This window comes from Mugil cephalus, chromosome 10 (genome assembly GCF_022458985.1).
Source record: "Mugil cephalus isolate CIBA_MC_2020 chromosome 10, CIBA_Mcephalus_1.1, whole genome shotgun sequence".
Taxonomy (NCBI): Eukaryota; Metazoa; Chordata; class Actinopteri; order Mugiliformes; family Mugilidae; genus Mugil; species Mugil cephalus.
In genome coordinates this window covers 24,179,876-24,301,771 of record NC_061779.1, presented here as the reverse complement: position 1 = coordinate 24,301,771, position 121,896 = coordinate 24,179,876, and the positions used below count along the sequence as shown (strand labels likewise).

Sequence of the window (121,896 nt, the reverse complement as noted above, 5' to 3'; positions counted from 1 at the left end):
TCATGTTGGTCCACTTTGAGCCCAAATAACTATCTATCTTTTTCTAACTACTGATCTTTTTTTAAACAAAACCTTCAAACCTGTGCCTGAATTTAGATGTTTTCCAAAACCTACACTCTTGTGATTACAGAATGTCATTGCACTAACAATATCTTATTGTCCATTGTGAAACTGTGGCAATAACAGCTGCACTTCAACTGCACAATGCCCACTAAATGGAAGGTATGATGCATAGTAATCACAGTTCTCTACACATGTTTTATATTAGCCTCAAGGAAGTTTTGCACGGTAGAAGACATGCAACTGTGAACAGATGACACACAAACCAGTAGTTAACTCTGATAGTATAGCTTTATTACACTGACAAAGTCCATTTGACAATACGTAAGAACATGTACCTTCAGGATTTGGATTTTTTACAGACATCAAACATAGAACAGACAGTGTTAAGCTCAGACAATGTGTTGGAGAATCACATGGTCAGCAGTCTTTGAGTTTTGGTGAGGTGGCTCCAGTTTGTTCAACATTCTTTACTGTTTTCACAATGACCTAGCAGTAATGATCAGAAGCTAAGTGAGCATCCACACAGACCAACAAAGATCCTTATGATCCATTCTCCTATTTACAAAATGGCAGTGGTTTGTCTTGAGAGCAACAGGTTGATTGAGTGGCTTTGTCTATTGTTGCAGCGCAGTTCACTCACCACTGGCTTCCCCATTGGCCCACATCTTAAAAAGAGGCTCATCATCAATACAAAAATAAAGTACAGCAATTTTCTTGTCATAGCAAACATTCATACCTGTCCATCAATGGCCCAATCACATCGGTGCCATTCAGAAAAAAAACAACAACAAAACAACAACAACTAAAGGCAAAATAATGATAAAAGGGGCGATGGTCACATGGTTTGCAAATGTTTATTCCATTTATGGCAAATGGAGGTTACTTCAACTACTTTGTAAATTAGATTGTTTTGCTAGTCATGTTTCCAGGTAGCCTTTGATTTCCTCCCTTCAGCACAGTATGAAAATCAGATATTGAGTCCATCAACAAATTGAAGATGATTCTATAAAAACATGACATCACTATCAAAACCAACATGCTCCAAAAGTAAATCCTAACTCTGTGAACGATTAATATTAATTATTTCAGTTGTTGGACAAAAATTAAAACATAACAAAACTTATTCTGAAGCTACTTATTTATTGTGATTCATTACACGACTCAATTTTCAAGAAGATTATAGTATAAAATGATTTTATATTGTGCTGAAATGAATGAAAGCCAAGGGTGACCAGCGGATGTAGAAAATCTAAAACTGTGTCAGTATATAGAGATAAAATTGCCACCACACAGGTTTGATCTTTCAACAAATAAAATATTTCTTCATCGTAACTGCACCTTCGCCATGAAGGTACAGTGATATACAGCTGTCATCACTGATGGTCACACGACAGCATAATCCTGCTCAGAAAACAGATGAGCCTTTTGAAGGAAAACTTTAACTCAAGACTGAAAGAACTGTGAGTTGAAAACCCTCGAAAGCACTCACATACTTCCATTTTATCTGGTACAGCATGTCAGTCAACTGTAAGTTTCACAAAACAGATGCAGGTCCATCATAGCCTCACATAGCAAGATAAATTCTTACCAGGATATGAGTCTGGTAACACTCCATTTGGATTTCATTAGGGGTGTGTTTCAACGGAATCAGAGAAACAAAATACCTCAGATGACGTGTGTGACTACATCTCTGTTACTCTTCTGTCCATCACCACATAGCCCACCCGAATTGATGGACCTGGCAGATCTTTGCTGGAGCAATATTAGTTCCCAACGGATCAACTCCAGGCCAGCTTTATAGCACAGGGCAGGGAAGTTCATCTGGCTTCCAGGCTAGATCCGACATACAGCTCATTTACCAAGAAAAAACAATCCCTAGAACTGTGAGTTTTTTTAGCATAGAGTTGTATGAGAGGCGCTTTTAACTCTTTTTACCAGAAGAATCTGAGGATCCTACTCTGGCGAGTCCCGGTCTGACAGTGAGGCATATTTTTCCAAGCACTTCAAAAGCTAATTGTCCAAAGATTATGATAGAAATAAAGCATCCAGTGATCTGCACACAGACAGCAGGTTCTTTACACATCGTGCTTTTCACACCCACCTGCTGACATCAACCCCAATCGCGCCTCAATTTACTCACCTGAGGCAACAAAATCTATCATAGCCTCTCAGGATCATATGTTGTTTATGGTTTTGCTGAGGTGTGATTTTTTTTTATACAACATGAATACATGGCCATTTGTCACACATTCACATTACAGACAGCATGAAGGTCCAAGACACATCAACATACTGAAGCACATGCCACCAAGGGAAGGGTGGAAGTCTATCCTCTCCGTGTGTGTGGGCAGCGGTCAATGAGATGCGCCCATGTGATGGCGGAGGAGGAGGCGTTCCTGTGCCTTGTAATTGTCTTGTAAAAGACAAACAAAGTCTGACCTCGCGCTCCCCAAGGTCAATGAAAAGGTTGGTGGAAGTCGATAAGGTCAGCCCTACAGTTCATGGAGGCCGCTGTTGTTTGGCGATGCTTGAGAAGGTCAAACGTCCACAATCTATGTACACTGAGAGAACAGTCCAAGCTCCGGATCAGTCTGTGTTTTTCCTCAGCATGTAGTGTCCAGTGTTTTAACCGCTATACAGTAGTTCTCAAACAGTCTTCATCACCTCACGTTTTTCTTCCTTACTCTCGTTCCGAGTCCCTTCCCCCTCCTTCTTCTTCTTCTTCTTCTTCTTTTTTCTGCTCTCAGGTGCAGCACTCACGCTCCATGTGGGAAAAGAGCGTGGACTGGGATGGCAGGGACGTGGAGGTAGAGGGCTCGGAAGAGGACGAGGAAGAGGCGGTGGAGCCGAGGAGGGAGGGGTAGGGGCTCAGCTTGTCGATGTTGACGTACGTGGTGTTGAGCAGGACGTAGTGCTCCCCGCTGAAGCTTGAGAAGATGGCGGAGATGCGCGACACCAGCTCGGAGAACGAGGGCCGCCGCTCCGGCTTTGGATGCCAGCACTCGATCATCACCGTGTAGCTAAAGGAAGAGGGGAAAGGAATCAGAACACAACATTCCTTTGTCAGAAATGAGACATCATTTGGTAGTACAACCTAGAAATTACAGAATAATTGCAATTTCATGGGTTAAGTGTATCTCAGTGGGAAATCCTCCTTTTTGTGAGTTTCTCTACTTTTGCAGAGGCAAAATTGGACTAAATTTCCACTGTCATTGGTGATGGCTTTCTTCTTTGTTAATAATAATGCTCATAAAGCATAAAAGATGAGCAAATTTCACTTTTGAGAAAATAAAATCAGAGGATTTTCTTGATAACATACTTGATTATGAGAAGACATTCAGCATTAGCAGCAGCCTTCATTCATTATTTAATCACAAACTAATTCAACAATGTTCTTGAATTTTATATGATCTAAGGTTTGCGTTCGACATCTCGTTTTGATTCCTTTTCTTTATCAAAAGAGTTTCATTCCAAAACGCTCTGTAAGGTTTTTATAGTTCATTTCATAATCTCATCATTATCATCATTCTCTGAAAAAATGTGCGAGCCATTCCTCCCTGACAGGTGTTATGTATGTGAAATAGGAAAGGTTCTACGACTGCTAATTCTGTTGACGTGTTTCGAAGATAAGGCTGACTTCCACATCAGAAATGGGAGTGGACTTATTGTTTTTTTCTGCAACCAAACCATTCAGCCCGTTAGAAACTGGATCTTTAATGGTGCCAGTGTTATTTTTCTTTCCCTGACATGGCTATTATGTTCAGGAAATGAAGAGGAATGCCCTGTTACTGCATGTTCAAGGTATGCCAGTGTCTATTGTGTCCCATATAGTCCTGTGAACGATCAGAGCTAAAGAATGTTTGCAGACATGCATCTCCTCCTGACGTCTCTGTTTAATTTACAGCTTGGGAATTTTGGGCCTCTGCCTCCCTCTCACCTGAACACTCCTACTCCCCGCTAATTTTCACAGACAAATGGCATGCAGGGCAACGTGGGGTTTTATCTGCGCTGCATGAGATCACTCTTGGCATTGCTTCACAGTACAAATGGGTCTGGGGTTTAAAGGATAACGACTATTCAGATACTGTGGTGTTGAGTGAGGGGATGTGTGGACTGTACTGACACTGATGTGATATTTTCATGTAAATAAATGTCTTTTGTTTCTTTCCACCACTTAGTGCTTTCATAAATAGAGGTTGCTCTTGTCTTAGATTAATCAAAATTAACCTTCAGTTTAGAGCTGCGAGTGAGTGCCTGACAATTTTGCTTTGCAATCTCGAAATGATCCGACGCCAACGAACGAAACTCAAACTCTGACGAAAGAAAACACAAGAAAGAGGGTAATCTCTGCACTGCTGACGCCGCTCTGAGTGATGGGTGAGCACTTAACTACAACAGCAACAAGTGCTAAGCAACAAGAAGAGCAAAATATAAAAGAAATATCACACTTGCTGGATTTCCATTTGAAACAAAAAAAAGTGACTTTTATTTGACCCACAGATGTGATGAGATGTGACGCTCGGCTAAAGATAGAGAAGAGTTTAAGTGGGTTTGAGACCCTCGCCGAGGATGATGGATGGCCTAAACTTGGAGTGCATTTTATTTATGACTTCCACTGCTTACACAGCTCTTTCACTTGGACCTTTTTCTGTTTTTTTTTTTTTTGTCTCCGTCCTTTGCTATCATCTTATCAGACTCTAGATCTATTTTCACGAGAAGCCGATTGCTTTGCTGACTGAGGTGAATGACAGGTGAATAATATGTGCGCTGAATAAATATGTGTGTGTTTGCACTCACAGGGCGTCAGGGCAGAACTCTGGCTGCAGCAGCCTCCTCCCCTGCAGGAGGAACACCGTGATGTCGAAGGAATTCACGTCAGAATATGGTGGTGCTCCACGGGTCATCAGCTCCCACAGCAACACACCAAACGACCACTGGAGAAAAAGTGATGAAATGAGCGCCATACGTCACTCTGTTTCTCTTACTAACAACACATGCCTTTTTGTAAATGAAAGTGAGATAATATCACAAGTTTCCATTACAAATGGAGTTAAGATTTGACTTACCACGTCTGACTTAGTGGTAAACTTGTGCGTCTGCAGACTCTCCAGAGCCATCCATTTGACGGGCAGCTTGACGCCGCTCTTGTTGTGGACGCTGTAATATTCTTTGTCATAAATGTCTCTAGCCAGGCCAAAGTCCGCCACCTTCACTGTGTAGCTCTCATCCAGCCTGTCAGAGCAAAAAGGTGATTACTTTCTGATGTGTTTGTGTTATGTTCTGCTTCCCTTCTTTTCATTTTATATACTTTATATTTACACCATCAGGCATAACATTATGACCACCTTCTTAATATTGTGTAGGTCTCATTTATGCCTCCAAAACAGTTGTGACTCATCAGAGAATGGACATGATCCATCTGAGGGTGTCCTGTGGTGTCTGGTAACAGGATGTTATCGGGGGCCTGTGGGTCCTATGGGTTCTATGGGTTGAGGGCTTCTGTGGATCATCCCACAGATCTTTCATCAGTTTGGGATCTAATGAATTTGGAGGTCAGGTCAACACCTTGTGCTGTTCTTCGTGTTTTTGAGTTGTTCCTAAACTGTGTCAGGCTGCATCCTGTTGGGGATGGCTTCTGCCATCAATGAGTGTCGACACCATGGGGTGGGGGTGCCTGGTCTGGTCTAGGTGGGTGCTACATGTCAAAGTATCATCCATATAAAAGCCAGATCCAAAAGTTGTATTGTCACAAGATGGTAAATGTTATTACTTCTCCTGTCGGTGGTCATAATGTTATACTTGATTGGTGTATATATATATATTACACACTCATTTAAGGTTCAGTGAATAAATGCGACTTACATGCAGTTCCTGGCAGCCAGGTCTCGGTGGACAAACTTCTTACTGGCCAGATACTCCATGCCTCTGGCCACCTGTAGCCCGAACCCCATCAGGTCCTTGACTGTTGGGTTCTGGAAGAAGCAGTTCAAATGAGCAACTCTTCATAACATCACCTCAAAGCAACGCAATATCTGAACAGGGAGCCTTGAATTTCACGTGGCCTTACATGTCCCTCATCACGGATGAAGTTGCGCAGGTCACCGTGCTTCATGTAGGGCAGGACCACCAGTGGTGACCCTTCTGGTGGAAGGCAGATACCCAGTAGAGAAAGAACATTAGGATGGCTGAAGTCCTTCATGATGATTCCCTCCTTCAAGAACTGGGACACCTCTTCCAAGTCTGTGATTCCTTGTAAAAAAAAGAAAAAGAAAAAAAAAGATTGAAATTTCATTTTAAGTAACAGACGGCTAAGGATTTGGTCTCCATGTATCAGAAATGTCTTAGACCAACAGTCACAGAACGGCTGGAATGCTGATAGCTTGAACTACAGCTGATGATAAGTAGCAGCTCTGCAGTTTTGACACCAGTGGGAAGGTCATTCCTTTGAGCTCCCTAGGGAATAAGGACAGTGATGGAAACCTACAGTGCGATGAAAACAACCTCCCTGAATACCCTCACCCAGACCTGACCCAAGCCAAAATTCCATTTGCCAATTGCATCCCTGCTTCTGGTGCCTCGCACTTTAGCCCCACTGACTCTGCTGTAATCTGGTTAGAGATAGAAGCTCTTCAGGCGGACGATTAGTCTTCAGCTGAGGTTAGACCCCAAAGACAGAAAGAGAAAACATTTCATTTCAGACCCTTGATTTGAAAGTTATGGAAGAAAATGATGTAATGTTATACTTTAAGCACCAATCATTACCGAGATAAAAAAGGTCATTGATAATTATCATTTTGGCCACTTGTTATTGTGGCACCTATAAAAGCCTGGACTCACAATAGAAACAAAATGCCAAACAATACGAAACTGCCCTGGGAGTTCACTAAAATTAATAAAAAGAGGTTCTAATCCCTGTGGACTAGACCCCAAAAGGCCAAGCTCATCCCATCACACTGTGGCTGGTGGCTCTTTCTGACTACATAGGCCCTTTCTCCATATTGTCCCAGCATCAATCTCTCTGATCCAACTGACAGGTTACACGATTAGGAGGGGACCTAATGCCGTCCTCACCATCAGACCCTCATTCATCACCATCATCTCAAGCTGAAAAGGACTCAGGGCTCTGATGAGATGAGATCCATAATGCTATTGGGACGCTGTGATATCATACAATAAGTATGCAATATAATACAAGCAGATGTGGGACTGAATGATTGTGACTGGATGTGAATATGTTTGGACCAGAAGAGAGTGTGTTGAGTCTTTGTGTGGGTTGGGAGGGGGACTGGGATCCACTCAATTTCTACACTACAAAACAGAACAAAGGAGGAGGGTGAATTAATTCCATTAATGTTGACCAGAATCCAGGTTTCAAACCATGTTCATCCTGCTCTGTGGCCGAAAAGTAGCTTATCCAGGTTTTTGAACTGCTGGACAAGAAAAGAGTGGCTGAGATGGAGAAAAATGTTGACATATGATCAGAAACCTGCATCTTGCATATGGGGTTGTCATGTCCCAGTGTAAACACCATAACCCTGAATATGATATAAACCAGGATGAAACTCTAATCTGATGTGTGAAGCATGTGAACACACTTATCGTTTTGGCACATAAAACATTAAAAAACATGAACGCATCTGTCTTGCGTTTAAATGATCGACATCTCAGAATTCTTTGAACGAGGCACTCTTTCCTCCAGCTTGTGCTAACATTGAGGCTAAAGCCACGTGGCGCCATGCAGCATGCGCTTAGCAACAATTTTAAATCTCATTTTACTATCAGTAGCAGTTCCAGCTTGTTGTCAGCTGTCTCAATCTTCCTTACTGGTGCCTCTGGAGTATTGTTTGTGTTTGTGTATATTGTGTTTGGGGATGTTAACATGGATGGGGATGACTTCTAAAATTATTTTAGAAAACATCTGTCTGGACAAAGATTGCTTAGTTTTAAGACAGTATTTTAAAGGAAACAGTGGAGTAGTAGTCTACTAGAAGGATGAAATCATCTCTTCTGTCTATCCAGACAAAAACAGTACCTGGAATTTACAATCTGAAACAGGGTTTTGGAAACAGAATTGTTTCCAAAAGAGTTTTAAGGGTCCATGAATGTGAGCAGAGTGAGTGCGTGCTGTGTAAATGAAGCAAAATCTGTGAGTTTCAACAGGAAATGTTATTAGTGTGGATGTAAGGGCTATGGCTCACGTCCTGAAAATAAAGAAGCTTTTAACTTACGGTTCAGGGATTTGACGGCACAGTGCTGCTTCTGCCCGTCTGGCTCAAGCAGTGTTCCATGGAAAACACAGCCAAAGTGGCCTGCAGGTTAGAACATAGTGCATGGCATTAGTCAGAAAACATCAGGGAGTGCAAAAACTCTTGTTTAAACCTGTCAAGAGCTTCCAAATAACACATTTTACTCTGCACAAATGATGGTGATATCTGAGATGCAACACGTTAAGCCTGACTGACTGTGAATGTGACAGAGGCCACGTTATCACTGGGAACTGGTTGTCTGCATTAGCTGTGGGCCCCATAAACCAGAGATTTAGTCACAAACCTGGCTAAAAAGCAGGACCGTAATGTCACAGTGATTCTGATTCTGATAACATCGCCTGCTTCATGACTTGATGTCCAAACAGATCCAGTAAGTAAACCACAGTATCTGAATCTTACCCCTAAATGGACACAACTGAATGCCATCATCTAAATTATCCACTTAGCTTGCCCTGAGACATTGTGGGCCATATTTAGATTTAGATCTTGGCTTATTGAAACCGTCTCCTCCAAAGAGCCTCTGTAATGATTTAGGGATCATTTCATGCCAGTTGGCTCCATGATCACAGGAATTACAGAAATCAGACAGAAAACATTTCTGTCCGCATTCCTACACAGGAAAATTAAAGCTAGGACTCACCGTGGTGATTTCACTGGTCCGAAAAAAAAAAAAAATCACTGACTGGTCTGTACATCTGACTCTGCATGTGTGTTTCACACCATAAACAGCGAATTCTGATTCTCTTGAGTTACCATTAGCATCCCAATAAATCTTCCCTCTCCATGTAACCCAGTATGAAGCTTTATTCATTAATACCCCACACATGCTAACAACCAGTGCCAACCCCGCTTGAATTATTGTGCATTTTATTGAATTATATCTCCTCTTTAAGGCGCGGGGGCTTGCCCCAGACTGGGAGGGGGGCACGAATGAAATGAGCGCGGTGTTCTCCTATCACGTCCGTGCAGATGGCTGAGAGTGTTGGATTACGGCTCCCAACAATGGGACCCTGGGAATACTAGCTGTGAACAAATCATACAACGGTGCTTTGAAAAACTCCAGCCTCCAAATCCAGGCTTTTTTCTTCGGGGGGTAATTCAGATGAGGGGGCAGAGGGCTGCTTTCTGTGAAAAGGAGGGGTTTGGGGCCTTTCTCCTCTTGATATCTAATTTGATCTGTGCGCCTGAGCCGCATGCTTACGCACCTCAATAGGAGGTGATCCTGTTTCTGCAAATCGGTTTGATAAAGCCAGCAATTAAGTTCTTTGTGGGCACTATTTTAATTTTCGAAACTTTAAGTAAATAAGGTTTTTATTATTTCCCTGTTCAGAAGGGCAGGTTACAAATACTAAGGATATGGCCACTTAACTGACTGGGCTATTTAGTCAGGATGTGTACAGGAATCTGTAGTAATAGTTTTGGCATCTGGTCAATTTTCTTTTCTTTTCTTCTCTTCAACACAGAGAAATTAACCCATTATAAATAGTAAGAAAATTTAGAATATGCTAATAATAATAATATTAATAATAATAATAATAATACAATATATGATTCACGGTATACTGTAAATGATCTGATTGTATTAATGCATCCTTTCCTTGAAGACCCTTAATTTAACATGTACCTCTCCTGCCTTCATAGTAATCTAGAAGTGGACATGCATGAATAAACAAATTCATTCATTCATCTCTATGTATAGCAGAGAAGCAGAATTGTTTCTTGGCCAGCTTTTGGCACTCCTGTTTCCTTAGAGTAAGCTCAGAAACCTTTAGCAGTAAAGACACAGGAGGTGTGACTGACCTCTGCCGATGACCTGGTTCAGGTGGAGTATCAGCTGCTCCCTGGCGATCACCACGTGCTGCACCTCCGTTAGCAGGTCTGGGTGGAGACAGGATGGGTCGATGTGGACTGGGGCCATCAGTAGAGGTGACATCAACTCGCCTTCCATCCCCAGAACCATCCCACCTGACAGTGCCGCCAGTCTGGGGGAAAGCAGCTCCCCATTGCTCCCATAGACGGGGGGAGCTGCCCGGCACGTCTCGGGTCTGTCCGTACCCTGATCTGGAAAGGGAATGGAGATGGAGGGGGTCAGAAGTCGCTGACTGTATCAGTGGGGGCCTCCAGAGGTCAAGATGTGTTACATGATCGGAGAGGGAAAGCTACAAAGGCAGAGAGCAACTTGACACTGTGATGGAGGCTGGAAAAACAAAGGTTCTGATTTCTTCTCTGATGCCGTTAGTGGCAGGAAAATTAGTGAAGAATTACCCACACTTTACCTCAAAAAGCCACAACAAAATAGTGGCTATAGCACAAAACTCAACTCTAGACGTTCAGCTACTGATCCTACACCCCGACTCTCCCCAAGGGCAAGCATTAGTTCATTAGTAAGTCTACCTTCTCATTTTAAGCCACTCACGTCACTTTTAAGCAGCAGGAAAATTGCTCTGCTCATAATACTCATGGATCATAATACAATGAGCCTCCCACACGCCCTCAGGATCCAAGCACTGAAGTACCAAAACCACAGTGAGGATAACGCCAAAGTCTTGAAGCGTAGTATGATGGTCAGCTTACTTGATGAGAGCAGACTCAAGAAGAAATTGTGTCTGAAACAAACTATTATGTAACAGCCAGACTCGCTTTAGACTGTCTTTGGCTAACAAAAATGTGCATGTGATATGAGAGAAGTTACAAACCCACATTGAATTGCCATTTATTCTGCAGTTTTATATATTGTTTTAGCTTTAATGAGCCATTAATCCATGACATTTATTTCATTATCTTGAAATATGATGGTAGGGAAATATCTATTGTGTTAATGGTGATTACACCAGCATGTGTGTTGTTTCTATTATGTTATGCAAATGAAGGCGAGTTTTGGGACAAACTGCATTACTTGTTTCTAAGCGATCAATCACTGACTGTCCAACAGACAACAACAAGTTATCAGGGGTCAGTAACACCGGGTTAAGATAATCCACGGTGGGTGTGAGGGCTTCTGATAAGCTGCTTGATTTAAAAATTTAAAAATGTCACATTTCATCAAGGCTACAGGTGTTAGTTTAAAACATGTACAGTCAGGCATGCCGGAGGGGAGGGACGGGGAGGGGGGCATGTGTATGCCAGGTGGGGCAGGGAAGGGGGCTTATCTGGTTGACGTACCCTCCAGCAGGGTTGTTCTATAGTCGACTGACTCGTGGGAGACCATTTCGTTAGTGGGGCTGACGCTCCTTGCGTTAGCCAGCCTGTCCAGATGCTGGATGTGACCCCGGCCATCATACCACACCTCAGACAGATCTGGAGACAAAGGCGGAACAAGAATAGAAAAGAACAGGTTGAGGGAGAAATAAAGAAGGAGGAGATTTGGGTACAGGTAGAATGGTGAGGAGGGGAAGGAGATAAGACAAGAAAAGACAGAAGAATTGGAGACGTGAATTACTGACAAATGCAAAGCGCTTACACCGGTGCGCCCCACACGCAAACTCACTGTAAATCCACCAGGCAAAACAAAACCCAGCAGACACACGTGCACACAGGTTAGAAAAGACACACTGAAGTTCATTTGCAAACAGACACACAGTCTAACACATACACAAGAAAATGCACACGTTAAAGTACACACAACAGAAATGGGGGCACACTGAAATAGTTCAATACAAATAAAACAAAAAGCATGATTCCCTTGTTATGTCGCATATCTCTCTCCATATATAATGGATATTCCACTCATTTGACACGTATATTTGCTAACGTCTGGCATATGCAATAAAGTTGTACATTTCATTCTTTTTTATTTTGGCTCATCGTGACTTGTGCTGCTACCTTCTGGCAGTAAATTATTTTAAAGTCCCTCCCTTTGCAACTGTGCAGGCCAAAACTTTTCATAAACTACAATTAACAAACATAAGAGCAGTTCAAATTACAAAGGCCCGTAAAACCACCCTCAATGTCTGACATTAAAGTCAAATTCTAAGGCCAGAAGTCTCTGAGTGAACCAGCCTTTATGCAAATTCTCTGCTCCTACCATCGATGTGTTTGTTCCTCCTCCACATCAGCAGTGTTCCCAGCAGCAACAGCAGCAGGCTGACGCACACACAACCCACGATCAGGCCTGTGTAGTCCTGCTCCCGCGCCAGTGTCACCTTGCCCAGATGCCTGATGGAGTCCGCTTGGCGCCACTGAAAAAGGTGAAGGAAGGACATATTGAAAATATTAATACTTGACTACCCTTCCTCCACAGATGACCACACCTTGTGTGCATTTGTTCCACACTTTATACTTTAAACATTGCTACAAAATAAAACTTTCTGTAACAACATTGAATTGGTTATTTCCCACAAGCCTGAGACCAACCGGTCATGTATTGGAAGAATGTATTGGGTGTCTGATGAAGTCAGTGCAGTGAGCAGCAGTGTTACTGCTCTGAGAGCAATCAAGTGAGAGCTGAAATTAGATCGTTGATCAACTAGTGGATTTGTTGGAGCACATGCCCGACAGAGCGTCACTAAGTAACTGCTGGGGCTGTGGGTTGGAGGCCTTTGAAGGACCTGAACTGCTGCCAGTTACTTTACCCAAAACTTCAGTAAGTCATTGTCCCAACACTGTACTAACATTGTCCTATACTTGTCTTTACGTAGATTATGAGAAACAATGACCGCCACAGTACACGTGACACGTGTACGCGATGCATTATGTCATATATGGCATAGGCACAGGCATTTAAAATCTATGGAGCTGGCATTCAGACACATGGTATGCAATGAGCAAGCACACACATACACAAACAAACACAGTCTGTTGCCACAGTCTGGAGGCAGATTACATCAGTGATATTGCTTCTGCCGTTATTAGGTTCGGTGGAAATGAGTTTTCTACTGCTGCCTGCTGCTGCAGATGAGGCCGTATGTCTGTGTGTGGGGGTGTGTGAATATGTGGTTTTGTGTGAATGAGACTGTCTGAGTACGTCTGAAGGTAGAGCATGTAAGAATTTGCGTGTGTGTTGAGGTTTGTAGAGTTGAGAGATATTGGCTGACCCTCCCCTGAGATAAAGCCTTCCTTCAGAGGGCCAGTTTCCAAGTCTGCAGCGATGATCTGGATAAAGTTTGTTCTGGAGGTAACCACGGGATATTATCTCTAAGGATGACATGATGACGCATAAATCCCATCATCTAATATTAGTCTGTATTAGTGTGAACAAACTTTTTATGCTGGGATGTTTCTGCAAAAAAAGGATGCTATATGTAATAAAAATCAATCTTGTTTACTTTTGTTTTCCCACAAGCTAAGTGGCCTTGATATGTGTCATATGGAAAAAACCACCGGGATTCTTCATAGAGTTGACTGTTCAACTTAATTTAGTAACAGAGCGAGTAGGGCCTTCGCCAGGCATGTGAGCAGGGATCCAACTGTCACGCTGACAGACCTTAAGAAGTTCTCCTTATGAAAGATCTTGCCAGAAGGATGGCCACGTCCCAGCTTCTCTCGATCAGTCAAGCTTTAATTATAGAGCAGTTAGACGTGAGCCTCTTTTAAAAACATCGTCAGACTGTTTGGGATTCATCAGATAGATTTGACGGGGCTCACGACTCAAAAACCGACACTATTTGCAATATGTCTGTTGAACCACAGACACTGCTTTTCAGCTCCACGTCATCACCATTACACTGAAGCATGGTGGTGGCAGAATCAGGCTACAGGGCTGCTACTGAGCAGCAGCAGCTAGAGGGAGGCTGCTCAGAATTAACTGAAACTGCAAAATATATGGAGGTCCTTGAAGAAAACCAGCCCCAGAGTGCAGCAACCTGACACTGGAGCAGCGGGTCATCTTTCAGCACACTAGTGAACCAGAGGATACGGCCAAGACAGTGCATAGTAGCTTCAGGACAAGACCAGTTAAATAACCTTTTTGATCCAGATGAGCAAGAGCAATCAAAGCTGTAACTGCCCAGTCAGCCTCTATTAAATACTGAATCAAGCTGTCTATTGAATGTAGATCAATGGGAGCAATGCCAGTTTTATCCTTTAAAATTAAATTTACAACATAAAAAGTTAGTAACAAAGTGTAATACCGCTTTTTACTTGAGTTTAATCGAGTTAAGGTAATGTTTATGATTGTTTCAATGTTACAGATGGCAAGAAAAAAAATGTGTTCAGCTTCTGAGTGGCTTACGTACGATTCTTATGCAACTGGTGTGTCTGTCTTTAATTTATCTGGAGCAGTGGATCAATTCGCCCCTGCCCTGACCAAGTGAGATTCATGATTCAGCATCTTGGAATGACTTGACTGGAGAATATTTGGTGCATCTGGAGTTGAACGTTCCTTAGTTTGCTCGTACCAAAAAATCATTTAAAGGGGCCTTTAAGAGAATATTGCTGCATGGGGCTCATGGTGTGTGAAAATGTGTGTGGGGGTGCTCTCTGACATCTCTGTACTGTACAATGCCTTCTAGCAATTCAAAAGCTGCTTGACTTATATTCCAGTGACAGCTGGCTGCTGAGCCCATTCACTCAACACACTGTGTAATAAAGGGTTTTCATAAGGGACTGTATTAGGACAGGAGGGTATTTCAAGTTCTTTTGTGAATGTGTTATTTTCCAAGAACGTCCCAGAGTACGTAATGAAGTGTTCAATGTGGCTACTGGCAGAGCAACCCTGTTACTGCCTACCGATACCTCCTACTGTGATGTTGTCTTTAATTTATTGTGCATAACAAGACTGCATCTGATCAAATCTAATAATTAAAACTTCTGTTGAGTGGTGTAAAGAGGATGTGCGTGTGGCCAGTCTGTATAAACAGAAGGCTGTCTCGATTAAAGTGCTGCTGTTAACCAACCCTTGCGCAGGTGGCGCCTATAGGTGTGTGACACGTATGCAGGTGTCTGAATTTGCATGTTAGTGATGTATGTTACTGCTGCCTAGAGAGCTCAGTGCACTGCAGCTCAAGAAAACACATGCAAATAGACTAAACACAAGCAAGATAAGAAAATGTCTCCGTCCGTCTGACACAACACATGCAAAGCAAATACAGAAACGCTCGGCAGGTAGCACAGACGACAACGGGAACGTCTCCAGGGAACCCATAAAAAGTGATGAAACCCATCTGGGATGAGCTTGTTATTCAAAGCTTTATGACTTTTGGAGTTGATGATGTTTGCTACTTATCAGTGGTGTTTAAAATCTGCTGACGCATTACTCCTTATAAGCCTTTTTATTTATTTATTTTTTTTTTTTAGCAATGACAACATACATACCCAACTCATTTTCAACTTTAATCGTTTTATTCAGAGCATTTTCTTTAGATTTTGGGGTCCGCTGGAAGCATTTAAATTGTTGTTTCCGTTCATTTGCAGCTAATTTTTGTATTGTTGTAACTATTTGTCAGTGTTATCAGATTCCCATTTCTGACGTTGTGATTTTTTATTTGTTTATTCGCATGTTTTTTTTTCTGGTTTTTTTTCTTTCTCTTTTTTGCTCTATGGGTAAATACGTAGGAGCAACAATCTAAAATAATAATACGAAAAAAATCAGGGCAGCTCATAAATCAGATATGAAATGTATCTTTTTTGACTAGCAGTCGTTTCTTACCTCCACAAAGTAGAGGCTGAGCGAATAAAACCTGGAGTATATGTTATTAAACCAAAGCCGAATTCAATGAAAAACACTCACACTAATCATGACAACTGAAAAGGCGCCTGCACATACTTTGTCCATCTTTCATCGCTGTGCGTGTTGTGTTTTAGCCATGCTGCTCCCCTCAGAGCCAGGTGCTGTGATATGATATGATACATTTTATTGTTGAAATTCCTTCTCTGAGCCCAGTAATACAAACAGTGGGGGAATTTTCATATAAATGCATTATAAGTGGCTTAGTGGATTTGTGCTTTATCACAGCCACTTGTCTCAGAGCAGATGTTTGACACACAGCACCAATCTAGATCTGTTTCATGATCATTCTTGGCTCAGAGGACCTGGCTTATGATATCACCATTTATTACATGTATATTTTATACCACAAGATGGGAGGGAACTAATTTGAGGTGTGTGGGTGAGGTAGGTGTATGCAAATCAGCACTAAGTGTTCTAAAAGAATCCTGGAAACCTGCTCAACAAGTCTTTATAATCATCTTCTCTTTTGGAAAAGCATTGTGTTTACATATGGTGCTGCTCCTCAACTCAAAAACATCATATGCTAACGTGCTAATGCTTTCAACAAAAACAGTTTCACACAATGCACACACACAGACAGAGTGAGGAGGATGTGTGTGTGTAGTTGGGGTGTGGATGTGTGTTTGTGATAACTTTCTATAAACAAAGGCTGTCTTAATTCGAATGTCTCTGTTGACCAACTACTGCACAGGTGACATGGAGGTGGTGCCTGGGTGCACTCGCGCATCCAGGTGTAGGGGTACAACTGTGTCTGACCTAGCACGTACGCAGTTATACAGTCTTCATGGGCAACTATCTAATTGTGATAAAAAACTATAACAATGGGGAAACAGTGCGGCTTTTGGTACAAGCCCCTGCACGTCTCTTGTTGTCTGCGTAGCGCGGGTGTTCCTCACCTCCACCTGCAGCTCTTTGGAGGTGGCGGCCTGCAGCTCGGTGGGAACGGTGCACTCCAGAGTGTTTCCTACCAGGATCAGACTCTCGCAGCTGTGGTTGGACACAGTTAGCACCTGACACTTCATCGCCTCCCTGTCCATCCGGTCACCCTGTGGTAGTAGCGGTGAGAGACAAAAGGGAGAAAAAATGGGGAAGAGAAGTGTATGGTTAGCAGTTGCAAAAGAAGTTCACGTCAACCAGAAGGTTTGTTGCTTTAATCAAAGATACTCTTCTGAACAGGAAGAGAAAAAAATGGTTCATTTCAAGATAAGCTGGCAACAAAATATGCTTTTGGAATTAACTAATGGATGCCATTTCCACCTGAATCACATACTCAGGGTCAAAAATCGACCTGCTTCACAAAAAACATCACGAAAACAGTTCTTTGCCCAACTACAGTTGACGTCAGGGTACATAAACCAAAGTACAATTCACTCGTCTGGCTTTATTCCAGGTCTGAATTTGATATTGCAGAAGAATGTGTTTTTTTTTTTTGTTTGTTTTTTTTTTGCAATTCCCTAGTCCTATCACGACAGCAGTGAAGTCCTTATCATTCACATTCAAGTTTTCTTTGTGCAACTATTTGCACAGAGTGGAGCAATATTTTAGGAACAAATTCATGAGTTATTGAATGCACACTGGTTTGGAACGCTGGGTAAAGAGGAAATGGTGAGATATAACTGAGGCAAACGAAGCTTCTTTGTTAGTTAATCATGAGACACCCCGATTGAAATCAGCGAGGATAAATTGAATTTCTTATTAATATTAGTAAGACAGAGCAACATATTCTCTGTTTGAGACCTTTAGCGGGATGACAACAAAACCCCCCTCTGAGATGTGACTGGAAGCACACACAGCTGCTCTCCACGTGAGTGTGTGTAACCGAGTTAGCGGGTGCGTACTGTTTGACGGGAAGCTGGGAGAAAACAGCAGAGCTTAATTTGCTCTTCTGTCTCCACTTATTTCCTCGCTCTCCGAGTTTGCTCTTGTCCCCTCTCGTTCCGTCTGTTTTCTCTGGTTCCGCGTCTCTCCCCCCTCTCCCCTCCCCCCTCTCTCTCTCACACACACACACGCGCACATAAACACGCTTGTTTGAGTGCAGCAGAAGGCAATAAAGAGAATGATCACATTCCGTGCGTGACAGCTTGGGATTTTCCAATTTGACACAGAGTGGAGGCTCGCACCTGTTCCTGCGCTCTCTCTCACGCACGCACGCTTTCCCTCTCACACACAGCACTCTGGCAGTCTGCAGACACAGCAAGACAATTCCACCTACTCGCTCGCAATTAGGCTGCACAGAAAGGCAACACGAGTCGCCGCAGTGCGTCTCTCCACTGTAGACGCGACAATACCGCACACAAAGGAGTTCAAGTTATAAAAAGCTGTCGCAGGAATACCAGGCACTCTAAATTAACTGTCACAATGATAATTGTATCTTCCCAGTGTCCCGTAAAGTGATCAACAGAGATAAGATCCTGGCCCCGAGCCAACGACAACAGCCTGGTTCCTTCATGTTGCCAGACTAGTGGAGAGCTGTCAGTCAGGGGATAAATATTGCTTTATTTGGCTGTTACTAGCCGCCATTTTGAGGCGAGAGTTATCAGATGGTGCTAAATGAGCCCAGCAATGCCCTTAACTGCAGGCCATTGCAAGGCAGGGTTATCAGATGGCGTTAAATCTGGCCTGTTTCGGTGGGATGCCTGGTCCATCCCCCTGAGTAAAAACTGGGGGGGTTGTCTGGGCTGAAAGGAGGAATGAGGGGGGGTAGATGTTGGGTTGGTGGTGGATTTAGCACTGGGGCCAAGGTCAAGTCTGGGAAAAGAGTGAAAGAAGGAGAAGAGAAGAAAAAAAAATATGCCAGCATCCCCTGTGAGAAGTTCAGCACAGCTGCCACAAACCGTCCAGCTTCAGTCAACAAAAAAAGCAGAGGAAAGAAAAGAGGAGAAATGCGTATTTCATTGTGTTCCTCAGACTGGCTCTGGGGACTGTGGTGGCTTGTTTGAAAAGCAGCATTAATATGTCAAGGGCTTTGACTTCAGCAGCAAGAACAATGCAAGTCAACAGAGAGCCTACACACGGAGAGGTATGGCAGTGGAAGAGGGATGGGGAGGTTGGGGCCGAGGTGTAAACGATGGGAAACAGAGTCCACGTCCTGTTTTTCTTTCAGTATTGTTTCCTTCCCATCTTGACGCGGACCATGAATGACTCTATGTGTGAATGTGAGTGAGTATTAGGAGGTGAGGTGTAGACCGTGAACTTCATTAGGTAACTTAAAAAGTACAATCAGCAGAGTTTAACACCACGCTAGCTCTTTGCAGACATGTTTCTGCCTTTTTTATGCGTTTGCTGTTCTCTAAGCACTTCTTAAGACTTTGATACAAAATACAAAAATCTTACTTGACAACTGTAAACTGGACAGTTTCTGCAGTTATCTTGAATTTTGCACCTGTTTCTGCAGGTGTTAGTCCTGTAGCATGGCATTTAATGAAGGGCTGTAGTCTTTACCTAAAAGGTACTGTTGTACACTTGACCTCTGTTATATTGGGAGGCTGAGGGAGACCAGATATCTTTTAAATGTTAAACTGAGCAAAGTTAGAAGATTTAGAGTTTAGAGTTAGAAGACTCTCACCTTGAGCTCCACAATGCTCTTATTGTCCTTGGAGGTAAGCTTAGGGTCCTGGAAGTGAGGGTCCTCCACGTAGATGAGGTCCCACGGTTCTGTTAAGTAGCCGTCCAGGCCAAATGCCACCTTGGTGACCACCGGCGGCTGCAGGGGCAGTTTGGCCAGAGAGGGTGTGGTGCACTGGATGGAGGTCCTGTTTTCACCATACACACAGCTCTGGAGAAGAGATGTCAGGTAAGGTGTAAAACAAACTGCCATGAGTTAGAACTGCTTTAAATACACTTAAGACGGTATTTTACTGGATATGTATGTTTGACTGTGCTGAGCAGACCATGCTGAGCTGCTTTCACACATGCTCCTCATAACTGTGACAATGTTCAAGAACAGTGTCATCATCAAAATACAGGGTGTTTGTGAGCCTTCTTTAAAAAATGAATAAGCGAATTCTGAGTATTTCTATAGTAATAGGTCATCTACAAATGAATGTTATTGCGCTTATGTATCAGTGAGGCATCGTTTCTTTCCTGTTTACAGCTATAAAAAGAATGCCTCTAACAATGTCTCTCTGTGCGTACAAATTCTACTCCTGTAGGAATATGTGCTGCACTTGGGGCACAGTCCATATGGTCATTGCACTAGAGCTTTCTAAAGGTTTCAAAACATGTAATTTCATTTTTTTATTTATTTTTTTAAGGAAAACACATTCACAATGCTGCAATTGTGACTCAAACCCAAACCCTTCATTGATAGAATAAGACCGTCAAACCTAATGCAAAAAATAATACCCTAAAGAAACAAGAAATCAGGGCTCAAGTTTGACTTTTCTTTGAAAGTATAAGCATACAAGGACACATAATCTCATGAAGGGATATACCACATCAACACCTCAGATTATATTGGTCCTAAAGACAACTGACAGCTTCACTCAGTCCAAGTCAACTACAAGGCAGTAATCCTCAGTCTGGCTCCTTCTTTTACACTCTAAACATTATATGGGACAGCGCCTGTCTGCAGCCACTGCTGTGTTTACACCTGTGGCCTAAGGGCACAACAGTTTTATCCCAGGCTGGATTCAGCAAAGACAGGCCTCCCAGCTTTTGTGCTCAATAACACCCCCGGGTGAGACACAGACAGCTTGGAGAAATGGAAAACAGACTTTTTTTTATTGAAATGTGGCAGAGTTCCACATCATTTAAATTGAATATAGGTATTTAGGAACAGAAACGCTGAGGTTGACGTCTCCTGTGGTTACGAGACAAAGAGCTAAACCTTATGTGGCTGGATGTATGAATGGCCTTGTGAAAGCCAAGCTTCATGTCTGTGTTTGCACACTTGCTTGTGTGTGACATTTTGGCATGTTCAGTTATTAGGGGAACTTCAACGAGAGCTTCAGGCTTACATGAGGGATATCCAACGTGAAAAAAGTACGACAGAGGTCAGCAAACATGCTAGTGTGCTTAACAGCCACATGTCAGTTGGATTCAAAGCGTTGCTGAACAGTGTCAGTGTAATTTGGATCTGGGGCAATGATACCAGAATTCACCAGACGCAGACTGATATGAAAAATACAGTATATGGGTATACTAATCTATAAGCTGCTGACTTCTCATGAACATGACTTCTCAAGCAACGGTTATGTGAGCAGCTAATAAAATGTTTGTAAAATTCTGCCTGTCAACATTTTATTCTTGGTCCACCGCACCTCACCTCTCACAGTCATTTCGCTTCTAAATGTTTGTTGTTAAGAAGAGACAACAAGGACGTTGTGAAAACTGTGGCTTCTTAATTATGCAATGCATATATCAATACAAGCAAGCCGTTAAAAACTGTGATGGCAGCGTATTCTCGTAAGCAGGTGCACTCAGAACAAACTCTGTTTGTCTGCATGCTGAAAGATCAATGTTTGCTCAGTGGTCACAGCCAATGATGAGCCAATGAATGAGCCTGTGTTTATCTTCTGGGTTACAAAGGTGGATGCATGGCTGAGTAGTAGTCCTCAGCGGGCAAGAGGTGAAAACAAGGTGCTTAGATCAATGTGACCTTTGAACAACTAACGACATAATATTCACACTATTGTTTGGTAAGTGGACGCTTACATTGTTGTTGTGGTCATACAATGGAGTCATTTACAAAGCTTTGGTAGGTTTCATCCTACTGGACATATTGGGTACAGCAGAGTCCCAAGCCATGTGCAAGCTTTACTGCCCAACCAGTGTACCCAGACAATGCTTTACTGCCAGTGACAAGACCATAACTTTGAATACTGTTTCGGCTCCGCAATCACCCTCTTCTTTAGCTATGTTATGAAAACAGAAACTAGTGTGCTCATGTACTCTTCACAGAATATTGCGATTGTGTGGTTAGAGCTATTTAACAAAGAGTGTCAATGCTGTCAGATTATGAGATAAATACTTTGTGAATATGTTTCCAGTTTCAGAACAGCATTTTAGCTAATGTCTTCCGGGGTGAAAAAAAAAAAAAGTGAATATGATCGACAAATAGCAAGTAAATCCAGTATTTACAATTTCTTAAGTGTGAAGACGAAGCAGCCACCTCCACTAAACACTAAATAACTGCAGTTTCTCTAATGGCCACTTGAGGCTTGCTCTAAAACTGAGTCAATCACCATAAACCTCCATGTGAACGGCCTTTACAGCAACAGTAAGTCCACTCTACACTTTTGAAAACCTATGGGTGACACCACAAAGGGATTGTCCCTGTGCCTGCTATGACTTTAGACTGGGATTTTCAAAGGTCTTGTAGAGGTTTAAATAGGAACATCTGTGGGTGCTACCCACTGGAAACTAGTCTGTTAATGACTAGATTCTTGCCTGTAGGTAGAGGAGACTGTTTTAATCTGTTTCTTTCTTCCCTGTGGCTTGTTTTAGCCCACGGTTTGGATATATTATGACTTGGATGTCTGAGGACCTTCGGAAACATGTTTTAATGTTCTGAATGCCATGACCCCATGTCTGTGTATGAACTGTGTACTTATGTGAAATGGAAATATACTCCTCTTCACTTTGGGTTCAGCACCAAATGCACCTCAATGACATTTTCATTAGATGTTCCCTTTTGTGAAATAAAACACACTAGGAGCTCTGAACACATTATGACTTGAGAACAAAGAAGCAAAGCAGACCCTTGGGGTAGACCAGTTAGAAATCAATGTGTTACGGAATCTGTAAAGCTTGTTATACACTTATAACAAACAGGCTGAAATCTGACTTCCAACACTCAGCCTGATATCTGACTCCCCAGAGAGCTGCTTTGACTGCAGTAGCAGCAGCTCTGTTAAAACTTCCTCGTACACTTGCCAATGTGACTCCCCAGTGAGCCATAGCAGCCCAGATGGACACATACACTCTTGACGTTACATGCGTCTGCAAATACACAAACCCACTCACAACACACGTACATGCTTATAAACTGTGTGTGTTCGTGTGTGCGAGGGTAGCACTGGGTCAACTAACAAAAGCAATCCAATTAACCTTCCTTCTCCACATCCCAATCAGGAGCGAGTGGAATGGGACTATAGGGCGGTAGGGCCCCCCTCCCCTCAAATCTGCCTCCCATGGGTGTAGCAAAAAAGAAAAATATCCTGTGAATTAGTGGAAACCTCAGTCATTTTCATTGTTCAGTCGATGTCTCCTCTTATTTAAGGAGAGGAGGTGAAGGGCTATAGGTTGGGAGCAGCTGTAAATACAATCGCTGGTTCACTGTGGGGTGATGAGAGAACCAGCGATCTCGAAACCTCCGCCGTCCCAGAAGGATCATTACTGTAACTGCCTGCGAAAAAGCCAAGTCATAACGTAGCTCCCACGTACAAAAGTACTTGTCAAATCTAGAGTGATTTATACAGCGCGGCTTTATGCCATTTCCTACCATGCTGTGTTGTGTGGTCATTTCTTTCAGATGTAAAATCTCCAGTTCTGCTGTGTCAGTTCTGGTAAATATTTTATATGTATATCATTATTTCTCCATTTAAATCAGATATTTGATGCTTTTTGAAGTTATTATTTACATCAGAATGAATGATGTAGAAGAAGACGTTTTTTCTAAACCCAACCTTTCAGAACGACATCCACCTAAGACTTGCTGGTATGCGCCTGGAACAAAACTATGGGATCAGTTCATCTATGATGTCTGACGACCCACACCAGCTGATTGCTTCCTGTTTTATTCTGAATACTGTTGTATCTATGACATGTTCTTCTGCCCTTTATATCACATCTACCAGTCCTCACCTTTGCATATATTACATTACCCGGTGGTGAGAGTCACTCTGTACCTCTGTACTTTTCCATTCGAGCATTTCAGCCATTGCAAATCTTTGTGCATGATTCTTGCTTAATCCTGGCAATTGAGCATTGTCTGATCCCTAATGAGTTTCCCTTTTGGTTATTTTCTGGACTGGTTTCTTGATCTTACCCTTTTGCTGACTTTTGTTTTTTTCTCGTTTGCCTTATACACAGCCCTGCTGTGTAAGGACATGCATTTACGGTATTAAACTCCTGACCTTCCCTACTGTTTTATCTCTGAGTCATTCTCTGGCATGTGGCATTCAGGAACTTGTTTCATGTCCACCACCACATCTTTTCTTAACAGCTCTAAGTCAGTTTTGTGGGTGTAACTGTAAATCATTGATAGTTTATTCAATTCAGCCCTATTCCCTAAATATAAATGTGTGAACTGCATTCTAAACATAAAAACTGCCGGTTTGATGTGTTCAGATACGCTAGTTTCTCCACAAAGACTTTTTCTTTCATTAATAAATGTACTGTAGGGACGTACAGCCCACTAACCTACAAGCACAGTTTTGCTTTTCATCAATGAACGGCTCCACTGGAAGCACTTGGGGGCTTTGAATCACCTTGACGTCTGTCGGAAGTGAAAGCTTTCTGCATTTGCTTTCACTCCCTCCCTGCTCTCAGACACCCCCAGCTGTGGTGGGGCATGGGAAAAGAAAGAAGCTGCAAGAAGTATTCAGGTGTCAGCTGGAAGGATTTAGTCCTCTGGGATGAGATAGGAAGAGGAGCCTGACAAGAAACAAGCCAATTTGTGAACTGAGGCGACAGGTGTCTGGCTGTGGTGAGGCCTCCAGTTAAACCAAAGTATCTGTATATGTGCGGTCCAGCAAAGCAGCACTGGCATCATAAACTCCCCTCCCCGAGCTTTGTGTTAGGAAACAACTTCTCTCCAGCAAAGTGAAAACTCAGAGATCACCATTCTTGTTTTTTTGCTGTTTTTCGGTGCATGTGTAGCCTCCCTCGACTGCGTGACCGTGCCAGCTTTTCACGACGGATCATAAAAAAATGTCTTTGATGTTTGTGGGAAAACTGAGATAGGCTGAGACCCGACTTTACTAAGATCTGAGGGGCAGATATCAAGTCAACACTGCCTGTGTTTTTATGCTCTGGTTCCAGCTGAGATCGCTGAACCTCTGCTGTTTTTTTTTTTTTTTTAGTTCTTGGCTTTTCTCGCTTTGCAACCTGCTCTGGTGTGGAGGTCTCACAGCTTCTGGTCCGAACGACAGCTTCTTGGAGACTGAGCTGGTCACATGGCTGTCATTTCAGGATATGAATACAGCTCCAGAGGCATGACTAACTGGCTTACATTACCCAGGGCCTAATTTCGCTGAAACCTCTGGGATGTCCGTTTATGAAGGATCCTTGCGTCTATTTTTTAAGGGGTTAAGACAATAAGACAGTTATACTGTCCCTTCCCAGGCTGAGCCTTAACTCATCCCGTTTACTGGAAGGAATTTAACAGGCGACAGCTGTGGCCCTACAGGGCATGATCCCGTCCTAAATCATTAGTAATGATAGACTTATTTTATACAAGCCTTTCACTTCATGCTCTCACAGACTGGAAAGCTCAGCTCGGTTTGTTTTGGTGTTGCTCTCCGTTATGTTATTCCAGTTTAAAATGAGCAATAAACGATCAGGGCAAGGGTTCACACCAACATGTTGTCTTTCAGTCATCTTAGATCTGTTCACAGAAAAAACAACATGCTTATTAACTTGAAAGTGAAGTGAACCCTGGCTAGTTGGTGTGAACGTCCAGCCTAGGGACACATAAAAAAATTACACACTGTATAACCCAACTCATCTAAGATTACAGGTGAATTCACACCTGGTAAACTTGGCTTCCTCACAGTGTTGAGAAAACTGATCTAAAACTGATGACTCTACCCTATTTTTAAGGGTTCAAATGTAGCAAACCGTAGACCTGTATTTCTTTTAAAAGCATATCCAAATAAAAAGTGTTACTGCTTATTCAGTAAGTAAATCAGTACGCAAGCTTTTTGAAGTTCAGCTGAAGGACCCGATGGAGATCCACATCGCAAATGTCTATCTATTTTTCTTTACAGTAATGAAAACCGCTCAGGGCATTAGAAAGTATAAATCGCTCTGTCTTAGGTATAAATCAGCTGGGATTTTTTGGCTGTAGTATTCCAAAACGCATTAATTTATTCTTTGAGGGTTACTATCAGGGTACAACACGTGGACATTCAATCACAGGGCAAATGCATTGAGACAAACAACTGATCACACCACTGGTTTCCACAGCTAGGCACTGCATCGCATTGCACATTAGAAGATTTACCTTAATATTTCCCTGGAAAATACTTCATATAAGGACTGCAAGTGCACGCAGTACCTGTTTAAAAAAAATGTATGGTAAGGAATGTCTGTATCTGGATCCCAAAAAAAAAAGAATAAATAAAGCAAGATGAGGCACTACAACTGAAAACAACACCCTGCCATATATGATAAATCACGAGACATCAGACATGACATAAACAACCTTTTACAGCCATTAAGTCTCCAGTTTGCTCAGACTATTTTTAGATTTCAACTGTTGTTTTAACCTTTGTCCAGAGAGAGCTGACTAAACACGACACTTCAGCTCATGCAGATGCACACGTTCCCACCTGGAAACTAACCTGTATAGCAACAAGTGCCTTCTGTTGTCTGTCAGAATTAGTTGTCTAACTGATTAAAGGTGTGCATTGATAAGAACTGTTGGGGGAGGGGAGGCGGGAGTGGTAGCTTGCCATGAGAGACAAGGATATTGAAAGGAGAAATCGCTGGATCATTAGCCTGATCCCAAGGCTCCTCAAGCTGCCCCTCCTCACGCCTAAGCTCTCATGACACCCATGAACCTAAGCACAGGTCACTGACCGCTGAAAGGGAAACTACAAGATTAGACACTGTGGGGAGGGAGGGAGATGTTACAGGAAAGTCATATTAGAGATAAAGGGCCAGTCACTAAGATTTGAGGTGAAAGATTTACTCCACTGGAGTATGTGTTTTGTATGTGTCTGTATTTACTGCAGGTATTATTGTCCCCTGACCGAACACACGGTATGTGTTTCAGGATGACAGATAACATCATTACAAAGCACTGCGTGTCCTTAAACCGCCTCCCCAAGGCAAACATCGCACAAAGAGACAACAACACACCTTCCCTGTGTGTAAGGAGGTGCTTGTTTGTTATGACTCACCAAAAAACATGTCACCTTTGCTCTGAAGGAATGCAAACGAAAGCTCCACCATCTTATCATGTCTATGGCAGGGACTCTGCCTCTTTCCACAGATTTTTAGTTTCACTTCGGCTAACATAAAGCGGAACTTGGCTGGAGGTCAGATTACCCCTTTGCATGGAGGTTTCTGCAGTAAAAGTGCTTAATTTCAAAACTGACGTGGTATCATTTTAGCAGCAACTGCGATGAAACCCGAGCCGCGAGGCTGATATTCAAGTGAACTATAACAGTGGATCAGAGGGTCAGAAAGTTCACAGACAGAGAAAAGCCACGGTGGGTTTCTGTGGTCAGTATTATTACTTCAGATACTGCTGAGTCGTTTCTGGCTGCAACATGAAAACTTGAGACTTTTGTCATGAAAAGACCAGAGAACGGAATACCATTTCTTTTTCTTTGATTGTTGTGTCTGTGTTATGAATCGGAGCTCTACATGTCCCCATAAAGTTTTTATATTTTCCGTTCCAAAACGCAGAAAAAAAAGGAAAGCATGACAAAACTTTCCATTTTAGTAGGTAGATAAAATATTTGCCCATTTGTGATCCTCACATTCAAGTAATATCATATGTGAGGTCATATAAAAGCTAGGATCAATCAACTGCTTAAAATGTCTTTGCAACTCAAACAAAGTCATGTTGCATTTGACTGAACTGTGTAACATTTTATATATGTCTAGGTCATTTTACGTCTTTTATAACTGGCATACATTAATTTCAGAGGCTTGCAGACAGTGCGCTGAAAGCCCGGTGTGTGTCAGGTCGTATAATTTAAAACACTCGCGGGCTGTCGCAGTGAGGGTCCTTCAGTCTCTGACAGCAATGATGTATTTCAAGCATGCAAGTATTGGAGCGTGTGTATCGCTTTCCTGCAATAAGTGGAATAAAGCCTGACGGAGGTGAGGAGAGCCAGATTATCCTAAAGGCTTCTGCTACTGTACGTGGGCCAGAGGTGACAGCTGGATCCTACAGATCAGACTGTGGATTTTCCATTTCCTCTCCTCTCATGTCTGTCTGGAACTTTAGCTCTTTTCCATTGTCAAGAAAGTCTTTTTGTTCTAAATGCTTTTTGAAGCTGTTAGCGTGTGTAATGACATTACCATCCACGTGACAGCGAGGTGACGAAGTGCTTGTGATCACATTTTACCTGTTGTTCGTCATGTGACAGTGGTAATAACCAAATAGAGCCAGGATATGAGAAGGCTTAGGGACTCAATTCAGGAACTACATCAGGAAACAAAACTTTACTTGGCACGCTCATGTTTGCGTTTCTACTGATCCTCAAGAACAGCCAAAAAGAAAAAAAACGTTTTTAATTATCCTGTCGTGATGTTTGAACAGGTGTTTGAATGAAGACAGACAGAGATTCAAAAGGGAGATAACAAACCAGAATAAAAATATCAATTGTCTCCAAAGTGTCTCTTTTTGCTCTCAGATGGTTGAACAATGAAATCTTACTTGTATTGCAGACTGAAATGTACTGAATGGACATGTTGTGGTATGCACTAGAGTCTAGTTGACATGCATGGAAAATAACATACTATATTGTATGAGCTCAAACATTAGAAACATTCCTCAAGGAGAAAATAAACCTACCTCAGATTGTTTAAAACAATGTAATGTCACTGATGGATGCGTTTTGATGTATGACACTCTTCTTGTACTCACCACATGGAAGACCTCAGCATCCTGACCAGTGGTGAGAACCATTTGAGGTTGGAGGCCAGACTGGAGGAAGAAGCCATGAGCTGACACTGTACAGCCTCCGCTACAGTGAGGGGGTTGAGAACGGGTATTAGCATTAGCATCAGCCAGAGACACAGTAGATTCCCAGTGGGAGGAACCTGCTGTTAGCGTTAGCAGTTTAGCCACTCGTCACCTCCCACTCATTTCCTACTGCTGTAAAACTAAAGCATCAATCTGTCTCAGTTTATCCACAGGCATCCTCAGCTAAAATCCCCTTTACCCCCTCTAAGCTGGAGAAACATGCAACAGCTCAGATTCAGAGGAAATTAACTGAGATGACACTGACAAATAGTAATATTTAAACCATATCTGAAAATAGAAGTTGTGTAAAGCAATGCTGAATGAATGTGACTCTAACCTCACAAAGGAACGTGAAGGCTGGATGCTGTTGATGATGGGGTCCTGGTTGTAGGTGAACAGCACAGGGGCGTGACGCTCCACCGAATCCACCGTCAGCTTCACGGGCTGCTCAGAGGGAACAGTGTGCGGAGGCGTCTTGCAGGTCAGCATGGTGTCCGACAAGCTGATGGAGGAGACGAGGACCGGGTCAAGGGGTGAGAGGGATGAGTAAACACACTGGATATACTGTTTTCTTTAGCATGCACAATGGTAGCCATTGTCCAAGTTGCTATTCATGCATTTCTCCCGCATTAGTCCTGCTGTTAATTTCTGCTGCTCGAGCGGGAAAAGGAACAGAATGAGGAAAGAGCATTGAAAAACAAGGGGAAATTCATGAAAGGACGACCATTGACCTTTAACAAGGCGCTCAGCTCAATGTCAAGTCCAACTTGAGTTCGTGGAACAGAAGCACAGTTACACCACTGCTACAGAACGTACATAGTGTTTTCAAAGTACAACCATTTCTAATAACATAAAAAGACACAGCGATGAACCATGTCAGTCAGAACTAAAGAAAATGATTGAACTGACCTCACTATCTTACAGCCGGCCTTTCCTACTGTCACCTCTTGCTTGTTTCCAGCATCCAGGAAGACTCCTCTTATGGTCAGCATGGTGTTTCCGGACTTGGGGCCAAAAGTTGGGAAGATTTCGTGTATCACAGGGTCCTGGATGCAGAAACAGACCAAGAAGTGAAACTTCTCCATGTTCACTACACATCCGCCGCGGAGAGTCTGCTTTGAACAGCAGCGTTGACCTCATCAAACACATGCCCTATGCATCCAAGTCGCTATCCGAGCTCCATCTTTCACACATAATGTGTGATGTACTAATCAGAAACCACTTTCAAATGGTGCTGAATTTTGCACAAATCATTAACATTCTTACCACAAAAGTGAAACCCTCCATCTTGGCCACCCTGTGGCCACTGATGACCTTCACCGTGTTTCCTGACGGGGTGAAGTTCCCACTGAACACGGGGGAACACTGCATCTCAGTCCACCTACACCCGAACCCCCCCAAACAACACACAGACAGGGCATTATACCCTACCACAGTCACCCAGCGTTTAGGCTAATTCAATGATCATCCAGTATTCTTCAGGAATGCACAATTCTTCGTCTGGAATTGTGTGGTGCAGTGTTTTTGTTTCTTTGCCCCTCCCCCCTCCCAGATTTGTAATGAGGTTGTTTGTAGCAAAAAGGGCTTCTGAATGGGGCATAGCCCAAGTGAATTTGGAAAAGTGGAACGCTTGGATTCAGCGATTTTCCTAACAATTATTCAGTTAAAGGAGTCATGTGTTGAATGCGGCAGGCTGCAGAGGAGGGGGGGCTTCTTAACATTCCTCCATCAACACGATAACCCCTATGAGACCTACTCTGCCCTTATAGCAAGCCAGGGTATCGGTTCCTTCATCTCATAAACACCCACCACTTAACCTACACGTGTCTCTCTTTGCTTTTCGTACAAGTGCCCACACTCTACACAACACACTGTAAACACATACACACACGTTTACTTAACAAAACTTGAATGCATGATGAACCAAACACACAAACACACCTGTTGATGCTGTCTTGTCTGGGCAGTTTGCAGGAAGCTCCCGCTACCTCCACAGTTACCAGCGAGGTCCTGAAGCTCTCAGTCTTGTCGAAGCCAAAGTTGTGTCCGCAAATTGTCACTGCTGTAGATCCTCGTATTGGTCCAGAGGATGGAAAAACCTAATGCATGCACATTTACATATTAAACGTCCACATATTTTCATCCCAGAAAGCTGAAATCTGCGATTCTCTGGGATTATCTGAGACAACCAATATGTTTGTGTCTTTCATTTCATCTTAAAATTAAGTTCTAAGATTTAAAGTAAATTTAAAAAAAAGTGCTACTTCATTCCCACCCCCAGCTTGTTTATTTCTGGTGGTCACTTAAAAAATTGTTTACAGTCCACCTTTATTTAAGCATTTAAGTGATCTATCACTTACAAATGCTTGATGCAAGTGCTGCAGAAAACAACACTCAGATCTTAACCAGCCCTTAACCTTCATACAAAGTACACAAATCCAATGTAAACAAAAGCCTTTTAAAAGATTGACAGACAGGTTATATGAGCTGGGAGCATATGTTCAGTGGCAAACTGGAGCCTGGAGGTAGCTGGAAAGTTACTCAAGTTTACTTTTCGCTTTAGGATATTTGAAAAGTGATGAAAGAGCAGTGAACTGAACAATAAAGAACTGATACATTCAAACACAGCTAGTAGAAAATGATCATCTGGTTTGGTTGTGTTTGCATGACAAAATCATGGCAGCTTGAATGAAATTGTGGCCTTCATCCACCATCACTTTGGTCACAAGTTGCCGTGGTTACCTTAGTGATGACGGGAGTGCAGTAGTCCTGGGTCCAGACGGAGGAGGAGGGGCACTGTTTCTCTCTGGTGCAGCGTCCATCACACCAGCCACATTCTGTCACTCTTGATGACAGCAAACAGGACGTACAGGTGGTCAGCTGACCACAGCCAGGGCCAATCAGAGGGATCTTAGTGATCTAGGAGGAATTGAATTCAAAGACCTTAATATGACATCTAAAACAGCTGCAGAGTAGCTCCTCTAAGACAAGAAGGATCCCATCACAAGTAAAGCACCGAAAAGAACAATAAATGCATATTTAAAATTCAATGCCCACCTTGTTTCCTGTGGCCACTAGCAGGGCTCCATCTGATTGGTCAGCATCCAACAGCACTACACTGGCGGAGACGGGCCTTGAATCCAGGCTAATGTTGACGTGAGGAGAGGCAAGTCGCGACAACAACACCTGAAAGAAGAAGGGCGCCAATTCAACTGGGATTTCATTCATATAATAGGAACAACACTGGTATATGTCTGTTGCTGAGAGGAAGAATGCAAGATGCTCTATCTAAAGGATGACAATGAAGCAAACCAGACAACAACAACAATTAGACTTAGGGTCCGGGGTCGGAGACGAAGTGTGTCACTGTAGACAGTCTGCATTGTCTGCGTAGGAAGAGAACAGGTGCACTGGTGGCTTTTGTCCTTGTGTATCAAACTGAAATGCAGTCATTGTTTCTGTTATTAGCTGCTATTAGACAAATTAAAATGTGTGTGTTATTTTATCATCTGTCTCTAGAACTGAACAAAGAAGTCAAGGTCACAGCTTTGCATTTCACTTTGGGAAATTAATTTTTGGAGGGATATTTCTGAGTTAAAATGTAAACAACAATGTTTAGCAAAGAAAGCAGCTTGCTTTTTTAAGCCTCCTTAAAAACACAGAGGGCGGGTATAGCCAGCTCTGTCAGATGTTTATTCAGATAACTGCAGAGCTACAAGTCAACATATTTTGTGTGCATTTGTATTCAGACTGTAAAACAGAAACTAAAAGTGGAGCAGGAAGTTCTCCAACAAGCGCAGCTGAACTCTGTAATAGCAGGTAGTGTGTCTGAAGGCATATCTGACCCCACAATTGACTGTTTAGTAACACGTTTTAGCTCTATGTAAAATATGACAGTTTGTGAGTTTGTTGAAAGACAAATATTTAGTTTAACAGTCTGTTTCTTACAATTTATATGATGTTTTTTTTTTTTTTTTTTTTTTTTGTTAATTCTCCATAAGACTGAAATTGAAGTGTGTCTGCAAATGAAGATGTAACTGAGGACACTGTTTAGGAGGGATTTGTAGTACCCTTCATATAGTTTCTCTTTGTGGAGCAAATATACAAATATTCATTCTCTTGGACAACTTTAAATTTTAGCAGCAAAGTTGATGGTTGATCATTTGAAAGTCTGTGTCCAGCGCCACTTCAGTGAGAAACTCTCAAAGGACAGTGAAGGTGACACATTTGTCCTTATGTTTACTGTCCTGGCTGACTTGGGTTTCAGTTGACACTCGCTCGACGCTCTGTTGCAACCACACATCTACCGCACAATCTACTGAAACGCAACCCAGCCTGTACTCCAGCAGCAGTACATGTTCAACTTTCCCCACCTGGAGAACTTACACACACATTTTCAATAACTCACCTCTGATTGTTCATGAACACAAGTCATATATTCTCAGACATAAACACCACTACTCATACCGGAGAAACGCGCACAGCTCCCTTCACACGCACACACACTCACTCACACACACATGAAGTCAACACACCTGGAGCAGCATTTATCATTTGTGGTTATGCTGCAATTACAGGCCTTGGAGCAAGCAAAACAGAACAGGGTCTCTAACGGGGTGTGTGGTTACTCGAGTTACATGAAGTCCTCAGATTATGCACACACCCACATGCACTCACAAACATATGCGCGCGCATACACACTCATATTTTATTTTCTACCTATGTGAAGATGGCACCTGGCAGCCTGCGACACACAGCCCTGCAGGGTGTTGTGTGATTTACTGTCTGAGACTAAGCGCTACATGATGTAGTAAAAGATTGTTTCATCTTCTTATTGTAAGTCACAGCACGTAGCAGCATCCAGTAAATACCTAAAACACTATGCGTTGTAAATTGAAATGGGATTTTGCTCGTTGGCTGATACGCCGCTCGCCCTCACGTCATGTTTTCCAGCATCATTCCTCCCACTGTTTGAGCCTCATGATCAACGTTAGCTTTGTAACAGCGAGTATAATAGGTGGCTTTCCTCTGGGGACGAGGCCATACAACGGGCGTCTCTCTGGAGGTAATAGCGGTGTAAATTACAGCTTATTGTATTAAGCAGGCGGGGGGGAAGTTTGGCCTATAAACACGGGCACTGTGTTATTCCCACAGTGGTCCAACTGAAGTCGAGGGAAACACTTCCTGAGCCAGAATGGAGTCCGTCGGGAGGGGAGGGTGGGGAGCTATGCTCTCTTTCTTTTACTGCCTCTACTCCAAGTTCCCTCTCGCCTCATCCGCTGGGAGCAACCAGGAAACTGAAATACATGAAAAGTTGACAGTTTCTTTTTATCATGCTAACAATGAAATAGTCTGCCAGAGCAAAGACGACCACCTCTCACAGATTCTGGTCGTTGCTTAGCTTTGGACTGGGAGGGCAGGTGGCCCGGGGGTCGTCAGTTCAAATGCACGGCATTTCAGAAAGTAGGTAATACCGCTGTCACGCTATGTAAATACTGCTGTCAAGAGGGCGAAGAAGCATATATGCTTGTAAGTACAGGGCAAGGCCAGGTTGAGTTTTACCTATGTACCTGCTTTGTTTGAATATAATACTGAGGGACCCGCACATCTTCCTCAAGTACATCAGGTCAAAACTGGACCAGGATATTGGTCTGTGATGATGCTTCCAGTCAGCAGTTTGGATTATAACCTTACTGTTCACCTTCATCTTCTAATCTAATCTTCCAATATTTTGCCTCCTAGGGAACATCTTTCAAGCTGGAACAACAGAGTGATTGTCTGTGATCCTTCCTTGATTAACTTCTCAAAAGCTCAGTATTGACCTTGGGGAGTAGAAACTGTAAGGCCACAGTTTTAGCTGGTGTATCATGATCAAGGCACCTGCTCCGTTACCAGGGGGGCGACCTGCCAATCCAAGTGATCCAAGTTAACTTCGGATCTGCATGGATTAATGAAAGGATGTCGCCATAAAAGAGAGTTTTCCTATACCCTTTTTTAAAGTTCAACAGAAACACTTGCCGTAGCTGTCTTTGCTAATATTTAAATGTAAGTTCTTTTGAAAAACAGACAGAACATTATCACTGCATTGGCAGATGTGCTCACATCTTATAAGAAAGCAGTTTTTTTGGAACATAATTACAGATTAATTGGAGAGTTCTGCCGTACAAGACAGCTGGCCTCCTCTTCAGACTTTGAAATTAAACAAGGAACTTCAGCCAATTCAGCCAACCATGAAAAAAAAAAACCCCAAAAGAACTGATGAAGGGAATGGGAGAGGGGTGGGGTGAAGGTTGATGGTAGGGAAACACGCAGCAACAGCTGCACGGGACGCTCAGCGAGTAGAAAATGCCGTGCGAGGGTACGTGCAAGCGGAGCCCTCCATTCAACATTAACGTGCCGTTGGGCTCGTAACTCCCCCTCCTCCCCAACACACACACAGCCTGCTGCCACCGTCTCTGCCCTCGCTCCATCCTTCCCTGCCTTTCCGTGCAGCTGTCAGACCCTTTTTTCCACGTCTCTCTCTGTTTTTTTCCATGCATGTCTTTTCTTTCTTGTGTTTCAAAAACACGTGAGGTAATTCAGCTTTTACTTTATGTGTTTCATTCCATTCACCATATTTTTTTTTTTTTTTTTTTTACTGATGCACCAAAGCAACGTGACCCGCTGCACTTTACTCTGCAGCTGCAACCATCGCATGCGTAGGTTTAATGCTGGAGTGGATGGGCAAAGTAACTGACATGAAAAAGGAAAGTATGCAATGAGTCACAGTCTGAGATGAAGCTACACACCCCTGTCATAGCGAATTAATTAGGCTGCTCGCCTACATGCTATATTTTCTCTTGATCACTTGCATGACTGTAATGCAAACTCCAACTGGCCAAATCCGGCTCTGAACTGCAGGTGCATTGTCATTAACTAGCTAGAAACATGGTCTATGAGTTATGTATCAGTCTGGAGAGTTACGTAAAGTTATCTTAGTCAGCACTTAGTGCTTAAGTAAGTTTGGGATCTAGTGAATTTGGAGGCCAGGCCAACACCTTGTGCTGTTCTTCATGTTTTTTTTTTAAGTTGTGCCTAAACCCTTTTTTGTGTGTGTCTGTGTCAGGCTGCATCCTGCTGGGGATCCTGTTCAAGGAGTGTCATTGCAATTGGGTGTGGGTGTGTGGTCTTGTCTAATACCAGATCCATTATTCCAAGATGGTCAATGTTATTTACTTCTCCAGTCAGTGGTTTTAACGTTGTGGTTGATCAGTCTTTGTGACCTGTCAAACAATCTTTCATTGTTCAAACTAATTTAACCTAATTACAACCTGGCTGTCTAGACACATTTTGACCGACAAATTGTCAAATAAGTATTCACCTGGAGGCCAAATACCTAGTAGAGGGGCCTCTATAGAGACGTCTATCTGACAGAAAAAAAAATAATAATAATTGCAGTTCCTAAGCTTCAGAAGCTGGATATTAATATCAGTCCTGCAATTCAAAACTAACTTGTAATCAAGACCTGAGCACAAGGACGTATATTATGGCATAAAAAGTACTTAAACTTTATTAGAGAGGTGAATGAAGTGGAAACTCACTTTATTGTCACCGGGAAAAATAATATCCATTAAAGTCAGAGTGATTGGGATTATAATTGAGTCTTGTGAACTAACATGAAAATGTAAGAAACCCCCCCGTGTAAAGGGGTTTTGAGAGGTCTGATGCTTGTTGTGACCTCAAACTGTCTTTTACGAAAAACACAAACTAGGAAACTTAAGTCTGTGTCTCATTTGAATAAAACCACTCCATGCCTTAAAGAGCAGCAAACAAAGAATCAGGAACGTAGAAACCACTGGTTTGTGCACTTGTCAGCTAAAGGGAGCGTGTTTGCTCAGACGACATGGAACATGGACTTTTTTGGAGACTCAGTGAGCATAGTGCAAAGGTAAGCAAATTGTGCAAACAAAAAGGTCCTGGTACTTGGTCATAGTCATCCCCCTAACCTGCAGAAGCACCTGCAGCAACTCTGTGCTGTGTCCCTTGCAAGGCGCTTTCACTCCTCACGTACCAACTTCCTGCCACATTTATGTGAACAATGAAACGGGGAACTTGCACCTGCTGCTGTAGCATTTTGGTCTTTTAGCAAGCCAAACTGCTACCATTTGACAGGCAAATGAGGACCTTACCGTGACTTTTACCTGTATGTGACGTCCATCTGCAGTTCCAAGGTATGCAACAGCGCGGCCGTGGACTAGCACCACGGTGATTGAAGTGACCAAGGTGTTTGTCAAGTCTTTGTGCCAGTACTCCAGCCTCTGAACAAACTGGGTCACCTGCAGACGGTATTTGCCCTCTTTGCCTTCATGGATTCCTTCGTGGGGGTCACAGTCATCTGATGTAGTCTGCAAAGGAACCACAGGCATATGTGAGAGAAAAGTCCCTGTAGTGAGCTCTGAGACAAAATGGACATTGAGAACACCAGTGGAGAGAAGACTTTCTGTTGTTACAGTTAGAGGCATGATGCAGCCAAGTAATGTCAGCAAAATCTTTGTGGTCATGTTAACAGTGAAAGATAACCTTTAGGAAACATATACTTCATATCAGTGAGAGCATAAGAACAAAAACCTGGGTGACCACAAAAGACTGCAGAGTACTAGAAAAAATCAAGACACTGAACAGAGAGTGAGACTGGAGCTCTTTGTCCAAACAGACTCTCTTGAAAACTACTTGTTATACAATATGATGTAGAACTATCTTCTTTCATATCTCGTCCAATGGGGGAGGGTTAAGAAGCAAACCTCCTAAGCCACCCTTAGCTACTCTTTCATCAGGCCGAGCTCGTAATGGAGGGCTCGGCGTGGTAGCGCCTCTAGGGCAACTACATGCTTTGTTGAGCAGAGGTTTGAGGACGTGTTCATGGGAAACAGCGAGGGGACTTTCATGCTGTTTTTCATTCCGTGAGCAGATTTTTCTCTCGCCAACTGGGAAACAAGGTTTTTTTTCCCCACCTTCCTCTTTCTGTACTTTCGCCTCCTCACATGACTTCAGAACCATAATCTGTCTGTCCAGCACCCCTCTTTGATTTTCAAACTGCGCTGGGTTGTGCAGATTGTTGTGTCTGGAGCCTCTGGAGCATACAGTGAACACACAAGGCTGTAGCCAGAGTTGGAGACGGGGCATTTTCTCTATCAGTGACCCCCTCCGCCTCCCTCCACTCTCTGCCCAGCCATGCTCTCACTGCTCCGACTCTTGATGTGTTTAGTCATGGCCTCCTGTCCCAGCCTCGGGTTTCATTAATTATTAATGGCCCAGAGGTTGGCGGGCCTCTTGTGGCTCTTATGGTCCTTGACCTGGCTGCTTGACCAAGCATCAGCTTTCTGTTGTTTTCACAGCTTCAGTGGATGACCTCTGTACTGGAGTAATGAGAAGAGGAAGAGAGTACAGGTAGACGAATTGTGCCAACATATGTACACACTGAACAAAGTGAACAAAGTGTCTCAACCATAGCGTCATTAGTGCATTCTAGTCTAGTACGAAATACATGTGAATGCCTTCCTGTGTTTTCGTATAGAAATTTTTGTGACCTAAGTTTTAACCTTTTATTGTGCAAATTATAACGAGGAAAAAGTGATCTATGAATCAATTAGAAACAATGTCTTTCTACCTCTATCTGGGTCATAAGGTCACTATTTGTAGTTTGTGTGGCACTTGCTGCATCATTTGTACTGTAGGGCAAGCTTTGAAGATGGGGAAAACAATGGTTAAGTAATAAATCAGGTTTTTTTTTTCTTTCTTTCGTGGCAACGTTATTAATCTGAGAGGAACAGGACCTCACAAAGAGGAAAGGCGAAGAAGGCAGAAAAACCTGGCTAACTGACAAGCATGCAGCAACAAACCTTGGATGAATTAAATTTCCTCAAGGCTGCAATGGCTGCCATTAGAGGGACAATGGCTACGTCAAACCCCTGGAAGACATGGAGGAAACTGAAAGCTAGCAGAAAGATTGGATGTTTTCATGCCAAATGGACAGCTGGGAGGTGGTGAAGCCAACTGATCTGCACTGAATTACCCAGTGCTAAAGAGAGGAAAAATAAGTCAAAATTGATAAGACACTTGCGACTGAAACTGATTTAGGTTTGCAAAATGATTTGGAGACATAGCAAGTAGACACGTAACAAGTTTTCAAAATGTGAGGGCAAGCTGGAAGAAATGTCTCCTCTTCTTCCACCCTGAAGGTGGGCTATGTAATGCGGGATGTGTAACATCCAGGGTATCCCAGGGTATCTGGGAACACCTTTCATCAGATACCCTCTTGTTTGTGCTTTTCAGTCAGGTTAGATAGCAATGATTCCATTTGAAAAACATGCAAACCTGACAGAACTCTTCTGGATTCTCTAAAACTACAACAGATCAGGAGGTCGTCACTGAGAAGATTATGCCACGCAGCTCAAAAAACAGGCCCCGGGCTGATTATTTTCAGAGCAAACAAGCAGGACTTGGGGTTGTTTGTCGAAGCGAAGTAGTACGATGGGAGGAGGAACTGAAAAGGTCCACGAGGCATTCCTCTGCCTTGGCTTAGGTATTCTAAGGATCAAGGCAATGAAATTGGACAGTGGAAAGACTGTTTTGACAAGCTTCGTTTGAAGCTCAGCTGCTGTTATCCTTGGCTTTTTCTTGGCATGGAAACAGAGTTTTAGGGGGCGCCACATCGCTAAATGCCATGGAAACAAACTGGATCCATGAGAAGATGTTTGATAAAGATATGGTGCACCAAACATATGAAATACAACACAACTGCCATGTAATAGTGGCAACAGTCTGTCAAGTGTAGTCAAGTCTTTTTGTACAGAGACAAAAATGACTCATCATCTATCAATACTACAACTATGTGATATTGAGTCAATATTATTTTTTTTAACTGGTCTATGACACCAATTCTGGTTGGAGTTCTTGGTTTAAAGCAAAAATGTCAATTTTCTCTCACTTATATTCATCTTTCGTAAGATTTACGGTCAGAGCAAATGTTCCTGTGTTTGACATCTTTCAAGCCATTTTGCGAGCGTGTCTTTCACCCGTAAAACAGGCACCGTGGGGCACATACGTGAGATATAGAACACCTTTTGCCCCATACTTAACCAGCAACCATTGTCTTCATAACAACGACGCTGCGATAGGGTTTCGGAGTCGTGGAGCTCTGAAAGCCTGCGGCACTGCTCGGTAAAGTCAAGAGGGGGGGAGTGAAAGGTGATCCACACGGCCTAATGTCGTTTTCATATTCTCACTGTGGCCTCCGGGTCCTATGTGAATAGATGTATTAATGCTCAAATTATAAACCCTGGACTGGGTTACTGGCAAAAGAAGCCTTCGATGCAAACAAAGTCCATGTAGTACAAAAATAGGGTGAAGGCGCTCTTACTGACGCACAAAAATACACCATTGTTTTGTGGCGGCTTAGCCTCGAGTTAGCATGCACAAACCCATGGAGTCTGTCTCATTGCTGGATACTCAGCTGGCTGTCTCACTGGAATAACTGACCTCTGACCTGTGGATTGCTTGTGCAATGGTGCACTGCAGTCTGCAGAGTGGTTTGCTTGTCGTCAGGGTGTGTGGAAATGCATTTTTTAGAGAAAGTGAAATGCAAAGGAATGTGAAGCACACACATGGGTCTGCGCTTCCATGGGTCTGTGTGTGTGTGTGTGTGTGTGTGTTGCAAGTAGGGCATTGTTGCGTTAATGTTGGAACACATATTACAGTCCCCCACCTGGACCCAGGACGCACGACATTCTGCAACCCGACTCTTTGTAACTGTAATAACCGAGACGTGTGTGTGTGTGTGTGTGTGTCTAAATACACAGGTGGCTGGTAGCAACAAGCATGTGCAGCTATGTGTTAATGATCTTTGGTGTGTTGGAGTTGACCGTCAGAGTGTTAGGGACAGTTAAGGAAGTGAGAGAAGCTTGCAATAAGGCGAGGACAGCCATGGGCGCTTGCAGTGCAGCTGGCCTCGCCCTTGTGTGGCCCCCTGCCCCCAGACACCAGGCAGGACTACAGCATTGTTTAGAACAGGCCATGAGGTGGGCACAGCCACAGGCAGAAAATGGCCTCACACATAAACAGGTTCAACAGAAGACAGGGAGAATAATATGTGAAGATAAATTTTACGACAGGCTTGTGTGTGACTGGCAAACAATACAAAACCAGCAGTATACAGATTACTTTTTCTGAAACAAATGTTTGCATGTATGCTGGTATAACATGGAGTGATTTAGTATTGATGATACTGATGATACTATTGTTTTGAAAACACTATTTCAGTTTCATTTAATTCCAAAATCACATACCCAGAAATAAACGTTTTTTCGTCAGAATAACTTCCTGATTCTTCTGATGCTTCCCAGCAGGCAAATCCTGGTCATCTCCACAGATAATGGATGTGCCACGTGGGCTACAATGTGTGTGAATCTGGATTCATTTACTCGTTGAACATGTATGAACGTTTTCCAAAATAGACACTGCTTTGCAAATGTCAGTCATCATGCTGTCACTTACTGCATCCGTCTCCGCGCAGCAAACTGGAGGTTTCTAAAAACGTTGCTTTCCAAAAGACATCCGTCATACAAAATTCCACAGCTGACATTTGCCAGCGTCTGAGGCTCCACGTAGCAACTACTGAGTTTTTGTTTTTTTTTTTCGTTTGTTTTATTAGGATCCCCATTAGCTGCAGCCTTGCTGAAGATATTCTTCCTGGGGTCAAGCCATAAGCATAAAAGAGCATAATGAGGCAGAACAATAACATAATAGAATTTAAAAAACAACAAATAAAAGACAGAAAAGGTATATGTATACCAATACATTAACGCAAAAAGAAAAGAAGAAACATAAAATAAAGAAAGAAAATACTATAGTATATCAGTTGTTCAACTCTCATAACACGACGCACAATGTAAATAACACAATATTATTACTATACCTTTGTACATAACAATGTTTTCCTTATATAGGACAAACGGCAGACCATTAGTGAAAGTAGTATACAGTAAAGGACCAGGACAACTCCCCTGGGGCACCCCACATGCCACAGCTCCAACATCAGAATAGCTGCCATTAAAGAAGACAGTCCGTGTCCTATTAGTCAGGTAACTTCCAAACCAAGATAATACAGGCTCATCAAAACTATAACATTTTATTTTTTTCCATAGTAATTTATGGTCATTGATGTCAAACTTTCCCCTAACTAGTCAGTCATCTGAATCAGAGCAGTAGTAGCGGAGTGCTCGTTTTTGTGATGTGATTAATGCAGGTGAAAGTCATCATATCATTCTTAAACATGTCCTGGTAGGTTTGTTAATTATTTGTGATATTATCTGTCACCATTAAAAGCTTAGTTTATTTTTCAGTGGACAATTTTATGAAAGCTAGTATGTTTCATGATCCAGAGTGTTGCTATAGTCTAGCATTTCACAGATTGTGTACATACTGTATCATCTGCGCTTGGTGGTCTGCAACAGATTCCAGTCAGTATTGGTTTTCGATGAGGTAGGTGAATTTGCAACCATAATACTTCAATCCTATATTGAATCATATCTTCCCTGATTTTTACCAGTATGTGATCTTGAATATAAACTCCACCATCAAATGTGTTTCTATCCCTTCTGAAATGTTATACCCTTGAATAGTAAGTGCCTCATCTTCAAATGTTGAATGTAAATGTGGTCCTGAAATTGCCAAAATGTGTAGGTTGTCTGACAATGATAATTTCATTCATGATTTAATTTCATTCAGAATTGCCAAAACACCAGAGCTGGTAAGCACAGCAGCAAACCGGAAACAGGAAACCCCTGTCATTGCAGTGTATGAGGTCTCAGCTCAGTTGTGATAAATACATGTGCAAGCTCATCCTGAATTAGAAATCTTGTGTTCTCACCCACAAAATCATCATGCGCAACTATTTTCTATGCCAATTTTGCCCTACTTCTGCTCCAAACTGTGGAGTGATATACTCACTGTCTAGCTTGTATCCCACTGTGCACCTTCACTGCTTAGCAAAGTTAAATCCAAACAAGGTATCTGTGGATTATTAACCATGCTAAGTGTGTAACAAAGAGTGAGCATCATTCATCTATTTAATGAAGAGTTCACAGGAACTGCTTTTAGAAGTGGTTTGTGATCTTCTGCTCACTATGGACTCCGGTTTCCACTTCTGCCTATGGAGAACCCCAGGGCTCTGTTCTCACTCTTCTACTTTTCTCACTTTATATTTCAGATTTTCACCTCAAATTATAAGCATTCATTGAAGTGATTTCCACTGCTACTTGTATGTGCCTATGGAAGCAGATGACAACTCTCAGATTATTCAGTGAGTGAGTATGTCTGCCATGAAGACCTGGATCTCACATAATCTCCTGGTCCAAATACAGTAAGTAAATATAATCCACACTTCCATATCTGAAACGAAACATATCCATCATAAACATAAACATAAAACATATCCAGATGTCATTGCCCAAATTTTATCTTCTATTTACTGGAGCCATGTCAGACTAGTCTTTAAGGAGTTCTCAAAGGAGCTTCTGGTGACATGCCGAATTCTAAATGGATCCCTGTTCACTCCTAAACTTCACAATCTTTCCCACCCACTCTCTTTTTAGGATCCTTCTATCATCAGCTAAAAAGAGCAGACTTTCCACAGATGGAGTAAGCTGACCATTCCACATGGATCAAAATGATGGAGTTTATATTAAATTGTTTCCTGTGATGTAGCATTACCTCACGATGCATCATTTGCATGAAAATTGTTGAGCCTGCAATGTGAAACTCTTTTCCACTTGGTGATGGAGAGTGCTATTTTTCCAAAACGTCAAACAAATCACTTCCTGTAAAAACTATTCCTGAACAAAACAAAAATTCTCACACACCAGGAGGATATTCTCTTGTTCAGGCCAGATACTGAAAACAAAATCGTATTGTTTCATGAAATTGTTAGAATGTCTTAAAGCCTTTCTGTCTCTCCCCCTTTCCTCTCACTGACCCTGAGTTAAATTCTGCATCTCATCCCCCTTCAATTCTTCTCTTCACTAACCACCTTCCTCTGTTTTTTTTCTGTTTCCTTTACCTCCCTGCATACACACACGCATACATGCATGACCCATTCTAAATAACCTGCAGTGGTGTGTGTATGGTTGTGTGCTGTCCCGACTTCTCCCACAAAGGAACAATACAGCTTCTAGCCTCTCAGCGATACTAAATAACTTTAACTGTATGAAACCTGGCTGCGTGAATGATGATGCTGCATCCTCTGTCTCCTCTGTCTCCAATGAAAGAATAAAATATAATCCCTGAGAACACAGTTAGGGACAATTTTTCATCTCTGCTTGACACAGCGACTTCTTTCCTTGCAAAAAGCAACACATTTTTATCCTCTTCTTTTAGGATATCGCATATTTATGTGATTCAAAACAAGTGGAAGAATAATGGACTGCTAAGTCCGGTGACTGGGGGGCCAAAAGACACTATTCACACACAAATTAAGACACAACTTCTTTGATTCCACTTCTGTTGAAAGGCAACACCACATTCTTCAGATGACCTTTCCAGACACAGTATGTCCCCCCAAAAGTACATTTCTGTCAGACTGACACAGTAGCTAAAGTCTGCACATCAAAAGGAATTGGCTTCTTAATACATTCTTGCATTCACAGGCAGAGATAAGATTGTAAGAGAGAAAAATTTCACATGGAAGAGTTTCTAAAATTATTCTCTGAGGTCAGTTTCTGTGGTTTTTACATGAGAGATGGGTCTTTTCTCCACAGATGATTGATATTAGGTAACATCCACACAATTCTTATCCTAGGTGCTTCATAAAGGTTTCAGACATATAAGATACATTACGCCATATAAACCCAGACCTGTCATGCTTGGTTTGCATTTTCCAGTAAAACACTCCTACTGGGCTCATTTCGTTTTCCTTGACTTTTATTTGTTTAAATACTGAGGTCACGTTCATATTTGTGACACAGAGGTTACTGTGATGGGGGCTCATCTGGCTGATCTCCTGTTCCACTCTTCTGTTTGCATTAAAATGCCCTGGCAGTATCTGTATTAAATAATAATGTTGTTGTGTTTAAGTTTTCCCGATGACAGTTTTTTATTTCTGTTTTATATTTGTCATTAGTCAGATAGATTTTGCTCCCCAAACATACTACGATAAAACTGACGCTAACTTTCTGCATCTTACAAAGTTAGCGAGTTTCAAACCAGCACATGCTCAGTGTGACATAGAGATGAGCCAAAAGATTAGAGATAAGCATAAAGATTTCTCCAGGTTTGACGTAATCAGCAAACTAAAATTGCCCGTGAAGCCAAACATACTGTTTCCTCCTGGCCTGAAATACTGCTACTGCAGTTTGGATTTGAAATGAGTCGTTACAAATCGTCGCTGTCTGATAAAAAACATGTATCTCCACTTTTTGGCTTTCTACAGTATACAACATGTCCGCATTCTACCCTAGCAACTGACACGTTCGGTATCTATATGACCAATGGAACAATGCTTTAAGACGCAATCTATTTAAAATGTATCTCCATTGGATGTTAGAAATGTCAGTCTTGTCAGCATGTATCAAAAGCAGGTATGAAAAAAAGAAATTTGGAGATACGCGTTTTTCATCGGACAGCGACGAAATGGAAAGATCATATGTAGCTGCAGATATGATCTTATGATGAATGTGTCCATGTTTTAAAACCTTCTGCTTGGAAATTTTTTCCTTCACCTTAATACACTGGACATAAGAACAGTTTTGTTTATCATGCTACATCCCTAGAAACCTGTGTCCCCTCTTGGATTTCCTTCATAAAGAAAATGTCAAAAGTAGTTCTGAATGTTTTGCACTGAACTTGGGGTAAAGGCAGACACCTAAAAGCCCGACATTTAAAATTAAAACAAATAAAACCAAAGCTTTCAGGATGTGTAAGCACATGTCTACTATGTTTTTTGGTCTTTTGAGAGAGTTTACATTTGTCACAGTGCTTTTTATTCATAGCCCCCAAGTGTAAACAGAAGCAAGTATTATATGGATGATGTCTACGTGAACAACTCCAAACACCCCATTCTAACACATTCCGACTGCATTGTAAATAAATGAGTAAATGTCAGAGTGCAGACGAGCATCACATCATGCTTTGCTTTTTCAGCCTGAATATAACTCACTCTTTAGAGCATTAATGTCTTTCTGGGGTCACATCGATCTTCAATGTGGCAGCTGAGCAGGGCAATCAGCTGAATTTTCTAAAGCCGCTGCCATTCCTACATGTGCTCTTAATTATAGAAACAGTATAGTGATTTAATGTTGAGACCACTTCAGGGACTTAGCACCAATCATCCACTTGCAAGACTTTATTAGCATTAGCACATAACAGTTCAGGTTCTTAAGAAAAGGTCTATGGTTTTAAAGCAGGGAGTTCTAAAAAGACATAAACTGACATTTTTCAAAGTTATTAAGCCAAATGTTTTATTTTATTTTATTTTTTTCTCTAAAATTCCTGCTTCCTTGCAGTCTGGAATAATCAGATCCATCCACCGGTACAGACACTTGGCAGCATCTTCAGAGTGAAGATTTCACTGTGAGCAGAGGATGCCAAAATCAGCTCCTCAGGCCTTCTCACTACCATTTAAAGCACAGAACATTCATGACTATAAGTGGCTTTCTCTGCTTCTCATTTGCTTTTTCAGATCTGAGAGGTTTGCGCCTGTCTTAGAAGCAGCAGGGTACTTTCTCAAACACAAGGTAAGGGAGGGAAGCGGCAGCTGGAGAGCTCCAGCCCAGCAGCAGTTGTTGAGGAGCAGCCAGATAACCTTGAGTTGTAAACAGCACCGGCCTGGGCTTCAGCAGCAAGGCAGCTTATCAAGCAAGGGTCAACATAAGGTCCCAACACGCGGGCCTCTTCATCTCAGCGTGGTCCTGGATGAGATGAGATCACTGGCAAACGTAGCGCTGGCAGAAACAATGTGCTTCTTCTCACAGCAGAGTTTAGGCCAGAGCCAGATGACTGCAGCATGACTGCAGTATGACTGCAGAGCGGCGCAACAGGACAAAAAGAATTTAAAATGTGGCAGTGGATGTGGAGGAACCCTCACAGGGAATGCCTTCTGCGTGACCATTCTTGTTTTTTTTTTAACAATAGCAACCCAAAGATCACATGACAAAAGAGTCCGAGCATCATCAAAAACTTTTTTTTTATGGAAGCAGATCTTTGTGGAGTCACTATAAAATATTTCACATCATGTCATGACAGCTTGCAGGTGGCAGCCATTTGTGCACTTCAGAGTCTCAAGATTGCACAACTCGGCAAACAAAAGAGGAACTGCGCCTGTCCTCAGAGAGCTGACCGTGAGATCAACAATGCAACATTATGCTACATTTTCACACTTGTAAAACTCCTGGAAGTCAGCATTAGCGTTTGCAGTGTTTCTCAACCTCCCTCTCATACACTTGTACACAGAGATTAGGGGATCAGTGTCTGAATTTTGCTGCATCTGCTTGTACTCAATTACTAAGACATCAGACCTGAGGCCAGAGTTTTCACTAGAACTGGAGAATCTCAGAAGGCTGACTTCATGATCAGGGCTTGGTTCCATGATTTACTTTGAAAAATGTGCAAGCTGAAAGGTGTGTAATGCAAAAACAATCCTTTCAAGTTCTTGAAAACTTGAAAGGAGTCATTTTTTTTCCAAAACAATAAAAAAAGCTATTCAGTCAGGATGACAAACCTAACAAAGAATAATTCTTTATTCCCATAAAATCAAATACAGCTAATAGATGTTTCGGGAAAGTACTTTACTTGCTATTTTTAAGACTTCTTAACCCAAAACACTCAAAACAATCCTGGCAGAGTACAGCTGCTGACAAAACCAGTCTTTTAACCGTAAAAGGGACTATTCATTTCCAAGAAAACTACTCAGCCCTCTCAGGTGTGAGCTTGCCTTCATCCTTCTCTATGATTCAGGCCAGGATCACCGGTGAGAAGGACGAGATCAAAGCCAGCAGAGACAGTATCCACAGTGTCCCAGGGACTGGCTAGATAACGTCTCTGTTTGCGGTGCATTGTTTGGGAGCACAGCAGGGTGATAAAAGCCATGAGTGTGCGGACAGAGAGATGGAGAGGAGGGTTTGTTCTCCATTCGCCTCCATTACTTACGTACACAGTCAGGCACAATCCTTTGCTTGCATTGTATGAGGATTACTGGCCGAATGGACTGGGGAGGATTAGCCCTCATCTGAGGTGAGACTTTCCTGTGGAATGACATGGTGTCCACTTCCACCTGGTTCAAAAAATGTAGGTTACTTGATTGGTTAACTGTGTATTCAGGAAGCTGGTTGAAATAGTCGATAAAGTCTTGCAAACTTGTAACTGTAATTCCAGCAGTTTCTCCAGATTAAATGAAACAAAAAGAGTCAGTTCACCCGAATTACAAAAAGTGAGCAACACCATGTATGTGTGTGGAAATTTTTAGTTATGACATTTCGGTTTGGGAATATACTTTTCCATTTTTTTCCACTCTTCATTTTTAAAAAACAAATACTTTTTGTTGCAATAAACTTGAGAAAATCAGCTTACACTTTATGCATAAATTGACACGAACAACAGTTCAGAATTGACTGTTGACGTGGGTTCCAGCGTTCATTTATGAAGCCTATCCTACAGGATATGGTATTTATTTGGAATTATTTTCCATTCCTTCATTATTTATAACCAATTATCCTCTAGATCTATGTATCATTGTACAACCTGGACAAGTCTCCAGACTATCACAGGGCTAACACAGAAAGCCAAATTTAGAATCACTAATTTACCTAACGAGCGCCTCTCTGGACTGTAGGAGGAAAGTGGTGCACCTGGAGAAAACCCACGCAAGCACAGGGAACAGGGTTGCTGTGAGGCGTCAGCCCCTAGCCTCTATGTACATCCACAATAACTTTAGTTTCTGTATGTGTTCTCAATCCTGAACAAGATACTCGAGTTGCCATCAGATGCACACACAGCAGGCCATGGTGTGAAGTGATCAATGTGGCAGAAGTAAACTCTGTGTGCCAATCAATAGCGGGCAGGTTCGGCTCATAAAAGTATCCTTACATGGCAGCGTTTGGGGTTTGATCCCTGGCTCCTCCAGTCGACATGCCAAAATGTTCTTGTTGCCTCGTTTCATCTGTTTTGGATAAACTGTTTTAGTTCTCACAAAAGAGAAACTCGCTGGGTTCTGTCTGTGTATTGAACACAAGATGTCCTAAAGCTTGAAAAATATGGAGATGAAACAAGCTTTCATTTATATCTTAACAGTTTTGAAGGCTGCGGGCCTGCTAGGATCATTTGCTGCTCTAGTGAACTTTGTGATTATGAGCCTTGGACCTTTTGACAAAAGTTTAAAGGACCCAAAGCCAAGGAAATAAGAGAGATGTGGGGTCGAGGTGAGGGCGCCGCTCTAGACAGCAGCAAGAGGAAAGGAGATTGCTTTAGGTCCTTCATGTAGCGCGGGGGATGACAGATAAGCATCCACATGCCTCATTTCAGTCAAGAGCAGGATATCACCATGTGGTGAAACAGAAGAGTAGGAGGCATGCAGCTGATTAGGAAATAGCTTGGGGGGCTTGACTCATAAGCTCAGCGGAGCAAAGCTCCTCCATTTTTGACACTAAACAAGTGTATCATGAATGGCTTCTGGCACTGCTGGCACGTGGCTCCGTGCTGGTAAGGAAAGCATTTAAAGAAATCAAATGAGAGATGAAACAGCCGGCAGGATGGTATTTGAGGAAAGTATCTCATTTGCACACAGTGTCAAAGCAGAGAGATGACATGACTTGACACAGTAATCACCAAAGTACTTTGTCTAATTGGCATAAAAGACATTAAATTGACCAGCGTTTCATCCGTCAGCCACAGGACAGGATGGATTTTCACTAAAGTTAAAGCTTAGGGGCTTTTTTTTTTTACACACAGTAAGTAAAAGAAAAACAAGAAAAAGTTCCCACAGACCTAGTTGAGATTGTCAACCTCATAACAAACTTAAAGGTTAAAATCACCAGTTTTCTGGTGCAACCAAATAACACCTTTTAAAAACGGAGAAAACAAGAAGAGAAGACTAGAGTGAGAATGCAAAGCAAGTGATTGTTGTTTATCTAATACAATGGTAGTTAGTAATAAAACGTTTAAGCAGGTGTTGCCCAAATTTAACAGTATTTGGTGTTTGGCTGGTGATAATTTCCCTAACCTGCTTATTGGAAGACAGCTTGCAGGCACGGGCGGCTTGCATATTTACTACTCTGCTCTTTATCTAGGGAACAAAGATAAGATGTGCATACAAAAGCCTGTGCAAAAGGATTTACACACACTTTTGGCTCTCCAGCAAAAACAAGAAACTGAAGTACCGGGTTAACCATTAACGCTGCAGATTCAAAACTAAACACTGATATTGAGTGAATGTGGAATCATGTAGAAAATTGCCAAGAAATGCCTGCAGACGTGAACATGCTCATGCCCCTCTGATGTTCCTAAGAGCTGAAATAAAAGATTTTGCGATCTGTGAATGACAGTTTATCTTGAAAGAGCCACCCTGTAATCCTGTAGGGTGAACGTTGGTCGAGGATTGATCGAGATTAATGATCCACTGAAGCACAAACTGTGACTCGTCATGGACATCCCAGCTTGGTGGAAAGAGTATTTCAAGGGCAGGCTTTTGTGTAACATCAGATAGGCATGTTTTTGAGTTTGTTTTTTTTCTCTTGGCGTTACAGGACGTGGATCTGATGTGGGCGCTGACCAAGCCTCTCCTCTCACACAGGGACCTGTCTGGACACGGACTTCAGGTGACTCAAAGCCCCACCAGAGCGTTGTTAAGATATAGAGCGCTGCTGAAATCACAATTTGCCGACAGCTAGTTACATACTTAAAATGTTTGCCTGACATACAGTCAAAAACACAAAGACATTTTTGGGACGATCGGACGATTTTTTAAAGTCATAACAGCCGGAATAATTAACGTAATAAAGTGCATCTGGAAGTTTTCTTCCAAGTTCTCTGGTGCTGACGTGCCAACATGCCGACCTATTTGTCTAGCTGTGCTGTGTCCAGTGGCTTATGCACACATGCACACGTGGAGACCTCTGTGTGTTAAGAGACGCACGAAACTTTCCATCTAATCCTCCTTATTAAAAGCACACGCACACCATCTTTTATAAAGGCGGGGGCTTACTGGCAGTAAAAGGAGAGGGACAGGACAGGACAAGAACGTAGTATTTTCATTCTTTTGTTGATCCCTATACACCGCTGGAGACGCACCCGCCCGCTAAGAGCACCTCTGGGTTCTGCACCCGCCTTAGCGATGGCACGGACAGGCTCGGGCATGCGGCACACAATCTGCGACATCTGCGGTAACAGAGACTTTGTGAACGACGGTGCTTTTGTGGCATCCTAATTTTCATCATGTTTACATTTATTTTCACGCTATTTGAGGATGAATAAGCTTCTTCCGATCTGGGATAAGACACGGAGAAAGACTGATGCAGTTCTGTGAAGATTCAAAAATAGACGTCCTGGGGTTATCCTTTCGACTGACTGAATAAATGCATGTTCTGGTTGCAAGTAGTGCTAAATATTTATTTTCTAGTCTACTTCCAGTTCAGTGCTACCCCAACAAACAAAGAGAAATGTCCAGATATGTGAATCAGACTGGACTCATTACTGCCCTTCTGTATCTACTCTATATCTGGTGCCACATCTTTACATCAGCCCCAGGAAATTACTCTTGTAGATGATGGTAGAGTTGATGCAGAGTAGGGTTTAGCAAATGTTGTGTACATCTGGTTCACGCATATCAGATTTTCAGAGAACAAATACAGGGTTTTAGCGATGCCATGAGCGGGTTCGGGCATGCAGGGCTGAAAACCATGACATCCACAGCAGAACCCACTGAATCAGCAGCGTGACTGAGAGATTTGCAGTATTAAGTCCACCCATTGTCAGACAGCTGCGGGCCTGATTACCTGAAACTCAGTGGAAAACTACAACAAATGTATGAATTATCAGCAACACTCAAACTGATGACTGACTGGCTCGGTAATTTCTGTCACCAAGAGAACCTGATTATTATAAGCTTTGACATGTCAAATGTGTTTTAGCTGCGAGGCAACTGTCTCACCCATATGGGAGAAAGCCATGAGTACAGTGCTATAACATTATCTTATTGCAGATCAACTCTCTTTCTCTTTGTTCCTTCCTTCCTGACTGTACATCAAACAATTTGACGTGAACTAAGTTATTTACGTGTTCATATGCAGAAATCTAAATTTAGTAATATTGTCGGCAGAGTTTATTTCAAGGTCCTGACTCCAAGTCAACTTTCTAGTCCTTGTCTAGTCCATGTTTTGCATGAATTTGCATTCTAAGGTTTATCATCTTATCATCTTGCAGGTCCTTAAATGCTCACCATTAGAAAGGCATCGGCGTTAACAAGACATTCTAGTCATGAATTACTGTACTGAATTTTACCAGAACAAGTCAACTTTCTCACATGTAGTTCACTTCTTAATGCTGCAATACACATACAGACGGGCATGCCCATTCCTTAAGATCTTCTACTTAATGTCAACCTTCATTTGTAAAATAAGGGAACAACCTCATATGTATAAATCTTGAATTATAAAATTAAAAAGAAAAAGAAAAAAAGCAGCGTTTACATTCTTAGTTTTAGCCACCAGCAGCAGCTTCTAACCTCTGTATTCAGTGCTGTATGCAAATGTATTATGTTTGTAATGAAGCAATATCTTCTCCAGTGACTGAACGGGTAACTGGCAAAGCCAAACCTATCGCTGAAGTCACATAAAAGGATGTTTCATAATCAGAACCGCAACAGAACATAAAATCAATGACTCACTGCAGGCGTTCGTTTTGTCCTCTTTTTTTTTTTTTTTGGTTTGTTTTTTTCAAGGCAGCATGCAAAAGTTGTTCATTAAAACAGGCGAGCTAATTAAAATGACTGTCGGTCAAAAGCGCTTCCCAGCTGGAATTATATTACACGCGCTACAATCAATCAGGCTGAAAATTCAATTTAAAAGCAATCAGCATTTGGTGGGTTTTCTCAAATCAATGGTAATCTGATGATAATTCTGACCTCGAATGCGGCCCGCTCTTTGTGCCCCTGCTCCCTCTGTGGACTTATGAGAAAGACTAGCAGGAGGCGCTTTGCGGACGCCGCAAGTTGCTGCCATGGCCCTGCACGCTCCATTACCCAGGAAAATGGCTTTACGTGTCTTCTGTTCATAAAACAACAATGTCAGGTCACAGAACATTCTGGGGCTTGGATCAATTGTTTAAAGTGGTCTTTTGTTTTTTTTTTAATTTTTTGAAATTTTGGTCCAATGCTCAGATGCTAAAAATATTTTTTAGCATATAAAGTAATTGGTTGATAGCGTACGACTGGCTCATTACACCGCCAATAACATGTTTGGATCAACTGACTACATAGTTAATAGATTCCTTATCAGTTTTTAAGGATGAAAAAACACTCTGCACCTACAAATCCAGCTCCGTGCACAAACAAATCCACTAAAGCACAGTCATCAGTCGCTGCTGAGTGACTCACTGCAAAGATCAGCAATTATTTCTTCAGTTTCATGCGTTTTTCTGTAACTTCAGAGAGCCTGAAGACAGAATCTGGGCCCGCCACAACAATAAGAAAAGTAGATTTTCTCTATCTCGTAGACAGCTGAAAAGAGAGACGCTCGTCATTAGAACGTTCATCAAATTTTGCTGCCTAAACTGGAGTTAAGAGGCACGTTCAAGCTGACAACCAGCACTTAAAAACTTCAAACATGCTCAGAGACTGAGCGTACAACCTCACCCTGATCCCTATTGGAAGATTTCCATCAGAAACACACAGTTTGGTGGAGCAGACAACAAAAATAGTCTCCTGCCTGCTGAAGTATGTGTCCTCGGAGCGATTGGGACTTTTATGAATATATGGCCGCACTTATCTCTCTGAAACCTCGTGATAACAGAGGGTCTACCTGCCATATGCCACCGAATACAAGTCATAAATCTATTAAATTACGCTATGATTAGCTCATTTTCTTCAGCATGAGTATCAGGTAGGCAGTTGTTCAGTTGTTGTTTGTAGTTACAGCCTGTTTCTTTGGCCTGGCAGCAGCTGAGGACAGGAGGATACAAGCAGGACTGTCAGCAATAAAAGAGGAATTGGAAAACGGCTTTCCTTAGATAAAAGCTCTTTTGGCAGCAGCGATTCAACACTTGACCGGATGTGCGTTTGGATCTCAAACCATGAGACGGAAAAAATCTGAAAGAGGTGATGTTTGTGCCAATTGTCTCCACAGAAAATTGTGTGTCAGGTGTGCTTTAATATCACAGTTGCAAAATAAAAGGGGCATTTTAAATCACGTAGACTGCAGATATGTCCAATTTCTGCCGGGTACCATAAAGAGAAGAGAAACAGAAGGAGTCATGATAATTATACAGATGCTCCTGTACCTCCAGCATAACTGATGTCACCCCATAATCAAGTGAGTCAAGAGGAAAGAATGTCTAATAATGGAATAGTAGACTCTCACTCGGAGTGTTCAAAACAGCACTGTCAAGAGGAGGAAACACAATTAATGTTTGGGGTTTCAGAAAAGGAAGCTTTGTTTAGCCTTTGTCAGTTGGTACAAAACAACTCTTGTTAAATAGTTTGGATTTGAAGCAGTGTGAAGCACGCTTTGATCCTGTGCACAGTAGCGCAAGAGGATCTGTGAGTTATGGGTTTACAGCAGATGACTACTCCTGACATTTGCACATTCCAAATTTGTTCACTGTTAGGCGTTATATCAGAGAAAAATTTCACATCTGTTCACCAAAGAGCCACAGAGTCTGTGGTTTGTTCTGAGGTCTTCAAATGTTGAACCGTTTTCAACTATTTTTCTGTCTCTTGCTTTGGGACAAAAACAGTCAGATCAGTCTCAGCACTCCCTCTGGCTCACAGTGCAACCACACACATGCAGTTTTGAATGTGTTCTCCAACCGCGTTATAAGCGTGATGGTGCTTCAAAAACGTCAATAAAAGATCCCAGGCATATTATCACGCCGCCTCGGATCAGTGCAAATAAAAACCCTCTTTTGTGTTACTGATGCGACTTTACTCTTTCCCACAGGTGCTAGCAACAGGTGGGGGTCGGGGGGAGTGGAGAAGAGGTCTCGCCAACATGGCTGGCTGCCCCAGTGGGTCGCAGATCATCTTCAGCCCAGCTGCTGATGCCCTGTTATCCCTGAGCCATTCATCACGGCTCGCTGATAGTCAGATATGCACTGTGCGTCCACCCCCCCCCCCTCCAAATACCCACCTCCCAGCATTCCTCACTTTCCCCTGTGAATCTCCACTGCCAATATCTGTCAGGACGGCAGTGATGTACCCAAACATACACCCTTTATGTATCAGCAAAGCAGGTCTGGATCAGTGATTCTCTGTGTCATTCCATGTTTGTTCACCTCACTGAAGCCTGTGCCTTTCAAATCCACATGCTGAAATTACACAACCAGACATATGTTTGCAAAGCTCCTTCACTGCAAATTATGCAAAATGTACATACAACATGCAAAGCATGCTTTACAGTTTTGGATTAGTATCTCTCCCCCAGGCACTGGTTAACCTTATTTTCTCTGAAAACTGAATACTCTGAAAATGTGGCTCGCGCTGTGTAAAGGTTACTTCTTGGTTTCTATGGCTGCGTTCACAGCCTGCACTGTGGGCAGTGTATGGGATGGGGTCTGTTGCCCCCATATTGAACACCGAAAAAAAACACACACACAGGGTTCCCACGGGTGTTTCTGAAGGAATGAAAGGTAGTCTGGGATTTCGTGGCTTTTCAGCTACAGGATCACCCCAGTAGCAGGTTGTAGCGTAGTAGTGCAAGTGTCACGTGCTATGCGATAGACTACAGAACAGCCTTAGGCTGGAGTTCAGTGCCTGTTTATGGATTTTCATATTATGCCAAAATGAATGTATGCCTCGAAGGAAAACAAAAGAGTAACTGATATTTAAATATCTAAAACACATCAAATATAAGGAGTGCATTATTTAAAGAAACTATGACAAAGCATGCATTAAAAAACACAAGTGTTCTGGTACTGAGCTGTGATATTCAGTCAAGCGGATAGCATCAAAAAACCTTCTTACTGTAAAGGCTGATTTAGTAATAAAAAGTGTGAACCTGAACAGAAAATAGGCTCCCTAGTAACACACACACAGTGTTTTGACAGTAGTCTTCCTCGGGAGTGTGCTGAGAGTTTCCAGAGAAGTCCTGTATGTGCTTGCCCTTTGGCAACCTACACACTGCACAATATAAGGAGGAGATTAAGGTAATCCTGTGTAATACTGCTGATATACAGTAGTGAGCACTGACTGATGCTGAGTTTAAGTAAAGATGAAGTCACAGGCAGAAAAGCTCTAGCACACTTATTGACAGACCCTTTGGCAGGGTGGTCGGCCGTTAACTTCATGTCATTATTGATTAGGTGATTCAGATCATTTATTGTTGATGGATTGGTAGACGGAGGCAAGGAAAAAAAGTCTTTTTTTTTAGCAGCAGTTAGGGGGGGGAGACTTCTTTGGCACATTAGATTTGAAATTAAACTATAGTTACAAAGTTATAAAACACCTCATACAATGACGTTGTTCTGTGGGGTCTGATTTTTGGATTCTTTCGGCAAGTGAAACACATGATGAGTTGGACTCAGGTCAGACAACTGCCTTGGCCAGTAAAGAATATTCAGCTATGAGGCCATAAAAATCCTAGTTGCCTTGTGTGTATACTTAAGATCATCGTCCTGACACTTTGACCAAAAATCCCAGGTCTATGTATAAAAAAGGCAGCAACTTGTACAATGTTCACCAAATATGGATACATAAGACTTTGAATTAAATATGAAGCCCAGCACTTTTAACTCACTCTCATTCCTTCAGTTTGAATTGAACGTGCTCCAGTAAAGAGCCAGCACAATGAAAGCACTGCAAACAGCCAGTTAACAATCAATAGGTATAAAGTGGGTCTAATGCAGAAATAGTCAGACTTTCTGAACTCCTCCAACATGTTAAACATTTGGCAATCAGCAATTTATATACATGTACTTGGAAGGCTAACATGCATGTACAGTCCTAATCAGAGGGGTCAGAGTCAGGAGGAGGCCATGCTTCAGTGTCTTGCTCAAGGACACTCAGACAAAGACAAAATCGACAGAGTGTCTGAGTGAACATGAGACCACCCAGATACTGAGACAGTACCGTCAGCACATAAAAAGCCAGGATCTGTAACTCCAAAAGATAAAAAAAAACAAGCTGTGCGTACACAATAGAAGACTGAATTTGATTTTAAACTGGGTTTCTCTGGTAAAGCAGACCCGAACTGAATCGGTCCAGTCAAGGCCCAAGATTACAATCACTATGACCTGGTTTGCTCAGTATATGGGAACTATGCATAAGGTCATTGAAAATGATGATAATCTATTGTTGTGTTTTTTGTGGTGCTTTCTGTGACAGTTGAGAAAAAGCGACATTTGCATTTCCAAACAAAACATGTAAAGAGTGTTTTATAATGCAAAGCTGCAAATCCTATCCTGCAAAGTAAGCTCCAACACCTCCCAGCTCTTACCACATTGTAGCAGGACTTCTTGTCTGATCCAGTGAAGTGATACGGGTCCACTGTGTTGCACCGCTCCATGTACATCTTGAACATTGTGTTGATGTGCTTCAGGGATATGACACAGACGGCAGAGTTCGCAGTCGGCTCCGGGGAGTTTGGCTTCCCCCGGGCAAAGGCGGCAAACAGCACGTCATCACCTTCTTCCACCTTTAGCTGCTTCTGCAGCTCCACGTCATTTCCCACCTTGGTGACATAGGCGGCCTGCAGGATGTTAAACACCTTCACGTCTTCTGCTGTGCGACGGCGTCTCTTGTCAGTGCTGATGCATTCAAGAGGCATTTCCACATAGCGGCGAATCACAAGATCTGTGGAGCACATGCGGACTATACGGGTGTGGTAGGCCTGTGAGTCCCTTGCCACCCGCTGCACAGTCAGGAAGTAGGTGAAGGGTCCACTGTGGAAGGAGTAAACGTAGCGCAAGTAATAGTTTCCACGTAGCGATGGAATGAGATCCATGTATGAGAGGGTGGAGAAGAACGTGAAGCCATTTTGGCTTGTCTTCATCTTCCGTATAGACATTGTGTGGCGATGTGTTGCATTGCCCGGTGAGCTTATTGCGCCTGGTATTTCTGAATTCCCAACAAAAAACTTGATGACGTTGCTCTCCACGTTGAGTACTTGAGAGCCTGAAAGGCTGACAACAACATCTGTGTCGCTAGGTTGTCCCTTGCCTAGTCTCACCTTGTCGGCAAAGCAGTAGACCTCTTCATCTACGGTTTTTGGACTGATGTCATCATCCAGGACGTGACGACGGCAAACACCATTATCTGCTGAGCCACAACTGTACAACCCTTTGTCGTAAATATTCTCCACCACCAAGGCGATGTTGTGGTTGTCCACCCTGCCACTGCTGTCCATTCTTGCCAGATTCTGGCCACAGGTCTCGTTGGCAAGCAGTGGTCCTGTGTGGTATTCTGAGAGCTTGGTGAGGTTTGGGGCCATCTGGTAGATTCTGTTCACAGCGCCAACGTAGACGACCCCATCCAGCGTCACCATGTTCTGGATTGGGAAGTCCGCAGTGAATGTTGGGAGATCATAGGTGACAGAAAGGTTGAGTTTGGTCGCCTCGGATGATTTATCGCACTGGCCCTGCACACTGGGGCACAAGGCCCACAGCAACGTGATTGCATGAAGCACACACAGATTCATCCTGTTCCAAAAATAAGAGACATGAGAAATGAGTTAGTAAAACATCCCTCCTGGAACACAGAGAACTGAATCATTCATCATAGATATCTCTGAATAGGTGGCCTCAATTGTGTGAAATTTGGGAAACAGCTGCAAACTGTGCTGATTAGGGACTACTGAGCAGAAACAAGGGGAACACTGAAATCCCTGTCAATGCTCATAAATAGAATTGTGCCAGGGAGTAAAGCCAGGATTTACTCACTTCACCACAAGCACTGAGTACTCTCATAAGCAAGTGACTGGAAGCTTTATGTAAGCATAAAGCATTAATATCAGTCTCTTATCATGGACGCTTCTTCATCTGACATCCACTGACCCCAGACAAACCAGCAGCAAGTCTTGGGCGAGCTTTTTAGTGGTGCTCATCTCTGCTCCCAAGTGACCACAGTGCAAGTCAAAGCAGTGAATCACCCAGAGAGTAGGCCACTCTGCAGGGCGCTGTAACCACGAGCCTAAGTTTAGACAACGAGAACCCAAGGGAGTGGAGATAAACTCAATTAAAACAAAGGAGGCAGGAGCGAGAAGGCAATGGGGACTGTCCAAGAAAAATGATAAATAACCCCAGCACCTAAATGGCAATCCACTGGGAGATGCTTTTAGTGAGGAGAGTGAGAGGGAAAGGGGGAGGTGGGGTGTGCAGCCACACCAGAGAATTTGCAAAATGTGCATTTGCATGCTCTCTGTTTGAATGTGGTTTTGACATTATATCCAGATGTACACCAAAACCAAGCAATAACATCTAGCTCTGTGAGTGTGGATTTTATATTCATGCCCACAGCTATGCATGAACGCATTGGCATGACCAGAGTGCCCATTTTGACCGATCTGACACACTGTTCGCAGCTGAACAGTTTCCCATATACAGAGAGAGACAGGCAGACCTAACAGGTGACGACGGGCAAATTCAGCAGAAAGCAGAAAACAGCATTAATAAATAAAGATTAAATACTAGAGTCTGAGGGAGCCCCATCTGAAGATGAGAGTGGTGTTACAGAAAACCTAGATAAATATAAGATAAATTAAAAAAACAAAAACACAACTTACGACTCTTGCAAAATAATAATAATAATAAAAAAAATATTACACAGCACAATAGAGAGTTTTTATCAAGAGGAAGATAAGTAGCGACTTGTTTCGGACAAAAAGTATGAGTAACAGGAGGCACATAATTGCGCACCTGCACAAAAGAAAAAATACTGCCTCATCGTGTGGCTTTTTTTTTTTCAAAGGACAAGGGGAAAATAGTTAGTGAGGAAAGTGACTCATGGTGAAAGGACTCAGAAAACACATATGGGAAGTTGGTGAAATGGTGATAGTAGCCAAAAAGAAATTCAAAAACAAGCTGTGATATCCAGAGGAGAAGGGGAGACTATGGAATTTTGACATCCCTCCATGTGCACGAACGTGAGAAAGTGAGAAAAGGCGCACAGTCAAGAGGCTGATAAGACTGGAGATAAACTCACCTGTTAGTGAGCAGCAGTGCAGGAAATTCTTTTGATTCAAATCATATTCCGGTGGTCTCACTCGCGCTCTCTCTCTCCCTCTCTCTCAAGAGTGGGACTTCTTGACTTTCTGAAGCCCAAAGTTATCACTGGTAACTTTTCTCTTCGTTTCTCTTCTATTCGTGAAAAAAACGCAATTCCCAAAGCGCAGTTTTTTTTCTCTCTCCAAATGACTGACTTTCCTTCTTTTCAAATTGTTGGAGACAAGTCCGCGGTTCAAGCTCAAGCGCACGGGACTCAACCCAGACTGACTGCATCCAGCACTCAGGGACACGCTGCTGCTGCTCTCACATCTCAACCTCTATCGCGGCGCGTAAAGCCCCGCCTCCTTCTCTCCAAGAGAAGTCCATGACGCACCCAGGTGCTCCACGGGCTCCTTCGTTTTTGTAGACAGGTGAGAAGGCAGGGCTGAAAAAAAAGGAGCAAACAATTAATATATATAATATGAGCTGATGATATTATATATGAGCATCGGTCCCGAGACTCACAAGAAAGGTTAATATATGTTATTAGTTCACATAACTTAAAGTTGTTTACAAACATTTACTCCTGGCGCAAGAGAAAGTTTCAATCCCGGATTACCTAACATAGAAAGTGAAGTGACTTGAGTTTGATGAGATTCATCCAGCATTCCTTAGTCTAAAGTAAGGTTTAAAGCAATAAACCCCGTTTACAGCAGTCTTAATTTTACCAGTGTAACCCTGCCTCCTAATAAAAAGTGTTTAAAAGTTCTGAATAAAACCAAAACAAAGACAAGGGCAAGGAGGCTCTTTGCAGAGGAAAATCCTTTCTTCTCCAGCTTCCACCTGACTCTCCTCCACCAGTGCCATTCTGACTCAGACTGCTGGTCTTGTGTTAAAACGTCTCACTCGGCCGTAAATAATGAGCTGCGTTATAAAGGCTAAACCAACTGTGTACGTGTGTGTGTCTCAGCGATGAATCACAGCGGGCACCACAAAAAAATCCCTTTGTTCCATTTCCTGAAAGGCGGGCACTTGTAATGAAGACTGGGAAGCCTGATAACAGACTGTGGTTGTAGAATTAATAGATAGAGAGGTGCTGAGGAGCAGCCCTGGTTGACGTTGGCACTCACTTTCTGACAGAAGCCGTGACATGTGACGGTTTAATGAGGCAGACACACAATGAACAAGAGTTTTGGAGAGGGTAGGTGAGTGATCTGATGGAATCTGTGACATCTTCAACTTCAGACTGGACACATCCTTCTTTAGGCGTGTCAGTCATGTAAAGTGGCATTGCAGAGCAATGATTTCCTCTTGTCTTACAACAGTAAGGTTTGACAGCTTTTAAGATGTCAGCTACAATCATTCTCTCTCCTTTCCGACTCCTCCCTTAACCGTAATTTCCCAGAGGACATTACCTGAAATGCCACCAGAGATCCATTAACCTGTCACTCCATGCCTCATCAACCTTTATTTTACATAAAAGGCTGCTGACGAGGAATCCTCATTTACAGTAGTGACAGTAAAGTACAATGAGACTGCAACTAAAACTCCCATAATAGGTAAGAGATAAAGATCAGTGAATGGTGTAATCGAAAGAAAAACTGCTGTAGCAGGATACATGACATGACATGACATGTAAAGATGATCTAAATCCAGTGGTCAGATCATTGCTCAGCTCGGAACGATAGGTCACTTATTTAACTTGCACAAAAACAAAAAAAGTGTTAAGACAAATATTTTGTGTTTTTACTTGGGGGTTATGTGGCAGACCATTTCCTGGCATGAGTCACTGAGCTTGTGAAGCCAGTGATGTTGCCAGGCAGCCAGCAAAGACTCCAGCAATAAGGCCTCTCAAACTTTAAGCTCAATACAGATCAAATCCATGCTCAGACATCAGATGGGATTTATTCGAAAGGTGAAAATGTGAAGGTTCAATCTCATGAACACGCTATGAATGTGAAGTCTTACAACACACTCATTCACTCAGCGTGTTCTCCGTTTGTCTTACCTCGGGGCATTTCTGAAGCAGTTGCCAAGGGGTGTGTCTGACACAGGGAGAGTGTGTGTCTGAGTGTATACCCGAGGGGTGTGGCTCCTGTGGCTCCTGTGGTGGTGAATATCGTTTTGGCAGTGGCCCTTCTCTTGGGAGCAGCAGCAGCAGAAGAAGAAAAAGATGGAAAGGCTCCGTCCGGCGGTGAACCTCACGCAAGCTGGCGTACAGAATGTGGAAACCTCAGTGTATGACATGTTCTGCAGGAATTAGCTACATCCTACAACCACAGCACTTGCAACACAGCTACTACTTTTATGCTGTTTCTCTACGGGAGGTCCAGACTGCACTAACTAAATGAGAAAATGAAACTCTGTGTGAGAATGAGAATGAAGTAGGTTAGAAAGGTAATTCACCCAAACTAAGGCAATAAAAACAGTCATGCTGGACAATAAATGTCACTGTTTTCTATCTTTTAAGTGCAAAATAACTATTTCCCCCACTGCAAACCCTCAGAGGCAGATACTGCATACTATGCAAACTCTTTGCTATGAACATGGCAATGCTTAAGAAGCAAAAGAAGAAGAAAGAAGACTTGAAACCCTTGAAAGAATAATAAAGTGCCATATCAACAAATAAATGCCATTATCAGTAATATTGGTTTGTAGTGTGTCCACATACATATGGCCATGTATTGTATCTCCAGACCTACTTAAGAAACCTGTCTGCCGAGATAGATACCTCTGTATGCCTCTGGTGATTTCAATGACCTGAGCCTTTAAACTCCACTAACTCATTATGGCGCCATCTGCTGGTGGTCGAGGTGAACAGGCCTCGTTGGTCCCTTGAAACATATAGAGAGCCTGCTGCAAGGCTAATTAACCAGCTATTGAACGGGAAGCAAAGAGAGTAACCTCATAGACAAACATGAGGGATTATCAGGGAGGAGCAGGGCTGCACTCAGTCTTGATTTTACTGTTTCTGTCAACTGTTCTTGTGCACCTAAACCTTGTCTAGTGGAGCTTATTTATCACCTGCGGGGTCAATACAAACCCGGATTAACTGCTGATCAGGACAGTAAACTCTGATTGATGCTGTTGACCCAGGAGAGGTCCTGGCTGCTTAATTCTGTAGATGGACTCTGTAACTCTTGCAGCTCCTTTAGCTCACGGACGGGAGTGGTGATTAAGTGTGCACTGCTTCCATCATGGTGGCATGTGCATCTTTAGAAACAGGCCTCTTTAGCGGGAGCTTTGCAGTTCATGACACATAATGGTGGAGTGGTTCATAAGCAGTGACACAGAAACAGGAGATAAGGGGAAGATTCCTAACTGATACTCTTGTCTAGTTAATACTTGAGTGATTGTAATCAGTGTCTGGATTCTGCAGTGTCTGTGTATGACTGACTGCAGTGAAATTTCTCCAGGAGACAAAAATGGTTTCTCATCATAAAAACCTCACTTGTCTTGCACCTTTATTTGGTTGACTCTGATCTATTCTTAGTATTCTCTTTATATACTTTTACCACACTTTGACATGTTAACCAGTTCTGCTCAGCATCAATGGACAATCCTGGACCTTCCTGGATATTTATAGAACAGCCACCCAGCTTGCTCTAAAAATGGTAAATGGTCTTGTATTTATGTAGCATTTTTCTAAGAACTGGTACTCAAAGAGTACTCAAGGCTACCAAGAGGTAGGAAAATGTAGAAAAGAGTTTTACCATCAAGAAGATAGCTATTCGTTTATGCAAGGGTTCATATGTTCACATACCACTGCCAGACACTGGGACCAACTTGAGGCTCAGTGTCTTTCTTAGGACATTTTAGCATGTGATCCATGTCCCAGAGATCAAACTGGTTTGTGGACAACCCACACTAACTACTGAGCCACGGCCACCAATATTATACATATTATAGTATATAATTATTAATATAAACGGTATACTGCACACATATAGACCTTTTTATTCATTGTCTGTAACAATTACCAAATATGTTTTCTCAGAATCAATATTTGCTCTTTAACTACTGATAAAAATATCAGTAACTCCTGTCAAGGTATAGATGCAGTGAACATGACAATTAGGGCAAAACTGACACCAGGAAAACAAAAACTTAATTTGATTTTAGATAATTAATTCTCCTATTAAGGATTTAGTCATATTTCGTTTTACTTGGGAAATTTGAGAAATGGTTGTAAAATAATTCAAATTTGATTTCTTAGAACATTTTCAAAAAAACGTTGATTTAATGTGGAGTATGACTACTATTCCCTCATGGATGCATTGCAATCATTTACTTCCTGAACTAAACCTTTTGTCACTTGCAACCTGTCCAGTCATCAGACCAACATGACGGAGGGCTGGGCTCCATCATTTCACACAGAGACTCAGATCAGCACTCTCATCTCCCATTACCCATTTCGTAGATACAAGAACTCATATTGAAAAAGGAAATCAAAAGATTACAATCTCATACATGACAGGAAATTGTGAGTGCGGCAGCCAGGTAAGAAAACTGTCTGACAATAAGCTGTCCGCTGTGTCCCTATCTGAGAGTGTGTCCTGTTATGGATGGAGTCGAAACATGGTTCATATCTGGGACCACTAAAGGACTTCAGTGGAGGTATAAACATAATTACAAAAAGAATGGCCTCAGGTTATTCTCTGGCGTCCTCAAAATCTAGATCACAGAGTGTGTGTTTCAAAATAATTGACAAGGACAGAATTTTATTTCATAATTTTATGTTTATAAACATAAAACCATATTCTCTTAGGCTGATCAAGCAGGTTGATTCTGTTTATTGTAACAATCTATCCTATTCTTATTTCTTTTGACATGCAGTTTTCAAAACATGATCAAATGAAGCTGTAAAACATAAAAGTCTGGATTGCCATGTCCTGTTGCTGTGTCAGTCCTGTTCTGTTAAGTAGTTTATGGGAGGCTTTAAGAGTCCTCAAACCCTGTCATCTTGGTTGTTTATCCGTGGAGGCTCTGACTAAAATAAACTACACTCTAGTGCAAGTGAAATAGCAGCACAACATCTGGCCCTATATATTCTGTGAAGGTCTCTGAGGATGTTGTTGATTTTGTGGGCAGCTTCTCTTAAGCTATTCGTTGTTCTCTGTTCTTTAAATAAACAAAGTTTGTTTTGAAATGCAGAGTTTTGCAGGATCCAGATTTTGATACAATACTGAAAATACTGATGATGTCTAAACATACTATTGGATTGTAGTATTTTCAAATATATATTTCTCCAGTTGGCAAAAGCTCTCTTGCATGCTGAAAATGTTGTGGTAAGGATGAACAGTGCTAAAAAAATAACCGTGGCACCAACCAGACCATGGTATCCTAAGTACACTCCAGCACTGGGTTGGTATATTGGATACAGCATTACAATGGTTTGCAGTAAATTTGTCAGAACATGGACATTTTAACAGAACATTCAAGGAGTGACAGTATCTTTTCTTTGGCCTAACAATTATTGGAGTGCCCCAAGGTTTATTATTGGGCCCAATCTAATTCTCTTTTGATACACAGTTACCTCTCCATATAACCATCCCTAACCAACTAACAGACTCTGACATATCTGTAAACAGTCCAGAAAGCTTTCAGCCTCAAAAAGTAACCCCAAATGATTCCAACTAACCTCAAGCCTGTGATATTTTTTTGTTTTAATCAATCTGACCTCAATTTTGAATATCATATCAGCAAATGTTTTCAGTCCTATTTTAGCATTTAAAAATAATTCCAAAAAATACACCAGTTTTATGTTAAATTTTTCTTTGTGTCATTGTGACTGGACATCAGCAGATGTCTTCTAACAAGAAACAGAAATCACTCAGTATATCCTAACTAGTACAGACTGCATCTGCTTAAAGCAAAAACAGAAATCCCATTGCTCTGCATTTTAGCATCACTACACTGGCAAGTAATTTGTTTTACGACTGATTTTAAGACTGCATTGATCACTTCTAAGTTCAGATTTCAAAGCACATTTCAGATCTGCTCCTTGACTATTAACCCACATGCAGCTTGAGGTCCTGAGACTCCTTTCATTTCAATCACTGTTTAAAAAAGTGTCTGTATCTGTCTGTGGGGAGAGAAACTTTTATGAAGAAGAACAAGGTTTTATCTCAGTATTCTAGATTTAAGTCACATTCCCTCTGTGTTACATATCATGCTGATAAGACACTGAGAATAACTATTTGAACTGACAACTACTACCACAGCATTTTGAATACGCTAACTACTTCTGCTACAACATATTAAGTACAAAATACACATGAAAACGTATAAACAGAAGAAAAACAAGTGGAATTTTTGACTATAGGTACTTTGTTATTGCCATATAACTGTAATGGATAACAGTACAAAATCTAACTATATCATGAATGAACATTGTTATTCATGCTATATATGTATGCAGAGCAGACATTATTAGTCGAAAAAAGTCATGAGTAGAAATTAGTACCCATGTGATGGGTTTACTATTACGTGCAAATGAGCTTATCCTCTATGTAGAAACTGCACCGACTATTGTTCATAGATTATATAGTGTAAGCTGCCGTGCCAGCTGAAAGTGGCTAGTACAGTGTTTGGGGATTTTTTTTTCTGCTTGTTTAGGTGTGCATTATGTGCATGTGTATTAGTGTTGGGGTGTAAGTGAGTGTTACAAGCAGGGAGAGTGCAGAGAGTGCAGAGAGTGCTCTGACTTACAGGTGATGTGTTGCAACTCTAGTACAAAAAAGTTGACTGAACAAGTGAAGATGTTGCTGATTCATCCTGTAAGACTAATTGTGTCAACTTGTGTTGTCTTAAACCACACACACATGCTGTAGGCGTGCAAAGTGACATATCCTTTCAAAGAGTGCAATGACTGAGCTACAGAGAACCAGGTGGGTTTAGGGGGAGGAACATCTGTAAAGCTCTGGACTGCAGGCCAGGTGGTGGATCCATGCCAGCCTTCCTCTTGCTTGATGTCATAGCGTGCCTCATCAGCTTCAGCGTTCACTGGTGCGACAGCTGACAGACAGTGAGGCCAAAAATGACTCAGACTCAAGTCCGGAATTGTTGAATGTGTTTTTTTTTTCCCCCTCACTTTTTTTCACTCTGTGTGTGTGTGTTTGTGTGTGTGTGTGTTGTGTGTGTGTGTGTGTGTGAAGTCTTGCTTTGATTTTAAGTTTGGTCACAAAGGAGCTTCTGTAAACGTGCCAGTAACCATAGCAAATTTAAGAGGCTAGAGAGAATAAGGGGAATTAAAAGCAGGACTCCTTTAAAAATATAGTGTAACTGTGTATTTCTGTTCAGTATAGTCATCGAGATCATAGCCAGAGAGGCTTCAAACAGCATCACTCACATATTCAAACAAAACCAGGAGCTATGTCACATTTTTGTTGAAGTCACAGTGTATCTTTCAGTGCATGGCCTTGTGTGACCTATGTGTAAAAAGCCAGATAGTTCATGTTTGCGGAATACAGGCAGCATTAGTTTTAATGAAAAAAAAGAAGAAAATATCAGGTGAGACAAACCCAAGAAAACAGAAAATTAGGTTCTTAAGACACGCAGACTGAGAACTTGTTGTGTGTGCAGTTGGGCAAAACCGAGGCAGCAGCTGCATCACTGAGTGTCTGTTGAGAGCACATGAGTAGATGACATGCTGGAGAACACGGAGGTTATTTTTCTGACCTGAAATACTGTCTTTGTTAAATCCCTCAGAAATGTCTTACAGCTGCAGATGACTGTTAACAGACCATGGTGGTCAGATATCTATAAAGGCGGTCGTATACGACCACTGAGCACTTGATCAGGAACAACTTGTTTTTCCTGCAATCGTCCTTTCAGCCAATCATGTGGTAGTTGGTCTTCAAGAGCTTCATTTAATGATCACATCTAATGTCACAATTGGGGAATATGTGATCTCATTGACTCAGTGGTGGTTTGCCCATGGGGAAAAAAAGAAAAGAAATTCAGTAAACTAAAAACTCTTGATGATCAGAGGAGACTCACCTCGTGGTTTGGAGCCGACAGGAAGTTTCGACTTCTGATAGCCAGTTTCACCACGCTGAGCAGAAAATGATCTCATGCTCACACCACATCCAACCTTGATGTGGATTGGTTAGAACAACACTATGTTGTTCTATGTTGTTCTGCTCCAGTCATCCAAAAACAAAAAATCTGGGTCCACAGTGGGCGCTGGCCGACCAGAAACTGCACAGTTTGATGAAACTCAGCCTCGTCTGATGGATCTCCTGCTCTGCTGAGACTGTAGACAGTAGGATCAGAATTTGGCATCAACATGTTCTGTCTACTGATCCATGGCAGCAGACGGTTGCTGATGTGATGGTGTGGGAATGTTTTCTTGGTAATAATCCATCCATCCATCCATCCAGTTTTCTTTTCTTTTTTATGTCAGTTAAAAATGAAGAGATCTTACTGAGGCAAATTAAGACAAATGGCCTTGAACAATATATCTTTCTTGAAATTTATTACACCCTTTGAAATAATCCTTGACAAAAATGCAATTATATCTTGAAATCAGCATAGATGTTCATAGCTTAAATGTAGCCATTGCAGTTTGCACAATCAGGGGTCTTGAAAGGTTTCTCCTCAACCACCATCTTCAGGGAAGGTGACTATCTCTACGTGATATGTTTTGACATCAACAAATCACACTGTACCACTAAGGACTCTCTTAGCACATCTTCGTCTGATGTTTCTGTGGTGAGAGGAAACAGGTGCTGCACCCGCAGCACTATAGGAGGTTAAAAGCCAAGGTGTGTATGTCACCTGGTCTCCATCTTTCCATTGACGAACACCCCTGACTCATTCATCCCGACTTGAGGAGAAGACAGGAAGCAGCACATCATATCTACCTCATGGTTGACACATCTGTTATTTAGCTGCTACATCGGTGTTTAACCTCAGGACACTGTGCAGCTGACAGCTGAAGAACTTGGGGTTAATGTGGTTCTTACTGAAAAGAGGGGAATTATCTGTGCAGTCTATGATGATTCATTTCAAGTGGGTAGATAAATCAGTCCTGCACTCTCATAAATACATCAGAACTGATTTATTTATGTCAATCCGACAAAACCTCTCACCACTCCCAGTGTTGTGATACAACACTCTAAAGTGAATGTGAAGTAATGATGTTATTATGACTTAATTTAAGGAACACGACTGCTCTCCACGTACTTCTGTTTACCCCACTTGCCCATGAAGGTGTCTCAACCCGCTCTTCTCATCTTATTTCTCAACCCCACCCTCTCCACCCCTCTCTTTTCCTTTCTTCCATCTTCCAGCTTTGATTACAGGAACCAGGGAGACGAGGAGTCGAAGCAATGTCTTTGTTAATAAAAAGTTATTAAAATAAACAGTATAAGCAAAACACCTGCAGGCTTTCTGTGAATGGACATACCTGTGCATTTAATGTGCCACTCGTTCAGCCCTCATCGGGTCTCAGAAAGATCTTAATATAACAATATTTCAGACAGTGGTGTCCGTCCAACTTGTATGAACCAAGCAAGACCCTCATGCAAAGCCAGACCCATAAAGACATGGTTTCCCATTTTGGTGCAGAAGAACCTTGAGGATGGACAGGAATGTCAACTGGGAGCCTGTCTGGGACCTTGCTAATGCTCTGATGGTTGAATGGGAACTTATAGCTGCAAAAATCCCATGTTGTTTTAGATACTACTTAAAGTCAAATATAAATGGAAATAAAGCTTTTCGGCTCTTTAAAAAAGCAAAATTATGAAATTCAGGGGATCTAAGGACTTGTTCGTTAAATAAAAAATATAATATTCATAGCCTGTGTGGAGTTAAACCATACTGTGTCTTAAAGAGTACTAAAAGGCAGTAACAGACAGTGATGGCGAGAAGATGAGAGAGGCCTAGTAGCAGAGACTAGGGCTGGGCGGTATGACCAAATATGTATATCACGGTATTTTTCAAAATTCTGACAGTATCGTGATATATCATAGTATTTTTTATTTTTACATGCATAATCACGTGCTCATAATATTTTCTACTAGTTGAGAGAGGAATTATGCAGTAGGATGGACTATTTTACTGTGTAAATCCCACTCGAGTAATAAAGCAGGTTTGCATGTTCCCATGTTAGCACTGCCTGCTGATGTGGAAATCCTGGGACATTTACAGCTCAGAGATAAAAATGAGAAAATTAAGTTTTCTCATTCTGCACCTCCATTTTTCATACCTTTCCATCTTCACCTCAGGACATGGGATTAGAAACGTTACATTGAAAATGGCCCAGTCTGAAACAGTGTCTAATCAAATAATACACCATTATGCATATGTGCGGTATGTATATTAAAAAATCATAAATACTGTATGTAGTATGAACCGGTATACTGTGGAGCAAAGTGGAGCCCTTGGAAAAACCAACCACCTATAATTTACTGTTACTAATTATTTTGAATAAACTATAATTTAAATTATACCTATAATTTTAACATTTCTCAAAACTTCCCATTAATTTCCACTTTGGACACTGAATACCCGGGACTTCCAGGACTTTATGTTCTTCCCTGACACAGTCTGATACACTGTAGCCTGCCATGTCCACATACTTTTGATCATTAAGAAGTTGCAGTTCTAAGCATAATCCACCAGAGAGCGGTGTTGTATTGTAAAATATAAATTTGAATATTTGGAGCGCGTTAAAAGAGCAACACAGGAATAAATATAAATATTCACATTTTATTATTTCAAAAAGGTTTGTAATTTCCTCAGCATGCACTGGACAGGAAGCATGAGTAGCACATACATCAGGTGTCGAGCAAATTTAGGCATGTCACCCTTGTAAGTGTGTGTAAGTTATACATAAAAAATGTCCATAATGTGCAAATCACTTTCAAATATCTGCCGTAGAGTTTTAGACTTTTGATTTAAAATTCTAATTCATTCAATTCTTATTAGCATCCCTTTGCATAAATAAAAAGAGTGATGGGGAAACTATATTCATATTCAAAATATAACAACAATTTATTTAAACATGATCAGTCGTGATATAAAGTATGACATGAATGAAAATGTTGAACAACATATGCAGTGTGACCATGCAGACAAACTTACCGTCAACACACAGAGCAGCACTGAGCTAAATGATGTTTGTATCAGGTCTCTGCCATTAGCTCCCAAGGGCCACTGCCCAGTCCTGTCATCTGCACAGAAGTAACAGAGCCGACTCTGTTCTGTCATCCTCCCGTTAACTTCTGCTCTGGTGCTGAGCTGTGAGTCACTGGAAAGTTTACCTTTGGTGGAACAATGCTCAGGTTTCTCTCTGCCAGGACACCGAGCTACATCCTGCTTAGCAGTCCTGTCTGTTATGAAACTGAATTTTACCTCACGTGACATTTATTTAAATTTTTAAATCTCCTAACTAGTTTTTGACTTTATATATATATATAATAACAAGGTGAACAGTATATCCTCACCTGTCTTGTAGAATGGAAGAAACATGCTTGTGCACATAAAACAATAGAAAATACTGCGGTACTATGGAGATACATCGTTGCAATCCTGTAGCAATTAAAACCAGAGAAATAAGTTCAAAGAATGAAAAGTCTTTGAGAATTCTTCCTCTGGCCAAAAGTATGTGTACTTCACATTCTTGCTTATTGATGATAAATAATAATGAATACAACTTCAAGCCAAATCGGGCAGAAAGCTGCGTAGCTGAGGCTTTAAAAGAATCCGATTGATTCTCGTGATTTTGAAATGAGATGTTCACTCTCACATGACTATTTGTCCACATACATTTGGCCAAGTGGTGATCACACGTCACTAACTTATGATCTGAAAACTGAACCAAAAATCCTGGCAACAGTCTGAACCAACCGATTTTCTTCACGATTCTAATATATTCTATTCCATTCACTGTATCCTTGACTGTAACCTTGTAATAATGGAAACAATGCACCTTTGTTAAGCTGACTTCATTCCCAACATGTTTCAGTTGAACAATACAGTTTGGTTTTCCTCAGGCTGCATAATTATGCCCCTGCTTTTTGTGTAAATTAACTCGCATACTGTTAAGAGACTGTGCTCCAGTCTCTTGAACGTTGCTCAACACTTTTATTTGTTTCTCCAGTAACCATGGAAATGCTGTGCCAAGCGTGGAAAAAAAAAGCCTATGAGCAACACTACAGGCATTAGGTCTTACTGACACACACTCAGATGCAAATACTACAGTGGGTTTGGAGGGCACTGCTGCTGGAAATTATAATTTTTTTCAGTTGCTCTTGCGTGTCTGTCTTTATTCTTATGTATGTTTTTCCACAAAGCAACTTGGGCTGCCTGGTTCCTGCACTTCACATGAATGAACCCAGTCACCAAGGATCTGTTGTGAATCATCACACAATTAGATTTGCTATGACTCAATATCACAAGTAACGAAAGAACAAAACCCCCACTGTTTAGTTTTGACTTTGATGAAGAGATGCACACTAGTGGTCACTTTATCCATTCAGGTAATGAAACTGTGCATAATAAAACATATACAAATGCACACCGGATTATATTAAATTTTAATGTGCACAGCGTGATATTGTACAGTAAAAGCAAGAAAGGAAATAAAAAATCATTTATTCTAAAAATATCACCTTCAGAGCTTAAAAACTCATTTCAAGAAACAGGTGCTAATGATATTACCATCCTTGTCAGATGACAGCAGGAAGACCGAAGGTGACATAGTCAGAGTGGATTTAGTCGCCCCAAACTAACCCAGTAACCCCACCCATCACTGGATTCATCACGTCTCCGAGGCGAGGGGGGTTTGATGCTTTCGAGCATCGTGTCCACAGTCCAGAAGCAGGGCGACAGAACAAAAACATAAGGCAAAAACGGGGATGGTAAAAACTGATGTCCAGGTAACAAATAAAAATGCGTCACAGATCACACATTCCACGTCACATTGAATTGATTCCAATGCATTAACCTGTGGAAGTACCACAGTGTGTAAAACTCTCCATTTAAACTCAGATCTGCACAGTGTAATTGGGCAACGTGTGCAAAAGTAACTATTTTCATTAGCGCTATTCGCTATACACCATACTTTCCCATAGATTAGTGCATTGGAATGAGGCCATAGCTAATAAAGTCTTATTTTCACCCATACAGTACATACAGGTTATCAGAACAATGGCAGCTTGAAATCAGGCCCTGGTAGTTCTTCATATTTATAGTGTAGAAGAAAAAGCATTCAACGTGGGACTATGCCGATGTGCATTTAAAAGAGCTGAGCTCAGTGAAAAATACCAGCTCCATATTGGCCACATTCTCTGTCACGCGCCCGTGTTGTTCTCGAGGTGATGGCGAAAGAGGCTGCAGGGGAGAAAATGTAATGGCGAAGGCGAAATAGGAAGATGGCGCAGAGAGCGAGTGAGCTGAGGCGCAGGTCATTTCTGCTCCTTCCGGCAGCGTGGCGGCCGTGGTGGACGGCGAGTTGCTGGCAAGGCGAGGCAGGTGCATGCAGGAACGAGGGCAGGTTCAGTGTGTCAGACTGCTGGGAAGCAGGGCGATGGGGGAGGGGAGGGTTGGTAGGCTGCCTTTGGTCATTTGGAGGTCACGTGGGCCAGAGGCGTCGCTGTGCTGACGGACGTTTGTGATTCTTTCATTTTTGCCGAGTCAGACAGAATTTGGCAGTGCTTACTCGTTCTCTCTGTTATGACCTTCACAACCCCGACATCCCACCATCCTCGCCCCACCGGCTCCGGGAAAACAAACGCTAACAAGCGGGACATCTCTAATTATGACATCCTCTCTTCACAATCAACAGATCAATGTGTGATTAGCCCTCCGAAAGAAACAGTAAGAATGGAAGGAATTGATAAGATACGGAGCTTGAATGCCTGCACGACAAAGTTAACGGTGAGGAATAATAATAAAAAAAAATGAAAACAAAAAACAAAAAACTAGAGAACACAAAAAAAAACAGCAACAAAAACCCAAACAATGACCCTTTGATTCCCTGTGCCCACCCGGTTTGTTATGCCATCAGCGGAGAGAAAAAACTGCTGTTTTTTAAAAGGCGGGATCCGATGTCATGTGACCACAAACCTCCACCTCCAAACATCCACGCCCTACTCTGGAAAAGTCTCACCTCTCTTCCAGAGGTCTATTTATTCTTTTTATTTTTTCTTGTTCTGACTTTTCCCTCCATCTGCGTTGCTCCAGCCCTCCCATCCTCCCTCCCCCTTTTTTTTCCGTTAATCCTCCTCCTCTCCTCCTCCTGGTTTCGGACACTACACCTCCTTGGTCGTGCGGATTCGGACGCTGCTGAAGCACTTGCCCATGGCCTCGAACAGCGGGTCGCAGAAGGTGTGCACGCAGATGGAGTAGACGCGGCTGACGCAGTGGATCTCGATCAGGTAGCTCTTGACGCACGGCACCACGGCCCAGATGTGCAGGAAGGACAGGATGGCGAAGAAGATACCCCAGATCAGCGCCAAGGGGATACCAACCAGCGCCGTCAGCATGCGGTAGCACCAGTACTTGGTGACGGTGAAGGTGGTGAAGCTGGCTTTCCACACACCGTCGAAGCTGTAGGTCCCTGCAGGCTCTGCGATCACATCTTCAAATTCGACCTGAGGAAGAAGACGAGAAGTGTGAAACAGTTTGCCAAGATTGATTGTTGACTGTTGTTGAAGTAAGGCTCCCCAGACAGATAGTGTAGCTCACATGACGCGCACAAGTCGGTCAAAACCGTGAGACCCCCGACCCACCACAAGTATTGAGCAAATTCTCACTGTATCTGTGGGAAACTGCAGTGAAATTTGGTCCCATAAAAAGAAAATCTCTCACAAAGCATGACTCAGTCTCCTTTCTGTTTTTGGCTGATCATGAAGCATCCGCCGACAAACATGTCCGTGTAAAATAAGATGACCGGAAATGAAACGGAATTGATTTATGTTTTAATTACCGCGCTGATCCTCTGGAGACCCTGCTGTGGTAACGGAGGCACGCGGAAACGCTACGTTCAAATTAGACTCAGCATTACGACCCGTCGAACGTCTTCCTCCGCGGCCCACAGTGTTTCACAAGAGTGCTGCCTCCAAATCTCAACTTGTTATTTCCACATAAATCAGACGCTTCACTCCCTGTTCTGTCAGTTTCGCGAAGTTGGAGGGCGGAATCCCTGGCAAGATTTACATACCTCCTTGCAGCGACTGGTACACAGTTCGACATCTGCCCTGCCTAAAATACTGATTACTACATACACATTATCTGTGGCTCCGTTAGTATTGCCTACAGGCCCGCCTGATTTGTAAATGATTGGACAAACAACTTAAAGAATAAAACGCTCCATTCATGTTTGACTGGCAGGTGACCTCATTGACCCCTCCACCTCCGCTGAAGGTGTACAAGGACATCATGCTTTTCCTCATTGTAAACCTCTCAGACTTTTAATGGGAGACTCCTTGCAAGTCTCCGTGAGCCTGACAGCTGCTGTTTAAGGAGCGGAGGGGAAAATGGCAAGTCTGCGCTTACTCTCTCTCTGTCTCTCTTCCTCTTTCTCTTCTCAGGCTTCTGAGCACAGAGTCAATATTTATTTCACAGTTACTTGGAGACTGTGCCTTGTCTAACAGAGCAGCTGAGCTACTGGAGGCTAATGGCAGCAATATCAATAAGTCATGCAGATAATATCCAGTGTCACACTCACTGTGAAATGGAAAAGTGAAGTGCTTCATTCCTAAGTGGTCCACCAATTGGAAGACACCATAGAAATAGAAATTGTCAGTTGACATTAAGGAAAAGCACTTAATTTGACCATTTCTAGACTTCCAAAGCAGAACTTGATACGATCACTATTTCTATACTTAGGATATACACATACACTAACCCCTTTATGGCCACAGACGGTATGTGGCCAATACCATGTTCATTATGGATTTGCGACCTGTTAGCTAGCCTAGGTTAGCATAAAGACTAAATACGCAAGAACACTGCCAAAGAAAAACATACTTTTCAGAACCTCCTAATTTTTGCAAAAGGGGTTATGTAACCTCTCTGCACCTGCACCAGAAATAGTACAACACATCCCCTACATCACACCACCACAATCATTTTTATACTTCAGTGCATGTGTGGATCAAACTGACGTGTACAATCTGTTTTACGAGCGTTTCAGAGCTACTGCCAAGCTAAAATGTCAAAGGTTTGTCTTATTATTTGACTTTTATGATACGAGAGCAGTAATGATAGTCTCGTTAAACTCTGAATAAGTCCGCACAAATATCTCACTTCTTTTCTTCATTTTTGGCCACCATTATTCTGCAACCATTATGTCATTTCTTGAAGTTCACACTTCTAACTTCTGAAGGCTAGTAAGTGCAGATGTTAAAACATATCTTCAGATCTAATGCTATACCATTACTTATTGTGGAATAGTGTTTGCAGTGTTTTTCCAGACTGGCTGTTTTAGACTAGCTCTCTTCTAATCTGGGCCAAGTCACTTTTCTTGCCTCCAAACAGCAGCTTGTCGGTATAATTCTTTAACTTCCAGAAGCAGCATAAAGCCTCAGCGTCTCAGAGCACCAACAGACTTATAATACCAATCTGACCGTGGCCACGAATCCAGCGCGCCGTCCTTTTAATTATTCCACAACTACAAATTTTAAAGTGGACCAACTCTGCACCAGTTTCCAGACGTTTGATTGAGGCTAAATGAGAGCCTTCTGCAGAGAGGCACAAACACAACCACAGCAGGAGGGAGGAGAGTTTTGACTTGACAAAATGAAACTGTGTGGTGCTTTAAAAAAAAGTGAAGAAACTTTCCAGAGCTCTAGTTTTCTACATACTGTTATTTATGCAACATGTCAATCAGGTTCAATAATTGTTGCCATTTTTTTTATTATTGTTATTTTTTTTTAAAAAAGCATCCAAATTAAACTTTAGTGTTCAGCAGCTAATCCACACTGTGAACTTCTGCACTCCAGTGGGAAGTTTGATATGAAACAGTGGAGTCTTGGTGTCAACATGTGACCAGTCAGCCAGGCAACTGTATTATTGAGAAAATAAGGCCGTGTTCTATATCCAGAGCTCTATCTCCAGGCTGCCGACTATATGCTTGAACAGACAAAGTGAGTCCCTGGAAAGAAGGTCAGATTGTGGTGCATTAATGGACTTGTTTGTCGGGTTGAGGGCTCTGGTGGTCAGGAAAAGTTTTTGGTTTGATTGAAGACACAGATTAGGAAGTTTGACAGCTGAGGCATGCGGCGTGTGACCCAAAGCTTCTTGCTTAAAGAGGCCTTGCTTGCTTTTGACTGAGCAATTGTGTCCTAATCGTAACTTTTAGGGTGAACTATGAGCAACATGTCTGGTCACAGTTGTTTTTGTGTGACGCAAACCATCCTTTGCTTATTTTTGTGATATCTCCATAGCAAGTAGTTGTATTTGCATGACTTTTGTACGAAAAAAAAAAAAATCCCACTGCACCAACTTTGGAAGACTTTCATAAGAACAAGGTGTCTCAACCCGCAGAGACGTGTGCAATCTTTTAGTCCTGGAAAAGGCGCTGGAATCATCAACCGAGATTTTCATCAATAAATCTATCATCAGATAAAAATCACAGAATGGACCAGTGAAAGGATTTGGTCCAGAAGGAGTGTTTCATTCCCCTGAGTTTGACCTTAACGACTTTCAATGTGTTGCCGGAGCTCAGACTTCTCACAACTCCCTCTCAAAAATTTTCTCTCCATGCACTGCTCGAGCCCCTCCTCTCTGCTATATAAAGATCCACAACTTCTCCAGAGGAAAAAAAAATCTTTTTTCAGGGTAAACTCCACATGCACGGTGGTAATGGAACCTGTTTGATGTGGCCGGGTGATTGGGGCCAGCTGCGGCAGCTCCAGGAGCGCACAGTGTCGTTCTTTTGATTGCTAGGATAACGCTTTTAGTTGTCCGTTGTGTCCGTGCACTCTACGTACGCTTTATCTGAATACAGGCAGCTCACATTAACGTGTCAGTGCCGAATGTGATGGTATGTGTGGTCGCGGTGGATTTCAGAATGAGGGTGGCTGGAAGGGATTCCCTGCTTGTGCTTTTCACTGGGGCACACCAAACACACGCTTCCACTTGGCAGAGGCTTTTCATCGACCTCAGAGCACCTCGGAGCGGCTGTACGCAGCGCACTGTAAAAACTAGAAGCTAACATTTAAACTAAAGCCTTTAAACTTAAAGAGTTTACTGTTAAATCTAAGAAAGGCAGAGGGTGTTTTTGGACTCTAGTCTGTTCTAGTCTGTTCTGTAACATAGTTACATGTACAGCTAGAGAAATATTCAGATAAGTAATGTAAAACTATGTTACAAGTATTATCAGAAAGGTTGTGCTCATTGTTTGGGCTGAATGCTACTTGATTTCGTATTGCTAACACATCATTATCTGAGTAACATTTTAACGTCAGGACTAACTGAAATGCAACAAATTAAAAAATACATATATAACTTTACACTGTAAAATGTACTGCAGTTACTTTTGGACTGTAGTAATATGAGTAGAATAACAGTGCAATTACTTCAATCTGCTTAGTTACTTTCAACCACTGGTTACAAAAGTTTCAGTTTCTTCCCAGTGGTTACTTACGGTTTTACAGTGTATGAGCATGTGATGTCAGATAATTTGACCAGCAGGCTGTCTTGATTGGAGAGGGGCGGGACAATCGTAAAACTGCTGCTATTCTGAGACTGGAAGGAGAGTCTGACTCACTGTCACAATGGGGAAGACTCAGAAGAAAGGGAGCACAAAGGAAGAGATCTGAAGCAAGGAACGTGGAAAGTGGAGCCTTGGTTCAGTTTCTTTCTGAACCACTTCTAAAAATCTTTTTCGGCGGATCTCTTGGTCGTAGGCGTTCCTGATTCATGCACACTAAATGCCTATTCTTTCTCTTACATAGAAGCAAATGTGAGCTGATCACATGTGAGGCATATTTTATGTGAGGCAGTATGTCACGTGGAGAAAGTGTATATATTGGCTGCTGTGCTTCTCAGACAGTGATGAGTTCCAGAGGAACGTGTGATATCCAGATGAAACAGAGCAAGAAACAGCATTTTACATTTGATGTAGTCACATGATGTGTTGTTGTTTTTCTTTTGTGACATTTTGGATATGAATGTCAAATGTCCTGTAAATATATCTTCATTAACCACATTAACAAAAGGGGGAAATCTCATGACGCTGCCTGATTTTAACAATCATGTGTCTCAGTTTATATCTGCCAGTGTTAATTTCCAAGCAACAAACCTAGTAGTGTCAGGCACTAGCTTGTGATATATAGGCTGACAGCAGCAGTGGAAAAATAGATATTTGCTTCAATGACGCAACTACAGGGATGCACGGAGGAAGGGAGGGAGAAGTAGCGGAGAGGGAACCCTTCAGTCTGAGCAGCTACTTGGGTGTTTCCTTTTAACGAGGCAGAGTTCAGGCATTTCAAAGGTCTGACTCCTCCTGTCTCATGCAAGGGGCTGCTTGACCCGACGCTGATATGAGACCTGCGCAGCTGGAAATGAGGGAGGTGGGGGGGTGCGGGGGCAGGCCCACACAGCTGCTGCTGCTCCACCACCACACAGATGCATCAGGTGTCTTTCAACGCACCACTCCTCTCCCTTTACTAACTCCTTTAATCACAATAAACACTCAGTATTGACTGGATCGGACTGCTCTCTTATGGAAAGAATGCTATTTTTTCAGAAAGGCGTGTGCACCGAGGACTGTGGGAAATGTGTGTTCCAACAACAGGAAATTGATAATGTTTCCTCTGTTAGAGCGAGGTCGGGATATTCAACCCCACTGCTCACACAGATAGAGGCACATATATTTACAATATCAAGGTGTCGCCTCGGTGAGCCTTGATACATTCTCAAAGCGCCTTCCTAATAGGGGAAAGTCACTGAGGGGTAACAGCGCTCAAACAGCAGCGCAGAAGAACTGCGTGCGCCTCTAGTGCGCACTGCCACACATAGGCGTGTGACAGCTCATACTTCTCAGCACAGCACAGTTTCCTAGAGATTATTTCACTTTACACTGATTGTCACTCCACTCAGTAGCTGAAATACTATGTAATCTCTGCAACAGGTATAAATTTCTCAGTTGCCACAAAAAATAGAGGAACCTAACAACAAATATAATTTTCACCCAAAATTGGATGCTTAGAAGTGCACAGCACTTAAGGTGGGACTCACCTTGACAACGTCGTCGTTTATGTGCTTGGGATCCCGGTTGACCAGGTCGATCTCTTTGGTGTGGACATCTTCCATCGTCTTCTCGTTCACACTGTCGTTGTCCATGTCTTTATTGTTCGGTTTGTATATGTTCCCTTGTTTTCGGATGAACGGCGAATGCAGGAACTCCTGACAGGGTCCGGAGGAGACAGAAAAAGAACAGAGTGAAGAGGAACAGTGTGCATGCAGCGCGCTGACAAGGAGCGAGACTGGAGCTGCAAGTTACCAGCCTGCCCCACAAACAGGGATGGGTTTAAATGAATAGGAATTGAAGCACCACACCCCTCCAACCAACCGCAAGGGGTCCTCACCACCCAGACATAAATCCAACACCGTGACCTAACGTACAGTAAGATCAACATGTACCTGAGAGCAGGCAACTTTTTAAAGAAATGCGTAAAAATGCATGTTGTAAATATTTAACAAGTCTTACTCCAACATGTGTTTGGACATTTGAATATATAAATATATAGACATTTAGATGTACTTCTACTGGTGACATATGTTTCCATTGAGACAAGTTTGTCCATTGCTTTAAAAACTGAGTGCGTAAAGACTCCTTTAGTCAGTAAGACTGTCAAGCACACCCCCATTCATGCGCACAACAACGATGCTGCTTCACAGAGTTAAGACAAATCTCGTTTTTAAATGTTTTTGCTCTCCTACTTTTAGGCACACTGATGCGCAAAAAACAATAGTCGGTTAATTCGTTAATGAAGACTTTGACACTCAGTCTCACAATCTCACACCCACATGCAAATGTAAACTCAATGGACCTTCACATTCCCTGTGCGTGTGTGGGAGAAGCGTTCATGACTAGGTGCCAGAAATGAAAAGATAACGATAGAGCCCTGCCGTTGGAGAGAAAATCCCAAATTCTCTGGTGAGCTCAAATTATTATTAGGGGAATCCTCTGCTGCTGGACGAAGGAAGTAAAAGTCACCTACACCTGACATGTCGGCTAAAACTGGAACAGTTAAAAGCACTGACGACTCCAACCCTACCTCTTCTGTTTCGCCGTCCTTCGGTCCTCCTGTCATGCTGTCTTCAAATTTTAAGAGATTAGCGCGTTGAAACGGACAAGAAGACAATATAGGAAGCTGTGTGGGAGGCGTGGATAAAAACCGAGAGAACCGGCGCTCCTCTCAGGGACCAGTGTAGTGAACTAATTCCTGCCCTTTTTGCTGAACGTGACTAAACTTTAATGCCAACGCGCTGAGGGAATCCTCCGGTGTTTCCACAGAGCGTGTCTCCGCAGCCCTGAGACACCTGTGAACACGGACAGGAGAGACACCGTGTAACCTGCTCGGCTGGAGGAGGGACTGATGTTAAACTGGAGGAGCGTTATAGATGGGTTATTTTATTTGGGGATCGAGGCAGAGTATAAAAAGGTTTTTGTTCAGTGAAATGTGGGCGTTAATTGGGAATGGCAAGGTGTGGATACATGCCACACTTTAGCCCGAGGGAGACCCAACCAAGCAGTTCAAATTCAAACAGGATAAGTTTTGCTATTTGAGCAAATCGTTATGTTTAATGAAAACAAGATGATAAACAATATTTTTTTGAAACTTTTGTGAACATACTTTTTTACTTTTTTTTTTTTTTTTTTACTTTATCACGAATGTACTCTGCAGTTGTTGTGCCAACTTCACAACACTGTGAAGTTATAGCTGGCTACTCTGGTCTGTTCACATCATTGGAGTGACACACGCTGGCACACTCAGCTGTTTTCACCCTGAAGATGTAATGGGAGTAGTTGTTGGGTGTGTTATTAAAATCTCATTTATCAACATCCACTGAAATACCAGCTAAGACTCATATTTTATCCCCCCATAGATCACATAATTCCTCCACTGGAACACCATTGAGGTTTGAAAACCTAGAGGATCACATTGTCAGATTGGGATTAAGCAAACATCTAAGGTCACCTTTATCTCTAATTTCACTAGGCAGTTTAAAGCCAGAATGTAAGGCAAATGGACGGATGGATGAGAAGAGTTGAAGGGAATGGATGAAGGGGACCGAATTCACAAATGGAAGATGATAAAGAAGCCCAGGGAGTGAGACACAGGATGGGGGCACACGTCTTGGACAATTTTGGCTTCTTATACACCTGATTCCTGAAGTGAAAGATGGGAGAAAAAGAAAGGAAAAGAGATGAATGGGGAGGGTGGGGAATGGAAAACTGTGATAAGCACAGAGAGAAAAAGAGGGTTAAGACACACCTTCACAGATGAACACTGGAAATAGAATGACAAGGGGTGTGGTCTTGTTCCTGAACTTAGATTATCATAACTTCACTTTTGGAACATTTGAATGACTGTTGTGTGTAGTACAAACAAAAATGGTAAAATAAATACACAATACCAAGGGATATCAGACCAACAACTACAATGACTTTCTCAAGATTTCATAGTGATGCATCTGGTAATTTACTCACACACATACATTTTAATGGTTTTATGACAGAATAGTGGTCTTCTTTTTTTTCATAATAAATAACGGTTTTCCACCAGATCATGGTGAACATCAGTCAAAAGTATATATTGTAACCTGGAAGTTCTTTTAGTGTTTTTCAAAGGGCGTGTGAACAGAATGCATTGTCTGTCACTAATGAGTTAGTGTAATTATAGTGTTTGGATTGGCCTTATTTCATTCTCAGTTCTATTTTGATGCAACAACTACAAAATAAATAACCGATTGAACCTGTTTTGTTGTCTTTATCTTTTATGCTTAAATGCCTTGTGACAACTGCTTTTTATATCTGCTTTACAAGTAAAGTACACAGGTCACAATACCCAAATGAACACCTGTCTCAAAGATGTTATCCTGCTGAGGCCTCAAACTGGGACCTACAGTAACTGATTTTAATCCTCTCTCTTTTTTTTAACCCTTTAACCCTCCCCAACTACACTTCTGTGTTGTATTCATTTAGCTCTAACTGTGGAGCGAAGCAAACTCTAAGGAAAACATAATATTATCAATGTTCCCTGGCTAACACATGAACATTGACAGAAAATCATGCTTAACAGTCAAGGTATGGAACCTAGGACTGGGCAGGTGACTTATCGATAGGCGTCCAGCAGTAAATATCAGTATTTTATACCCACGGGGAATTATGGTGATAGAACAGGCTCTGTGGGAACTTTCATCTGATCTAATTTATGTTTATGATACAACATGTAAATGTCATAAGTCATAACACTGACAGAACAGGTTCTTAACAGCTGATCCTGCCCCTGTGCTAGTGATAAAACAGTATCATCACAGAGATTAAAAGAGTAAAAAAGAGACATTTATACCTTCTAAACTGATCCTAGATGTTTTATAATAACTCGTGAGTCATATTTCGGGTTTGTATTAAGGTTTAATGTTTCATAAATTACAGACAAACTAAGTTTCATATGATTTGCTGTCAGGTGCTCATTTACCCACTAACAGGACACACATGGGCTATTTACAAGACCGATAGAAATCTAAATCTAAATCTAAATTGATTGTTCAAACTGAAGTAATGAAGCCATGAAGGCTGCAAAGAGGGAGATATAACAGGTAGCTGCTCTAGCAGGGTGGTATGACCAAATTCATCTCATGTCATCTCATCTCCTGTAACCACTTGTAACCCAGCTGTCATTGGGCAAGTTGAGGGGTACGCCCTGAACAGGTCTCCACTCCATCACAGGGCTAACACAGAGAAATAGACAACCATTCACACTCACACCTATGGCCAAGTTAGAATCACCAATTTACCTCACATGCCTTTCTTTGGACAGTGGGAGGAACCCGGAGTACTGGGGGAGAGAGCCCACATAGACAAATGGAGAACATGCAAACTCCACACAGAAATGCCCCAGTCAGATTCAAACCGAGAACATTCTTGCTGTGAGGCATCAGTGCTAACCACCATTATTATTATGTAGTAATTATAGGAATATATACCATCTATGCCGTCTAACCAGCTACAGAGGTATCCATCTGTTGCAGCAGCTGCCATGGAAGCATCAAGGGTAGTAATATAAGCAGTGCAAATACAGTGTCGTTACTCTGGTTATAGTAATATGATGATACACTTTCCCACTCAATCCTCATCAGTAGACTCTCCACCATTGGCATCACTGACACACCTCTCTTCTGGTTCAAATCATATCTCTCCGGCCGCTTCCACTACATCAAGGTCAACTCCCACTGCTCCAACCCTTCCCTGTCACATCCAGCATTCCCCAAGGCTCTGTCCCAGTACCCCTCCTTTTCCTTATTTACATCCTTCCCCATTGGCCACGTCCTCAGAAAATACAATATCAGCTTTCACTCCTATGCCGACGACACCCAACTCTACCTCTCCTCCTGACTACTTCCACCTTAGCCCTATCAACCACCTTCACCCCTCCCTCACACCAGTCTCCCCCTTAAATCACTTCACAAACTTCAACTGGTCCAGAACGCTGCAGCCTGTATCATAACCAGAACTTCCTCCACCAGTCACATCACACCAGTTTTACAGCAACTCCACATGGCTACCCATCCACTACCGCATCACTTTCAAGATCCTTCTTCTAACTTTCAAAGCCCTCCACCACCTTGCCCCCTCCTAAATATCTGACTTGCTCCACATCACAGTGCCATCATGTGTCCTCCATTCTTCTTCATCAATCCACCTCTCTGTTCCCCCCGTAAACCTCTCGTCTTTCAGCCACCGATCATTTAGCCGCTCAGAACCCCGCCTCTGGAACTCCCTTCCTCCCTATATCCGGAACATTAACTCACTTACCACATTCAAAACCACCTTAAAGACCCATCTATTCACTTTGGCCTACCCACCCTCAAACTGACTATTTTGATTTTATGGCCTCTCTATATTTATTTAATTACTTATTTACTTGATCTGTTATATATTACTGTTTTCGTGTTATTTTATTTTGTATTTCACCTTCATTTTATTTATCACCCTCATTTTAAGCATAAATAAGATGCTTGTATTATTATTATATAATATATAATAATTATTATTATTATTTATATGTCATATCGCTTGATGTGTTGCGTGTGTCAGCCTTAAAGAGGATCAAATGTTAATGGTCAGGCTCTGAGCACTTCTGGAATCATTGTTATCTGAGTTGAATGTCTATGGAAGGTTCTCACAGCATCATTACAGACACTCCTGAGGTCATCTGGGACTGAAACATGTCCGAAAAAGTGTCAGTGCTGTAAGATGTAACTTGGATTGCCATATAATTAACAACGACATCTAGCTGTGTTTTAGGCTGGGATATGACTGGCTAGTGCAGGTATTTTCCAGGTGTAGCCATCAACAGGAGACAGAGCCACTTAAGTTCATGGGCCAAAGATAGACAGAGAGAGAAACAGACTTAATGACATGCAAATGTAGCATATGAAAGCTTAAAGAGGAAAAGAGAGGCGCTCAGTGCATCAGGGCAGGTCTCCCAGCACCACAACATAAACAAGGGATGGTTCAGGATCACCTGAGACAGCTTGAACTACAAGGTTTATCAAATATGGAAAGTTACAAGCCTAACCTTAAAAGTAGAGTGGGTGTCTGCCTCCTGAAGCAAAACTGGGAGCTAGATCTGCAGGAGAGGGGCCCTACCTCCCATTCTACTTTCTCAAACTGTTTCAAAGAAGCCTTCACTTTCAGAGCGAAGTGTTCTATTGGGGTGTCATAGAACAATGAGGCCTTTAAGATATGATGGAGCCTGGCCATTAACATCCCAGTAAACAAGGAGGAGGATTTAAAATTGCAGGGTTCAAATCAAGGGTAATTTCAGATGTTGATGCATTAATGAAGGGAAACTAAAATATGATATCTCTTTATTGTTCCCATCCCTCCTTTTCCAGCAACAGTGTGAACCAGATGGAGGCTTTATTTCATAAGTCTTTTAGACAACTTGAAAATAATTGGACAGGTGAAAAGAAAGCAGTCCTAGTCACTTGTTTTATGGGTGTACTAAAGGAAATATCCTGTTTAAATACAACCCCAAGGTTTCCACAGTAGTATTGTCATCTAGAGATACTATACGGTTAGATATTGAATTCTGATGTATTTAGGGCCACAAACGACAACTTCAGCTTACAAAAATGTAGGAGGAAATATTATGTGAGAGGAAAAACTGTGCAGGCCTGCAGGTCTACCAGGGAAGCCTCAGGTCATGTTCCATCGACCCCCAGCTCATCTTTGTATAGGAAAAGTGTCTTATGCAATCTCAGCAAAGTGATTTACGACACTTTTCTGGCACTCGTATCTCAACCACACTCATCTCATTTGACAGGAAGAAGAAACCACACGCAGAAAAATTACCTTGGGGAAAAATTTGTTTATTTTTATACAACGAAGAACACATTTGACTTCGTAGAGTTAATGAGGTTTCGTTCCGAAATACATCTACAAACTGAATGAAGTCAGAGATGCTAGAGAAAATAAAATTCAAACTGACAGATGCCATGTGATGATCTATAACCTCTGAAGAATGAAGAGCTGGACTGGATTTCTGAGGAGAGAAAACACTTTAGTCACACATATGTCTTACACTATTTCACAACCCTTCCTTGAACACTCTCATAATAGTGCTGCAAAAATGAACAGAAGGCTGCACAGGTTAAAACAAAACGTGACGCATTATCAAACTGCAGTTTGGTTAAGAGGTTTAGCTGGCTAGCTTGCAGTGCAATGTTAAAACTCACAAGTTCAAAATGTATAATGTAATTTCTATTTTATACATGTACTGTAGGTCCTTTTTCAATGAAAATCTGGATGATCACCTGCCACAAACTGTGGCAGGTGATCATCCATGCAGCAAGTTTACCGGTTCATATGATGGCTCTTTGTTTCAGTTGGGTTTCCATTTCTGATTCTGTTTATTTTTCTCTGCCTGAACCAAATCACAATCAGGCAAAGTTCACAACCAGTTTCTAATGGAGGGGGAGCGGGGAACCGCGAGGCCATATAAATGCAAGTGCAAGACAGGACCATTTGCATTTATTAACAACAACAAAAAGCATCTACCTCTTTGGTTGCTCCACCTTCTTTAGAAGTTCATTGTGGACAGGCAACTGTGGATAGCTTTCAGGTGTTTTAAGCCTGTTGTTGACCATTAAGTTGCAGCAGTGAACATTAAATGGGTTTTACACAATATGCAGCCGTCGTTTGCACTTGTAATGGGCAAGGTGTACAGCAGAAGCAGACATCACACACCAGAACACACAGTATAATCATGTACCTGACAACCTTGATCCCCTTCTAAACGTCAGATTTCTGACTGTAGAAGTATTCCAGTAACTTGCAGTGTCATAGACAACAACAAAGCACCTCTCTAAACTGCATAGGCGTGTACCAGAGTCTCAGCTCAACCGAGACTTCAGCCAAACACAATATAATGTGTAGAACATTTTCATCACACAGCTGTAGTCCTCTTATGTTAATGTCTTCCAATTAAGAACCAGTTGTTGCAGAAACAATAAATTAGAAATTCGTCCCCAGATGATCTACAGTCTAATTTGGACATGGTTAAATAATGGTTTGGTCCATGCAAAAAAATAAAATGCCCAACATTATTGATGCAGCACTGTGAGATCAACACAGTGGATACAGTAAAACTAAGCCTGCAAATGTGCAACGGGCTGCATCGTAGCATTTAATATGCAAATAAAATACTCTCTAGCAGATTATCTACTCTGATTCAGTTCATTACATTCAACCTCTAGCTGAATGACTTGCAATATATACATAAATGTACTGTATAAAAAAGCAGTAGCAAAGTTACATCTCTAGGTATATCAGCCAATTGTTAAACAACAACTGATCTCACATCTCTTTCTCAGCCACAACGGATAGCAATGGAATGACAAGAATTTTTTTTGGTCACAATCAGCAAAAACAACTCGATTTTGAGCGGTGGTGCACATGAGCTCTGCAGAATCTATCAATGCTTTGCAGGTCATTTAATACAAATCTGGTCCTCTCTTACTGCATATTAAAGTACAGTGGAATGATTTTTTGCAGTTTAACTTAAAGGTATAGATTGGTCTCTTAGAAATGTTGTCATAAGAGGTACTCAGTGTAACATTTAAATACAGTAGTAGGTATTTGGCATTCGTACTGAGAGGCAGAAAGGAGAAATGGCATGGAAGCTAAGCAATGAACTGTCATGGACGTGGTCAGCAGCCAAACATATTTTGGCCTCATAAGACAATCAATATCAGTATAAGTGTACGCTATTCTTAGAATATCATCGCCTCTTTATCTTACAGTCTGGCAGTCTGTACCAACAGGGAACTGAAGACAGTATACTGCGTTCTTCACAGCCACCAGATGGCAATTTCAGAAATAAAAGTCAATGTCATTGGGAAGGAGGGGAGTTGCTGGTCTGTGTGTGAAGTTGATATTTTCACACCTTAGATATGAAGTCACCTGTCAACATAACAAAGTCACACACAATAACAAAACAAACTAACCTATCAAGGAAGCTGTAGACCTGGACCTGTCTCATGCAAGGTTACCATGAGTCAGGTGGTTTTACTGAATATAGTAGATCAATGCAATGGTGTCAGAAAAGCAAAGTGGCTATGAAAGGCAACAAAACTATGTAGTATACATTTGAATTGATATGGATTTTGCTTTTTGGGTCGTCTGGTTTCAGGAAACTAAAATATGTTTTGCTGCTGACTGCGCCCACAACATCAGTGGAGACGCTTCTCCGGACTGGAGAAGACTACAGATAAGTACAACTCCACTTCAAAGAAACTTTCTTGGTTAAAAGTTTAAAAAAAAACATTTCAATCAAGTTTGAACCTGGATTCCTACTTTCTGTTTCAAATGACTCAGTACATATGGTCTGCATTGATGTGTATGAAGAATGTTTGACAAACTCAGCCTTTACGGCGGCAGTTATATTTTATATATATATATATAGCTATAGCTATTACTAATTTAATATTTTACTGTAGTAGAGCTCATGTATTCCACTAGCATCGTTCACTCCTTTTGATTTGACATTTCTTTTCTCCTCTGGGACAGAGAGGCGTCTGTGTCAGTCTTCTATAGTTTGAACCTGAATGGAGGACAGACACTTTCCCATGCTGTGGAAGAGCGGCATCACGAACATGTCCATCACACTTCTCCACACTACTTGGAATGAAGGTAAGAGCATCATGTAGGTCTGGATCACTGGCATCACCAACCTGGAAGAACAAGGTCAAATAATCATCTGGGGAAGCATTTCCTACACTGGGGTACTAGGTTTTAAATGATGTTTTATTACAAAATTTTCCAAAATCATGTTCATGTCCTCTCTTTGTCTGCAGCACAGCTATTGTTGCAGATTTGTCTGTAAGCCAGTGTATATCTGTCAAACTGCCATAAACAGGTGTATCATACAGTATCGCTACATTCCTGCAGCTTGTTTCGATGTATTATATAATTGCGAAAACTGTTCACTCCCTTGAAAAAGCGCCTCTCAGTGTGACATCCTGCCCTGACATTCCAGATGTATTGACCAGCTCTGTGCCACAGTTCAGCCCACTATTGATGAATACTTGTGACTTGGTTCACTTCTCTCCGAGTTTGTGACCCCAGGGAGGTGAAAGGTCATGCAAGAGTTGCTCCATGTGCATCTGAGGAATGTCCCACTCTGATCTGAAAATAGGCTTCTATTCCTGCTAGAATGCCATCTATCTGGCAAAGGGCGCGCAGCATTTTCCACCTCTACCAGTGGAACTCGACATTCCTTCCAACTTTCCATAGAGTTCTCTGTTCTGGGCATAAAATGTTGTTTCGCCAAGTGCTAATAAATGGACTCTTTGGCTTGTGGTTTTGGACATATGTGCGTGATTTGCTCAAAAACTTGGACGCACCTGGTTCAACTAACACCAGGCACATATAGGCGACTGAAGTATGACATAATTATCCAAATAACAGTGTAAAAGCAAAACGCTGACAGCATGCTTCGACGTCATACTGCATGTGAAGTTAACTCTAAAAATAATTTGTGTCAATGTTTGTCTAAAGAGCCAGAAGTGTATGGGCAGCGGACATTTGAGAAGAGTCAAATAATGTTCAAGTAATGCAAAATTGAAACTGTGTTTTGGTGCTCAACACAATGTTTAATTTCCTTAAATTGGTCTATAACACATTTTAAATATTTTGTTATCTCTGTTAATGTTATATAAACTAATATAAACTTTACATTGGAGGTCAGAATATATTTGAATCACTGTTCAATATGTTCTTTTTTTAATATAGTTTTTTGGCACTTTCATCTTTTGTGACTCCGGTATAATACATGTGTCTTATAATAAAGTTGTTGGACCTTTTACCGGACTCTGTGTGCTGTTTTGGATAAGCGAGACTCCAAACATCACCAAGCAGAATCCCTCAGGCTGAGAGAAACGTCTCCTTACCAGATGTGAATGCAGCTGAGCACACCGAAGACTACTCCGAGGATGAAAGCCATGGGTACAGCCAGCAGCGTGGTCAGCAGCCGGTAAAAGATGAATTTGATCAGCTCAAAGGCGGCGTGGCTTCCTATCCACACTCTGTCGAAGCTGTGCGTGGAAATGGGCTCCGCGATGACATCCTCAAAACCCACCTGTCGTATCACACAAGTCAGAGGCCAAACAATGAGCTTCAAATACAATCACTATTACAAGCAGGCAGGAAGGTGTTAGGGGGGTTGATTGATTAACGCGCAGGCAGCGACTTCCAGGTATTCATGCTGCAGTATCAATTTGCAGACGTTGGTACTAATTCACTTTAGTAATAGTTCAGCTAGACAGATATTAAGCTTTCCTCAGTAGTTTCACTTTGAAAGAGTGAGCCCACACAGGGCGCAGACTTTACCTTCAAATACGCATTGATGTCGTTCGGGTCTCGGTCCGGCTCCGCCGTATACACCTTCCCCTTTTTCGACAGAATGGGCTCAATCGATCTGTTGAACTCATCTTCGTCCATAATTATACTTGTGTCCGATTTCTCCTTCTCGAAGCCCATGTTGTCGTGTTAGACGGTCGGACCGTGCAGGGAGAGGAGCTGGTGACGGTGCGCTATGCGCTCTGCGCCGCGCTCAGCTGCACCCCGCCCCGTTCTGAAAACAGCGCAGCGTGGGGCCGAGGAGACACAACAAGCCCAAAGTCACTTCCCCAGACCTTTAAAACACTGTGATGAGAGACGCTACTGTGCAGAGTGCTGGCCTCTGGCCATGATCTATCGAGGTCCAACAGTCCTGAGGGTTCAACGCCAGCTGAACACAGCCATGTGATTGAGTGTGATTAATAACAGAGAACCTGCAGGAGTTCTTTTTCAACAGCTCAAACATTCCCTCCTCCCTGAAAAGTGGGTAGCAAAGTTGATGCATTCTTTTTAGTGTTGTGACCATAATTATTGCTGTTTTGGAAAATGTATCCACCTGTACTTTTGAATTATGGTGCAGAAAACATCAGTTAACTATTACCCCCTCGGCCTCTTGTTTTTCAAAGCAACACCCACATATTTGTTTTCACAACGTTTTGTAAGTACAAAAGTTAGTTGCCATAGCCCAGCACACGGTTCCACCTGTTGACTGAATCCACTACACATCTTTCTGGTTTTCGGTTTGCATAGATTTATTGCTCTCTAACTTTTTCATGCTTTGAACCGACCAGACAGCCAAGATTGTTAGAATAACTGCAGGTCTTCAACTGTCTAAACAAGAACCACAACAGGAAGACGTGTTCCTCAGACAGCAAAGTGCTTCACGTGGAGATTCTAAAGAAACACTCAGAAACATATAAGTTTTTAATGATCATAATAGCAATGTTAGAGCAGTGACCATGGGGTTATCATGCAATGTGTTTTCAGCGTGGCTGCATTCCTCTTAGTAAATATGTGATCATGGTGTCCTGTGTGAGCTGTCAGTCACAATCCAATTATTCTTTCAATAATTAAGTAACCCTGGAAACCATCCAAAAGTTTGAGGATTTAGAATATGTAAAAGCCCATCACATAAGATGACAAATATTTCAGCACAATTTTTGCACCATTTCTATGTCATTGATCAGACTAAAGCAAATTATACTGAGTGTAAATTCTCTAGAAGAGTCTCAGGGGACTGTTTGATTTTATCATTTTTAACTGCAAGCATGCACTGTGGGTGAAAACATCTCATATGCTTACTACAGAAGACAGCCTTCTGAATCTCTTTAAAATGTGTTATTGTGATATCTTACATAAAAGTTAAGTAAAATATTTTACAATATTGTGTTTTGAGTCTCATGTTGAAAAAAAACAAAACAAAACAAAAAAAAAAACAGACACCATCAACTAACTGATGCAACCAGAATGCTGAGAAATAATGAAATCCAAAATTAAAAATGAACTCAAGCAAAATGTGGCAATTGCACCAAATAAATCGTAGATTGAGTGAAATGATCAACATGCTTCTAGGGGTGTACTCACCGCAGATAGTCCGTACCATGCCTAAGTCCAGTTTGACAAGTGTGATTTCTGTGTTCTGAGCTTGAGCCTGGTTGTATGGTGCACATACCAGCTTAACCAGGTGAGCGTGATTCAGTTGGATTTGGGTACGGTAGAAATCGGGTGTGATCACATGTGAAATAAAATAAGGATTTCCATTGTGCAATGTGAGAGCTTATTCAGGGTTTGTGTTTGACATATATACCCATCAGCCCCAACATTAAACCAACCATCTTGTGACAATCCATCATCTGTATGATGACCCACAGAGGCTCCTCCCCTCAACCCATAGGACCCAAAGACCCCCACTCACAACATTCTGTTGCTATGCACCACAGGACACCATCAGAAGGACCATGTCCATTCTCTGATGAGTCACAGCTTTAGGACACAATTTTAGGAAGGTGGTCATAATGTTATGCCTGATCGGTGTAGGTGTAGGTAACTGGCTTGGATTGAGAACATTCTTTTTTCTTTCCTGCTAATAAGTCATAAAAGTCCCAGGACTTTGGTTTAAGTGTAACTCAACCCGTGTGAAGCACTTTGCATGTCATTTGTTTATGCGGCAGGTCCAGCATCCAGCCTGCTGAACGGCAACCTGTAAACAACACAGCCTTTTGTTTAGACTACAGGCCCTGGAAAGAGTAGGCCACAGTTATTAGAGACAGCAAAGCAGAAACACAGCAGGCAGAACAGAGGGATGCTGAGCATTCAGAGCAATCAAAGTGATCCCCTGACTCAAACAAGGTGACAATACAACGCCACAATCCTCCTGGATTAACACACAGAGGGCAGCTCTGAATGACAAGCATTCAGTAAGGGGAGGGGCCGGCTGCCCTGGGGGTGAGGTAGGGTGGGAGGACAGTGATGACATGAGAGTATTTGAGTGTGTGAAACAAAGAGCAGTAGAGGAAGTTATTGCCTTTGGGTTGTGTTACAGTTTGGATGCCATCTGCATGTTGGGATTGTGACAAGATTTTTGTGCAGCCAGCAGCAAAGCCTAATAAGGATGTAGAAGTCAGTCTGCCTAAGAGCAAGATTACAGAACCTATTGGCTTAGTTGCCATAACATTGGGAACATAATCATTTTGATTATATTCAGATGTTTTTGCTTTGACCTGTAACTACATGATCTACAGTCATTCAGAGGCTGTTTGGAAATCATTTAGTGAGCCCATCTTTCTTCACCAGACCAATTTACTATAGTGAGCACATTTCTACTCCTGAGAGGGTGAACTCTTTCCATTTGGCTGCTCAGCAAACCTTGCAGTTATGCCACCGTGATAACAAAATTCATTAGAAACAAATCAGGGGATCTTATGAAGTTTGCAAATGACTCCTCTTCCTCTTTTTTGTCTTTCCATGGGTACATTTTAATCTTTAATCTCACCGCTGTGTTTTTAAACATTCAAAATTATCAGTATGGCTTTTAGGTTAAATTAATCTGTATCAGTCACCTGAAGCTGAGTGAAGTGATTGGACACTTGCATGGACACACAGTTTGGAATCAGTCTTTTTATCATTTAGTATGATTTTGAATTCATTTATATGCTTTCTGGTAAAATGGGTGATGACTGCTGGGATTTGGCAGGTATTCACACCTTGTCCGCTTGAATGACCAGATGCAGTAGCATATGGTAATAAAAAGCAACATGTTGTGGTGTCAGACTGTCCAACATGATGTGCAACTCCAACCTAGAGCTATAACCATTTATACTACAAAGGAGCAAGGTGAGATTGGAGCCTATCCCAGATGATACTGGGCGAGAGGAAGGGTATACCCTAGACAGGTCGCCAATCTGTCACAGAGACAAAGAACCATTCATACTCACATGCCGCTGTCTTTGAATGTGAGATAAATCCGGAGCATCCAGAGAAAGCCTACACTATCGCACGGACAATATGCAAACTCCGAGAAAGGCCCCATGGTTCTGGCTATGAGGTAGCAGCACTAACTGCTGCCCTGCGGTGCTTCCGAAATCCAATGACGTAAAATCAAAAAAAGAGTTTGTCATGTACAGTACACCAACTTTGACTTTAGTTGTCATGGTCCAAATGGTCATCTGATGTATTTTAAATGTATTTTAAAAGTTCACGAGAACCTAAAGGCCCAATTTTTTGGCATTCCTGACCACGATATTGATTCATTTTCTGCTGGTTTGCACAGACTGTACACTAAAGAAAGAATAAGCATCTTTAAGTACAGAATAACAGGCATAACATCATGACCACCTTCCTAATATTGTGTGGGTCTCCCTCTAAACCAGCTGTGACTCATCAGAGAATGGACATGGACCTTCTGAGGGTGTCCTGTGGTGTCTGGTAACAGAACGTTGTTAGTTGGGGCCTTTGGGCCCTATGGGTTGAGGGGAGGGGCCTCTGTGGATCATCCCACAGATACTTGATCAGTTTGGGATCTAGAGAGGTCATGTCAACACCTTGTGCTGTTCTTCATGTTTTTGTGTGTGTGTGTCAAGCAGCATTCTGCTGGGGATGGCTGATGCCAGCAAAGAGTGTCATCACAATGGGGTGGGGGCGCCTGGTCTGGGTCGTACATGTCTAAGTAACATCCAGCATGGATGCTAGGTCCAAAGTTTTCCAGCAGGACACTGAATTGTTACAAGATGAATCAGTGATGGTCAATTCCACGTCATGTGTCAGTGGTCATAATATTTTGGCTGACTGGTGTAAAGTCATTACAAAGAATGAAGTGCAAATTGCTTTTTTAAATATTTTATTTTATTCCCTCTGTTATTATAACACAATGTGCACATTTTAGATTTAACAGCCAGATGCTGATTGAGGTTGCAGCTCCATCACAGGCAGCACTGGCTGACCTTCCTGTGGCCTGCAAGCCCCCTGATCTTGCAGGTTAGTATTTAATGAATGCACCAAACAGTCACAGGACGTCCATGCCAACATTCCCCAGAGATCAGCGTCCTGATGTGGAGTGGCTTGGAAAGCTTCCTCTGACTTCATGAGGAACAAATGCTTATTTGTCCAGGAGTTTCCAAAGGGAACAATAATATCAGCCGACCCACAGCACTCAGGGATTTCCTGTTACACCCAAAGACTGTCATCACGGTGCTCTGAAACACACATCACCTTGCATACGGCGAGGTGAAAGGTGTGTGTGCGCTTGTACTTGAGAATGCCGTCAGTGCTCGTGTATGTGGATGAATCTGTATCTGAGCGAAAACTGCAGGTGCAAGAGTCAATGGGGAACACTCCAACTTTCCAATAATCTCTGTCTTGAGGCATTCTTTTGCATTCCAAGATTTATTAAGTGTGTTTTGTTAATCTGAGATTCCATCACACAATAGTATCAAAGACCAGGCACAAAAACAAAGAACAGAACAGGAACGAATCCATCTAAAATCTAATTAAATTACAACAATACATTTTTAATTGTTATCCAAATTGTGTATTCCCCAATTTCAGTGTTTTTGAATATAAACATAAATCACTCAAATATTTACATCACATTAATTTGTCCAGTAATTAATCACAGATTTGGCTCAGATTTCAAAGCAGAAACACTGTGTGTAAATATGATGAATGAGTCCCACACTGCTGAACTTATAAAGCCAAGGTTTGAATACACAGCTTGTTGTGTCAGACTTCTTCAGGAACCTTCTACTTCATGGAGCTATATAGGGTTGTCTTGCAGAGCAGCAGAGGTTGTGACTATAGATAAAAGCAGAGCTTGTGTGATGGCCGGTGCATAAATATGCGTGCATGCCTATATTTGAGTGAAAGCACACACGCGTAATGTATATGTGCTCTGAAGCATATTTGTCTTCATCCTTGTAGTGTTTGCATGGGGTCGTCTGTTAAACGTAAACTCTGCCATGATTCTGATTCTTGTGAATGGCTACATGTGTTTTTTGAGCATTTATTTCTGTTTCGCCTCCCCTGGCTGATGACTATCCTGCACCCCGAGGGTCACGTTAGGCCTGATCCCAAGAGATCAACCGGGTCTTTGAGATGCAGTGAACCAGCCCGGCGTCTGGCATACCCAACTGTTATGTTTTGCTTTTCTCCGAGGCTGTCTTTCTGCTAGTGACTCATTCAAAATTCTTTCCAGTAATAATGATTATTGCTCTCTGGCACAGAGTTGGTAAAAACTGGGTCTGACAGAATGAGACCCTACGCCTTGTATGCGTCTGTCTACCGCACTAGTATATTTTTACATTAAGAGGAAATCAAAAACTCTAGACTCACTTGTCTGGAATGAAATTTAAAGGCCTTGGAGGTATAAGGGAGAAACAACAGGGCCGTTGTGTGCGCACATGGAGACAGTGGTCTATTATGACTCCACTGAGACACAAAGAAGAATATCAGCTTCACCATTCATAACAAGCAATAATTAAATATACATAGAGAGAGAGAGAGCTGTTTGATTAACTTGTGGTCAGATGTGTAGCTAGGCCACACCCTTCATGACTCCAGACAGAGTAATCTGAGGAAATGAATGCCGGATATCATAATACAGTTGAACACTGAAAGAAGGTTATAAAAAAGATATACTTTGATTCCATGATGACTGGATTAGTGACCTGCAGCAGCAGCTCTATATATGCTGTTGTTTCTTGTTTTTTAACCTTGCTTTTGGGACACAGACAAGTTAAAAAGCCACTAATTGTAACCAAGGTCCCCTTTTTATGACACAAAAGACTTCGGGGACTATGAATCAAACATTTGTACAATATTTCACAAGATATAACACAACGCAACTGTGTGTGCGTGTTGAAATGAGACTAAGTTGCTTAATACAATCCAGACACTGAGCATTTCACACAATAATCGTTAGATGTGTTCAGTTTGAGGACAACAAATGTAACTGTACTGAAAGATCTGCAACAGTTTCTGAGTTTACACTTTTTTTGTTTGTGAGACATATGTCTTATCAGATCATTCCGCTTGCCGACCATGGTAATGGTTGAGTTGGATTCTTATTTCAGAATCATTTCCACACAGTGCTCCGCAGGTGCAGCATCGAAGTGCGTGTGAAATTTGTAGCGTTGCCTCTGCACTTCGCTTCCTGCTCAGTCTTCACATGTGGTGGATGGAAACGTGGACGAGAGGGGGAGAAGGAGGATATCGGCTTTGGAGGGAGGTATGTCCTGACAGGCCCCGGCATACTGAGGCACTGACTGTCACACTTGTTCCAAGTGATGGAAAAATTTCACAACATGCTTAAAAACCCCTCAAACCATTTTCCAAAATAGCCCCAGATCTGTCTGACATGTATAAATGATCTGTGTCTCCTCTGTGATTTGTATGCGGTCAGTGATAGGACAGGCTTCTTTTGACGTTTCAGCCAGAATGAAAGGCAAACAAACTTGACACCACCTGAGAGCCTGCAGCTCACCTGTGTCTATGTCTGTGTGTGTGTGTGTCTGTGTGTGTCTGTGGCTGCTGCTGCCAGGATCTTTGATAAATGAATGAAGGAAATGGAAAATGATACATGACATTTATAAACTAACACGTGTGATGTATCAGAGTAAAGGTGTGCTATGAGTTAACGATATGTAGGATCTATTAAACTATTAGAAGGATGATTGATTGACTTTGACATTGTTCAAATCTACGTTCGGAAGGTAACCCATCTTGTGATATGATTCTGTGAATTAAGGTATTTCATCCCCAAAGCAATCATGTATCAGTTACCTTCCTCGATGCGTCACCATTTCCTGCTGTTTTGTAGGAAGTGAGCGTGAACCATCTGCTTCCATGATGAGTAGAAAACAAACATCATAAAAACCAATGGGAGTGGCTTTTGCTTCCAACACAGTGCATTATATAGAACCTGCATGCATGCGCCTGCCACACGGTAGTGTAGGCTGGTTGAAATCCGGGAACATCTCCCTCATGGGGTGAGTGGTTTGCTAATTGCTGTACTGCAGGTAAACCAAAACTAATTCATGCATAACCGTCCGCATGCCACAAGATGACAACCCCTTAAACACCAGGGCTTGAACAATTGTCTCTGACTGGGTTCCAAAGCATTTTGTTGCTTGTTGGAATAATAATACTAAAAAAAAAAATCTTCCTCCTCAAACAGGGACTGGGCGTTAGGAATGTTTTCTCACACACTGACTGATTTGAAAGGGTGTTTTGGTGCAAAGGCTTTCTTCCCTGAGAGTTTGGTATGTTTGCTAAAGCTGCCCAGGTTGTACTTCCAGAGAGGCCAGGTTTTCTGAAGCCACCCGGTTGTATTAGTCATTTTAGTGTCATCTGTAGTTTTGTGCATTAAAAAAAAAAGAAGAATTCATAACATAAACATCAAAATATACAATTGTTTTCTCTAATTTAAATATGCTACAGAAGTACGTGAAGTCGTGTTATACATGCAGGTGGTTTTAATTAAAAAGTACCTGCCTGTATGGCAATAACGTGATGCATTATGCACCATTTACCTGAGCTTCAGGGCTTTTCTACAGAAATCTATTTACCCCTCTAAACACTGTATAAACAAACTTATGTACAAAGGTCATATCACATAGATAGCAGCAGACTAAGGCCTGGCCTGTAAACTGGGAGACAATAGGACCAAACTATTTTTCACATTCTTCACATTCACATTTATTTGAACCATTTTCCATGTTGTACCTGGGGAGTTCATCAAGTTTAAGCCGCTGGGCTTCTGTCTAATTTTACACATGGTTAGAAAAAAAAGCTTTTTAACTTTCATTGAATTCTCAGTGTACGAGGTTAAAGTAAAATCCTGCTTCAAGCTGTTGCAGTAGTGTGATGATGAAGGGTTAACTTCTCTCTAAAGGCATCCGTGCTGACAAAGTATATACTGTTCATTCAATGTATTGTGTGTGAATGAAACAATCTACCACACTGCACTGTAGAGCAGGCAGCGTTGTAGCTTTGATTCTCCTGGAAACTATTGTTGCCAGGAAAACATTTAAATGGCTTTTGCATCACCTTTCAGTGTGCTACCTTATTCGCGGGGAGCCACTTGTGTCATCACCCTAAAGGTCTTTATGAATCCAAGCGTGGAAAATATGACCTCACGCTGAGCAGCAGAACTGTGTGCACCTGCCAGTGGCACTTTTACTGCCTCACTGAAAAATAAACACCCAAAGGGGGGAAATGATTAGTCATGTCTCCCGTTGTATGTGTTATTATGCTTGTATTTAGTGAATCTACAAAGTCACTAATACAAAGAGAAAATAGTAGCAACATCATTTGAGATGTATTCCCTCTAATCGTTTCAGTAATACCCTGTCATCCCAGGGCTGATGGAGCTTTCACGCCTTGTGCCAAAGGGATGTAATTTCCTCTCACGCATGGCAGACAAAGAATTACTCTCTCAAGTGATGAGTGTTGGCTGCAGCCAGGTGAAAGACACTGATGTTTTTCCTACCACCTTGAAAGTGATTCTGTGGCTGTGGGTCACGTGAACGTGAAGGATGACAGCATTGGAAGGTATGCAGAGCAGCTGTTGGGTCATGCACAATATCCCTTTGGTACACCGTTTCAAGTGTTGCTCTGACAAACTGCAACCTTTTGAGCCATTTCAGTGAAAAGCTTTGAGGCATGAAAAAACATACCTATAGGTTAGAAAGAGCTTTTGATGTACGGAACCTAAGAGGGCTTCACCTATATTTTGATCCAGTTTAAGAAGTAATTGATAACATATCGTTACAATGTCACAGGGCAACTGACCTCTAACGTGCACTCAACACTCCACAATAGCAAGTGACTGATCATAATTTTGTAGCAAAACTGTATTTCAGGAAATAATCAAATCAAACTGAACTATCAGCAGTGAGTGTAGGCATTTTCTCCTGTTCTGTGGTACATGTACCAGTCTTCTGTACATGGAGAAAAATGATCAGTTTGATTGAGTATCTGATGTTGGCGCTCTGTCCTGGAGGCCTACAGCAGCATATTCTGCATCAGGTAAAATATTTATAGTTATATAATTGAGAGTTTAAAAATAAGTTGTATTCGACTGTGGGCAACACATGTTCACAAGACTACGCTCTCTAACCAGGCTCTGCTTGTTTGATTCAATCCAGAACAGAGTGCAATTGTATTCGCACCGGTCCAAACAGCCAGCCTTACAAGGAAGCACTCCTGGTTTAACTCTAAGATACTGATCAGTACAAAAGAATAAATATGTGCACAAAGGGCTATCCATGCCAATATATTTACTTGTGTTTATTATCGTTAGTGATACCGCGTGCACTGGTGTTTTGCATGAATCTGTGGCAACATTCAAAGAACGTACTCATGTTTTTGGTAAACAGTCGAGTGACTATACCAATTTAAAACAAACAGGAGTGTGAGAATCATTGGCCATGACCAGTATCATCTTGTTTCTTAAACAAATTTTGTCCTCCATCTCTGTTAAAACAAGTCTGAATGATGATGTGTGATTAATGACTTCAAGTTGAAGAATCCCGCCATTTTGCCATACAATAAACTAGTCCATATTTGTGTCTGGGAACTTATTTTAAGATTATAAATTGGGAACTAGCAACATAAAACTACACCAGTCAGGCATAACATGACCACATTCCTAGTACTGTGTCTCCAACACACTTGTGAGTCATCAGAGAATAGACATGGCCCTTCTGAGGGAGTCCTGTGGTGTATGGAAACAGGATGTTGTTAATGGAGGTCTTTGGGTCCTATGGGTTGAAAGGAGGGGTCTCTGTGGATTAACCAACAGATACTTGATCATGTTGATTCTTTTATTAAGACAAGGGGAATAGGTACGGGCCTATGTCCCCGGCCTGGTGGGTCTGCCAGATCCTGGCAGGTCCAAACATTTCCCAGCAGAACATTGCATTGTCACCAGATGGTCAATGTCAGTGGTCATAATGTTGTGGCTGATCAGTACATTTTAATTTGTGTGAGGTGATTTTTTTTTTTTTTAACTTGGAACACCTACAACACTGATACAGTAGAAAATGATTCAATACTGAAGAACTGAATGGAAGCTCTTCATGACTTAAAAAGAAAGTGATTGGTGAAGGTAAATTCTAGTGTACAGTCATTTGGCTTGAGACATTCTGATGAATGTAAAAACAAAAGTAATTTGCTGTTATTGCCTTTCCACACAAGTCCAAATCCTGCAGCCTAATAAAAGACTCTAACGTTTACATTGATGTGAATATCAATATACTGATTTACTGTTGTCACAGATATCCTTTTCCGGTGTACATGTACAATAGCAAGCTATTATACTAGTGTGCACATAAACAACATTTATTCTATAAGATAGCACATAATCGTGTTATGTATTTTACAGCTTTGCGAAAGTGCAACTAAAAATAATTTAAACATGAGTAAATGTATCATCTATCTATCTCTTATGTTGTTTTAATAGACATGCTGCCACGCCTGAATACCAAACCTCATTTCCAGACAGTGAAACCTTTGTGCGAGTTGAGTCAGAGGCAAAAACTGCTTATGAAATCTCTCCATGTTGCAGCTGCGCATTTTCACAATACTGTGGACATGAACGGTGCCAACTTTCTTTGCACTTTTTCCATACCACTTGTTTACCCGACCGTTGCCAAAAGATACACTGCACATGCTCTATTGCCCTTCATCTGTACTTGTGTGCCGGAAAGAGCCCTCTTGGTTGACTGTGCACGATAAAACAATGGAGCATTCGGTGGCTGTGCTGACTTGACACACCATAGAGTTTCAGGAGTTCAGTCGGTTAATGGTGAAGCAAAAATAACACACAAAATCTTATTGCCTACCTTAGCTCTAGTAGACGTCAACACTGAACTGTAGCACTCATTTGCCAGGCTGATAATGTCAGACAAAGATATTTCCATTGTCTGGTCTTATAGGACATGAATACTGATATTTAACTGAAGTAAAGAAGAAGGTTTTGTGTATTTAATCACTTGTTTTTGCTGTTTCAAAATGCTCTTATGTGTTCAACTGTTCAATTGTTTTAATGCGGTCTCCTTTAGCTAAAGACACTTTCACACAAATCACACACACAAAAAGTGTTGCTCTTTCGGTGGTGAAAGGGGAGGTAGAACACCCATCTCATCTCATCTTCTACTACTACTACGACGCTTACTGTCACTAGGGTCGTGGGGGTTGCTGGAGCCTATCCCAGCTGTCATCAGGTGAGAGGCAGTTTAGGCAATTTAGGGCATGTCCTTGGAGGTGGGAGGGAACTGGAAAGGCCCAGAAAGGCCCAAGCTGGACTTGACCTGGACCTTCTCGCTGGGAGGCTGCATCAGTGATGACCACTGAGCCGCTGTGCCGCCCATAGAGGAGCCATCGTATGTTAAAATGCCAAAAGGATTCTTGGGTGGTTTATTTGCCATGTCTTCCACATTTTGACAAATCTATTCTGTGATTTAGGCATCCTGTAATATGAGACAGATCCTAACATCATCCTGACCCATTGTTATGGCATTGGCCACAAAAGGCAGAAATGCAGCACTTTTTGCATGTTTTGAAATTCTTTTCTGGGCAGGTTAGGCTTAGATAGCTGAGTTTGTGCCTTAAGGGCTAAAAGTCACAACTGGAGAGTTGTGACAGTGGTTAAGCAGAGGGAAGCAGCTGGAGTGCACTTGTGACAGTGAAGTGCCCCTCTCATTAAATAACCAAATAATACATAAACCTGGTTTACTGTATGCTCCATATGGGCACAATCACGTCCAGTTTGATTCATTCAAAATCTCATCGATAACCCCTAATTTTATGTTACAGTGCAGGGTTTTCCAGGAATAAGGATTATATAGGCTCAATCGCTCAGGAGGTTCCCGCTTCATCTAACCATAAAGCTTTACTCACACGTTTAATGCTGATACACATAGAGGCTGGACCGACACGCCCAGCGCTTCCATGAGAATCAGCACATCCTCCTCAAGACAAACACACACACAAACACACACACACACACATCTGAACCAGCCCACGTCCTCTATCCCAAACCACAGGCGTTCTGACTGGAAGCTCTGAATAACTGCTTAAAGATGTCTGCTGTTTTTTTTTTTTTTTTCTTTCTGTTTTTAGCCCAGTATGCTCCATCACCCTCCGTCAGGCGAAGGAATGCAAGGGCTTGGCTTCTTCTTGGCAAAAACAAGACTTGTGAAACTTTGCAAATTAAGAATATAGCTAACACGTCAGAATCTGTTTTACTGACTGATGTGTTGCCGTTGTGCTCGTCTACGTGCAGTGTGTGCTTCTTTACTTCGAATGCATAAGAGCAGCAGACCAGACGAGCAAACAGTTGCTTTCTGTACAACCAAACACAATGGCTCATCATGCTCAGGGTCACAGGAGGCTGGAGCCCATGAGAGCACAGGAAGACATACTCAGGCAACAAAAACACTTGGTTAAGGTTAAGACTGTGATGCTACATGGACCTAAACATCTCCCAGCATCAGCCATACCCTTGTGCCTGTCATGATTCCATGTCTGTGTTTGAGTTTTTTCTCAGTGTTTTCCCTTAATTGGCTTATTGGTTTCTCCTTGTGTGCTCCGCCCTAATTAGTTTCACCTGTGTCTCGTCACACCCTGCCCTCTTGTATATATATATATATATATATATATATATATATATATATATATATATATATATATATATATATATGTATATAGTCCTGCCTTTCACCTTTGTTTTAGTCTTTATGTTTTAGACGCCTTGTCTTCCTCCCATGCTCTAGTCTTCATATTTACTCATCTTGCCATGTCCGTGATTCCTTTTGACTTTTGCATGTTCGGGAACTTGATGGCATTGCTCTGTGGCATAAACCCAAGTCAGAACTATGGGAATCAATAGGAGAAAGAAACAAAACTACTGACTAAATTGGCTGACAAACATACTGAATTACAAAGTTTCTGTTGCTATGGCGATAAGGCGTGGAGTGCCTCACTGAGTCAATGGTGCTGTGGATATTTTTTTTTATTTTTTCCATAAATTGTGACTGTACTGTCATGAGGCAAATGTCATAAGCCTAACAGATGTAGACGTTTCCATTGTGATCAACAATGCTGATAACTGGATCAGAGTGACTGACTGAATCAGTTTTGCTGCAGATAAACCTTTAAAACACATTCTTTACTGGCTATGTAAGGCTCCCTCTCCCCGTGCTGATGTATTCTCATTCCTGAGGAACGTCCACACCTGACACACACATGGAGGGTGTGGCGAACTGAGGAGCCAAGAGCCAATAAGGCACATCGGCTAACACACACACTCTCAGAGTCTCCCCGGTAGTTTTCCACAGAAACCTTACCCTGGGATGTGAATGATGCTTTCACACAAAATGGTCACCGCTGGATAGTTTTCAGAACAGCACAAAGCTTTCTTTTGATGCGACGGGGGAACTCTTCGGTTTTAATGATGCTGCTTTGTGGCAGGGTATCCCCCCTCAAGATAGAACATGCGGCCCAGGCCACTTTCACAAATACAGCGCTGCATTGTTCTCAGCTGTGGGCTCGCACATAGCCTTTGTTGTTAGACAAATTGTTAGACGTTTTCTTTGATGCACATCAAGTTAATCTGTGCGCAGATATTTGACTTGGTGGCATTAATCCAGAGGTGCATTTCAAAGAGCTTTCAGAACGCCCATGGTAAGAGAGGCAAGACCTTGAAAACTGTTGACAGTTTGTGGATGTGAGGAAAAAAGTCTCAAAATGAAAACTTTTCAAAATGAATGGATAGCTTTGAGTGTGAGAAGACGTAAAACTTGTTATTCAGTTTTGCTTCTGAGTTTGTCTGTGCTGTGTTACGTAAGTATGTGAGGACAGTGCTGTAATACAGTATAATCTTGCGGTCTACATCTGTCAGGTTTTGTATTTGTGGATGTGAATGAATGAATAGCACCGACACTTTTTTATTAAACTTTTGCAACAACATTTATTCAGTCTGTACTCTTGACTTTCCTTCATCCTAATATCAACACATAACATCCTGAGGAATATCACCATGATGTGGATGTGAGCTGGTGAAGCAGTCATCTGAAAATAAATAGTTCTGTTAAGGTAATCTCCCAATCCCATGTGTTTACATAGGTTGTGTATATGTATTTAAATTACCCCGGGGGACTTGTTGAAAGGTAATGCTGATGAGAAGGGCAAGTATCTGGTTCCCATTTAATCTAAATGGTATGTTGTGCTGGAGAATCTCCCTGTGGTGGAGGACTAGAAGGAGTGGTTGCTACGTTGTGCATTGGCGGTTGCCATGTTGGGAAGCAACCACGGGGTCAGTGAAACAAACATCCCTTCTCTGAGTCACAGGCTGCCTCCACTCCCCTTCCTCTCACTAGTCCACGGAGTTCCCTCGCTAAAACGGTCCTGGCTCGTCTGTAATTATGCCTGGTTTCTCACTCGCTCACTCTCAGTTCCTCTCTAATCCTCTTTCCCTTCAACCACGCCATCCAGGCCCAGACACTGCCCTCTCTGTTACCTCCGCTCACGCTTTGCTCAGCGGCTTCCTCTACTCGCGCGCAGTCGGGCAGGTCTGACAAAACGGCTCCTGGGTGATGTACTTAGGGGGTGGCGCCCCTCCCATTTTCTTTCCACCTTGTTCCACAAACAAGCAGTCCACTCCACTTCTGGAGGAGGAAAACTCAGTTCACCCACTCGTTATGCCCTCATCTGGCATGCACAGCTGTTTGTTTGCTTTCTTCACCAACAGACGGCGAGATGAGGACCAACATGGTGAAATGTTTAAAGACAATCCACTGCCTACGTACTATATGTAAACCTACGTTACAGTGCACTTCTGTGTGAGACTCTGCTTCTTCATTGTGTGAGGACTTTCCATCTGTAGTTTCTCTCTCATCTTTGTTTCTGGCCTCCACACTTGGCCATGTTTCTGCAGCAAGAATGTCAACAGAACTACGATGCTTTAGGTCTCACAAATTCTCTTTCACGCAAGCAAGTCTCTGTGGCGTTAAAGATCTGTCAGTACAGGGGAAGAGTAACATTGCATTTTCATAAAAATCAGTGATACTGGCAACTGCATAAAATTGCCTCATGTTATTAAGAGATATTTGAGCACACTTACTTTTCCTGCACATATATCAAAACCACAAAACAAGTTTTTGAATATCTTCACCAGTGAGTTTTCCAAAAGGCTTGTTTTTCAGTGCCCCAAAAGTTTAATTAAAAAAAAAGAAGGTTTGGACAGGATCTAAGAAACTCTGTGGAGTTCAGTTCCTTTACAACAAAGCTCAGTGGTGCGGTATCATTTATGACATACATGCTTAACACCTTCAAACTTTTTTTTTTTTTTTTTTTTGCCTATGTAACTTCATCACACAGCTACCACAGAAATCTTACAATAGAAGGATCAACATCATTATAATGTAATGTTGTGCAGAGAAATAACAGTAAAGCAGGCCTTGCATATGGTTGCAGTGAAAACACACCTAAACTAATAAGTTCATATGCATGGGTGCCCCCAGAATAGAGTTTATTCTATACAGGCTGACTACCCAGCTCACATATTAGAACTCCTTTACCGTGTTGAAGTTTTATTTTACTGGTTAATTAAATGTGCTGTAACATGCTAAATATCACAACAAAGATGTACATGGATTGTAGTACATGTACAGCCCCCTTGGAGTCATAGGGCATGGGTTAATTCATAACACACTGCCTGTGTCCCACCTCACTGTCATCCAGCCTTTGTGTTGGAGGGAGGGACTCTGGCCTTTTGGGTCTCATTGTTACGTACTTGTAGCCCAGGAACATTCCTGGAAAAAAAAAAAAAAAAAGGAGTGTAAGAGGGAGCAACTGATATCAGAACGCACACTTCCTTCTTTGAGGGGCAGAACCGGCAGTGTGGGTGGGAAGACGGGATCGGCTCAGAGTTTAAAGGCTGCCCACAGTGACTACTTTGGAGGGAAAACAATCAGGAGGAGGAGGAGAATTTGGTGTCCAGGTGCGGTCTGGAGTCTCAGTCTGGAAACTGAAGCTGGAGATCCGAAAAAGACGATAGATAAAAACCCTTCAGGCTCCAGGCAAATCTGATTTTGTTACGCAAATCAGCTCTTTAGGACGTACTGGAGGCGGCGCTCTTATTTGCAAGTGAGCAGACTGAAAGACTGGATTTGCATGTCCGGACATCATCAACCTACCTATGGTACCCATGGTGACAACATCAGTAACTACCTACAGCAGCTGCTCTGACGGCTATATGTGTAATGTTGAAACATGAGAAACTGAAACACCAGCAGACAAATCATGTTTACATCAACCCATGCATTATTTTTCTTTATGTTATTCTCCATAGCACTCTGACAATCGCACTCTGCTGTAATTAGTGTGTGTCTCATTGTAAGTGATCTCATTTGAGCAGATTGCACAGACAACTATTACATTTCAAACCATAGACAAATGAGGGTTGGCATCTCTGTGTATATATACACATATGTACATATATATGGGTATATGTGGGTATTAGACCATCATTTCATCCTTTCAAGATGCAAATGTAATTATCATATATTATAAGGAATATCTTTTTACCCGCACTCCCAGCTATCTGAGGATACTTTGCATCAACAAAATGGAAGGCAGTGATGCCTGTGACCTCTTCATTTATTTGACAACATTTCAGCAGTCAGAGCGCTGCAGCACGTAGTCCGGTGGGAAACATCTTGTAGTTGTGTCACACTAGTTTTATGCCTCTGCAAGGAGTTCAGAAAAGAAAACAACGTTTAAATGGTTGATCCTCAAAAGAAAATTAACTGCCTAAGGACAGATTTTGCAGGTCTGTGCAGACAAACTAAGGGAAGGGAGTGTATAAACTTGCGTGTGGTAGACAGGGTGGGGTTGTATACAAAGTGCACAACCACACCAACCACAGGCTGATATTTACATGTGTGAAATGAACATGAAGATAGCAGAAAACCTGGGTAAATCCTAACAATGTCTTCTCTTTAAGATTATGAAATGATGACAAAAAGCCACCAGTCACTGTATGTGTCTATGTCATTTGCATATATTTAGTAGGAATTAGTTAAACATAGCGTATTTTCCATCAGCAGATGTTAAGATTGGATGTAAACAGCGCCTCTAGTGGAGAAAGACAAGATGAAATCACTGACTGAAGGCATGAAGACAAAAATAGTCTTGAACTTGTTCAACTATGGATGATTTAGGAACAACTTTATCCATTAAGGACAAGACATTAGCAGCCCATATGCACCGATCAGTCATAACATTATGACCACCTTCCTAATATTGTGTAGGTCTCCCTTATGCCTCCAAAACAGTTGTGACTGATCAGAGAATGGACATGGACCTTCTGAGGGTGTCCTGAGGTGTCTGGTAACAGGATGTTATTAGTGGGGGTCTTTGGGTCCTATGGGTCGAGGGGAGGGGTCTCTGTAGATCATCCCACAGATTGATCAGATCTAGTGAATTTGGAGGCCAGGTTAACATCTTGTGCTGTCATAACAACATCAGTTTTGTTTTGCTGTTGTTGTTCCTAAAGTGTTTTGTGTGCATCCAATCCACTTTCCTTGTGTGAATTTGATAGAGACAAGAACCCTGGTCATCACAGAGGCCAAGCGGTGTTTGACTGACTGATTACTCACATCCAGGTCATTCATGCTGTGTCAGTGTTTACTGGGGCAGTGAAGCACTACCACACTGTGGAGCATCACTGACAGCTGGCTATTGTCAAAGTGATAAGATAGAGCCATTCGTCCTGACATAAGTAGCACCTTCCGATGAGTGTTTGTGCTTGTTGACAGTGTATGTGTTTATGTATGTTGAGATCATCTATCTGTGTTTTAATCTGTCCTCGTGCTGACTCACTTATAACTCAGACAAGATCACCATGGCAACTTATGGGCTGATCAAAACCTGCCTTCAGTCACAGTTAAATCACCTATGAATACCAACAATATATCATTTTGCAAAGATAGTTTGACAAGATTTCTGGCTCTATGAGTGTGTTTACACTTTTATTTTGTCACTGCAGCACAGAATAATATAAGAAGACTTTATGTAAATGTTTTGTTAAACAAGAAAAATAATCCATACACCTCACTGGTGACTGTAATACAACAGTCAAATAATTATATGCTATTGCTGATGCTAAAATCATATATTTTTAATAGGTTGTTAATCGTCAATCAAAAAGAACAAATACAACGCAAATGCTGTGGAGATAAAATTCTGGTGTTGGCGAAATTTTAGCAAGTAGAGTTAATTATACTATTTGTAGAGTTAAAATGTTATATATAACTCTCTGAGGACAAACAGTTGGTGTTAAAGTGGAGTGTTGGTGAATTAACTGTGTGTGGTGTTAATTTATTAGCCCCACCCATTTATTATACCCGTACCTGGACAGTCATCCTGAGAACCACTGAATTTTACTTATGAGAAAACTTTGTTTGGTGAGTAAAGGTGATTTCTTTTGCATATAATGTTGTGTTTTAACAGTGCTGTATCGGACCACTAAGCTAAGCTAACATTTGATTTCTTCAGCCATGCTAATGCCAATAAAAGCTAATTCAAGGACAATTATGCAGTTAACATAAGTAGAATATTATAGTACAGATTAAGCTGTGCATGTAAACGTACTGAATGATTTGCATTAAATAATAGGTTGTTCGTGTGTGTCAAGTCATGACACACACATAAAACAGAATTGTTCTTTGTTCTGGAGCAGCAGGCTTTACATCAAATTTTCATCTGGAAAATTTGATGTAAAGTGGCATCTTGTACAAACAGTTATGTATGATTTAAAGGTCTTTCGTATTTGTTACTGTGGTGCATTTTAAAATAAACCTTTTAAGCTTAATATGACCTCTATTTTACATTGCAATGTGTAACTGAAAAAAATATTTGCACCATACTGTGTAAAGATGGAGTAAATACCTTTAGTAGTTAACAACTGACACTACAAGGAAGTTGATGTCTAACACTAAAAGTTGTGAAAATGGAAAAATATTCTTCACCATAACACCACATACTGTAGTTCACACATGTGCACAATAAACAACCATAAACCTATAATTATTCATCGGTTGCTGAGTCACATTGAAAGGACTGTTGCATTGCAGCAGCGTGAACAGCAGCAAACTCGAACATTCAGCTCCTTATATAGAAGACATTCTTTATGCCTTTGTCATGCAAAAATAAACTCCAGAAGACATGCTGCACATGGACTCTGACATGTTTCTTTTGTCAAATTGTGTCTGATAGTGTTTATTTGGATTGTTGGTTATTTTAAAGTAAATGTCTGCACTTCTCTTCTCCAATTATGTTTCACTTTCAGCTGAAAAGGTCAAAAATAGGATCCTCTTGGGACCTGAGGGAACTGGAGCAAGAAATACAATCTGTCATTTTCTGGGAAGACAAGAAAAAAAAATTGGTTCCCATTGAAAGACATACTTTGGTTTCGAGATCTGTCCAACCTTACATCATAAATTTGGGATTTTAACCCTAGTAGGTGAAATGTTGGTCTTCTCAACTATTGTTTGTCGTGCAGATGTATATAACATTGCTAAAGTAGACCCAAACTTCATTTCATGTGAGCCTCCAATAACATTACACTCTTCCACTTTTTGGCCATGTTTGGTTCTCACGCAGTAATTTTTTTCTTTTGGATGTTATCAGACCTTTTGAGCATTTCTCATGGCGTTTTTGGCAGCCCGCCACCAATTCTGTCATGTTTAAGCTTAACGGCTCCCAATAGAGGAAAATATTTATGAAATCACATGCAAAACTATTTCTCAATGAAAGAAGTGTACATAGTGTTTCATGCATGAGCACCTCAGGAGTGGTACTTACTGATAACAAAACTGATAACTGATAACAAGAAAATTATAGTACACCACTGATTAAGTTGCTCACAGTACACAAAAAAAGAATATTGAGACAAAACAAAAAATAACAGACAACACAATGATGTTCGAAGTGTCATGTGGATTTTCTTTCTGATTGTCTCGTTATTTTTCATCTGCATTATTACGTCAGGCTGGGTTCAGTCAAACCTTTGCATATAATCTGTTTAACTCATGCATGAGGTCATTACAGAATTCCTCATATAGTGTCATAAAAGCCACTGAGTATCTCACTGGTTGGCTTGTGGATGTTAATTTCGGGTAATCACACAATGTAACATTTACAGCTATTTGTTTTCCATTGAGCATGAATTCCTTATTGTTACCTGCTCACTGCAAACACACGTGTATTTATGAAACCCTGTTAAACAATAAGATTCTACTGGTTATATATCTTTGATGACACTCACTTTGTGAGTGTTACTTAGCTGACTATTTTCAGTATATATCTATATGGCTGCAGACAACAAAAAGCGTTAGCCTAGATTTGACTACAACTCAAAGAACAGATTTATTGAGACAACCTTCCCTCTAAGTAATCTCAGTATGAGGAACAGCTATAGTGGGGAGTAAATGTCTGAAAGCATGCATAACATAAGAATATGTAGGGAAGCTACTGGCTTCTTTCATCCCTGCTTTGTTTGGAATGCTATTTCTTCAAGTACTTGAATACTTATAGTGCAGATTTGTGAAATGTACTCTTGCATATTTAATTAGATGACGTCAGTGCAATTTAATACAAGCTTAGGAGAACATGCCAACTCCACCCAGAAATGTGAGCTGGACTCGAAACTGGACCTTCTCGCTGGGAGGTATCAGTGCTAACCACCGAGCCGCTGTGCTGCCCCAGATATCCATCTCCTTGACAATATTTTCTAGATCCTCACAAGGGATCGAGAGGCATTTTCAGGCCTAATGAGGAACACAAACCCACTGTTGAATTGTGGGTGTACTCCAGGTTCTCCTCCCAGCTGGCCATGACTGGTAAACCTCCAAGGGAAGGTAGGCAGGAGGCTGATGGGAAGGAGCAGGAGCTCTACTCAAACGTCCCTGTAGATGTCTAAGCTACTAAAGCAAAGCTCAGTGGCTTTATGGAGGAAACTCAGCTTGACTTGAGTCAGCAATGCCATGTTCATGTTCTGTTAAATGAAGTTTTGTCTTACTTTGACTGCACTAATTCGCCTGGCCATCTCTCACTCCATTCCACCAACACTTTTTAAACACACCCTGCTATGCTTAAAATCCTTTTTTTTAGGGTAGCAACTCACCCCAACTTGAAGAGAGCAACCCATAGTTTTCTATCAGAGCACTGTGGTCTCTTGCAGCATAGAACTTCAAAGTAAACTGTCCTAAAAGGGGCTGAAGGACAAAGTCTGATGATGCCAACAGCACCACATCATCTGCAAACAGCAGAGACACAATTCTGAGCTTCCAATATCCGACTCCCTCATCCCTTCAGATCCACCCTGAGAGCCTCTCCTTGAAAATCATAAACATCCAGCAAGAATGTCAATAATTTAAGTACATAGATGACTGACAGTTTATACATGTTATACACTCAACTGATTTAGGATGACCCTTATTTGAAATGTCTTGTTTTTTAGATTTAACAAGGACCCTGCTATGACATGAGAAGTATGCATGCAGGGAAACAGGATTTGGGATTTGGGTTAGGGCACATTAATAATGCTTATATATGATAAGCACAAAATTAATTCACTACACTTAAGTTAGGTAGTTGAAAAAAACCCTCTGTCCGATGAGCTCACCCTTCAAGAATCCCTCGCCTCTCTTTCGTCTATCTCTCAAACAGAAACACACACTCAAACAGTGCGTCTTGCTGTGCCAGGGATGTCAATATTGTGCCAGAGGGAGACAAGCCTTCCTCAACATTCCACTCAGGAAGTGGTGTAAGGCAGATAACGAGGGAACGGGAAGGGGGGAGCAGCGTGCAGTTGACTGCTCAAGTATTTGTATGACATTAGCCATGCAGAGTAGAACAAGTGGCCGAGCTAAGGCTTAATTAATAACAAGCAGGAAGTGCGAGATTTGTTTTCTTTGTGCAGCTGACGTGAAATCAGTGGTGCTATCTTGGCCTCTCAGGCCCCCGGTCGCCATGTCCAACAAGATGCAATGGCATTTCTTAAGTGATCACTGTAGGAAAACAGGGGTCCAAAGTCTGGCTGTGGATCAACAGCTAAGGAGATGGTAGAAGTTTTGTTTAAGGTCAAATCAGAAAGGTATGGGAGGAACAACTGTTTACCAGGAAGGAAAAAACAACTTGCAGGGAAGCTGAATTTTTATATAACACCACACAATGCATGATGCAGACCGGCCATCACCCTGGCAGCACGGAGGTGTTTTAGGAGTGACAACATTCACTTGAAAGATTGTGCTTCATGTGTAAATCTTCCTTACAAAGTTGGCAGGAACTGTCTACCAATAGCTACACTGACTGCTTGCAAGCTTAAAAACCTGCTTGCAGTGTTTCTTGTTTTGTGTACTGCTTTTACATCATGTTGGGGTTACCTCTTGATATAGAGTGATAGACGGATGATTTGAAATCACCTGCCAAAGTTCATTTGGAAGTGACTATTTTCTTTCCATGAACTTCTTCTTTGAGTCATTATCTACATCAGATTGTTGTTCAGTGATTCAAATGTGTCTGAGCATTTACAGGTTTGTATGCACGAGAAAGGGAACCATTAGGACAGGAGTTATAGTGACCTAAATAAAGCTACAGCAAAACAGTGACTGAAATCTATGAATCTTATTTATAGAAAGTTTCAAATAACTGCACTACTTTTCATCTCTTAGAATAGTGTCATGACTAAATAAAAGCAACCTTGTGCTGACACAGTATCAAAGTGAAAAAAAATTGGTGATGGAGGGAAGTTAAGCATCCCTCCTAACAATACTGAGGTTGTAGGTCAAATAGTCTCCTTAACCCAAAGTGACTCACCAGTGACCTTCTGTGTTTTTCTTTGTGCAGCCTGTCAGTGTTTGCTTTGTTAAATATCAGTTGTTTTCTCTCAGTTTTCTCTGACTCCTGATGCCCTTTCACATCATCTCAACATTTCTCGCTCACTTTTTTTTTTGTCACATTCTTGCAAAAAAGAGAATGCTTCCTTTTCATCCTCTTTCTCCCATTTATCCTCAGCTTGGCTGGATGTGTTTCTGCACAGAAGTGTACACATAAAGCCTCCCTCACCCCTAACCTATCCCTCAACCAAACCTCTGCCCTGCCTTCCCACAATGCTCTCTGCCTCTCAGCCCAACTGACCGACGCAAAGTTTCCTGGCCTCGGTTCAGGAAATTGTCGCTCCAAAGAAGGAGGAGGAAAAGGAGGAGGAGGTGGTGGAGGAGGAGAATGGAAACTTAGAGACGGCTGCTTTGCCTTGGATACAATAATAAAACACGCATACCCACACGCACACACATTCAGAGAGTTCAAGAGCACGGATGCACACACTGGCTGCCTTTGTAATCAGGGAAAACGGTTGGATGTCTGTTATCAGTTCATAGTGTGGGAAAGGCTAGAGGACAGGCAACACATTGGGGGTTCCTCTCTTTTTTTCTCTCATAGCTGCAATATTTTTGCTCTCCTAAATCTAGTTTGTAAATTCTTTATCACTCATCTTCTCCACACCCTTGTACTTTTATCTGATTTCAGCGACATGTTTAAGTAGTTTTGTTATGCAAACATAGACATCCTTTGTGTAAATGGTAAAACTGAAGCTCAGTCTAATGAGATTAATGAAAAAGTGACTTCAGGTGTCCTTCCAGAATTGACACAAACATGCAAAATTGCCATTAATTATTTGGCAATGTGTATGCATGAAAGGAGGCATCTTGTTTTTTTAAAAAAAATCTCTGTCTCTCCTCCTTCATTCTTTACCTAAACTCTTCCTGGCTCAGCAGCATTGCGTGCTTCCTTTCTGGTGCTCCTCAGCGCTGGTGACTCAGTTTTGCCTTTGGATAACAGAGTTCCCCTCTTCCTTTATGTATCAACGCAAGTGTGGTGTGCGCATGCACACATGCTAACGCGGGATCCTCAGTGTTTGTAATGAGCACACAGCAACAAGACTGCAGCTCACAGTTTACGACCGTCACTGAAATAAATTTCTGTTTTATTTTATGACATGTCACTGTATGTGGGAACGGCTTCTAAATGGTGCGGCATCCAACTGAATGTTTCTTTTCATATTAACTGGGATTCTTGTCTGAACACCTGAATGCTCCAATGATATTATTTCCACAACATCTAAATGACAGATTTATGTGCCTGTTTGCTCAATGGTGGTAATAGTTCAGTGTAGCCCCTTTTTGTAAAACTGCCATTTAATTTAGAACAACACAGAGTTCCTTTTATTATGACCGTGCTGCGGTAAAGTCGGATGATGGAGTGTCCTTCAACCAGGCCACCAGCAGTGATCCTCTCTGGATTCTGCTTCTCGTCTATCATCTCTTCCATGCCAAATGGGAATCCTCATCTCCATGCTTTGCAGTCCACCACTTTAGCCAGAACGCACACACACATGCACACACACACAAAAAAAACTTTTCCAAACCCCTCAGCAATAAAGAGAATTTCAAACCCAGACATAAGCACACACACTCACCAGCTCACATACGCACACACTGACACAGTCTGTGTGAAACCACAGTGCAGTGAGCCAGAATACTCTGCAGATGACGTACGTCCTGCCTGCCACAAATACCCCCTCCAAGCTCCTTTTCTGTCAGCGCTGGTGTCTCCCCTTTTACCGCTAGTTGTAACTTGTTGGCAACAGGTTGCTATGACAACACAGGGTTGCCGCGGTAACGGGGTTACATAACACCTTCCCGCCAACATGGTCCTGTGGTTTTGGATGGAAGTAGGATGGGTTTGGATAGCGTACTGGGCTCTGGGACAACGTGGCAAGCAAGACATCACAGAATAAAACGTTCCACTGAGAGGAAGAATAAAGGACACACTTAGGGAGGTTTTTCTTTTTTTTCTTTTTTTTTCTTTTTGGTTTACAGCCTTGATTCAAACTATCTGGAGTGGTATTTTTAACAGAGCATTATTTCAGAATGAAAAATATGTTACTAGGAAAAAAAACATGGTGACATGTATAAATCGAAGACAGACGAGCAGCAAAGCAGAAGCAAACTGTGGTGGTCCTACCAGGGTGGATTTAGAGGATCTCTGCAAGTGTCGTGATCAGATTTGCAGAGAAAGCCTCAATCTTACAAACTCTGACTTTGCAATGAAATATTATGCTGGAGTTTGTCGAAACAGATTTATGGCAATCGTTAAAGCTTTTTAATCATTGTCAGATGTGTTGTGTACCATACTGTTTTGTACTACAACTAATAACGAGGAAATGGGAGACCATAGAGGATTGCATATGTGCATGTGTTGCTTCTCCACACCGGAGGTTATCTCTCTTTCAACACGCAACACAGGGGCATCCTGTAGCCCAGTGGGTACAGTCATAAGCAGTAACCTTATGCAGTCAATACACAACAAGATAGTCAAGGAAAGATCCAACTGAAGCACTGTTCCTACGGGACTATGTCAGACTGCAAAGACTGAAGCAAAGTTTGTGAAACTGACAGCGTTTGTCACCATCAACACTGCATTTAAATTAAACCTAGCCTATTTTATATTGAACCATTACTGAGGATGTTCAGAGCAATGTTTTCAGTGGAAATGAATAGGTGTGCCTGTATTGTATTCTATTCCCCTGTCAGTATAGTCAAATAATTACATGACATTACATCTCATATTCTAAGAAATATATTCAACAAATTTTATATATAAACATATATAAATTATTTAAACTAGCTTAGTAATTGACTTAAGACTGCAATGGAAGACTCTGTGGGTGTTGGCATGAGACATTATACTCGACATTCCAAACATGTGAATGTAGCGTAATCTCCGCCTGGGTGATGTGGTTTATGTCCCATTATGAATCAACAGCAGGAGACACAGACGGTGAGACTGTGAGAAGTATCAAAATTCTCAGTAGGCCCAAAGGCAACATTTAGAAATGATGGTACTGCATAGTAGAGCATAACAGCCACTTAAAGTACTGGTTCAAACTACAAATATGTTCTTTAATAAATGCTTAGTGAGATGAAGTGACAGAAAATGTTGGAAGTGCACTGACAGTACAAGGTGAGGTGGAGCTGTGGGCTTTAATTAGCTGAGTGAGTGAAGAGAAAAACTGACCAAAAACTCTGTGACTTGATATCAGGAGCTCAGCAGGAGAAAAAAAAAAAAAAAGATGGACGAGGCTGGAAAGCATAGCGATGCTGTTTGCCACATCAGAGGGAATTCCGTAGCATGTAGGAGTTTGTCAAAAGCCTGACAGGGAAACCCTATCATCCCATGCAAATTCCTCTCACCACATTCTCACTCGCACAGACACACACCCATGCACACACGCTGGCAACAAACATAACAACTCACACACTGTCTCACACCCACACTAACACACACACACACACACACACACACACACACACACACACACACACAACACACACACACACACAATAGGATCCAACAGAAGGGGGAGGAAAGCCCATGGAAAAAACAAAAAAAAAACAGTCATGGGAAGTGAATGGGAACGTCACTATCCCTGCATGTCTGAGGACACCCCTACAGCCATGTGGTGCAGTCCAGATGGGCAAGCAAACTACGTGATGGAATAAATTCTGTGTGCCTTGACACGTATGGGTTAGGAGCAGGGATTTCCTCAGTCTGTTAGTGGAATGCCGCTCTGCTAATGAGGGCTTCACTTGATGCGTGTAAATCTGTCCATGAGCCCGGTCAAGCAGGTACACACCCTCATCCTCTGGCTCACATAGCCCCATGTCAGAGCATTGTATGCGGCCTGGTAGCAGAGAGGATATGACGGCATGTTTTGGAGCTTTGGATGTGAAAACGATACCCTAGAGAGCGTTCTCTTGTTACTCAAACTGGCCTCAGCTGGCTGCTTCCGTGTATTGTCACCACGGGGGGAAAGAGTGGAGAGGGATACAGTAGAGGGGCCTGGCAAGGACTCCCCCAATCGTTTCATTTTAACAGCTTAATCAGGAAGGAAAATATGAAAACACGGTGGGGAAATGATCCCGGAGGGTGTAAACTACACTGTGTACTTTTTCCTTTGAGCTGACAGGGGAAGCCGTGTCATGAATTACTAAGAAAAGCCTTGTGCCTGAAAACAGTCATGGACAATGAGTGTCCTCATGGCATAGCTGAAGCATTGCAATGCTTCCTAAGAAAGCTCCTGTAGATGTAGTGCTTAGATGGACTTTTTGGTTGCTCCAACTGGTTCATTCATTGTAAGTTATACCAAACAATCATCAAGGCTGACAGTGAAGCTAACATATCGATGTCTGCACGTCAGAAAACTTGGTCTCCATTTTTTCTTTTTTCTTATGTGCCTAATAAAGAAATCCACATGGCGTGTTACCAGACCCATATTCTGATAAGATTTGAGTCTGGCTACCGCAGGTTACGGGTAACATTTTACATATCCATAAAATGTGATTAAGTTTATCACATGTAATATTTTCCATTAATTCATTCGGGATCCTACACAGAGTACCATAGCTGAAAGAATACAGCGTAAGTAATGTTCACTTCTGTTGTCCCTGCCATCTTGAATGAATTTCAATCAGACCATCTGCATCTCTGAGAACTGAGGGCATATAAAATGTTTGAGAAGAGTTTCCTATTTCTTGTCAGTTTCCAGACTGAACTCTTACCTGTACCTGGCTGTAGCCGGCTTCAAACTGTGTGAACTATGACATCTGTGTACTATATCATCTTTCTTTGTTTCTTTTAAATAACAAATGTCACAAATAAGAGCTGCGAAGAGCCGTGAGTCACTATGTGATATGGCAGCATCTGATGTGGATATACACACATGTGGTCAAGGTCTAGGCTGCTGGCCTTAGGCCCAGATCAGCCTTGGTTTATAATTAATTTACTTAGTGGATTAATCTTGTTCTGCTTATGATCAAAGTGTATTCTGTTGTCCCCAGCTAACCACCTATTTACCAAATGTTCTTCCACGGTGAACAATCAAACATCTGGATTTCATTTTGCTGTTTCCACTGCCTGGTAACATCTGATTATAGCTTAAGTGCTGAAGAATATAAAAACACACATACCTTTACCCATAAGCTAAGACGTTCTGCTCCAGACCAGGATCTGTGGTTCATTTAAACGCAGTCCATTAAGCAAATGTTTTGTGATACAGAAATTTCCAAGGGAATTTGAACCACTGTGGTGAAAACAAAACAAAATCCTACCAAAATGTGTCACAGAAAACAATCATAATCTCATCTATATCCAAAACTTAAAGTAGTACAAAAGCAAAATGGCACACAGAAAAATGGGGGGGCGGGGGGGGACACATCAATAATGTCTGTACCATTATTGACCTTTTCCTCGCCTCTGTGACATGTCATGACATTATTATATACATACAATGAGGCTCATATCAGTAAATTAGTGGAGGCAGTGGAGCACTTGTCAGAAAATGTAAACTTCAATGTGAAAAGAGCAAATGAACTTGGCAGGTGCCTTGGTGGAATGTGGGGAATGCCTGAGAATGCTGGAGAAAGCAAACAGCTGAAACAATAGTGTAGATAATGTCATGGAGGATTCACTTATCTAGCTTCATTCTGCTGGGCTCATCTGGATGTTGGGTCGTTAGGAGTGGGGAAACATATATATGCAAAATATGTGAAACTTTTACAAACACAAGCACATTTGAGATGTATAAACAGGAAAAAAGACACACTGTTATTCATGACCTTTGTGGTCCATACACACACAAACACTCACAGATAGTTCACAGTATGCAGGTTTTGAGGATTGAGGACCGAGGCATCCGTGGCCTCAGTGACCACAAGAAGAGCTACAAGCACTAATTCCTTCCGTGACTCCATGGTGCTTCACATTGTGAGACGACACAATTTATTACAGAGGCGGGGGCCAAATGTATTCTCAAGCAGTCACATGAAGAAAGGCCCCTATTTGGGTGTCCTGAGAAATAGCAACTACTTTGCAGTTGAAGTTTAAGCAGTCCCATCACATACCCATGGGTGCACTGTGAGAAAAACATATAAGAGCTTCACGCCAATAGTGGCAACTGGTTATGATCATTATCCCTTAAAAACACACACAAAAAAAGACAGGGATGACCCTGCTATTTGTCAGGATAAATACAGTCAATACCATTTCAAAACCTAATTCTCAATAAGATGGGTCCCAATAAAATCAAGATCACTGAAGAGAGATCCAGATTTTACTTATGTTTAATTAAAATTCATGCCAACATTTACCATGCCGAGATGGTAAATGTTTAAATGTTGGCATTATTTTAAAAGGAGCCCCCCACTTTCATAATCTCCATCCATTGTTATCACCAACATGAGGTCCCTGTGTTTGTTCTACAGTGTATTGTTCAGATAATGTCAAGAGTACAGTACAGAGCAGAAGACCAGTGTTTTGTAGCAATACATATAAATCCCAAATGAGTGTATTCTATTAAACTTTACTTGCGTAACAACCATTCTATAAGTGGAATTCCCAAGTACAGGAGAAATCTGCTCATTTAACTACACTGTAACAGATGCATCGTGTCATCACAACAGCCCTCCACTTGCTGATAGTGATACAGTATGTTAGTAACTTTCTAATCCACCCAGACCATCCCCATACATGGACAAGGATATATACAGTACCACCAGGAGACAGAAGGAGAAGGCAGGGGGCCACCCAAGGGCGAAGATATTCAGTTTGTGTATGGTTTGGAATACATGAAAAGAGCTGGGGGAATACCTTTTACACAATTTATAAAAAGTCCTAGGGATTACAGAGGAATTTTCCAGTTACTACATGAGAACATGTAGCACAAATCACACTGAATCACTTATTACTGCAAGAACACTGCTTATTGTACAGGGGTTGTACGGACTAATCGACTAGTCTCTTTGCCGACTTCACTGTCCTGCCTTAATGCCTTAAGCATCATGTCGAGTAGTTACTGATCACATGACAATAACAACATTGACACTCTTGAGAAGACAGGTGCAGAGCCAAGTCAGTCATTGCAGTGAACTTGCAGGAGTTTATGAAA

At 41.9% G+C, this 121,896-nt stretch overlaps 3 protein-coding genes across 4 annotated transcripts; all 3 read right to left on the bottom strand.

The window, feature by feature from the left end:
• Positions 1-332: 332 nt before the first annotated feature.
• met (MET proto-oncogene, receptor tyrosine kinase) lies at positions 333-60,534 on the bottom strand. Of its 2 annotated transcripts, none has more exons than XM_047596475.1 (21): positions 60,234-60,534; positions 57,532-58,732; positions 37,033-37,248; positions 31,922-32,050; positions 31,607-31,783; positions 30,806-30,963; positions 30,131-30,245; positions 29,774-29,910; positions 29,202-29,366; positions 28,766-28,865; positions 19,562-19,771; positions 16,893-17,042; positions 12,355-12,508; positions 11,493-11,627; positions 10,131-10,391; positions 8,292-8,372; positions 6,131-6,312; positions 5,926-6,035; positions 5,130-5,295; positions 4,861-4,997; positions 333-3,083 (listed from the first exon to the last, which is right to left on the bottom strand). In XM_047596475.1, the coding sequence occupies exons 2-21, from the start codon at positions 58,729-58,731 to the stop codon at positions 2,807-2,809; spliced, it is 4,260 nt and encodes a 1,419-aa protein (XP_047452431.1). In that variant the 5' UTR covers position 58,732; positions 60,234-60,534; the 3' UTR covers positions 333-2,806. The 2 variants fall into 2 exon arrangements, with proteins under 2 accessions (XP_047452431.1, XP_047452432.1); XM_047596476.1 differs by having other exon boundaries at positions 37,045-37,248.
• A 12,229-nt stretch (positions 60,535-72,763) lies between these two features.
• On the bottom strand, positions 72,764-81,766 carry cav1 (caveolin 1). Its single transcript, XM_047596559.1, has 3 exons — positions 81,475-81,766; positions 80,432-80,599; positions 72,764-74,838 (listed from the first exon to the last, which is right to left on the bottom strand). Exons 1-3 carry the CDS (start codon positions 81,508-81,510, stop codon positions 74,497-74,499), a joined length of 546 nt encoding a protein of 181 aa, XP_047452515.1. The 5' UTR covers positions 81,511-81,766; the 3' UTR covers positions 72,764-74,496.
• Positions 81,767-88,036: 6,270 nt separating this feature from the next.
• cav2 (caveolin 2) lies at positions 88,037-91,632 on the bottom strand. The gene is made up of 3 exons (XM_047597288.1): positions 91,320-91,632; positions 90,881-91,068; positions 88,037-89,662 (listed from the first exon to the last, which is right to left on the bottom strand). The coding sequence occupies exons 1-3, from the start codon at positions 91,467-91,469 to the stop codon at positions 89,512-89,514; spliced, it is 489 nt and encodes a 162-aa protein (XP_047453244.1). The 5' UTR covers positions 91,470-91,632; the 3' UTR covers positions 88,037-89,511.
• Positions 91,633-121,896: the final 30,264 nt, after the last annotated feature.

Excerpts from the sequence above, each read along its gene's own strand:
- met (XM_047596475.1), bottom strand. The coding sequence starts at position 58,731 with ATGAATCTGTGTGTGCTTCATGCAATCACGTTGCTGTGGGCCTTGTGC. Across the intron at positions 30,246-30,805 it reads AGACAAGACAGCATCAACAG|GTGGACTGAGATGCAGTGTT; the intron begins GTGTGTTTGTGT and ends GTTCGGGTGTAG. Across the intron at positions 6,313-8,291 it reads TGCCGTCAAATCCCTGAACC|GAATCACAGACTTGGAAGAG; the intron begins GTAAGTTAAAAG and ends TTTTTTTACAAG.
- cav2 (XM_047597288.1), bottom strand. The coding sequence starts at position 91,469 with ATGGGCTTCGAGAAGGAGAAATCGGACACAAGTATAATTATGGACGAA. Across the intron at positions 91,069-91,319 it reads ACATCAATGCGTATTTGAAG|GTGGGTTTTGAGGATGTCAT; the intron begins GTAAAGTCTGCG and ends GTGATACGACAG. Across the intron at positions 89,663-90,880 it reads CTCAGCTGCATTCACATCTG|GTTGGTGATGCCAGTGATCC; the intron begins GTAAGGAGACGT and ends TTGTTCTTCCAG.
- cav1 (XM_047596559.1), bottom strand. The coding sequence starts at position 81,510 with ATGACAGGAGGACCGAAGGACGGCGAAACAGAAGAG. Across the intron at positions 80,600-81,474 it reads AGGACGGCGAAACAGAAGAG|GAGTTCCTGCATTCGCCGTT; the intron begins GTAGGGTTGGAG and ends GGACCCTGTCAG. Across the intron at positions 74,839-80,431 it reads TAAACGACGACGTTGTCAAG|GTCGAATTTGAAGATGTGAT; the intron begins GTGAGTCCCACC and ends CTTCTTCCTCAG.